The following is a 115,387-nucleotide window of genomic DNA, read 5'->3' as shown; positions in this document are numbered from 1 at the left end:
ATGCGATTAGTTTAAGGAGTTCATATCATGCTGGATGTTATGAGCTCCAATGTACGATACCAAATACAAGTATATCGGTGCAAGATACACAGAAGTCAGATAAGGACCTCGCAGACATTTTCTAATACTGCAGCTGAACAAATGAGCGGGTAGTACCCTATACAATTGACAACTGTATATTTGTCAATTTATGGTCTAAAATGCTTCATATTGAAATGTCTAACATTTGCTTCAAAACAAAATCCCGAAAACCTATTTAGAAAATCATTACTTTACCGAAAATACTACCTCAAGATGTCAGATCGCCCTGTTTTACTTATCAATTCAGCAAACAGTATTCACATATTCTTTTCCATTCCCGAGTGTTGAAATCGTTTAAAATTATATGAAATACTAAACTTTGCGACTGAACTCACGTTGTCATAGGAAAATATTTAAATAATTGACATAGAATAGAAATATTGAAGTCAGCTTCTGACTCAGCTCTTAGCTCTTGGCTCTTTATTCGTACTTACTCTCAGTTCTCCGAAATTTTTTAAATTACCACAGATGTATCAGTAATGAACAATCATAAACTATCATTTGTCAAATTTTGGGGGGATTTTAACAATCAAGAGAGGAGAAATTTAAAATACAGTTTACTAGATCAGCAAAACAAGGTCGGACATCTGTAAAAAAATAGAGTAGCCCAATCTAACCATTGCATAAGACAATTATTGACATAGGGAATATCACTTTGCATAACAGATGTTGACAACTGAATCCACTATATCCATCAGACCTAGATTTAAAATTGTTTAAGTAACCTCTACTTGGCCTCAACTTCTGACAAGCGGTACAAAAATTGTTATAACATTGTTAAAAAATCTTTCACATCATTGTCGATAGTATATAATATGTGTTAACATGCTTTTACACATATGGATATTCTGTGATACGTTTGAAATTAGAAATTCCAACGAGACACAGTGTTTACACTTCGGAATAGATATACAATTGGCATTGGTAGATTAGTATCAAAACATCTGGGAAATATGGAGAAAGCAATATTTGAATTTTTAGATGTGTACACAATTGTAGTAAAGTCGTCAACATGACATACAAGCAGAAATAAAATGAGTGTCATACAAATGAATATAGATTATGATTTCTATGGGTTCATTTACAGAAAAATTGAATATTCAGTAATTTTACATTATATTAAGCAAAATTAAATATAAATAGATTAAAACAATCATAGACACAATAAAGATAAAGAATATTAATGGAGGAAAACAAAACAAGTTTTGGAACATTCTGGAACTTTACAGTCGTAAATTCAAAAGTTTAAATCATCTCATATTAACAACTGACGAGACTTTGAGCCAGTAACAATTACGGGATTAATACATAGAATATTAAGCAGGTGAAAAACTGTTCATCGCGCATACAAATTATCATTATCTCATGAGATGATAATTATGAATGTGAAGAACACAGAAAAAAAGAAACCAATGGCAGACATCGAAATCGAGATAATTTTTGTCATACTGAGGAACTTGGCCTTTAAACGAAGAAACAAAAATATAACTTGACTTAATAATTGTGAATAGATACAAATTTGTAGTCGATATAATCGAAAGAGGTCAGGGGGTTGGTAGAAACAAATTATATTGGCAACGGAACGGTATAACAAAGTATGCAAGATGGCGTTTAACGTTAAATAAAAATGGCGCATAGGTGAACTCACCAATTACTGGAAATTAAACTTGGCATGATGTCTTCGTTTTTACTACGTTCAAAATTACTCAACGCCTGACTGGCTCTAATACTCATACTTCTTCTTTCGTAAAATCTTGGCGGATTTAGTTTAACTGCGTCGAGCAGAATTTTGTTTTCTTCTGGAGACACTGAGCTAATACTTTTCTTGCTTGCTGCGCTGTTGAGCGTACGTGCGATTTGGAGCAATGTGGAAAATCTCCCCGAACATTCTATCCTTGTACGTGTACTCTGACGTCACCGTCCGATTACGAGACTGAGACTGCGCGTCGCGCATGCGCATAAAACGAGTTGTTTGCCAACTACGACGGAGACTACGAATACAGACTGTCGACACGACAGTGCCGTAATCACTTGTAAAGTTACGAATGATAAGTAGCGGAAGTATTTCGAAAAACTTTCTGAAATTTCGACGAATTTATCTTCTACGGTTGCATCTCGATATTGCATTCGACATAGACAATACAGATTTCGACGTGCATTATTGAAGTGTTTCGTGAGAAACTAGGTAGAACCTAAGACTTCTGATAGTAACAGTCTTTGAATATCTTCACGAAACAAATAGAAACTAATGCAGATGCACGGCATAAACTAACTGTTGTCAAGCTTATATATGTGAAACACAGAAGTTTAATAATCTAATATACGATAAGCGTAATGTTCTATATTTATCTCACATCAGATAAATTTTCTCTGTCCTCGCACATTTACGATATGAATTGGTAAAAATGAGAATTTGCAAATGCGTACTATTCGTTTATTATAAATAATGTAACAGCTAGATATTTGAATGCAGAAACAAGATGTTTTACAATCATCTTGAGTTACGTTTTTATTCCATCCAGATAGATTTAAATATTACGATTATACATCGCAAATGAGGAGCATCGCTGTACCTCAGAAATATTCTTATTGATGGCTATTTCTCAGCCACTAAGAATGTGTACGATTCAGATTTAATCAATTGAATTATAGCACGGAAGATTGGTTCGACATAAAAGATATTCGGTCAAGGCACCACACTTTATTAGCTAGATTTCTATTCAAATAATTGAGTTGATTATCTCTCTTATTCGTTTTTTTTTCTTTTTTGTTTTGTTTTTTGTATAATATAAAAAAGTTTATTTTACTTGTGATACAATAGCAACCGATGAATGGTATCCATAAATCGTTGTTGCAACATTTGCATCTGCTTCGAATGTGACATATAAATAAAAATCAAAGATATTTATTTCTTTTTAAATACTTTTGAAAACAATACGAAACTAATAAAAAATGAGTAAGCAATTACTGCATAAGAATATAGTGCATTCAGCCGCACATGATTTGACGAACGAAGTCTTCATAATTAATATTCCCTTGTGAATCCTCATGGCCAGCTAACAGGGTCTCAACTTCTTCATCACTGAGTTTCTCTCCTAAATAATTATGAACCATTAGTAATTATCATGCTCCTCAAATATACGAATAGACAAAAAATGAGTACGGAGATATAACACACTTTTTAGTAAAAATATTGTTTGAACAATTTTGTTGACGTTGAAAATAATGAAACGATCTAATAAATCATATTTTATTTTTGGTACGAACAATCACTGCTGTCCAAAATTATTTTCAGAATCTGTCAGAAATATCTATGAATTAACATAGTTCAGAGAAATTTATAAAAAATATTTAAGAGGAATTTGTGAAAAAAAAAGAATTTTGCCATGTAGGTCTCAACATACATCAGTTGGGCAATAGTTTACATACCAAGTGTGGTTAACAGATGCCTGAGTTCGGCGGATGAAATGTAACCATTTCCATCTTTGTCGAAGTGTCTCAATCCCTCAATGAAGTCATCAGCAGTATCGGAGGTGCGAGACTTACTAATGGCTTGATAAATGGGCAAGAATACCTCGAAGCTAATTCTCTCATCAGGCTTGTGCTGGTGAGTGAACTTTTTGACGTCTGATTCCGTTGGATTTTGCCCCAAGGCTCTCAGGGCGTCGCCAATTTGAGCAATGTGGATTTTTCCATCTCCGCGGCTATCAAAAAGCTGGAACGCCTCTTGGAATTCTAAAATATTATTAATAAATGACAATAAACAAACCAGATGAGATGAAAAAAAAACAATGTTGCGAATTTTTTCCTGCAAATCCGATAATTCTATCTTATAATTGCAAAAATAAATACTTTTACATCTAGAGCAAAGAAATTTGTGATTAGATTTTACAAAATCAACAAAAATTGAACCTAAATCTAATAAGTGCGTCATTATGTCCATCCTCAGGAGACAAGTAAAGATTGGAATTTTATCAATACTAATGACGTCACTGAGCTTTACAAGTAAGGTAAAATTATTAAGTTATATGATTTACCCTCAACAGATGACATCATCCTGTTGGAAAGTTCTTGATAACTGTATCCATACATCTTTGTATGTTTATGTATATTGTGAAAGATTAAGAGAACAAAAAGAAATCAATAAAAACAAAAAACAGCAAAATTGATGAATTTTCCAGATATTTTTCGTAAATTTAAATCACTCTTTGAGAAAATAGTAGGTCATGGACGTTAAAATTTAAAATCTGCGTTCAAATTCGCGCAAACACAACGATTATTAAAAATTGAATAGAAACATGAAATTAGGGAATAATACAAGGCGAAGAATTTAGGCGCGGCTGTTTACGTTGTCAGCTTCATGAGATAATCGCGAAAACTGAACTCTCGAACCAGGAATGAGAATAAATTGTCGATGTAAGGAAGAATATGGGAGAAGCGTCAGTATAACAGAGGAACGTTCACTTTCAAAAGTCGAGCCATAAAAGGTAATCCTCGATAAATAGAAGCGGGGCGTGTCTAAAAAGGCGAAGGTATTCTTGACCTGAATTAACGTAAAGAAAAAAGAGAAAAAAATATCTGCCCTCCTTAGTATGATACAGAGAGCTTCAGTCACTCACCGGCCAACTGATCCTCTGAATACGAAGCCTGGAACAAGGGCACAATTTATATACATATTTCTTGTCTATTTCAAACGAGTTGGTCAATTATTTTTTTTACGTCAATATGTCAAAGCGTTCCTTACCATTGTGCAAAGTACAAGTTCCTGACGCGGAATACACGCTTACTACCAGATGCGTGTCGTCGTGCTGACTAACCGCCAACCGCTCGCTTCTTGCAGTCACAACGAAACGTTCGTGACGTAGGCAGAATGCCACACGATATTCTTTATCACCGGAAGTGACTAATCCAAAGTTCAAATTTCTCTAAATATTGTACAATTTTTGTATCAAATTGCTACAAATACTCGATGAAAATATCGGCGTAACTGTTTTTATCGTTCAGAATGCTTCAAGCCGCTACAAGTAACGCTAAGCATTCCTTGGCAAAAGGCATTCGTTTCCACCGCACGGTTGAATTTTGATTTGCAGAGCATTTAACCAATCGAAACATCGTAGGCTAAGGCACCAATGCGAATTTCACTCCTTGGGTTAACAGTTCTTGATTCCATTTTTTTCATTACCTCGCTCTCAGCAGCCTTAAACTATGTTAAAATAGTTTTTGACCGACCGCATTCGTAATTCAAGGTAGCACCCTGATAATTTCTGTTATATTCAAAAGCTAAAATAATCGCACGGGCCCATCGTATATATTTCATCATATACCGAGAGGTTCTCTTGAAAGGACCCTCATCAATTGCAACCTTAGAGCATATAAAGGGTGCGTTCCGATATTAGCTCCCAGTGCTGTCAACAATATTTTATCTCTTGCGCTCCCGAGTTCGTGAATAGGGTCTGCTTCTGTCCTAAGGAGATTTTAGCGCTGCTAGCTAATTTCGGAACGCATTCAAAGATATAAACATGGAGCATACGGAGGAAGCATCGATGCCGAAAAAGTGAAGATTGCAATTCGTCTAGTTGATACGCGTAGCCAACTTCCTAAAAATGTTACTGGCATGATAGGTAGATCATATAGGTATCTTCAGTCAAAGCTGACTGAAACGCTCACTGTGATAGTGGGGGTATTGGAAAGACAGATAGCTCGGAGGTGAAGTGCTGTCTCCTTCTACTAGCTACTGCGCATGTGTGAGACTTTCTAAGCAATGACGTAGTGTCACCAGAGATGATTTGAAAGGGGCACTGATCTCCGGTATACACACTTTTTGGAAGATTGTACCAGTGCACGAGAAACAGCACTTCAACTCCAAACTATCTCTCTCTCCGGAAAGCCAGCCAAATACCAAGCTATGCAGTGTGCGTTCCAGTATTATTATATTTCAGTGGTCACTTGTCAACCAACCCATTCTACGGAATTTGTTCTTATCCGCCATATCAAGGAAGGTTTGCTTCAGGATGCGAGCACGGGTTGTAGCCAATCAGAATTAAGCAAGATGTATCACGCGCGTTACGAGGAGGTCCATTCCAGAGAACCTCTGGTATATTATAATTATAAGAGTAGTGACATTTCAAATTATAAGACGTCACAGTGCATTTGACTTCTCTTGTCTATTTAATATGGGAGATGAATAGTCGCAACAAATTTCTCATGAATATACCTAGAAGAAACTGTCTTTAAATTCTTATATCAATGGCTCAGAACAAAACGCGAACAGGACTGGCGGATCGTAATTTGACCGTCATGGCGCCATGCGCTCAGCAGCTGTCCTGAGCTATCAGATGCTACCGGATTGGCTAATGTTGAAATTTTCAAGAGGAGCGCATTGATAACTTATGGAGCAATAGTTCTGGCCGTTCTGGCTCACCATATGTATGTTATCTCTAGCATAAAACTCAACGTCTCCGTTGTCTGCCTATATGTTCACTTATAACTCCAGAACTATCGAACCGATTTCGATTCTTTTTTTTTCTGGATAGCTACAACATTTGGCCAGGGTTTAGGCTATATTTTCTTAGAACTAGATCAATAGTTTTATAGATGTAACAATACTTCTAATCCAAGTGGGAACGGAAGATCACACACTTATGCGAACTCTGACTATAGATACAGTTTAAAGACCTCGATCAGCTCTACAAAAAAGTCCGCGAGAGCATATATGTATATGGCTCTGTTTAATAGTTTTGCCACAAGAAGAGACGGACTGCTAGTTATACATATAGCTGTTATCTATATATAAGCTGAGTTCGGTATTTACATCTGATTCCTTTATTAAGTCGAAACGCACCGCGAGAAGAGAAGAACGCCTGAAAACGCACCCCGCAGAGAGAGAAAAAGCGTCGTGTTTCGAAGTAATCAAGGAATCATATGTAAATACCGAACGCACTAAAATAGAATTATAAATTTCAGTATGCAGTCTTGTATATGAGGAATTTGGGGAATCCATTGTAGAACCAGTTCGAAGGAAAGTTTCTAGAATTGAAGATTTCACTAACAATCGGTGTAGAATTGTCCAGGCAGACGTAGAAAAATAAGAATATCTTCGTCACGAGAAAAACTTACACTTGTCGCGCCAACTCAAAAAATGCTTTGGTGTGGTCTAGTCCGTTCTGCTATATTATGAGTAATGAAATGCTACGCTAGAACATGGGGAACAGATTGATTAAACATCGCTAGGAACACATTTCTGCAATTTTATTTTTATTAACAATATAATTGATTGACTAAACGTATAAATACCGTCTATAATTTTATTGAAAAATTCTTTAGGTCAATACAACTGCAGTTAACATATAAAGAACATCTCGATTTAATCGATGTTTTATCACAGAGATACAGACTTTAATATTTCGTGGTTTGAAAACACACGTTGAAAAAACGATCACTCGGTGTAAGTGAATATAGTGCAAAACAAGATCGAAATGTGTATACAGATATAGAGGTATAGTAATTATTTTACATTACCATACTAAACTCGTACGAAATATATTCTGCACTAGAATAGGATTAAATTATCCTCATTTCTCTACAATCTCAACAACAGTGTAGAATTATCCAAATGCGGATGATATCGGGCATGGTATGTTTTTCCAGTTTTCGTATAGATTCGTGAGGCAAGTAATATAGTGAAATGTGATCATCGAAATAAAGGTGGTAGATTATAAACGTTTTCTTGTTTACCTGTTTATCAATCCCCACTTGTAAGAGAATTGGGAAAAAATCGAGGAAATTGAGATTTTTTCTCGCCTCATTTATTCGTTCAATCTAACAGGCTGATTATGGTCGTCTTTACGGAGCCAATTATACAAAGCGCCTTTAATCTAATGGGTCCACTCTCAGCACATCTTTACTGTTTCCATCTGTTCATAAAATTGCGTGCACAGTGCTTCTTATATCATAAGTTGACAGTATACGGTAGACCACTCTATCCGTGATTTCTCAAGCAATTCTCGCATGTATCAAGTTGCATAACCGGAGAGCTAAATTATCGAACACAAACAATTATAAATGATCACTCTCCTGCTTCAAGCTCTATGTCACTCTTCTTTGTGGTCACCGAACAAAACAGAGCATATTTTATTCCTCAAGAAAACATTTGTAACAAACTTTGTATCGCGTAGCGGCGCATTTGTCATGGGGCTTGAATATTTCCCACTTAACAACCACTCGTTGATTGCAGCTCGCTCGTAAGTGAAACCATCTGAAAATTATGCAAATGAAAAATTATACGTCACACTGTCACACGTACTTCAGAACTGAAGCTGTGCTGTAATATGGACAATAGCAGACCTGAACATTGTACCGGTTCTCGCATAACTTCGTGTGTAATTGGGCATAAGAACTCGTGCGGTATCTCAATTTCCTCGGGAATGTTCCACGTATAGCTGTCCTCCCGTCTCAACCAGTATAATTGTTTGCCAAAGATTTCCATAGTCTGAAAAAATGTCAAACATAAGTCATACGAACGTTTAAAATTTATAATTAGAGGAGGTTGGGGGGGGGGGGGGGGGGGGCAGAATAAAAGTCATAACTTATTAAAATGAGCAAACAATGAGGGATGGAATGAATACCTCATCATCCTGAATTTGTAAGCCATCAACCAAAGTCTGTTCAGGCATCGTTAATAGGTGACGTCCACTCAGAGACGTGCCTTGAATTTTTTCGGCCAACTGGGGCAATTCGATTTCCCTGAACCATCTTGCTACTTCTTCGAATTTCCAGTCAGCCACCTAAAATTACCACCACTACATTTTACTATCTTTTCGGAATGAAAATGCACGAATGTATTTACAATTCATAAAACACTCACGAAATGAAATACTTACTCTTTTCTTCGCTTGCCTAAGTCTATCTGCGAGAATACTTTGCGACACCAATTGTTGAGGCAATTTCCATACTAGTACAGTCTTATCTAAGGCTCCTGCAAACATAACATCAAAATTTTTTGCGGATACCATAATCCAAAATATCGGAAAATGCCTTTTGACGAAGAAAAATAGAATACGATGACCGCCATCCGAGAATTAAATCGTATAAGCAATTTTTCAATGTATATTTCACTATAGGAACTTAACGTAATAGAAGAAAAGTGTAACCACTTCCACAAAATTTTCTACTTTAGCTGTGTTCCATATTTCAAATGTGCGATATGAATAGTCCTGACGGTGTCAAAATTTGCAGTAACGCTCTTTTGCCTGCTACTTATGGATCATGCGATACCCCATTTTGGATGCTGATATTTGGATGCTCCACAAACAAGCCCGATTTTTGTACACGCTACACAACATTGCATTGTTTTAGAACGTACCTGTAACAAACAGCGACGAATCTTGAGCAAAGGCACATGTGGTCACAAGGCTGTCGTGATTTTCTAGTACGTGCAGACAGACTCCTGAATACTAAAGAAACGCGACAATTATTCATAGTATCGTCTAGTCCTTTTTAAACTTACCGCTCTTCCAAGAGCGTAAGTTATTACAATCATTCCGAAATTAACATTTGAGTTCTCACTAGATCTCGATCACGTAGTTTACTTGAAATCATTCTACGGTGTGGCTCAAAAATCACTCACCACACTCCACAATCGGGCGGTTCGGTCGGTAGCAACGCTGCCTAGAATTTCCCCATTGATAGGTGAAAATCTCACGCTCATAACGTTACCACCATGTCCCGCCATCGACTTCCACAGCTTGTATGTTTGTCCCGTAGCGTTGCTTGTACTTATGGAAGTATATAACTCTTCTTCGCGGGATACAGGTACAGCATCGAGGTATATCGTGATATGCCATAACTTAACCAAAGAATCATTACCACAAGTTGCCAACAAGTAGGAATGACGATTGACGCCGCTTGGATCCGTCAGCGGCACTTTGTGAAAAGTTGTCAATCAATTAGCGTCTCAATCTGACAAACTTGATCACTCACTATAAACAGCTGCATTTAGGGTCAATCTTTTCTAGTGTCGAATTCAAGAGTTGCTTATTTAATACCAATTAATCTACCGAATCCTAATTGGCTAACGCGGTATGCCTAATTTGCATATACTACATTCGCTCTTGATTTCGACACTGATTCAAGAACGAAGAGACTATCTCAGTATGTACGCGATCTCTTTCCAATTAATTTTCAAAATACCCTTATAATTGCATGATAATAATAAATTATGCAACAAGTAGGTAAAATACGATTTTCTGTGGTAGTGTGCGTAAAATAATCCGATGTTAAGCACTGTTAATATTGCATGAAATGGCACCTTTCGATGCAGTGCGTAGAGTTGAATTATTTTACGCATACTGTGTCGAAAAAGCACTTATGAAAGTGAATATAACATTTTCATGCAGTCATCTATTCCGAATCCTCAAATCCGAAAAGGCGTTATCTGGTATCGAAAAAAATATTCCTCGAACTAATTCGTCTTTAATTATAAAGGCGGGTTTTTTCACATATTTTACTCTACGTTGACTTAATGTCTCAAAATAATAATGTAAAGGCTTGCACGATCTATTCTGTGCCTTGGAACAAGTAAAATTCCTCTGAAATGATCAGCTGATTGTCCATCGTGGCGCCTTATCTCCGAATAACGCTCGCATTAGGGATTCCAATTCTTTTATCATGCGCAGAAACGAATGAGAATTTACCTGCAGATGCTACAGGTTCTAAAACAGGACTAAAGTCAGAATCTTGTACCCCTAGATCATGTCCCTGTTCGCAAAAAATTAACGGACATTTCGTGTGCGTATTTATATCGTCAAATAGCCTCCATGTTCCTTCACTACATGCAGTCACCAAGTAGTTTGAGTCTGGGGTAAAGGCAATGGCGGTGATCGCGTCTGAGTGCCCTTCAAAAATCCTGAGGACATCAGGATTGTTATATATAAATGTTGGTTACGTACGGTCAACAGAATTTACTATTCAGTACGTTGAATAGCGGTTAGAAACATAAAATCAATTCAGATGTGATAATTACTGCATTTCTTCCATGGTATCCACATTCCATAATGTCGTTTTTTCGTCATCTCCTGCTGTAGCAATCATTTTCCCATTTGGAGACCATCGGCAAACGCGAATCCCCGGTCCAGAATTTATAAAATTCGCCTTTGCTCTACCCCCCGTCTGTACAAAATCAACATGATTTCTTACTTTAGTATATTAAAATCCTTAAACTGAGAGGCCGCCATCTAGCGGCAGTAAATATACGGCATCAACTGTCATGGCAGTCATATTTTAAAATAAAACTTGTTTTTAACCGCATATTTTATTTTAAATGGACTCAATTTCACGAAATGAAAGTCTAACAGCTTGCACGATATTTTCCATACTTTGATATTCGTAGAATTCGACTAAAACGGTCAGCTGATTACCATACCACTAACCATAGACGTAGAGCATAGACTAGGCACTCCCTGTACTTCTTAAGGTAACGCTAACAGTGAGAGAGAAGGAAACACTCGTAGGCAATGCCTGTCTCTTGCTAAACATTTGATTGGTCGTTTGTCAATGGCTCAGTAATGTATCACCGTTGAGTGAACCCCCGACTGTCCGTATAATGTAGATTGTAGTCGTATACGACCACTGATTGAAGTGAATACGAAGACAATTATTTAGAAACCAATGCAATACATGTTGCCAGAGTTTATAACTGCGAGGAGACGAAAAATCTCGAAGATCGTTTCATAAGCAAATGGAATGTCACAACGTGAGGTTTAATTATTGTATTCAAACACATTAACAATAACAATTAATTGATGTAACGAACAGAAGAAAGGAACTGGTGTTCGATAAGATAAATATAATAAGAAAAATTCTCTTCAACACTCAATGTCTTTTTTCTATCCACTTTCGAGAAGAAAATTTCAAATGGTCGCTTAATATAACAGTTACGTTTCTGGTTAAAAAGAAAACGATATCGACCATGTGCGTTTCTATCTTATTTTACGGACCGAGCGATTTTCGGCCCGCATGCGCAGTTCATACTCTATTTATATGCCATTAACGTCCCCGTATCGCTGTAGACAGGGCTCGCTACTAATGTGCGGAGAGCGTGGAGAACAACACACCAGAAAGTTTTGGTGACAGAAGAACACTTTCGAAAATTGATACCATACGTACGTTTGCGACCTAATTACGAATAATATGCGTTATACAATATTATACCTCGTTATATCAGCCTCGCTTTCCCTGTGTAGCTTTGCTACTTAACGCCGACACTCGAAATTCATAGATGTTGCCGACTCTATCCCTAGCTACATCCAAATTATAGATCCCCACAATCTAGCTATCATTTGAAAAGAGAACTGTATATCTCCATGTTTGTTCTCCAAAAGAAACTGCAGCGTAAGGGATACACAGCCGTTTATCTAATACTAATAAAAAATTAACGTTGGTACCTCTGCATCCCACACGATTGTTGTACCGTCCAAGGAGCAGGAAGCGAGCATAGTGCCACATGGGCTAAACTCCACGTGATTTACGCTGTACTTGTGACCTTCTAACGGGCCGAAGCTTTTCTCCTCAAACTTCACCTCGCCGCTGTAAGTTTCGTCATCAATTTCGACAGCTTCCCAGATACGAACAGATTTGTCCCTGAACATGGATACCAATTATTAGGAGCGAAGACTACACTATCATGAATGGTCCATAACACATTAGCACTTCTTTTTTACTTCCGTAATACAAACTTGCGACACTGAAGAATTATGTTGTAAAATGTATGTGCAGTACATATTTTCCTCAGTTATCTGTTTCACTTACCCTGACCCAGACGCCATCAGGGTGTTTCCATGAAAGGCAACGGTATTAACTGCCCCGCCATGATCATCGATTTTTTGTATCAGGCTAACTTTGTTGTCAGTGCACTCGGCTTGTTTTACGACTTCGTGCTCTCCCAAAACGATCTGTAATTGCACTTTCATTTACAATTATACTAATTTAGTAATTAGCTTAGTCCTGTATTCAAATTGTCGAACTTAGAAGACGCCCTCTGATGGCAGTAAATATACTGCACTAATTGGCGTGACATTCGACCGTATTTAATTATTAAAGTGATTTTTACCGCATATTTTACTTTTAATTAATTTGTAACAAAATTGCAGTCCAACAGATTGCACACTGTTCTCCGTGCCTTAATATTTGCTAAATTAGCACAAAACAATCAACCGATAATACACAATGCGATTGAATATTAAATTCCAAACACAACAGTTAGTTTGGTTGTCTATTATTCTTTTTTGAAAATATGAGGAGAAAAAAATCGCTAATTTTCCTGCTTGCACACATTCAGCACTGCAAGAATGGGTTCATTGTACAGCAAATGGACGCTTGTATTAAGAAATATTTACATATCAATTCATCGCGCTATTATTAGCTTATTCCACTTTCTATCACAAATTGTTATCAATCTTCTACCGAGGGAAAACAAATGAGCGTTGGTGCAATTACATTGTCATTGAAATTCATGATGAAAGTGTGTCTGATGATTCGATGAGTTTCAAGATTTGATTACGTACCTCACCGGCATAAGTATAATGCTTTTTGGGGCTACAACGTCTCACAAGATCAGAGTCAAGGCTCAAATTCCCATTTAAATGCCAAACGATAACGGACTTGTCGTTGGATCCTGCGATATAAGAAAGAAATTTTTCAGGATTACTTCTAGTCAGCTCAATAGAAAATCCAATATTTCTGATGGGTGCTGATTTATTCGTGTTTATACATAAATAAAATAAGTGCACTAACAAAATGAACCAGGCTTACCCGTAGCGAGCAAATTACCATCCCTGGAAAAGGCACAGCAAGCAACGTATCTTTTGTGGCCTTCAAGAACCGCGAGTATTTTTCCAGTCCTCTGAAACAGTGTGTACATAACAGAGTTTGCGTTTCTGGCACTGATAATTAGCGGGTTGTACAGGATATTAAAAAAACTTACTGTTTCCCAAATAACCGACGTCTTATCCAACCCACTGCTGACTATATAAGAACCATTCGAATTGAACCGAACGCACATTAAAGCACTGCTATGCTTTTCCATAGTTCTACACAAATTTATCGACGCGATCGACGGATGCATCTCGCATTTATTTTGCACCACAACCACCTCCCATAACTTAACCGTATGATCATTTCCACATGTTACCAAATGATACAACTTTTTGAACGGTTCGTTATCTGCAAAATCGAAAGTTGATGTGCAAATGGTTGAACAATGTTGGTAGAAACACATAATGAAAATTATTAAGCGTTCCGATAAGAACATTTTAAAAACACCGAGAATTGGCATCATCTTGGAACTTGCAAAGATATTTTACAAACGTATATGGATTACGATTAACTTACCCCTCACCTCTTGATAAGCTGAGAAATCGCAAGAAACGACACCTAAATCATGCGCATCGTCTACGGAACTAAGGGCGGATATAACTTGATTGTCCGAGGTACAAGTATCGCTCAATTCGGCCGAAGAAAATAACTTCAGAACACCAAATGTGCAGGACGTCACGAGCCAACAGGAATCAGGCGAGAAACACACGCTTTGAACAGCTCCTTCATGTTGCTGGAACGAGCTACAAAGACGAGACCAAATTTTTGTGAAGCCTTTTTTACAATCTTTACCGAATTGTTCTTAGGCTCGACTCTTGAGCTCTCACATATTATACTCATCGTCAGCACGTTTCAATAAATCCCTAACAATAATGTATAATTTACAAATTTGTAATTAATTATTGATTATAAGTTCACCACATTGTAGAGTAGTATAATTGGCGATCGAATATGTTTCATTAATAAGAATAATCCACGGGCATCATATCAGACTTATATATTACTTGGTTAGCATCAGGTATGTGGATCAATAGTTGAGTCCTCAGAATGAATACACCACTTGACTTAGTGTTTTTAACGCATGATTGGCTGCAATCACAACCGTATCGTACGTGTTTGATTCTTCAATATTTTTCCACAACAAGATGTTATATTTAGAATACATCATTTGCCAGAGTGCCATTTTGCCATTTGCTTCAACACTGTGTACGCGAGTGTATGGTGGGTATATAACATATGCACGCACGACTAGGAATTGTTTCGGCGATCAGTGTTGGCCGTAACAACGACAAGGGGTCATCCGTAAATTACGTCACACAAATTTCATAGTTACTGCCCCTCCCCCTATTGTGGCATCACTAAAATGGTACTTCCTTCTAATATTATCTTTATACTTTTTAAAATTTTCAAAAATAGTAACAATGTGTACGTCCTCAGACAATAGATAGCTACTCAAAATAAATAGAAAACAAAAAACACATATACTTATATCGCTGTTGGTTAAAAAAAAAAAATCATCCTATGTCCTTGGATTTTCAAACCATTCCTTTACATCATTCATTACCGGTATAGCACTCACTTCGTTACCTTCTTGGATGGCGATCAACATCTTCGTCCAACCACAGAGCATCCTCGACATTATTTATCAGAGTTTTATATAATTTGTTTATTTTGAATGACAAAAAAATAACAGAACTAAAAAAAATATCATAAAGAAGCGACAGTAAACGTCGAATGTAGTCGTTATCGGTCTTTTGGTGCATGAATATAAAGACGGCCGACAAGTCGGTGCGCAAATATTTTGAATAAATTATATGTAAATACAAAAAGTAACATTCTCATATAACAACGGTCATTTCACCCGTGGTGATATTCGGTTGTATTAATATTTTAGATGAAATGTGACGTCCTGCAGCTTTTGACCCCCCCCCTGGCGCGTCGAGTCACCATTTGTGGACCCCTCCCTCGCCCTTTGCGTGTGACGTAATTAATGGATGACCTCCAAGCGCGAAAGTACACCTATATATATACATAATCCATAACGTGGGTACGTCAATTAAGGACACCAGCAGTATTTACCTGCTATTGGAATGTTAAATATCAATACTATCTGCTGGTAGCCCTGTCGTAAATTGTTGTGGAAAACTTCAAAAAATTTCTATAAATTTACTTGGAACACAAATTTCCGATAATTTTTTACTATAACATAAGAATCTCTGACAAATTCTACGAATATTGACAAATTTGGTAGAAATATTTAGTGATTCCTAATATATTTCATTTAATTATAATAAAAATGTACTGTATTTCACTCTCTGCCAATTCAATAGCACACAAGAACAGTGTAACCGATCGCACAAAGTTTTCCTGTCCCTTCATATTCGTATAATTTAGTTAAAATCGAGTCCGAAAAGTTCTGCTGATAACCCGATCTGACGCCATATTTTTTTATAGTCACGGCCACATTCTTAATGAACACACAGTTAAAAGACTATTTTGAGCGTTAGCGTACGGATTTTTTTAAAGTCATTTTTCATGAGAATAAGGGGCTTATGATCGAAAAAAACTTGCAAATTACCGAATCAAATTTCGATGCACCAAATCCCAAACACAGACTTGGCCACTGTCGCCAGCGGTAACGAGCAGAGTTGAGTCAGGTGAGAATCTGCAGGCTCTAACAGCTTCGCCGCCAGCTTGAACCATCGTGTGTATCCTGGCCCCCGACTGTTGTTGTGCACCGGTATAATTATTAGTAATATTACTACAGATCATCGCCATGGAACCTTAGACGGCTTCTATCAACTCTCTTTATTTCGTAACGCACTGAGAATAGTGAAGGTAGAGAAAAAAACATACCCTCAAATTCCAGAGGTGCGTCGTTCCATCTATGCTGGCCGAAGCCAGCATTGTAGACTGAGGACTGACTTTAACGGAAGTTACTCCGTATTTATGACCCATCAAAGGCGAATAGGAGGCCTCCACATACCCTAAACCCTTTTGCCATTCCCATACTCGAACTCGTTTGTCTCTATTAGGTACAGGGGTAGAAAATAGATAAAATAGTTAATAATCGTTGATGCCTTGAATCTTATTGCAAGCGTACGAGACTCCTACACAACTATTGCAGTAACACACAGGGTGTGCCATTTTAACTTGCACAGTTGAATAACTCAAAAGATTACAAACGAATCAAGAAATGTTTCAAATAAAAGTTGTTGGGTATTGAAGGCCTGACTCAACTATGACCTTCGCTTTAGCATTGACCTTCATTTTTAAGGTTATTTGAAGGTCAAATTGTTAGTTTTAAAAATGAAAACCTCTATTTTTGACCTGAGATACCGAAAGAGTATGAAACTCTACGTCCAGATAGGTATCCATGTTAGGGGTGAAAATGACCTCTAGGGGTCATTTAACGGTTAAATTTCCGCTTGGTGCAGGAAAGCTGGTAAATCGTAATATTGCTGTTTGGGTCAAGGAATGCCATACATCGGTGACCTTGACCAACGATATGTATTTTTTCTATAGGTCGAAATGGCCCTAAAGGTCAAATTAATGCATTAAATGAAGCATTGCATGACTCGGCCACTTAAAACACAAGTCTGTACAGAGTCAAAGATTTATTAATCAGGAGATCCCTTCACCGCGATGCTTACTCGCGTATATTTTCATGCTACGTGTAATCACCCCCGGAGCCGACGGGAGAACGTAGCTAGGAGCTTTTCCAGCTCCATTTGTCAAAATTTGACCTTTAAATGACCCGTAGAGTTCACATTGACGCATAACATGTACCTATCTGAACGTAGAATTTTCTCTCCCTTTCCGCTCTTTCGGAACCCGAAGTCTAAAATAGAGGTTTTCACTTGAAAAACACACGTTGACTTTCAAATAACCTTAAAAATCGAGGTCAATGCCAAAGGAAAGGTCATAGTTGTTACCTAACAACTTTTTTTTGAAACATTTTTTTATTAGCATGTAATTTTTTGGGTTATTCAGTTGTGTAAGTTAAAATGGGACACCCTGTATGTTAAATATTTGCAATATAGTAAGATACTTGCAAATTGTTTCGGTCAAAAATTATAACTACACTATGGAAGTATGAGATTAGAGGAGTTCATCTCCAAGAATATAATTTCACTGTTAATTGGTATGCCAAATATGGAAAAATCACATTTAGTGGTAGAAAATGCACAATGCCTAAACACCCGGTATTTAATTCTAAAAGTCACTTCAGTATATTCCATACCACTTGGAGAGTAGTAGTAATTTTTTATAAGGATCATCAACTGCATGCGCCACATTATAAAGCACAGCAAATTATACTTCTGAAAGTTTGGTTATGACGAAAAAAATCACATTTTATCCTAAATGCCGGTCGTAGTCGATTCGTTAACTTTTTTTACATAACGGTAGAAAGAAGTGCATCTTAATCTGTTGAATTCTTTAGTATACTTTTGACTACGAACCGCAGTAGCTGTTCATAGGAAATTAGAACAGGTCAAATGGTAACTGGCTGAAGGAAAACGCGTTCGTTCAATTTAGATGGCTTGGAAAATGTATTCAAAAGATTTACTTCGAGTAGAAATAAAATTTGAATGAATTATTTACCCAGAAGCTGTGACTAGTATGCAATCGCCTGCAAAGTCAACACTGTTTACATCACTTGTATGAACTTTGAGAGTTTGTAGGACTTGGACATCTGTTGCGAAAGCTGTCATATCTTTCGCCCTTTAGTCTGTTCACAAGAGAAAAACATATATATGTCACCACCAATCATGAAAACCAATATGCCCTATTAAATTTCCATTGTGCCACTGTAGGCACTTGATGTGATATGAGTGAATAATACTTGTGAGTATTCATTTATAATTCGATATCGGAATATATTCATCGCGGTAGGAAATCATAACAACCTTGCGTTCTAGATATAATCAGTATAACGATAGTAAAATTGTTTTCTCGCAGACTCTTTAACAACAGATAAAGCACACATATAATATAAAAAAATATCATACAGTAAACATGGGCACAAAATTTATGAAAAATATTGCAAGACCTGTTCAAGGGTTTCGATTAGATGTATGATAATCATTTCTTGTTATACTTTTTACCTAGTTCCACCTTGCAAACTGCTTTATTCATGTACCAATTCATCATTTATTCAAAGCTATCACAGTTGTATGCTCTGGATTTGAATAGTAATGGGAAAGGCGAAAGAAAAATCCGAATGACGTGTAGCTTACTATTGATTCTACGTGCATTAGCAAAGGTCGTAAGGAGCGAATACAATAGCGTCACACGTGCAAGTATATATTTACAATTCAATAATTATGAATTTTGTTCTCAAAAATTGAATGGCAAATTTTTTCGAATCTCTTGAATTTGGATGACTTTTCTATTACTTACAAATTCACGAACTTTTTCAAAGTGGATTCGGAAATGTTCGTTCGCTAACAAGGTGGGATTGAGAAAAAAACCAAGATCCATTCGATATTTATATTCGTCTGTCCGATAATATAATTCGATTCAAATATTTATCTACGGATAGAAATGAGTCAGTTGCAATTATTTGGATATTCGAGTGCTATTGGAATATAATGCTTCATATTTTTATTGAAAAGCACCCTAGATTTTTTTATATGAAATAGGGTCTCTATTTTATCAACTGTACTTAATACAATCAAAAAATAAATTATCGCCCTTAAAGTCATTTGGAAAATGTTCAAAATTCAAAATTACACAGGGTAAAGTTAATTAATAGATTGTACAATATCATGAAGATGCAAAGAATACTGTGATCACGAGGTGCAAAAGTAATTCGGGTTTTCGAAGAATATGTATACATTCAAAGTGTCGTTCGTACTGTACAGCTAATATAAATAAATAGAGAAACACGTGTCCAATTATGATATAATACTCACCTAATAAAGGCACATAATTTTTGAGAATATCTTTGAAATACTTTCGAACTAAAATGAGGTTCACCTTGAATTTCAAATTCTGCGCTTTAAGGCTGTATTCAAAGCGTGTAATTTTCAACATACATGACTATTCGACACATTCTACTTCACTTGTTTATCCGGTAAAAACTAACTTCATTGAAAGAATTTTCACTATGAATGATTATTAATAATTATGATTTAAGTAGTCAATTGTGGTCTGCTGTAAGGATTTTTATAAACATTTGGACGGAAAGGTACAGCGAAAGCTTGAGAAACAACATTCCCCAAAGAGTACACTTATCGTTCTGAACGTGGAACGCATGTCTGGCGATGAATCGATATTTTGATATAGTCCGGCGGTTTATAAGAACGCGTAAATATATATATTTACAAACTACGTTTCAGTCGCCTTTACATTACGTGTCGCCAATATGTGAATAATCATTTAAATAATCCCTAACGCCCAATTATAATTGTAATATCAGACAGAATATTAATAATAATAACTTTTGGTTATCACGTTTCTAACTGTTTAATGTTATTTCCTAATCACTCACACATGTCTATGAAAACCTGCCATGAAGTAAATGATTATAAATTAATTTTTTGTACAATACGTGGCAAATGATTGCCATCTTATATTTTTCTATTTTCCTTCATTACTTTTGATTAATCCATGTCATAGTGGAATCGTGGAAACGGAAAGACCTGTGAATTAATTAAAGTAGAATAATACTCATTTTGAATATTTCCTTTTTTTTATATTCACCTACTTCTCATACTGTCATGAAAAATTACAAATCCTTACTTGCGTAAACAATTCACCAATGTAATATTTTTATTCTATTATCTAACGGTAAAACTAGCGTTACAAAAATTATTTTTCGAAATCTGTAATCAATTATGCCCAATATTAGTATCATAAACCAAAAATTCACACTTAATATTGTTTATGCGTATCATATAGTTGCTAAAACGAATCTAAAATACACGAACTACTAGTTCCACGTGTTGAACATTTCGAAATGATTCATCTACAAAATTAGTCTTCCATTACTTCAGTAGCCCTTTTTGGAAACCGAGTCTCGTAAAGAATAAATTAAAAAATAAAGAAACTTTCCATAACTGGTTAAATATCCTATCAAAAGCGGCACGCGGCAATATTGGGGCAAATTTGAAACAATTGTAGTGTGTTGCCAATTCATCAGGCGCATTTTGCGGGACGCGCTGATGTTATTAACAAAGTCCCTAGAAGTTGATTGTACTAATTTTTCTCCTGAGTAGGTTCCGTTAGCAATGGAGGACTTCAGCCTGTAGCATGTCGCCTACAAACTTAAAAATAACACCTGCGTCGTTGAGTTATAATGTTAATTCGTCGGTACGATGTGAAATTTAGATACTGCAACTACCTGCCCCATCGCTCCTGTTATCGACGAACTTCAAAATGTCCCACTTAGCTGGCTATCTCTAGCAATCTTTAGTCAATGTCCAATGCAACTTCATAGACAAGGTCTTACATACAGGCCTGGAAACTCCTATATTGGGAGCACACGATTATGTGCGTCGTTTAGGAGGGCCAAGTTTCGGTTTTAGCGGGACCACTAGTTGTCGCTGTGGTTCTAATACTACGGCATACATAACCTCAATATTGATTTAAACCGCGTATGGCGACTAGTGCTGTTTTTTGTCTGAACCACTCAAATGTATGTATTTCGGTGCTGAACCACATACGTGGTCTTACATACGAACCCCCCGTCCGTGCCAGTGGCGCGACTATTGAACTACTAACGTGTTTTCCATAGGCGACCTACCCCTACCACTGAAGGTTCCAGAACTGTTTATAGCGTGTTCAATGGTTAGCGGACGAGCGGCGTTTTAAAAATGGCGACAGTTGCCAGAATTCAGTGTAACCTTAAAACAGTGATGTCACGTTAATATAATCCATGTATATACCAACGTAATAACAATTTTATGCATTCTGTTTCTATACAAACAAGTGGCTTCAAAATGATTAAGGCAATTTTAGTGTTCAACAATCATGGCAAACCCAGACTGTCAAAATTTTATCAGTACTTTGTGAGTATTTGGTAATAAACGTTTGCATCCTCCAAAATTTGACATCTGTCAGTATCAAGTATGATTCTTTCTAATAACTGAAATTCATGTATACGATTTCATATCGTGAAATGAAGTTATCGGAAAGTATGACAGACAGCGCGAGGGAGGAACGGAAAAATATTTCACCTTTAAATTGAAAACTTTACATTTCAATATCACTTTGTTCTCTTCAGAACGAGGACATGCAACAACAAATCATCAAAGAGACGTTCCAACTCGTGTCAAAACGAGACGATAACGTCTGTAATTTTTTGGAAGGAGGCAGCCTAATCGGGGGTTCGGATTACAAACTGATATACCGACACTACGCGACTTTGTACTTTGTTTTCTGCGTCGACAGTTCCGAATCTGAATTGGGAATCCTGGATCTGATACAAGTGTTTGTTGAAACACTGGACAAATGCTTTGAGAACGTCTGTGAATTGGACCTTATTTTTCATGTGGATAAAGTTCATTACATATTGAATGAACTAGTGATGGGTGGCATGGTACTCGAAACAAACATGACTGAAATCCTTAGTCGAATCGAAGACCAAAACAAGCTAGAAAAACAAGAGGTGAGGAGTTCTGTTATTTCATTATTGCATTTTTCTCTTTTCCATTTACTAAACGTTCCTCACAGTATACCAGTTTAGCAAACATCCTTCAATTTTTCTTACATTAGATTGTAACTGTTAAAATTTTTAAGTTTTGAACATGACTAATCATCTTAAAAATGCATGGGCTCTACCATCTCAATCAAAAATTAAGAAATGAGAAGGTACCATTTAAAAAATCTCTAGTAATTTTGTTTGTTCCAATGATAGTGAACTCGAATAAAATAACATCCCTATTATGTGATAGAAATGATTTTGCAAATTCGTATTACCCAAGTTAAGGAATCAGCAATTTGACAGGTTTTATCGTTAGTATGTTAGAAATTATAAAACTTGACTGTTTTTTTTATTCCATTCTAATGTTCGTCGACTTTTTTTTTTCACCTCAGAGATAGATCTCCAGAAATCACACAAAAAAACAAATTAAAAACGACTATCTCCAGAGTGAATTAAATAGATTAGTGTAAGCATGGAGCAACAGATGTCGGGCGATAATTGAATTTGTGCATTTTAATGGTACCATAATGTAAGATTTCTTGAATGTCTTCCAGACAAATTATTGTGGCCTGATCAGCTAGCAAAATGAGTCCAGAAATTACAATCTGGTATAAAATACCAGAGTTTAAGGGAGAACATTCTAAATACAAATCCTTCTCTCAAATTGTAGACATGCTCGCTGTTGTTATTCGAATTTGCTCAGATTTGTTTCTAATACACAGTAAGAATATTGTTTTTTCTGTTCACTAACATTGACACAAATAACATTACCAAAAATTTTTCACACAGTTTTTTTTTTCTTCCTCTCATTTTTGATTAAAACTGTACGGCCTAATTGTTCTTAACTTTAACATATCCAATCAAACCCACAGAGCTAGGGTAGTCAGCTGCTGACGGAAAATCCAGCAACACCTACGGGACTCACATTTTTATCTGTCAAAAATTGTCTCTATCAATTAAAGCAATTTCCATATTATCCATTAATAAAAAATATTTTAGACTTCAGACGATTAAAATGAAAAAAATGCAGTTTGATACTCGAGGACACCATCAAATATTGGAAAATTTTCTTATCACAAACTGAAACCTAAAGCTTGTTTTCATGTGTTCTTCATTGCATGGTTGACAAATCTAAATACATATTCTGGAATTCGATAAAGGTGTACCTTCTTTGGATGCATAAAATTTCTCAGTCCTGTGTAAACAATTTGAGCAAAACAGAAATAGTTCAATTATATTATTTTTTGTATTTATTTTGTTTTTAGTGTTCTTTTCTTTTCAACACTGCCTACACGCCAACAATTGCTCCTGAACATGTTCTTGTAGTTATGGCTTTTTACACGAGTGAACTGACTCAAACTCAATTTTAGGGGGCTTACAAATCAGTGCGATCTTACTCACCTCGTCCGATTGTCCTTCTGGGACCTCCTCCCTAAAAGTCAAATAGTAATAAGATTTGTTTGTTTTGATTTTAATATCATTCCGGCTAAATATGTGAGGTGAACATTCCTATTTCGTCTGTGATCTATTTTTTTTTTTCTTTCATACTTCAATGATACGCATCGGTTTTTTACATAATTATACATTTACATATAGTTGAATTTTCATGTAATATTGTGTATGATATTTTGCATGAATTTTGTAACGTATGATTTATTTCAAAAGAACTAGTGCCTTACAATTAGTAAAAATGTATCTAGCAATAACGTGAATAAAATGTAAACCATATATTTGCATCTATCTCCCTAATTAATCCTCTACTACTCTTTTTATGTACCTATCAAAATTTTCGATTGTCAATCACTTCTTTAGTCTTCTTCTTACACTATTATCAATATTATTAGTGAATTTGTATAATATGCATAATTAAAACAAATTACCTGAACAAAATATTTCATACATTACAAACTTGTCATTGCTGGTTGAACACTTCCATGTTAATGCAATGAGATCAATTCAGAACAATATTTTCCATGCTCAAATCAATCTAAATTGTAAGAGTTTGATATTCGATTATACAAAATATCATCGTTATACATTTGGACAAAAATATGAGCATATTCAAAGGTAAATGTCCCAGCGATTACGCTGATAAATCTACCTGATTAATTGATGAATTATTTTTCCTGGCAGGCGGGAATAACGGCAGCTCCAGCTCGGGCTGTATCAGCAGTGAAAAATATGAATATACCGCAGCAGTTAAAAGACATGAAACTACCCGACCTGCCACAGGCAATAAAGGACCTCAAGTTCTGACCGGCGGTTACATCGCTTTTGCCTAGTTGACTAGATAATCCTTCAGCTGAGGTTGTTTCCTCTGTCCAGTTAACGGCGTCTCTTTCCACTGGCCAAACAGATGAAAATGCCCGGATGCTCCCAGCGGTGTCAAACCAGGTTTCTTGCTCTGCGTTCCATCGTTATCAAGGATAAAAATGAGACGTTTCTTTCTTTCGGTTCTAACAAGGATACTAGGCCTCTGAATCACGGATTCTGCTCAAGCTTGTCAGTATGTTTCCTTGGCCTAAAATATAGAGCCTTGTAACATATAGTGTATTATAACAGGCCTTGCTTTAATCCGGTTACAATTGATTATATGAGCAATTTGCTCAGTGAAATGCTGTAATAAACGAAACCTGTTGATGAAGTTGTAATGATAGGATCTCATTGATTCAAGTGTCAACGAATATATGAACTCAGAGCAATATGAAGTGACTGCGAATTTTCTAATATCTGATATATTGTAAATTACGTGAAAGAAGGCCAAGTAGATGAAACTAAACCTTTGGAGTTCTATATTTTGGGTATAAGGAACACCCCTAGAAGTTTTAGTGGAATCCGTGATTCAAAGAGCTAATAATTTTCTTTAACATGTCAATATCCATCGCGTTTGCCAATGAGAGAATTATTCACCTAAATTTTCATTCCACGTCGGCAATATAATGTTCAGTGAATATTTTTCACTCACCATTATTAGTATTTTATAGTGCCTAGCTATCTGCTAGTATTAGGGGCAATATTGTACAGCAAATCAATGCATAAATAAATTATGTACGCATTATCGTAAACGATATTTGATATAAATAAGCGTCCTCGTTTATGAGTCACCGATAATTGATATCAACGGTTGAATGAAATATGAAAATCAGTTTTGGCCAATTTATCACTTTCGCTAGTAAAGTTATGAAATCTTTATATAATAATAAAATATAATATATCAAACAGATAAGTGTAAAGCTGTATAATTAATGATGACGATGATGACGATAAAAGTTATATCAAAGTTTCAAATAAATATTTTTTATTGAGCATTTATTAATGTGAAGGTTTATTTTTTACTATGAGCCAACTTTCTTCATTCGTTTGAAATCCGTCTCCCTTAATAGGAAAATTAAATAAATTTAATAAAAAATATACATGAAATATTACTTTTTACGGACACTGATTTCGTGTTTCAAAGATGTCCATACGAAACCAGCCCCGGTCTCCGTCAACGGTGGCGGATACGGAGAATTTTTCAATTTGTAGTAATCGGATGGTGCATGCATCACGAATTCCATGCACTCCAGTTTTCTTGGCAAGTCCTCCTCAGGTCCGATTAGGTACGTCTCGGGATAAAATCCATGTTCTGGCGGAGGGCTTTACCAGTTTTTGTACAAGAAAAATGTTCACTCTTTTACATCTCACTTGTTGACAACTTTGTAACATATACAATAAATTCGAATTCTTTCCTATCAACTGGTATTCTTGTTACATATAAAAATGTATTGTGGCATAAATACTTGAAGATAATATTTTACCTAGCAGTTGTTGGGATCAGCCAAGTCACTGCTGCGCTTTTCTCACAATATTGATCCGTCAGCAGCCCTCGTATTTGAGCGTAGTAAATACCGCCATCAATGTCTTGCATGGACACTATATCTCCAACTTGAATGTAAGAACCTTTATAAAAGACGTAGTCACTGGTGACTGGCGTCGCAACAGCTGCAGGAGCTTTGATTGGCTACAGTAAGCAGAAATCAGTCATTGTAACTATTGACCATTGTTAAAATTGATCTGCCGATTCATCTAAATATGACCGTCAACGGTTTTTATGTGTCAAGGTGTTTAAAGTAGCACCGATTGAATTTTTTTCGTGCCTCAAAAACCGCACTTGAGCGAAAATTTTTCTCAGAAATCTTTCAAAATTTATATAAATTTATTCAGAATATTAATTATTATGACAGGTCCTGAAAAATCTGTCGCAAATTTTAGTAGTGTTAAGAAATTTCGAAATAGAAAAACTTCAACTTGTATGCAGAATATTTGAGATTTATGGAAAAACCTGAGAGGGAGATAACAAGGCAGGTAATGGGAGATATTACGGGAACATTTTGGTGAATTTTTAGACATTTTTGAGGATTTCTAGGTATATTTGCAAACAATGAAGGAATTTGGAAATTTTTGGGATCAGCTTGGAGATATTGCAAGGCAATGTTGCAAGGAAACGTATGGGGAGTTGTAGGAAATGGAGATGTGTTGTGCACAATTTCAACAGTGATTTAACCCCTCAGAAAAACCATATTTTTAGAAAATTTCTGTGAAGAATTATTATGATTCTAGTTTTATTGAAAATATTCTTTCGCATATATGTAGACTTTTTCGACTGTATTTCAAAAAATTTAACTTCAAAAGTTTCCAAGTTTCCTAAAGGTTCACAACTCCTTTAAGATACTCATACCAGTTTTCCAAAACCTGATTTTGTCAGGAACATATATAGAAACGCGAAAAATAAAATTTTTCAGATTTTTGATGCAAAATGGAGTTCTCGAAAAATGTGACTTTTCTGCTCACAAGCAATAGAAACTTTACGGGAAACGTTTATTTCGATTCCCTTTTCGAGTCATAATATTTAAAACTTACTGTCTTTTTAAAAATATGTCGGCGTCCTTTACCCTTAGGCAAAACTTTCAGCTGTGTAACGGGTTTGCTTTTGAGGTACCTTGTCACTCTCGTGCTCTTCCGAGGCTGCAGTTTAGTGTCATTCGACTCATTTTTCACAGTGGCATTGACATTGTTCGATGAATTATTGCTAGCTTTGTCATCATCGTCAATTGCATTTCCACAACGGTCAGATTCGGAACAATTATTACAGATATTACCGGCATCCGTGCTGTGCCATAAAATACTGTCTGTACTTTCGCATTTTGTGCACTTCGGCTTCACTCCTAGCGGCATTTTTTTCTTTATTTACATCTACGCTGGATAGATTTACACTTACATTTCTCGCCTTGCGGTGCTTTCCTTACAATTAGTGTTTTCGTAAACACAATAGCGGTACACGCACTGATCCTACACAGATTCACTACGCAGGCTGGGCTTCATCGCCACGCGATAGATTTGAGCGAAGTGCACTTTAAATATGATACAAAGTATATCATTGGATATGTTCCTTTTTTACTGCCAGTACGCAGCGCTGCAAACACGGTCCAATATACGGCCACAGCACACTGCCAAACTCTTATGACGTCACAGACCTGCCCGCTTGAGGACGTAATACGTGCTGTGCAGACTGGCTGCTGTGTTTTGTGGAATTGCTACAGTCACGATAAGGACCATAGACTTAAAGAGATAGACTGCGCGGTCTGTGCACCGAGCTGAAGCGGTATTTAGAAAGAGAGAGCAATACCTAAAGCTGGACCTCTCACTTTAATCGGTGACGAGAAAACAAGTGGATGTCGCGGTAGGATAATATTTCTACTTCGACGGTGCAGAGCATGCGCAGTAACTAATAAAAAGAGACTGGTGGTCTCATTGATTGTAATTTGAGCTATCTCTGTCTTCGGAACCCCCACGACTGCAGTGCGCGTTCCAGTAGTTCACCGATACTAACACCGGAATTATAGAACTGATCATCCTCCTATCCTCTAGTCTTTCTGACTTACGATTAGGTTTAGACATATATACAGAGAATTACGAAATTCTGGCCATCACGACATATTTTATGCATTGAAGATTGGAATTTTGGCTGTGTGCGCAGTTAAGGGGGTAATATAGTCTGGCTTTACCGACTGAGTAAAATGTTGGGCACTTTTACTATGTGCAATGCCGAACAAAACTATCTGGAAACTCATTCGTTTCATGCGAAAATTGAGTCCAGGAAATGTATTCCTGCAATAAGCGATAATTCAATTATAAGAATACATTTCGTAGCGTTATTGTTACGTGAAAGAAAACTTTTTTTGATATTTGTAATAGCCATTACATGTACAATTGCGCTGGCTATGGTATTTCTACATCAGTGTTGCAGAGGCTTTGATAATGGTCAAAATAAGTGACATTTATCGCGGTCAGTATGGACTGATTATAACATCCTCTTAAGACAATACGGCGACGTGAGCGGTAATCAGCTGATCGATTAGATTAATCACTTAAATCTTACAGCACAGAAAACTTCGTACAAGCTTTTCGGTTTTCATTTCATGACATTGAGTTAATATAGAATAAAATATTCGATAAAAAGCCAGTTTTGTAATTAAATTCGACTTAATAAGCGTAGTTTGTTCACTGCCATGACCCGAATGCTTCTTCTGAAATCAAGGATTCCAGTTCTGCCTGCTACCAGATTTCAGGCACCACCTCCCTCTCAATGACGCTCAATGTGTAGAAATCTCGAACAATCAATATTAGTTGGGATTCATTGTAGTTGTATGTGTATATGTTCGTTGTATAGAAACAAATTTCATAAATGATTAATTGACATATAATTATAATATATAAGTTTCTCTCCCATCCGCATCCTGATACTTCAACACAGTTTCAAAACTGAAATGAATATCATATAGTGATACATATCATAATAAATAAGTGCGTATGTACGCAAGCTCACAGCAATAAATGAATAAGTTATAATAACATAATTACTTTGATTTTTGTTTCTGTTAGTTTAATTGCGTTCTCTCGTGATTAACCGTCACGCAGCGTCATTCAATTACGCAACTTGCTCGTATTTGGCTTTGTTGATATTACTAGCCAGACAACAAGCAAGGAAGACTCCAATGAGAGGAAAGAATGCAACACCTACAGCACTACCAGCCACCAACCCAATGTTGCTGTTTATGAAGTCGACAACCCGGTTGTAGCAGCCCTGGAAACAACGTTAATCCAAAACTCTCGACGCCATAAACTAAAACTGTTCCTATGACTTCAATTCTGAGAATGAGAATATGTAATACAGATCGGAAACTTCGCAATGTTTATGCTATTTACCTGAGTATACACGTTATCCAGATTCGAAGAGTCACACGGGTTTTCAAGCTGCTTGCAGCAAGATTTAGGAATCTCTTCCGGTAAGTTTATGGAGTGCCAGTCAGTGTAGCCGCGGTTTCCACAGCAATGCAACTGTAAAAATGTGTACAATTGACTGATCGAAGAAGATAATGCTGCACGATAAAAGAGGAACTAGGATATCATACGGTAGACTGCATGGTATCGATATCATGGTGTTTGTTGGGGTCGTCTACATAGAGAACCAAGCTTTCATTGAGCCCTTGATCGAAGCCCTCGGTCAGAGCGTTGCGATATGCATAAACGGAGGCACCTGATCCCAGCTCTAGGAGTACCACAACCGCCAAGAATGCTCCGTACTGGGGATAAAAGGATAGAAAACCGATAAGTCCACCTTCTCATCCAAGAGATACTGATTATCATGTAATATGTTGATCTTAGTTGTATGCGTGTATTATATACTTACAAGGTATAAGAGTGCCGGATGTCCACGTGCCGTACAACAACATGCCAAGATAGAGGCTACGACTACGAGGATGCCGAGGCAGGCCAGAGCCAAAGGCGCTGCACCGCTACCTTCAATGCTCATATCTACGTACTCTCGGAGCTGAATACGCATCCAGATCCCAACACACAGCATCAGTACTCCGGTGCACTGCATTAGCATACCGTCTCAGATTAGAATTTTTCAACAGCAAATCATCACTACATCGTTCTCTCGCTAGCGTATGTATTAATGCACAATGTACATACATACATACTCATAAGTAGCAAAGCACCATCCTAATTCGAAATTCCTTCAGTGTAAGTAATGGTAACTTCAGAAGAGTGCATTACGTTTTGGTACCAGTCGTTTCTGCGCTGGACCAAAACTCATATCGAACGTTCTCGTTAAACGTTGTGATAATAAGGATAACCGATGTCTTCCCAACCGTTCCGGGGATAACCGAAATTATTTTGATAGCTCCGAGGGTATTTAAACTAACTGTCCTAGTAATATATGAACTTATTTTTACCACATACGAATTTTCGAAATCATTTTAACCGTAACAGGGATGTTTGAACTTTTCCTAACCGCCCTAATGAAGTTCAGTCTTGATCTAATCATTCCATGAAAGCTCGAACTTATCAGGATCCTTAATCTGGGTGTGGTTAGGACAATAGAGGCGTCATAAGAGATAATCAGCTGATTGTTTCAGGCAAATTATGCAAATATCGAGGCACAGAATACATTGGCCAAGCTTTTGAACTTTAATTTTGTGATGCCAGGTCAATGTAGAGTTTAACTTTCTCTAATCGTAACTCCTATTTCATTTTGTGTTATTTAAATCTACAATAATATAACAAACAAAATCTGAAAATATTGCAACATTGCCAATCCAAAACTTGTACGATATTAAGAAGCGTGAACTTTTCTGCTGAGTTCTCAAAAAGAATGCACAAACACATGTGAATCAATGCTATACATGGCGATCAGATTAAGCTAAACGCTGATTGTGTTGGAAATGCAACAGTTGGGCGGATTCCGTCAATATTTCTTCAATTTTGACGGCAGCATCGAGGCGTATGAATATGTGTATATTTAAGACAAGTTAAATATACCCACCCCAAATGCAAAATTGAAGAGTATCAACAGCGTCTTCATGCAGGCCATTGCCGCAACGGTTTGCAGATGTTTACCCATTTTCACTTATTCCAAATTTCCGCGCTGTTTCAACGGGACGATGGTAACAGGCTCGACGCACTGCTGGTCTTTCGGCCTCGATCGATCCCGGCAGCAGCTCTCGGTACCGTCAGCCATGTATGGGTGCGTTGGGGAAAAGTTTTTAGGGCGCATGCGTTCCCCGTCAATCAAATGCGAAACGTACTGCGCTCTACCTTAAAGGGTCAGCTGCTAATTTTGAGTTGCAAAAAAATTCTTTATGTCGTCAAAGTTACAAAAAATCTATGAAGAAGGAAAGTATCTGGCCTTCGGATCATGGATTTTACTAAAATTTATGTAGAGGTACTACGTTATCCCAAAGTATAATGTAGGCAAATTTTTCATCTGTTGACATTACGCCGGTTTTAATTTGTCAATCCATAGTCGATATTTCGACAAATATACTACCTGGGTTATTAAAGTTGAGTATAATCTACAAAGTTTACTGAAATTCAATCTTGCGCCAAATACAGTATGGTGGTAATCACTTTGAACATAGGTTTTTTAATCTGAAAAATCATTGGCCACAGAAATTTTCCCTTATTTCATGAAATATTATGAGAAAAACACCAATTCTTGAGGCACGGAAGATATTCATATTAACTGCCTTTTACAGCCAAATATGCACATCATTCAAATTACATTTCATATACAAACTGAAGTATGCATGGAAATACAAATCATGAATGAATGGTGACGAAAAGATAAATTTTTAGTTCTATTGAAGAAAATAACGAATACTTCATTGTTTACAGATATTATGACCATATGATCGAACAGGTATGGGTTATGCATTTATTATACGAACTGATCACATCTACATATAAGACAAGATATTAATAATCTACAATATGACTATTTTTTGATCGAATGACGATGCGGCGAACAGACGGCCTCACCTTTTTTTTTATAATTAAGCAGAACTCCAGGCCAAACAACATTGTTGTCTCCAACGATCGTCGGCTGAGATACTTTTCGGGGAGATTGTCTGGTTCTCCGAATACTGACCAACCGCTGCTTAAGTGACAACGGTTGATCCGTTTTCCGCGTTATTGAATTACCGGTAAATTGTACGCTATTATTTGCCTGATTATTATTATTAAGATTATCCTCACTGCTACAGTAATTATCATTCTGCAGATTTCCCTCTAACTCATCGTCCAAATACCGTCGACTTTCGTCGGCTTCCAAGTTCATCTGCGTCAAATCAGTGATAGGCCAAACTTGGGTACCCGCAGCTTTCGACGGCTGATCTTCATCATGAAGTGGACTTTTCCCGCTAAGTTCGTCGTCGCATCGGTGACATTCGATTTCCCCCGCGATTTTCGGACTCTCGGCCCGTTTAAGACTGGAATTCCGGTTTCGATTTCTGCCACGAATGTCGCCGATCGTTTTAAAGTAAATGCTGTGGTCGTATCTATACGCCTCCAGGCACTGGCTGTCCACGCGATTGTTCGACTGGTAATTCAGGCTGCCACAACAGTTTATACGCACTTCTTCCGGCCGGGATTTTCGTCTCCATGAACGTTCCAGTCTGTAAAAACGAGGATTCCAAGATTCGCAGTCTCCCACCACGAGCTTATTCGCCGAAATGCTCCAGTTGGTGTCGCCTGGCTCTTCTTTCATGGTCAGATGCCCTCGAGAATACCTCTGCGATTTGAGGCGGTTGTAGCCTCGCGCTAAAGCGGCCCATTCCTCAATCCTTTGGAACACATACTCAGTCTCCTCGTTCCACCAATCCGATAACCCTCGATGTGTCGTCGGCGTCGTAGCCTCTTCACGAACAATTGCAGACATTTTTGTGAACCCCCGGGACCGATGCGACGTTATTTATTTCCTCACTTGAAGCACTTCAACTACCGAAGCCCTGCAAAATTGCTAAGGTCGACTCTAGTTGTAATCCGCAATAGCTAACCTTGAACTTTTTTACTTCGCTATAAGTTGCCGCTGTTCGTTTACTGCAGGTTATTGGAATCTGTACAAATATGCATGTGTGAGAGCTGTGTGCTGCTGCTTAATCGGAATTGATCTGCCCCCGTGAACATATAGGGTATCTTTCCCCTCGAATTATCGATTCGAACATGGCAAAATCTTATTTGAATCTCGTGAGATCTAAGCAGGTAAATTAATATCTGCGTAAACAATTTTCATGAAAAAAAAACACCCGTATCGTTAGTAATGAGTGAATCAAGCGTGGGATAGGATGTTTTGAAATAGCACATGGAACGAAAATGAATACCAATTCATTCGCTCCATTCGCGTGCTTCCATTTCAATGCGGCCATTTATTCACCAATAATCACACCAATTCGATGCACAGTAGTAAATCAATTCATAAAATGTGTTATTTTAGTTTACTTCTTCCTCAAAACCGTTTGTCTATCGACATGATTCTCAATTATAATACAATTAAAACATGAAAAACATCATCAGCGGGCCGACAACCTCCGATGGGTATATTTTGTTCTTTGCACTGTACGAACCACTTGCAATCGAGTCTTCTAATTCTGGAAACTCAGACGGTTTCTCTCGTTTCGATTTCTTAGATAGCTTACAAGCTAATAACTTCAATTTATTTTTCATTATTGTTGAGAGAGTACTTTGAGAAATTCTGAATTTGGCTGTGATGTTTCTCTTCTTATCATTGTTGTTATCTTGTACAGCTTTCAAAATGTCTAGTTTTCCTTTAGTAATCAGAGTTCGTCTTGTTTTCTTACCCATGGCTCTTAGCTATAGAAGCCAAATAACGACTGTTTATTCACAATGTTGATGTACGATCCCGAGCTTAGGACCTCAAGAAAAGAGCAAATTTCGTTATGGAAGTGCGTACAGTTATAATATTCGCTATCTTGATGTTCATAGAATTTTATTTCGTTTCATAAAGGCCAGTACACGGAAAATCTATTTCGTTTCATAGAGACCAGAACGCAGAAAATTAATTTCGTTATACCGAAGATTTTTTTCGATATGTAGAGTTTTTCTCGAGGGATAATATTCTCTACGTTATACGGAGTTTTTCATTATATGGGAATTCGTTATATAGAGGTTCTACTGTATTTGAACAATCAGTCAGATTCAAGAAACTCCAGTTTTGTGCTGGTCTAATTTTGGAAAATTTATCTGGAAACACTTTAAAACGCCACAGCCTTAAATCCAGATACTTCCGATGAGATCATTAGTATTCAATTGAACGTCGTTACAATAAAATGAAAGTGAGAAAAACGCAATACTTTAAAAACGTTCTCTTGACCTTTCTCCTCCAAGTTATTCGCAGACTTCTTTATTTCTAGACTTGCAGTTTTAATTGTGCCATCTTCTCTCTTTCTGTAAATTGTCCGATACTCGCGGTTTACTTTCGATCCGAATAAAATTTTGACCTGAGTAAGAGCACGAAATTTTTTCATAATTATGTGGCTCAACCTACGTTATCTACAAGCATCGAAGATGGAAAAAGCCTCGATTATCTTATGGAATGATAAGTAAGCCTCGAAAATGAAAAAGACGGAGGAACAGAGGGAGGCTTACATCTGTCGTTAATTCGTTTACCCTACCTGCCAATCACGCAGCATGTTGAAATATTATTGAATCGGGGTGGCGGGTGCAGGAGTAGCATAGAGAAAATTGTTTATCAGTCACGAATTGAAATTCATAACACGCTTTGCTGTCGAAAGGGAGCGAGTATATATAGGAGGTTTAAAATATGGTCGGTAGCACTCATCCGCCGACTTTCAACCGGTCACAACACCCAGCACAAAAATCAAGTTGTAGTTGTTTGTAATTCTTTCGAACAGTATAATTGCTTTACGGAAATTACCAAGCAGAAGTTATTTCTTGGCACTGAGCTGTCTACTGCTCAATGAATACCAGCAGCACTGCAATGTCGATGAAGTTCTCGTTGATTTTGATCACCGTCATCTTTGCCTGGCTACTGAATGGCCACCAGTCCCACGCTGTGAGAGAATCCGCTTCCAACGTTAACCGAAGATTTTATGGTCGTCCTTTATTTCCTGGGTAACATCCATTTATATACATATGATTTTTTATTTTTACCATTTCAGTTCCGTTAAAATCATATGAAATTGTCATGCTGCTGGTATCAGCAATTTTTAATTGTTTTCAAAGTGTATCCTCGAATATTTTTATTTTTGAACGCTGCACATACATTATTTCCTTCATGCGGTCGTACTTGAATGTATTATGCCAATCTTGTACCGTTCAAAAATGTATGAATTGATGTTTTTCAGGCGGTATCCAACCGTCGACATTCTTGGAGATGATGAAGATATTACAGAGCTTAATAAAAGGCAATTATCAGACGACTATGGTCACATGAGGTTTGGAAAACGAGAGCAGTTTGATGACTACGGGCACATGCGATTCGGTAGAAATCACGACTGAATGTTACAAGTTCAGCATCAAGTCGTTATAATTAACGTCTTCGTTCAATGTATCTTTTCCTTATTTAAGATCGTTTACTGTCAGTTAGACGTATAGTTCAAATAATTATAATATAATTCCTGGTCGTAAATATATTACCAATTGAATATACATGTTATCACAATGCCTCATGTACCGCAGTGAAATAAATAATTGTGATTGAACAAGCTACATGAAGAAATTGTTTAAAGATTAATTATTTCAAACCGAACGTGTCCGCTACTCAGTAAACGAAAAAAAGGTTAAAACATATTAAATAGATTCAGCTTGATGAAGGTCAATCAAAATTTTACAAGAACTAGAATCAGCATGTGCACTTTGCGCGCGGCTGGCATTAAATTTTCAGAATGATAAAGGCAGTAGAACGGTATAATCACAGAGTACTGTACCATGATTGGCACAAATGATTTTAATAGAATTACGTTAATATGCCTATGGTAAAATTCAGCTCATAAACTTATAAAGATCTTATTCCTGAATAATTCAGCTTGTTTTATTGTAATAATCAGAATATGTTTCCAACTTTTCTGCGTGAGTCAAAATTTATAAGTAAAGATTTAGTGTAAAATGTCAAGTGTCAAAGAGGAACTGGCATTGCGAGCGTTCAACTCACAATGGGTGTTCACAATAATTAAATAAACTAAAACATTTATGCTGTAGCACATTGATTAACGAATATTTTTCCTATCGATTAACTATTAATCACGACCCATCGGAAAAATACGTTCATAATGAGCTAACTCAAACAAACTGCTCGTCCTGTTGTATCGGGATACTTGCAGAATAATTAGGGACGACCGTGGTATTATCAATCTCTAAATTAATAAGCGTTCTCACAAAGTAGAATCGGCGGCAACTACGGCTATCAGCAGGGTCGTCTTAAGACATGGGCTACCAGGGCTTTAGCCCAGATCACCGAAGCGCCGGACCTCACAACGTATAAGTGCTATATATTATGAGTTTGACATAAAATTCTGAAAATTATTCGTAGTAAGGGGCTCGTTGCAAGTTATCTAAACGTAGAAAAACTCTTCCGAATATATGTGGACATTCTGGCAACAAATGCTAGTGGGGAACACTCCTTTTCAATATTAAGGAGAGTAAACAATTATTTGACAAACTCGATTGGTGAAGAAAGACTCTCTCACCTAAGTTTCTCTGCAGCTAATTCAGACCTGCTAGAGAAAATCTCATTTGAGAAGCTTATTAAGAACTTTGCTGATATAAAGGCCAGAACAGTCAGCTGTTAGCTGTTTTTGATGATCCATTGATTCCACAATGAGCTTGTTCAGTTATAGGTATAGTGAAAATGACTCCTTATATCATCGGTTTTTAAACCGATGCATCCTCTGAGCTGAAAACTGGGCACTCAGCTAATCGGAACACGAATACACGACAATGCGCGTGAGATTCCGCTGATAATGCTGGTGAGATTTTAGAAACACATGCAAAATACCATTTTAAACTTTCGCGAGACATGTGAGATTTTTGAAACACGTATAACATTTTCAAGACGCATAAGCAAGATTTTCGAAATTTGACTGACCATGAATTTTATGAGCTTGGAAATTGATTACATGATACGAAAATCAATCCGAATTGATCATTTTAGTATTTTGTATATACAGCTACGAATTTGGTTTCTTTCCATTTTTTTATATTCGAATCCTAACAATTAAATTCACCTGGAATAATTTGAATTACTGAATTTAAATTTCTTGAAAAGAATCGATAAATGGATAGAGACGGAATTTTGTGTCACAGATTGGATTGAATTGAAATAGCGTTACAATTCAAACATTCAATAATTAAAATAAATTCACACTAAAAATTGGATTTTTTCGTAGGCTAGCACTCAGTTCGAAATACGTCCAAGGTTATGAACGTTTATTTCCAAAACACCCCTACCTATCAGCGCTTTCTGCGGCCAGAGGATGAACGACGAAACCAACTTTAATATGAGGGCTTCTCCCACCACCTACCGTTTTGATGACAGCTGTGTAAAGACAGTGTCACAAAAAGGAATTAAGGAAAAGAAGAAGAGCTCGGAGTGTCTAACAGCTAGCTACAGCCGGCGAAGTTACTTACAAAATTCGTTGATAAGATAACTTTCGTGAAACTTAACAACAGTGGCACTTGGCAGCAATGAAAGTTTTAAATTCGCACACTGATTAGCGACGAATCAACAGATGGAGTACAAACTGGCTGGAATAAATCGAGAGCTGGTCATATTGAATGCAACTTGTTACACTTCACTTCAATATTTCTGTTGAAGTTTCTGTACCACTGATCTGTTGTTGTAGGCTAATGGACTTATATTGTGATTTCCAAAGATATTTGTTTTAAAAGATGACTCGTAAATGCGTTCTTTGCAAGAGAACTAACTACATACGAACCTTCAGCTTTTTTTCTGCCCCAAAAGATCTAGAGACACGCAAAAAATGGCAGGAAGTTATTCCCATCGCCAATTACACAGTCACTGATGACACTTACATCTGCAGTAAACACTTCAAATCATCTGATGTAATCACACATTGGGTCAGCGGTGTGCCGCCTCACGTTATCAGAGTAAGTAACGATTCCTTATTGCTTCGCTCAAGTTACGTTGTATCAAAATCGCCACAGCCTTTCAAAATTTTGGGTCTTAACCTAGTAAATTCAAATCAATTCACTTCGTTTGCTTACACTTATTAACTCAATATCCAAAGTTTCATGCAGAAAAATTGATTTCAGTACAGGTAGATAACACGTTGATATTTCATAAAAATTTGTAAAAACTAATCATTATTTAATGTCATTGAATATATCCTTTCGCAGTTTGTTATAGCTTGGTATTTTTAGAAAATAGAAACATAAAAAATCAATTTTTTTTTTATACGTCTGAAACAACATAAAATTTTGAAAAATAAAAGTTTCCTCTAGAAATCGGTCGAATAAATTGGTCAGAAAGTCAGCAAACAACATCTGAAATTATTGTATTTTCAATAGAAAATGAATATTTGAAAAAAGGTGAGTTCTTGCAGAAACCCAGTCGAATTTCTTAAGATTGTTCAGACCGTATTAGAATAATTGAAACATTTCCAGCAGAAATAACATAAAACTTGTCACAAAAGTTTAGAAAAACATGTTAAATTTCTGGAAAATTTCTTTCACTATTTCTCACCAAAGATGTAACCGTATTAAATTTCAGATCAAGTATAAAAAGTTTAGATTGCGAGCTGGAGCAGTTCCGTGTTTAGATATCAAAGAAGATAATAATTCAGCAAATATGATTATACCTGATCAATCTGGGTTCCGTGATTATCTACTTCGAAGAAAAAATTACAAAGAGTCTATATCAATTAATTCTCATGTCAATGAATCTAGTTTTAACTATTCCAATGAGGCGAACTTTGAGAAAACCAGTATTGCTGATAAGAGACATGTGCTCTTCAGTCAGTTGGAGCGAACAGATGATTACATCAATGAAAACAGAATGCACAATTCAGATGATGGTCGGATACAGAAATCTGCGGACTCTATAGAAGTCACGGAATTTGGTCAAGCTGATAATTATTTCATCTTTGACTATAAACAGATGTACAACGACAAAAGCGAGACATCGATTATTGTCGATAAGTTACAAGAGAGAAATGAAAATTCTGAAAGAAATCTTCTGGCTCATTGTGTTCAGATGGAACAGAATAATGAAATTTTGAAAGAGGAATTAATAATAGAAGATCCCCTAAAGTTGTACAAAGATCACAAAAATGACGAGTGTATGAAAGATGACAGCGAGATGGAAAAAAGACAAGAGATTGAAGCTTGTCTCGTCACAGAAACATTGACATTCCCTGTCGATAAAGAGTGTGGCGAAAAAATGTCAAACTCTGTACTAAATGACACAATGCTGTTTGAAGATTTGCTTGAAATTTACACAGAAGTTACACTACCGCGAGGCTGGTCATTTCTTGTAACATCGAAAGGACATGCAACGACTGTTGTTTACCTTTGCATGAATTTTTCAACAAATCACATACCCATTGTGAACAAAGCAGTGTACATAAGAAGTGATATGATAATGCACTGCAGTGTCAGTAGCAGAAAAATAAACCCGTTCCTTCATAATCTTGTGAGAAATGGTAGAACCAATAAAGTCTATACTTTATCTGATATTGAGGAACTCGTTGATGAATTGGACCAGCGGCATATCTGTGAAGGTATTGATTGTAAGCAATATTGTTTCTGATCACTCTGGCCTGTAAAACTTGCTTTACATATCAAAAAATATAAATAAAATCCTTGGAGAAGGATATCTCTTAAATCCAGTTTTAAATTATCAATCCCAGAATTCAGAGTTTGCCCACTTAAATGACATTGGTAAGATCGCGTTTTTTTGTTCAATTGTTACTTCTCAGCTACACTTGATGATATAGACTTGATCTTACGAAAGAGTTATTCACATTTTTATTGTAAAGTCAATTGATTAGCGGAACCATTTTTAGAGAGAGTGAATTGCCTACAAAACTTATGATTTGAATAATTGTCGTGAAGTTATAGAAATATGAAATAATATGAATTAAAGAAATAGCTGAGCCACTAAAAACGTTTGTAAATGAATCTTTACATAAAATTGACTATCGATGCTTATTGAACTGTTTGAGTTAGAGATTTTGTGTACAAGACATTTTTGTACAAAATTAAATTTTCTATAAAATACTTCCAAGATTAAATCCATATCATTGAATATGGCTGAGTGATAAGAATTTTAAAAAATGACAATATCTTTCCTATGTTATTTAAATGGGATAACTTTTAATTTCTTCAAAAAGCAATATTCTAAAATTGAATGTGGGAGATGTCCTTTGGCAAAAAATTTTTGGCTGTGTACAAATTCTTCAAATAGAAGTGAAACAAATGCTGTTTCTGGTTGAAATACTGGATTGATAGATAAAATTATTTGAGTATTCCTAACAAATGTCTTCCAGGGAAAAGTAAACAGTTTTTAGAACTTTAGTAATTGGTTAACATACCCTTGTTCACTTGAATCTACCTATTAAATTTTCATGGTAGGGGGTCCAAACGTTCAAGACTTCGAAGCTGTTAGAATGGGAATTGCGTATGTGGATACAGTGAAATGGAGACACATGGAATGTCCCCTCGTCATGAACAACAAGTCTTCAAAATGCTCAAAATGTGCAAGTCTGAACGTCGCCTTGGCTCAAAGAAGAAATAGGGAGCCTATCTACAATATGCTTCTGGAAAAACAAAAGGAAATTGAAAGGTTGAGGAGATCATTGAAGAAAATAAACAGGCACAATCGACGTCTGAACGAAATTCGGTTCAATTTCAAAAACAGACTCAAATCACTCCTAGCGGGTTCAAAATGAAATGTTGCCAATAGGATTATACCAGAAATTCAAGAATTGATGACATGATTCAGGAATACCTCAGAACGAATTTGGTTAGGAGTTGAAAAAAACAGTATATTATGTAACAAGCGAATAACCCATTATATTCCCGTGTTGCATGTGGGATATTATTCCTGACTCAACTGTGACCACTTTATTGATTTGAAAAAGTGGTTACCCCATTAGTGGGAGAATCTTGCTACTTTCATCCCTCTTTTCAGGTGAATAAAGTGGCCATTACAGTTGAGTCGGGAATAAACACACAAAATTCTGGATTGTTTCTTTGCCTCCAGTTTTATATTTACTCACTTCCAATGTATATATGTACATATATGTGATTGTTACAATAAAATGACTCGACCCTTGTTTTTTTGCACAAAATTGCTCCTACCTATTTGAAGAAAAATTCCAAAACTTTGCAACAGACGAATCATGAGCTTTTTGCATCAAAATTAATAGTTACTTTAATGCCAAAAGAGACATTTATTTTCGTTTAATCTTCTGCAAATTTCAATTAAACCGTTTTATAACATATCTATTTCGAAACGAATTATTCTTGTAATGGTATTATAACGGATACTTAAAACATTTTGACAAAGTAAACTTTTTCTATTTTTCATACAAATTAAATTATACATCTATACAGCATATCACATTTTATGCTGTGATACATTTCATATCATATGTGAACTACACATAAAAGGATTAATATAACAGTTTCAAAGAATGGAGTATAAATTTGATGTCGCATAAAATTATAAATTCTTAATCAATTTTAATTCTTTCATTAAAATCACTGAAAAGAAAATGTTCTTTGTGAATTAATGATTACTTTAATTTACACATACGTAGTAGTTTACTGCCATACATTGTACAAAAATGAAACAGAAATCTTTCGTACCATCATTTACACTACAAATTCTTATTCATTGTACTTACGATTGGCTCTTGAATTGTGGAGAAATTTCGGCAATGAACAGGAACACTTCATTTCAGTTTACGTTTCCGTCCGGTTTTTTTTGGACGACTTGATTCATTGTCATCGGTAAACTATACAAAAAATAAAACTAAGGAATGACAAAAATGTTGGTTAAATTAAAAAAAAAAAAGAAATTTGAATTTTAACAACTGCAAATACTGATTTGACTAACTTTTTTTGGACAAATGTTACTAAAAAGTATTTGGCTGAAATTATTTGGACGGAACAGATATCTTTAGGAACTGATAAATACAATTTGTTAGGTCTAAGTTCTTGCGAGATCATTTCAAAACTATAACTGAATTTGACATTGTTAGCATCAAGTTTTTCTATTGGCGAGCTTCAATGAACACTGTTCATACCTGATTCCATTCTCTCCGCAATTCGTTCAACATGCTTGGAGTAAGAAGTCCTTGTGCCAGTAATCTTTCCGTTAATTTACCTTGTCCCAAAGTCTTGGCTGTGACACTTCTAGAATCTATAGGTTGAAAATAATGGAAGCAAGGTTATCAACAGGCCAGTTAACAAAAAATAATGTACATTGTAACAAATAAAATAACCTCTGAAGTATTTGTTCTTCTGGGTGTTCAGTGCAAAGTGATCTTCGTCAGGAGCTAACACAGCACCATTGTTTGAACCTGAAAATGATTTGATAATGTTGGAACATGGCATGGCACAATTTACCAGAAATTTTAATATGTAATGTCTTCAACAAACCTGACTCTGAGGTCTTTAAAAGCTGTGTTAGTTGAACTATGCCTTCTTGTATAACTGCATCCAACTCCTTCTGAGTATCTCGCACAATATCTCCATCAGGCAAGAGGTCCATGAATCGATAACTAGCAGCAAATAAGAAAACAAATACCGTGAATCTGATGCTTAGGCATTTTTGAATTCAACTGAATTTGTAATACCTATCTAATTCTAATGGCTGAACTCAAAATAATTTCTCACCTGAACCAAAGGTAGAGATCTAAGACATCAAATACTGCTTCTAAATGAACCAAATCTATGATTGTTCTTGGTGCGGCGACTGGCCAACCGATGTTTTGACAAAGCCAGTCAAACGTCAACGTTTCATTTTTACTGTATTGTCGAGCGAACTATACAAAATCAAATATCAAAATTATGTTCAAATACGTATTTTTTTAGGCAAACAATATTTATTGGGATCCAAAATATTTAGACGCTATCCAGTAGCAGAAAAATTGCGCAATGTTAACCGTGTCGTATTTGATATTATTGTTCTTTTTTTACGTATATTTTATTATTTGACGACTTCGTATAAAGAAAAAAACTCATTTGGACAAAGTTTACTGCCCATTGATATTTGCATAATTTTTTTCTTTTTTAACTAAGACCGAGGCAAAATTTTGGATCCCAATTGAATTAAAGAATGAATGAACCATATCGTCTAAATTAAAGGTTCGGAAAGAAAAAAAAATCGCTCCAACAATCTTCAACGGTGTTTTTCTTTGTGCCAATGATAGCGAACACGATCACAACAATATCCCTAATATGAGATAAAAATGATTTTCAGTAAATTCGTATCACTAAGATAAAGTATTAACAATTTGAGAAAAGGTTTTATAATCAGAACATTGGAAATTCCTAAACTGTTGTGTTTTTTAGCCGATTTTAATATTTTTGGGCTCATTTTGCTCGCTGACTAGACCTCCACAAATTGTTAAAAACATTCACTGAATCTTATATTATAGTATAATTACAACGTGCAAATATAATTGTTGAGAAACATCTATTGTGCTGTGCTGCACAAACATTATCCACTATAAGCACAACTGTTTATGAATTTTTTTTTTCAATGTACCCTCAAAGCTCTATGGCAAACACAGTAAGCTCAAAGAATAAGAATCAATTCGAAAATACCAAAGTTTGAACATCTTGAGCGTTCTGATTATAAATCTTTTTGTCTGATGGTTGATATCTTAGCTTTTCTTATTCGAACATGGTCATATTCATTTATAGTACACAGTAGAGATGTTATTTCATTCGTATTCACCGTCATTGCCGCACATAAAGCTGCTGGAGATTTTCTAAATGATTTTTGTTGACTTGTCCTAGCATTCAATTTAGACAGTACAGCACGTTTGTACTTGATCAGAAATTACAGATACACAATTTGGAATCTTTCTGACTTAAATGTTGTTAATCAGTTTCAATTGAACTTTTTGAGCGTGACTAATGTAGTAGAATATGTGATATTATTAGAATAGATTGGTTGAGCATGATCAGCTTACTTTCAAGAACATTGTGCACACAAATGGTATTTTCCTATTTATCGGCGCACAACAAAATACGTATCGTGCGCGCAATGGTAGCGGGATGTGCTGAATTATATCAGCAAGAAATTTGAAATCGTCTAGATTGCACATGAAGTATAAAGAGTTGTCCACTATAGATAGCGATACGAAAATATCCTGCAATAGGAAAGAACGATTAATAATTAATTGTAAGTCTGAAAAAAGAGTACAATTTACGGACTCGATGCAAATCTGCTGATTCCTAAATATATTATGATGTATTGAAACAATCACCATTAGATTAGACAGAGTAGAATCAGGCAGGTAGTAAGCATATAGTTCTATTTGATCAGCGGTTGGATGTAAACCAGCTTGAGTAAGGACTTCTGGTTCTTGTGAAAGCAAGTGTTGCAGCTTGGATAGATCATCTGGTCTAAAAGTTGTTACATATCCCTGAAACAACAAAGCAACTACAACTCCGGGAAGTCGAATAAGCGTGATAGAATTGAACACCGAATTTTTAAAAATGATTTACTTTCTCCCATTGTGTACCATAACGCCCGGCTCGTCCAGCTATTTGCAGAGCAGAGGACACAGGTATCGTGTCAATTTCTTTTTCGCCCTTTTCATTGATAGTCGGCTTCATCAAAGAGTAGAATATTATCCTTCGTATACTCCTGCCAAATGAAATATGTGTAAAAAAACGCGAATGATTAAACATCGAAAATTTTTTTCCACACATGCTATTTGAGTTCGCCTTTATCATTGGAAAAATTACGATTTAAAAAAAAAGAACGATACTAACAAATTCAAACCCATCCCGATAGCATCAGTAGCAATTAAAACTTTACATGGGTTATTGATGTCATTGAATTTTGCTGCTTGAGCTAGTTTTGTTCCTGGTGGAAGGCTTCCATATATAACTGCCACTTCAATACCACGAGATTCGATGCTACGAGACACAGAATATATTTCATTTTTACTAAAGCAAACTATACAGTCTCCTGCAACTACATTGTCCAGTGATTTCAGTGCAGACTCTTCGACTTCCAACGGAGTCAGACGTTTATATCTCCGTACCTCAACATCCTCTCCAGTTGTGATACATATGGAGCGGACCTAACATATAGCAATCATTAGTGATTCGGACAGCATATCTCACCCATGTAAATTTATGAATCGTTGGCCATCAAATTCATTGATTTTTCAACGAATTTTGAAATATATACTGACTAAGTCTATCGCAGCAGCTTCTCCGCAAAGGTGAATTTCATCGGCTGGCAGTCCTAGCAAAGCTCTAGTCCATGCCCAGCCTCTACCTGGATCTTTCATCAATTGGATTTCATCTATGACGGCAACCTCACCTAAAATAAATTAATTTTATTCCATTCGTTTCCTTTTTTTTTTTATACTTAAACATAATATGTAATGAATAATTGAATCAAAGGATATAACCTTACATGCAGCGTTTGTGTTGGCCATTTCGACTGTGCAAGATATGTGATTTGAAGGGTTGTCTGCACCTTTCGCAAAATTTTTCTCTTCTCCGGTAATTAAGTCGCATGGGGTACCCTGGAAAAAGATGCAGTATAAACAGAGTATTGCGATAACGTTCAAAACAATGAAGAACATTTGCAAGATTTTCAAAAACAGTTCTAATGAATTACTGAATCCTCACGTTAGTGTTGCTTTTATTGAACACTTCTGCAGCCAACAACTTCAGCGGCCCACAATATAATCCACTTTTTGCAGTCATGAACCTCTGTAGCGCGTGGTAAGTTTTACCACTATTCGTTGGTCCAGCATGAAATATAATTTTTCTTGTCTTAGCTCTCGCTAACGGGTACCTGCAAAATGATAGTTATTTAATTTGCGCATATTTCTGGTTATAAATATGAAGCTCTATTCAAAATACAGAAGCAAATATTTCCACTGTTTTATTCATACCAGTTAGCAGGTGTGCGTAGATCGCTTATTTTCTTGAGATCATCCATACATTCAATATGGGGAAAAGTCTGTTTCGCATGACGCATAAAGTACGGAAATATGTCATCGACATGCCCGGCTCCTTGCATTATGTCGCTTATTACAACATGCAAGTCTGCCGGCAAGGTTTCAGCATCTAAGCAGTAGCGTCGAAAACTGATGAAGGTTTGATGTTGTAAGTAACCTGCAAGACGTTCATATTTGTGTGTGCAGTCTCCAAAATAATGCAGAAAAACTAAGAGCAATGAACCAAAAGTAGGGAGGAAACAAACAACAGAAGCATTTACATTGGCTTTTGTAGGACAATGTTTATTGAATGTAATTTACAGCGATAAAATGGGTGGAAACAAGCAGGGAAATCTACTCAACTTGAGAGGATCAATCTCAGAACTTCCAGCTACTCCCACTATCGATGAAGATAAAAATTTCAGACTACATGGTTTATAATTTTGAAAATAACTTTAAAGGCTTAACTGATTTTAGTAAAAATCTAATCAGCTTTACATTAATAAAGCTAAACCCATGAAGCAAGTTTCATCTGCATCTAGACGTTTTTGAGATACCACAAGAATTAAGTTCAAATTCTAGTCAGTTCTGAGTCAAGCAAAACTGAATCAATTAAGGCCAAAATAATAAAATCTAATCTTTCAGTAATTGCCACCAAAAAACGATCATACACTCAAATCGAGATGTCCACCTGAAAGTGATCAGAGAAGATTCTCCAGGCCTTAAATAGTAGAAATATAGTGAAAACACAACTTTTCATTTTCAGGGTAATTATAAAAACTTTCCTTTTTCTATAAAAATACCAAAGCGGGAAGTTGAGAAAACTGAAATAACGAGTTGAAGCACCTTAAGTACTTACTGTCCAATCCGTGTTCCATGGCGAGCACCTTGATCTCTTTTCTTTGATAGAATTGATTGAGCACTTTCAGGAGGTCAGCTTTGTTGAGAGCCCCACTAAGTTCAACTCCCACGTTAATATCATCTGGGTTCGACTTGACGGGAACTGGTTTGAACAAAGATGTGATTGTAGTCGAGTCATCTTTTTTTCCCCGCAAAGGTTGTGCTAAATAAGCTCCAATTCTAAGATATCTGAAAAATAAAAAATAACGCGTAATGTATTAGAAATCAATTCATAAAATTATTACATTCAATAATTTTTATAAAACTTTACCTGTTGTTGATTAAACTCACCTCACACTTACACCTGTTACAATAAAATATTTGTAGGATATATAGGAATACAAAATTGACCATAGGTTATAATAAGTGAATAAATATGAATAATGTGTGTCGATTACCTTATTACAATATAAAAGTATATAATAGAGATATTATACTCTACCTGTCTTGTAAAGTGGTGCACAGGATCCCACTTCTTCGAAGTAGGGATTCCGATATGCGTCGGGTTGTCGGTATCATTTTTATATATTTATTAATTTCTATACCATGAAAACAACATCCAAACCAGAGTGAACTCAGATTATCTTTAAATATCAAATAACGTTCATCGTGCAATAGGTTATGTTTCGGAAAGACCTGCGGATCAAAAAATTACAATCGAGCGTGCCGACTGCCGGTGCGCGCACTGAGTGAGATTCCACTGTTTTCAACCAATAGTTGAAACGAGATACTAGAAGAACCGTAATCAGTGCGCATCCGCAAGTGTAGCCAATGAAAAGCGCCATTACTTCGTGGCGCAACAGTAAGCATTTACAAAAGTTGAGAGTGCCGTACAATTAGTTAATTTATTCTTAAATTATGACTCTTCCCTGGTTTATCTGAAACAAGTGATTGAATGAATTGTCCAATGCATTTCAATGCTTAATCGGTATTTGGTAACTCAATCTACTAACTGTGCGTCTAGCAACATTTTCGCGATAGTCTCGAGCCTAATTTTGGATTTATCCAAAGGTGTGCGTTGGGACTTTAGACAGTTTGAAATGAGTTGTGCGTTCCAAAGCTTTCTAAAACCCTTCTCAATGCGAGTTGCAAAACCTGCTGCCAACCAATGCTTGTCAACACTGAAAATTCCCAAGAACATCTTCCACCTTTTTTATTCATTGGGTTCATTGCGTTGCCCAATTTTCCGCTATTCACGAGAGTCCGATTTTGTATTCTTTCGTGTCAATTAAAATTTTTGCATTACTGATACACGTATAATTTCAATGGCAAAATTTATGCAAATCAGTTGGTTGCAAAAAGAGCAATTTATTACTAGTTATGTTATGATTGGAAAAGTTTAGTTTTCAGAAAACCAAATCTATGCAACATCTTTACCAACTTTTCAGTCAACGCCATTGGATCAAAGAACCATTCATTTACAGATAATTCACTCTATGTAAATGACAAGAAAACCAATCGTCATACTTACGAACAGCATAGATAAAATATACAGTAGCTTCAGGTTTATTGTTACATAGTTCATATAAGTATAGTTACTATAAATATTAAATACATTTTTACCACATATAATCTCCAGTCTCTATTTCGTTCATTTTTCTAGTCGCTGTCAGAATCTGCATTTCCCTTAGTAGAAACAATTGATGGAATACAGTTTCTGTCACTTATCATTCCATGCTCGATTAAAAAATGTTCAACATCAGAGGAATAAAAGTCAACTCCAAGGTGATCTGTGACACGAACAAAATTACCTATGACCTGTTTGTTTTTATAAACAAGCAGTGCTGGAACTCCCTCCTTTTTGAAGTGCCTACTTAAGCCTGCGGCGGAGCCTAAAAATAATTCAGCATTAGCAACTGCAATGTTTTTTTATAGAAGTTTGGAATTCTTTCACCATCTCACCTTGAATTTTGCAAAATTTAACGCTGGGATATTCGACGGCCAGTGAAAGTAAACAGCCATTCATAGTCTCACATCCTTCTATGTCAGGTTCATAAATATGAATAACGATGGTAACAGATTCATGTTCGTTGTCGATGGCCTCCAGAAATTGATCAGCAGTTACCAAGTTGAATAGCCGGCCAAATCTTAATTTTTCAGCCCGAGTGAGCATTTCCATCATTTTTTGCTTCTGATAATTGAGTAAAAATTCGTCGTTCATCAAATCTGCCAACTCTGGATCGGTTTCCTCAAGATTATCTTTTTCCTCGTCAAGAGCACTCCTGCAAGTCAAACTCAACTTCTTCAGCAGCTCGATCCTCTCCTTCTCCTGTTCGACTTTCTTCTCTGCCTCTATTTGTTTAAACCGCTGCCAGTCGCCTAAGACCCCTTTCGGCCCTGTGTTGCTTGAAGTTCCGTCCCACTTTGCACACTCAGGCAGTTGCTCAGACCTTGACGCTGTCGCGTCGCACGGTTTCTGCGACTTTTGTTCATCTTCAGAATCCGCTGAGTCTTGCCCCTCGTCTTCACTTGAACTACTGCAGTAATATTGTAATTTTTCACCCAAAATTTTATCCTCAAGTGTTGCCATTCCGTTCTCTTTTGGGCTAGAGCTTTCTGTTGTACCTCTATTTAATACACGAAGAGCGGAATTATTAATATTATATTCAACGGAATAATAATTTTATCACCCAATCTCAGTCCATGAACATCAATGCTCTGCTCTTCATTCTCGCTGTTTTATCGAAAACCAATTATTTATTATAATTGTTGACTGCGTGAACGACGCTTTACACCAAGTTGACGCCATAGAGTAATTCTCTGAGGTTGATACGCCACACACTTTAGCTTACTGCGGGTGCGTATCAAAATCAGCTCCCGGCCCCGGTAGCAATCTTTTTATCTCTTTTGCACTTCTTGAGTATGACTGGCTCTGTCTCTGTTTTAGGCATGTTGAGCAATGCGCGCGCTTACAGTTCGCTTGTATAAGTTTGGTAACAAGGAGTGAATAACATGTCATATCACTTATAATACAGTATTTTTACGTACACCAAAGATAATTCTCTTTGACGTACACTACCTTTTAAATTCACAGCTAAATGCGGGTAGGACAAAAATAACTCGATCGGTAGGGTAGGATTGTAACCCTGTCAAACCATAAATAGAAATATATCGGCGCCCCGTGGCTGACGCGGCTGTGTGAAGTGTCAACTCTTAGTCACAGAACGGAGTATTCTTTGTTCAAATTCAATAAAAATTTGGAATGCAATAAAAATACTGAAAACTGAATACAGGTTCTGCATTCGAAAATGAACGTGGTGAGTTTGTTTTTTGAAGTTTATGCTGTAATCATATGTGACCGTTAGCTAGCGTTTCGAAGCCAAGTGAAAGTAACTATAATCGAGGTTATGTTTTTCAAAATAGAACTCACTCTTTATTGGAATTGCAATAGAAGTCAGCTCAAAAATTCGAAGCAATATAGACATGTATATTCGCGATCTGTATTTTTCTAGCATACACAAATCAATTTGTGATTCAGTTTCAGGAATTGAAGAAATTTTTATATCAGCTATTGAACAGCGTTGATGGCTTACACAGTATTTTGATCACGGATCGTGATGGTGTTCCTGTCATATCAGTGTCAGATGAAAAAGCCCCAGAATTAGCAATGCGGGCAAGCTTCCTTTCTACATTTGGAATGGCCACTGATCAAGGGAGCAAATTAGATCTAGGAAAGAATAAAACCATTATTAGCATATACAGCAGTTATCAAGTAAGTTATGAACCATTGATAATAAGAGCACCGTAATTCTGGAAGACTGTTTGGAGTTCAGTTATTCCACTTTTACATGCAACCTTTTCTGAAGAGTACATTGTTTAAACATATAATGATATGAAACTAATTCTATATGGCATATTATTTTTCAAATTTGATAAGATTTTAAGGTCGAATTCTTGGTACGCTTCATTTTTTGAAATCTCATATTACCTATTACAAGGCTTGTTGATGATTTAGTTTGATCTTTTCATCTCAATTTGTTCTTAAATTATTAATTTTTTTTAATGTAACGTCAAATTTTCCTAATTAAAATTCATTTTTTCATTTGGTGAGAAATTTATATTACGATGTTTTAGTCGTTTGAATGAAAGTTATAAAAACAATTTCTTCCACATTCATAAGAAAAAAATCTTTTCCGTATGAACAAGTATTCCTATAGTAGCGTCCGATTGATTACAAACTTGATGAAATCAATCTTTCTTTCACCTGACAAGAAATTGATTTTTAAAAAAATCTCTTCTGAATAGATAGTAGAAATATAACAATTCATCGACCCATAATCATAATTGGCTTTATGCGAAAAAGTAGAACGGAACTATAAGGAAAATGGTAAAACGAAATTATGAGATATAATTATGAAATATTTTATCAATGAATCCATCACTCAAGAGGAAAAAAGATATGTTTTACCTTTTTTAAACATCTCATTTAGTTTTTAAATTTCATTCATTTGCAAAATTTAGATGGAAAATGTTTCAAAAATTCTATATTAGAAAACAAATTGAGAATGCAGCTTCAAAAGAATCATCAGCACTTCTGTCAAGAGGTAAAACTGGATTTATAAAAAATTTTGAAACTAAAAAATTATCAAAACCTTATCAGATTTGAAAAATAATGCCCCATACACATTAAAGGGAACTAGCATTTATTGTATTTCAACTATATTATATAATTGTAAAATTAATTAATTATTGTGCAAATTTCTTGTAAATTTTTACCTCTAGTTACAATTATTTACCATGTTGTCAGAAACAGTTATAAGTGTGTAAATACATGGATTTATGTGTGATCAATGATATGTTCAACAGGTTGTTCAAATGAATAAGCTACCATTGGTCGTAAGCTTTATTGCAAACAACATTTGTGATACCGGGCACATCTTGTCACTAGAGAGTAAAATTGATCCAATTTTACAAAATCTTAAAAACGTTGTTGCCGAAGCCTGATGGACACCTGTGATGCACTAATAAACTAATTGAAGAAATCGTGGAATTAAAACGTCACGACGACTGTGTAATTGAATGTGTAAAACACATTGAACCAAATTTTAGCAAAACAAAGGCTAAATATTATGATTTAAATCGTTGTAAATTAATTCTATAAATCTTATATAATTATGTAATATACATACAAAACAAAAAATGATATATACTGTATATGTATTATTGGAGAATTGAATTGATTATTTCGTGAACACGTGTCATACGCACACTTTATATTTTCGTATTCCTAAATAACTTCGCATTCATAAAATAAAAATAGACACTGATCACGGAGTCACATCTGTATGAATTAACGTGAGATATAACACACCTACAAACAAGTTACTGGAATGTCAATGTGCTTATATCCTGGGTAAAAAAATTCCCAGACTTGACACCTTCATATGAAATATACTATAAAACATAATAATTGCTAGGTATATATTCTTGAATATGACGTAAAGTGGAAATACGAATCTTGAAGACATGTATAAAAAATTAAAGCCCCGTAAAATTTCAGTTGCTTTGAAAATATTTGATACATATATCAGGCAACAGGTTACACAGTTGGTGCAAACTTTATTGAAAGTCTGTTTGCCACTATAATTCATAGACGAGTGGTTTTCCTTCCAAGCCGTTGATCACGTTCTGCGCCGCTGTTGTAGCCATGTCTGAGCGGGTTTTCACCGTTGCACTGCCCAAATGCGGGATTATAACTAAAAAGTTCAATAAAACGTAAGTGGGCTTCGGGTGATTAATTTGTTTCTGCATTTGTTTTTCTTCATCTTGTATTCCCAAAGACATTGATAAAAAAATAACAGGCAAATCATAATTAGCAAAGGTTTGAATTGTCCTGATAATGTTTGAGGAAATTCAAGAAATTCTAGAGTTTTAAAAAAAAATTTCTAAATTCTTTACGCGGAATTTCATTTTCTACCAAAACTCAAATATAAAACTCCGATTTTTTTACTTTCTCGTTGTGCATGATCAACTCGACTGATTTTTAAGAGGTGAAAATCGGACCAATTTCTATGGATAACTCATGTTTTCTCAGAACTCCACTATGTGTCACAATCCTGAAAAAAATCGTATCTCTGGCGTATCGCGTTATGCAAAAAACAGACGAATTTTTGAGAGAAATTAAAAATGAAACAGTTGAAAAGGATTTTAAAATAGATTGAACTGTCTAAATTTTTCAAAAATATTAAATCATCAATGTTTTTCTATACGATATTTGCAAAAAATTATTTCTTTTCCTAGAAATTACTAGGTCCGGTTTAGGATTTTTAGAAACAAGTAAGGATCTGTTAGAAATTAACCATTCTGGGTAAATTCGTACAAATATGTGAAACCTTCTGGACATATTTTATTGCCAGGAGAGGTCCCGACGTAAAAAATCGCTCAAATACTGACCTGCGTTCGGCAGGCTTAAAAGTGGATGGTCACTGGGGAGTGGCTCTGGATTCATAACATCCAATCCAGCAGCAAAAATTGTATGATTTCGAAGTGCTTTGACGAGGGCATCTGTATTGACGACAGGTCCGCGTCCTACGTTCACCAGTATCGCCGTATTTTTCATCTGGGCAAAAGTGTTGTCATTGAACATATTCGTAGTTTCATTGTTCAACGGCGTGGCAACTATCACGAAATCACTTTCCTTGAGGAGATCAGCAAACGATACAAACGTAGCTCCAAGATCGTCACCTGCAATTATATGAAACGTTGCATGTGTATTTCGATCCGAACGTTTATTCATATCATAGGTAATATTCATTAATAATTTATTTACCGGCTTGTTTTCTCGAGTGGCCCGAATAAATGAATCGGCCCACTTCGAATGGCTTCAGTCGCTTCACAATTGCTTGTCCAATGTTACCCAAGCCTACTATACCTACAGTTGAACCGCGTAAATCACGGCCCAACATCCATTGCGGCCGTGACTCCCACTTGTTTCTGAAAAAATTAACCAATATTAAAATATTTCGTTCTAGTACCTTGAAAATGAAAGATAAACAATAGTAATAATATAATTATGATACACCCAATGAATTAGAATTTTCTTGCAGCTTATACTAACAATGCATCATCTGCAATTCCTACCACCCTTTCGCATTGAATTAGCATAATTATAAGAATCAGCCCCTCTTAAAGTTAAATTAACTTCACAAGATCTCAGATATTTTAGGGTGGTCTTAAGAAAAGTCATTTTTGAATTTCGATTGTTCGACTGTTCCATCCCCTAAATCGGATGCAAATAATTCAAAAATAATTCTCTCATTTTTTCAGCTTCTTATCTCAACTCCAACCCGTGCCGCCGGAAGGTTGATTTCTTCGATTAACCCTTTTCAAGGGAACAGTAAATCTGCCAAATGGATTTCGATGAAATTTGATGTAGGGGGGTTCCTCGGGTCGCTGATTACGAATTTTAACTCGAAATTTCAAATGTCGAAATAGGCAAATCAACATGGCGGACAAACATCCCAAAAGAAAAATGATATTGCCATATTGGATCCGCCATTTTAAATTTGGAAATTTCGAGTTTAGATTCGTAATCAACGACCCAAGAGGAACGTGTTATATCAAATTTTATCGAAATCTGTTTGGCAGATTTATTGTTCCCTTGAAAAGGATTAAATCGGAAAATCAACCGTTTTTGCGACACGGATTAGAGTTCAGATGAAAATCTGTAAATGTTAGGGAATTATTTGGTCCGATTTGGGGGACGAGGTATTACAAATTCAAAATGTCCTTTTTAAGGACCACCCTAAGGTGCATACCTATGTAAGTAATTGTATTTGCAGCTATGCATATTTTAAAAATTCTTTGTTATGAAATACATAAGCTAAAATTGTAATATAACAAAACGTTGAATTATTTACTCGATGATTTTGATACGGCCCTCGTAAGCTCGCCTGGCCGCGCTCAACGTCAACATTACAGCGACCTCAGCAACAGCAGCAGTTAGAACATGGGGAGTGTTACCTACTTTTAAACCCCGCCGTTTTATTTCAGGCACGTCCAAATGATCGTATCCAGCAGATGCTGTTGACACCACTTTCAACCTTGGTCCTGAAGAAAATCAAAACCTGAGTTTCAATATCAATCAATCAAAGAGGCAAGATAATTTCATGCCCGTGGAAGAAATCCATTTTGTTGATTGGTAAATATAGTCATGTCAGTTCGCATAATCTATAGTCGCTTTAATTAAGAAATTATGAAAAAGCATATTACAGACTGGTTGCATAATCCATATAATATCTAATCGGAGCAATAGATTTTTATTGCTTCAACGAAATTTGATTTCACGATAAGATCAGATAACGTATATAACGGAGGCCGAGTCGGCCGGAAAAGTTTGTATGAAGCCGAAAATACGTAATATATGTTACCTATAAGTCAAATTATATCGTTTTGAAGCAACATGTTTTTTCGCTTCCACCTGAATAACTTATTATATTTAGTAACAAACAAAAATCCTCAAGGAAGAATAACTCTTAAATCCAATTTTAAAATATGCTCTCGGAATCGATATTTAAAATTGTTACCAGTCAGCCGTATTTATTGATACGAAATTTTCGTTATAACGTCATTACTTTGGCCACTAAAGATCTTTAAAGATAAATGTTTTACATAAAATTCATTATCAAGAATTATAACTTGTGAACCACTGAAACACGAACTTTGCTCCAAGTATGTTTTTATAGAGAATTTAGTTCCCTATAAATATTCTAAATAAAATTGATTTTCGAGGCCTATAATTTGTAAACTGTTTGAGCTACGAATTTCGTTCAACGGACACGTCTGTAGTGAATTGAAGTCACTGCAAAATGCTTTCAGGATCAAGTCTGGGAAGAGTTCAAATACCGAGAGCGATATTTTATAACTGGATTCAAGACACATTGTCTCCTCCGAATTTTTCAATACGTAAAACTTTTTTAGGTGCAAGCGAAAAAAATTATTGCTCTCATTCAACATTTACCTGCAACATCCAGTAATTCTTTGTTCACGACATGATGGCTGGCGAGATAAATAGCGTCGTGGCCCGGAAGTGCTTGAAGTACTTGTTCGCGTGTACTAACTGGGCTTGGTAGAATTGTCAAATCAAATCTGAAAAAAATCGAACAGATTTGCAGATATTGCTATTTGAAGATATGTTTCAGCATTTAATCGATGTATTATTATAATTATTATTATTACTTTGATATATTTTTATAAAACGGATCGTATCATCGCAAGAACACAGCTGCTGTTTGTGTGGTTTTAACGAATAATGAAAAATATATTTGTGGTTAGGCATTCTTCCTGTTGTTTCTGTGGTTTCAACGCACGTAAATGGTAAAATCACGTTGTGTATGGGTTCTTAATTCCTGTTATTTGTGTGGTTTCGAAAAAGGCAAATACGATGAAGGAGCTAATGGTCGTCCACTTGTTTTACAATATTTTTTTTCACTGTTTTCTGTCAGAATTAGAGTATATACTTCTGTCACCGTGAAACTTGTAGATTAACCGGAAACTTTTCCATTTCATCCATACTTATCGCTATTGTTAAGCAGTTTTAGCAACCACATATTTTTGACGTAATAACACACGTGATTTCCTTAATTTATATCAATACGTTTATAAGGCAATTACTTTTTTAATAAGTTGACAGGTGATTAATTTTCGTGATAAAATAGCTGTGGGCAACAATTGGCTTAATAATGGCCAATCACTGGGTGGCGGACCACTCGTACCTTTTCCCTATATTAACAGTTCGTTTTCGTTCCGATTAAGACCCTAAGAAAAAAGAGGTAAGATTCATTGGAAAAAGAGGTCTGCTTTTTATATGTGCATAAAGTAGAGTAGTAGAGTATACAATAGAGTATTAAAAAGTAATTAGGTCACATTTTTTCATTTCCATTATCCTTATAACTCATGACTTTATTTTTCTACCTTCAAATGCATAACTGGGGTCCGAACGCACCCAGGCTTTTCTTGATCATAAAACCAATCAATTGCTAATAAACACACCTTCTCATACATGGTTTTCTTCTTCTTTTCGAAAGGAAGAAAATGGTGTACGATAAATCGGATTTTATTTACAATTAGTTAATGAAAAACACATTCGAAGATTAAAAACCGCGTAGCGATAGCGGTACTGAACGTAGTTCAAAGTTGCGTGGTGTACGTTCGGACTCCAGTCATGAGTTGAAATGAAAAAAGAACAAATATGCCCAAACTATTTTTTGTCCAGCCTGCACTGAAAATATACCCTTCCGTGCACGGAGAGTGGGCGCAAAGTGCCTTTTTCTCGCCCGAAAACGAATAGGCGGATGCATGCAGATTATCGCAAGCGGGCGCAAAGTACGTTTTTGCGCCCGCTTTACAGAATGATAGAGGGCGATCGTGCACTCAGGTAAACTTAAGCGATTAAGGCTGATCGTGCGATTTTCAGGTGAGGCTCGTCTACCCTCCGAGAACCTAAAAATCGTACTCGCGTCAACCGCTTGCTTGAAATTTTATTACAAATAAGTTATTGTAAAGACAATTATTCATTCTGTCTTAAATACGTATTTAAATTTTGATAAACATGTCAAGTTTTTTTTTAAAAAGTGAATATCTCAAGTGCTGGGCAATTTCTTTCGTTCGGTCTTTTATTTCTTCATTCAAACAGAAAAAATTAAATTTTTTGTTTATCAATATTTTCAATATTAACATTTTTACCAGAAAAAGCCAATGAGTAGGCCGGACCGGTAAAAATAAACAATTATTGTTATTGGCAACTTGCACTGTAAAGTTACCCTACACTGACGGCAGAGTCTATGAACCGGTACCACCGATATAATTTTTCCATGCAGTGATCGAATGCCTTTCATAAGAAGTTAACAACACAGCGCCATCAGTTTGCGTGTAATGAATAGCACATGGAATCACTCACTTGGTTTTTAGAAGGTCAATGCCCGCCTGCGGTACTTCGTTGCTCGTCACCAAAACTCGTTGTCTGCTCATCCTGTCACTGGGAAAATTAACTACGTTGATTCTCAACCAAATTAAGAAACTGTTGCTGTTATAAGCTCAATACAAGAACTTTTATACGCTTGGACTTGAGTTGTTTGCAGTTGCTATGATTCACTATTCGCTCACCGTGATGTTCCACACTTCGGAATTTACGAACAGAGTGATCTGCGATGCGGACCGATGTAGTCAGCGAAGCGTCTTCTCCACAATATATCGTTCCTTCGTCTGAATTACATATTATGCCGGAGTATAAATGTACATGATTACATAATACATGCTAATGGATGTATGTCATATGTGTAACAGTACAGATACGCTATCACGACAAACATAGTACTAACGACAACAGCGTTTGTGGTTCAAGATTTCCGATGTTATCAGTGCGAAATTATCTAACAAGTTAGAATCGGATTTCGCAAACACTTGACGCTCGCCAATACGTAAACTCCTTTTGGTAAGGCTGACACGCTGCTCCTCGAAATTTCGACAATCTTTCATGAGATTATGCGAATATTTGAAATTTCAGAAATCACTGTTGTGCGTTTCTATTCAATGAGTATTTTGTTCGATGAAACCAATACAAAAAGAGGGCGTCCCTAGGGAGGACTATGGGGCTGGTTACAGATGCTTATCGTCAGGCCATCCTATTCACGACTTTTTGGTTCATACAGATTTACACCATTACACCGTAGGTCATGCACCCAGATGATCGTGAAAGCATCTTTTATTTACGAAATTATCGTAGCGAACTCAATATTGCATGAAAAAATTCTCCCTCACTTTCTGTTCGTGTGTTTATTTAATATAGGAAGAAAAAGGGTGAGTTTGCTCAGTCGGTAAAGATAGGAGAGCTAAATGCTCTCAGGCTAGCTGGATGCTCCACGACAATTCACCATGCTTTCGTGGACACCGGTGTTTCTACCAATATTTTTGTTTATCGTCATGATTAACATACAACGTAATTGATATATCGTCAGCATAGAATTAACTAATTGTAAATTTTTTAGAAAAAAAATGGTACTCACAAAACAAGAGTCTAACAATATGAAGTAAATCGTAGTAGTATATAGTTCATTTAAGCAGCCGGCTGGAGGCACGCAGCTGTTGATTAGTTGTTTTCGATTAACCTCACAATACATTTGGGTCCAGGAGGTCCAGGAGCAGGCACCGCGTCGGCTACTGATCGTGAGTAAACGAATTTACTAATACAGTGTAATAGGTTACATGTAAAGTCGTTAGCCTGGTGGTGATACATTTCAGGAATATTTCGATAACAGTGGCCAGTGTCAACCTCTTTGTCCGAATAGCAAACAGTATTTTTATTCTAACCTTTACAAGTTGCACAAAAAACTTGAAGCTCTTCGTACGAACAGTAAATAGTTTCATTATTTAACTATAAAATTTTCTCTACTTGTTTCAGTCCATTGGTTTTTAGTGAGATGTTACGTCCGTTTAGTTTAAAACTCACTTCCATTAGTCCCGCTAAGAACTTCAAGATCTCCGTAGAAATAGTGAACAGGCTTTATATTCAACCCTTATATGACCATAACATTTTCCTGATTTGTTTCACTCCTTTTGTTTTCAGTTTGTCAGGCGAGGTGCTAAAATTGTGCACAACGATGTTGACACCCTCAAATAAACCCTGAGAATGTTGAGTTACACAAGATAATTTTGTTCCGAACACAAGAAAAATGCTTGATCAAAACATGGAAAAAAACAAACAGGTAAAGCTATATAATTTATTTCTGTATTTATCAAGAAAATATCAACACGTGTGCTATAATCATATAGCATTTTGTATTGCATTTAAAACTTTATTATTAGCAATTATTATTCTCATTCTCATCCACTCTGACTACAAAGTTACAAACAATTGTATTAATAAAATACCCTATTTTATGTTTCTCATTTCAGATGTCACGAATCCACGTATCACATAGCAGAAGGACTGGAGTTAACTTCAAAGAATTTAATCTTGATAATGCATAGCAAATTTTGCAAATTTGTCAAAGAAATAAGGAAGAAACGTTTTTGAAGAAGAGATAAAGCATCCGAGAGGATATTGGTATTTAAAAAATAATACTGTTAGAGGAGGTGTCTGAGCCAAAAATCAATACTTTTCATTAATTATATTCTGATATTGTGACACATTGAGATATTTTCAATTTAATATATTTATAAGTTACAATTTTCGATCTCAAAAGTAAAGAAAGTGGTTTATACTGGAATTATAAACCGTAGCGTATAGCAATATCACCTTTTATTTATCACACTGGCTTCCATAAATATTTAATTTTACAACCTTGCATGATTGATTATGATCAAAAATAATACAATTGAATTGGCTAATTGGGTAACATAAAATCTGCTTTAGTAAACTGATAAATTGTTTAGATTCCTTAAGCTTTTGTATATAATTTCAGAAGTTGCAGATTTTGTCGCAAGAGGCAGAGTTTGAGACAGTGTGTATTCGTGGCTTGTTTAAGAGTGTAATTCATTACACTCCTGTATTAAGTCATTTAGACCAGACCTAGTCGACCATTAGAATGATATGCAGAAGTCATATATATTTTTATACGAGAAAAATTGTTAGAGAATACAAATTCGAAAATTTCAGGTGACTTGAAAAATTAACAACGGAGCTAGGAATGGAACCTGGTGTCTAGAGATGCTTTGCCGGAGCCTTACTCCACTAGATCACCTAGCCGCCTGACTACAATGAAATTTGTTTTGGTTCGTGTGCTGTGTATTTGTAGCGCTACAATAGCGCGGCAAAGCATCTCCAGACACCAAGTTCCATTCCTGGCTCAGTCGTTAATTTTTCAAGTCACCTGAAATTTTCGAATTTGTATTCTCTATATAATTTCAGTGTCATCTATTCATGCATTGTATTGTGATAAAATATGATCGCAATATGAGATTTGTCACTGAAGATATTGTACCTTAATTTATGAATTCTAATATTGAAACTCTGTAGAGTAAGAAGTGATACATTGCATTAGAATATTTGACCCCGTCCTTTCATAACTTATGCAATATTTCGTGTCATCATTTTCGCCGAGTTTAGTGAAGAAGTGGAACGTGATTCATCGCGTGGTAAATGCAAGTAATACAAAGTCTTCATTTGATACAGACTGTTTAAATACAACCATTATAGAAATATAAGCTTATAATAAACTTATCTGTATAACATACAAAAAATCGGTGTTGATCAGAAAATGAAAAATAAAAACACGTCGTTTCACGTATTTAGTGCATTTAGTTGTAATTTTAGCAACCTGAGTTTTATCTTTTACTTGGAGCTTCATTATCATCTTTCTTTAAATTACCTGCCTAATAAATAACGATTTTTTGCAACATATAGACAATATGCTATCAAATTCAAAGATGGATAAAAAAACACTAAAAAACTTCTACAATACTTCAATATATTCTGGACAATTGAATAAATATAAATAAAGAGTTTGATCAAAATATTCTTTCAATATGATGAGACATGTTATTCGGCAAGATTTTTGATGAAATTTCCAAACTTGAAGATTCTGGTTTTTCTGTAATTTTTCGTTGTTCTATGTAGTGTAATAAATATTATTAAAAGAATCCTCATTTTACTGAAGTTGCAGTAGGTGTGATTTCAAGTATGAAAAGCAATTGTGCCAGATGAATCGATGAGTCTAACTCGGGGTGTAACGCGATTTTCATGAGATCCGGGTATGCGTTGGTATTCCATCGAAATATTTCATGATACTTTTCAAAATATGAAATCATTTCATATTATTGAATCTAACTTACCGTTAGAACACAGTGTGAGATTGCGTTGTAACAGGTGACAATGAGCTGGGCTCCAAGAGGGGGGGGGGGGGGGGTGACCGCCCGGTCGGTACCGATTTCCACCGCTGAAGAGCGCATCGCTCTCGCAACAAAAGTATCGTTTCTAGAGAGTTAAATAATGCTTTGAAACACGTGTAACACATCGCTTCTCGGCCTTTTGGCTAAGATCAAAGTGTAGTATCTGTTCTTATCAGCTTAATATCTGATACGCTCCCCATTGGGGGGCCAGTATATTAATCTGATTTTTGGAAGGTGGTGGAGTGTCAGGGGCTTGCTCCGGCTCCGCCGCGGGTCAACCCTGCATTGCAGTACCGTAGGGAGCAGGCCCACTAGGACTATTAATATCAGAGCACTCCGCCAACTTCCAAGAATCAGTGGATAGGTTAGCTGATCATTATTTATTATAATTTTTTAGATTATTATTTATAATTTTTTATTATTTGTCGACTTTTATATACATTTTATTTATACACCTGTATATTTAAGTTTTATTTATATGCACTTTAGATTTTAACTATTCATTAATTTATTTATTTATTTTTAGCTAATTTATTAGTTTTAAAATTTGCCGGGAAGCGATCGGGACGTAGCTTAAGTGCGCGAGTGTAGTGCCGCGAGTGTGTGCGTCTCCCCCGCTTCGTCCCCCCGTAGAGTACGCAGCGGAACTCCCCGGGACATCGCGCCGGTGGGTGGACCCGTCAGAGGTAAGTGGTGCCTTTCTGTTTCTCTTCTGTCTCTTTCCCCCGGCCATACGGTGCCGATTGCGAGGCGACCTTACTTAGCCGTTCTCGCGCGGCACTAGGCCGGTTAATCCTTTACCCCACCCCTAGTTTCCGTCACTGTAGCGAGCCGTCGCACCAACACTTGTTGGTGCCCTTGTGACGGTGAGTTGCAGTGTTCGGTTGCGCTCCCATCCTAAACGCGTTAAAACTCAACGGGTTGTAGTTGCTGGAAGACCGACTGCAAGTGCGTCGGCACGAGGGTTGGTCTCTCCGGCTTCAACAGCCCAGAGTTAACGTAAGTCTCGAAGTTTCTCTGAGGAAATAGCGCGAGTTATTCCCTCGGCGACAGCTTCGAGATCCTTCTACCACCACGTCTGTCGTTGCCCGAGGTCGGGAACGACTGAAACACGTCTGACCTGCCAAAGGTGCGACAGGCTGGTGCTGCCCCCCCGGCGGTCAGTAGCCGAACCGATTGGCGCGAGTCATAGGTCGGTACTGCGGGCCGTCGGTAACTTATCCTCCCCCTCTGTTACCGACTCTCTCTTTAGGTAACAGAGGCAATACCGACTATCGCTTTTTCTTTTCATCTCCTTTGATAACCCGTCTTTTACCCCAATCCTTTTCTATCTCCCCTTTCTTTCTTCTTTTCATAAGGCACCGCTGAATCGGCGGCTTCGCTTAGCGGCGTGATGGAAGTCTTTGTGGACTTCCCGTTCCCGGATGAGTTCCGCTGCCCTGATTGTTTTGTGGGTAGCAGGGGAAGGGGGACATGGGCGGTGGGGGCGTTTAGGGCGCACGCCGACTACAAAAAACATTTGAGAAAATACCACCCGGAGCGCGGGATGAAGTTCCGCTGCGGTGAGTGTGGCTTCATCGGCGAGGGGGGGTATCCCCTCAAGGCGGTGAAGCTGCACCACGAGCGGGCCCATCCCGCGCCATCAACGAGTAGTCGGGGTGCGTCCGAAGCACCCGCGGCGCAGCAGCCGCGTACTGCAGACGAGGGCCGTGAGCGGCCTATTTTGAACTTTTTCAGCGCTGCGGCGCCTGTGGGTCGGACACGGGCGACGAGGACAGCGACGACGACGACGGCGACGGCGGGCTCGAGCAGGGCATCCACCATCACACGCCCTGCCACCACCAGTGGGACGTCGAGGACGACGCGGCAGTCCATCAGCCACCCACGGAGGAGCGACGAGACCGCCCGTACAACATCTGTGGCGTCCGCCACGACGACCGGGTCTGGAGTGCGGTGCAGTACCAGTCGGCTGCCGGCAATCAGGAGGACCCCAGAGGCACCCCGTCTCTCCAATGACGGGGTGCGGAGGACCAGCGGGGGTCAACGTGGCTCTCCGGGGGCCCGACCTCCCACCTACGAGGGCCCCCTGACGAGGAGGAGGAGAGCCGCCAGCGTGCCGGTCGAGCCGACTCCACCACCAACGTCCACCACCACCAGGAGAGGCACCGCACCCAGGCCACTGCAGACATCCCCGGGACTGAGGGGGGCAAATCATCTGCGCCCCGCCGCAACACCATCTCCAAATGCGGCGGGGCCCACCATCATCGGAAGAGGCCCCCCACGACCATCCACGCTCCCGGGGAGGATGAGGACGGCGGCTACCACATACGCCGCCGTCACCGCGGGCGCCACCACCGCATCGACGCAGCCATCGTCCGGCGTGCCGGCTGCACGCAGAGGGCTGCGATCGGCCGCCAGGGCCACATCACTTCCCCCTGGCGGCCCCACTGGAAGCAGCCCTCCACCGTGGGAGATGCCGGCCCCGCCGGCCCACAACACCCGGAGCCGGAGAGCGGGGTCGGTAAGCGGACAGCCGATCACGTCGGCGGTGGCTGCCACACTGACGACGGCGACGACGACGACGACGATGTGCGGGGGGCCGATCACCACCTCAAGGCCCCTCGCAGGGGGGAGGGTCACCACGACCACCTTGAGACCACCTGCCGCACTGCCACGTGCGGCAAGGACCCTCCCCTCCATCGCGGAAGCAGAGTCGAGGGCGGTCTCACCAGCGAAGGAACCGTGGAGCGTCGTCCCCCAGCGGACCCGCCGACGACATCCCCGCGGGTCCGCCCCGGCGTCCACCGAGAGAAGCCCGCCGTCTTCACCAGCCCCGTCCACGACATCATCATCGGGGTCGTCGTCCGTGTTCGAGCCCCCAGGCGACGCAGCGAGTACTAGTAGCTCAAACAAGAGCAATAATAACAATAATAATAATAATAATATCACGCGACCGCCAGCCAGAACAAGGCGAGGCTCCCGTGTTTGCGCCCCGAGGGTTAATGCGAGGCCGGGCACGCATGCACGTGGAAACGAAAATAACAACAATAGTAACAATAACAACAATAATACAAATTTTTCCATTTCTAGGCAAAGGACGCCGGACACGTGCTCCGCGGATATGGAGCCCCGGAGCCAAGGAAGAATTAGAGGAGGTGCTATCCGGAGGACCGGAGCACAACGGGCAGGAGGAGCCACAGGTGACGGGAGGCCCGCGACCTCTGGGCGCGGGTGTCCGCCTGCGAGGAGCCAGCGACGGTCCAACCAACCCCGTCAGCCACCGGCTCCGGTGGGGCAGCCGCTGAGGCCGGCCGATCGGTCCGCAATGATCCACCACGCTGGTAATCGTGTCGACGAGGAAGGCGTGGTGCGTGAGCGGGAACAACTGATCGGTTTGGCGGAAGCGGCTGCCAGTTGGGAAGATCTGGAGGAGCTGGCGACGCGAGTCGCCACGTTCCTCCAAATCACCGGAGCGAGAACGGGGGCTGCGGGGGAGGAGAGGGCGGCCGGTCGTGCGGGGGGCCGGCGCGGAGGGAGGGCTGGGGAAGCCACGCGCGGGGGGTCCGGGCGGGCGGGGAATCGCGGGAGCCCCGGTGGGGAGCGCCGTGGGGCACTTCCAGCGGGGGGGGATCGAGTGAGAGAGGCTACGAGGATCCAGCGGCTCTTTCGGGCGAACCGTCGGCGCGCTGTCCAAGAGGTGTTGACGGGCCCGCTCCAGCACTGTGAAGTGTCAAGGGAGCGGATCCGTCAACACTTCGAGGACATGTACGCTCCGGCGGAGAGCCTGGGGGGCCGCCCTCTGGCCGAACCTCTCACACCTCCGGACGAAAACAGCAGCGACGATCTGGTTAGGCCTTTCACGGAGCGAGAGGTGGACCGTCGGCTCCGGCGTATGAATAATTCTGCGCCGGGTCCCGACGGGCTCACCTACCGTGACCTCCGAAGGGCCGACCCCGACTGTCGTCTGCTGGCGGCGACGTTCAACGCCTGCCGTCGTCTGGAGGCGGTCCCCCCCAGCTGGAAGTCGTCGAACACGGTGCTCATCCACAAAAAGGGTGACCGCGACGACCTGTCCAACTGGAGGCCGCTCGCGCTGGGTGACACCACGCCCGAACTCTTCGCCGCGCTGCTGGCTGACCGGCTTACTGCCTGGGCCGTCTATAACAACCGGCTCAGTCCGGAACAGAAGGGCTTCCTGCCGTGCGAGGGGTGCTACGAGCACAACTTCGTGCTGCAGGAGGTCCTTTCCGACGCTCGCAGGTCGGGGCGCCAAGTGATCGTCTCGTGGCTGGACTTGTCGAACGCGTTCGGCTCGGTCCCCCACGAGGCGATCTGGCGCGCCTTTGAGGAAGCGGGAGTCCCGTCGCCGTTGAGGAATATTGTCGAAGAAATGTACAACGGCTGCTCCACCCGTGTGCGAACGTCCGAAGGGTACACGGACCCCGTCACCATCCGCTCCGGAGTGCGTCAAGGGTGCCCGATGAGCCCTGTGGCGTTTAACCTGGCGCTGGAGCCGGTGCTGCGTGCAGCATCGATCCACCCGGCGGGTTACACGCTACACGGCCATCGGCACAATTTGCTAGCTTACGCCGACGACTTGGCTTTAATATCTGACACTCCAGAGGGGATGGAGGCGCTATTAGGGGCAGTGGAGGCTGCGGCGGGTGGGATTGGACTTCGGTTCAAGCCCGCGAAGTGCGCCACGCTCCACATGGGGCGTGGGCGCGGTGGCCGGGTACTTCCCACCCGCTTCACCCTCCAGGGTCAAGAAATGACGGCTCTGGCAGAGGGGGAGCCTTACTTGCACCTGGGGATCCCGACTGGCTGCCAGGTGAAGCAGACCCCGCTGGTGACGGTCCAGGAGTTGGAACGCGACCTCCGAGCCGTTGACGAGTCCCTCCTCACCCCGTGGCAGAAGGTTGAGACGGTGGCAACTTTCATATTGCCCCGTCTTGACTTCTCGTTGCGGGGAGCACACGTGGAGAAGGGTCCTCTGACGGCAGCCGATAGGCTAGCTAAGCGCCTGGCCAAGTCCTGGCTGAACCTTCCCCAGAGAGCTAGCGCGGAAGTGGTCTTCCTCCCTCCCAGTAGGGGGGGATGCGGACTGCTTCCTCTGGCTGACCTTGCCGACGCCCTGACCATCGCTCACGCCTTCCGGATGTTATCCGCGGCCGATGCGGTGGTCAGGGAGTTGGCATGGAGCTCACTGGGACGGGCGGTGTCCAGGAAACTTGGACGGGACCCGTCGCGCTACGACCTGGCGGCCTATCTCTCCGGTTCGCTGGAAGATGGGCTTGCCAGAGACGGGGGGGACACTTCCTCACTGTGGTCGAGGGCTCGGAATGCGGCGAGGAGGAGCGCGAAGGCCCTGGGCCTGAAGTGGCGATGGTCTGCGGAACTTGGGGAGCTGGCCGTGGAGATCCGGGGCTCGGCTGGACGGACGACGGTGGTGCCACCGCGAGCACGAGGCCAAATTGTACGCCGACTGCGGGCGGCATGGGCGGAGCACTACAGTCTGCGATTGCTCGGGAAGCCAGACCAGGGGAAGGTGTTCGAGGTGTCGTCGTGGTCGAGGTATTCCAACCACTTCCTCCGCGGCGGCAGCTTCACCCGCTTCGCTGATTGGCGCTTTGTTCACCGCGCGCGCCTGGACGTCCTGCCCCTTAACGGGGCACGACGCTGGGGCGACGGTGACAAGCGTTGCCGGCGTTGCGGGGGAGCACTCGAATCCCTTCCCCATGTGATCTGCCACTGCCGCTCGCACTCGGCCGCGTGGCAGCTGCGGCATGATGCCATCGTCGCCCGCCTAGCGAAGGCAAACCGCCTGCCAGGGCAGCTCCGGGTTAATAGGCGGGTCGAGGGGGTGGACGGCGAGCTGGGGGCTCTCAGACCTGACATCGTGGTCAGGCACGAGCCCTCAAAGAGTATCGTCATCGTCGATGTGACCGTGCCTTTCGAGAACCGTAGAGTAGCGTTCGATGAGGCCAGGGGCCGGAAGATCTTGAAATATAAGCCCCTGGCCGATGAGCTCGGAAGGCGCGGTTACCGGGTGACGGTCTCTGCGTTCGTCGTCGGCGCCCTCGGCTCATGGGACCCGAGGAATGAGTAGGTGCTGAAGCAGCTGCATATCGGTAATCGGTATGCAGCTCTGATGCGCCGGCTCATTGTCTCGGAGACCATCCGATGGTCACGAGACATATACGTAGAGCACGTCTCGGGCGTCAGGCAATATCGCGTGCCTGAGATTAGCGGACCCTTAGGGAGTGATGCGGGAGCAAATCCAATAGAAAATTCAAACGGCGAGAGGCCGCCGCTCACGGGCCAAATCTAGGCTGCGTCCCAATACATTTTAACATTTTAATCTTCTAACTCTCTTCTTTTTTTTTTTTAATCTTAAACTATACACTGTTTTCTTTTTTTTTTTTATTCTTTTCACTGGAATCTAAGGGCGGTGGCCGGTAGGGGTCATGCCTTATATTTTAAACTTTTATACATATCTAAGCCACATATTTTAATGCATGCTATTTTACTTACCTACTTATTCTTTTATCTCTACTCTTTTATATTTATTTTCCTTCTTTCCTTTATTTATTTTTCATATTTCTTTTATTTATTTTTAACTAGTTGCATGCACTCCAGGATTAGTCCCTGGAGCGCATGTAACTCGATTTTATAGTTGAAACCAAAGATGTCCGTTCCTTTTATTTTATTACCTTTTTATTGTTTATTTTCTGTTGTATTACAACTTTATATTTATTTTTTTTAAGCCACCGCCAGGGGCGAGATCTGTATTTATATCACCCCCGGGCAAACATTTGTAAGCCCGGGGGAACATTGTTTGTTTTAATAAACGCCCTTTTATCTGTTCTTATCAGCTTAATATCTGATACGCTCCCCATTGGGGGGCCAGTATATTAATCTGATTTTTGGAAGGTGGTGGAGTGTCAGGGGCTTGCTCCGGCTCCGCCGCGGGTCAACCCTGCATTGCAGTACCGTAGGGAGCAGGCCCACTAGGACATTTAATATCAGAGCACTCCGCCACCTTCCAAAAGTCAGTAGGATAGGATAGGCTGATTTTTAATTTTTTGACGTTTAGACTGTTATTATGTGTTTTTTTTTCAATTTTTGACTTTTATATACATTTTATTTATACACCGGTATATTTAAGTTTCATTTATACACTTTTAGATTTTAGCTAGTTATTTATTGTATTTATTTATTTATTATCTAATTTATTAGTTTTAAAATTTAGCCGAGGAGCGATCGGGACGCAGTTTAAGTGCGCGAGTGTAGTGCCGCGAGTGTGTGCGTCTCCCCCGCTTCGTCCCCCTGTAGTGTACGCGGCGGAACTCCCCGGGACATCGCGCCGGTGGGTGGACCCGTCTGAGGTAAGTGGTGCCTTTCTTTTTCTCTTCCGTCTCTTTCCCCCGGCCATACGGTGCCGATTGCGAGGCGACCTTACTTAGCCGTTCTCGCGCGGCACTAGGCCGGTTGATCCTTTACCCCACCCCTAGTTTCCGTCACTGTAGCGAGCCGTCGCACCAACACTTGTTGGTGCCCTCGTGACGGTGAGTTGCAGTGTCTGGTTGCGCTCCCATCCCAAACGCGTTAAAACTCAACGGGTTGTAGTTGCTGGAAGACCGACTGCAAGTGCATCGGCACGAGGGTTGGTCTCTCCGGCTCCAACAGCCCAGAGTTAACGTAAGTCTCGAAGTTTCTCTGAGGAAATAGCGCGAGTTATTCCCTCGGCGACAGCTTCGAGATCCTTCTACCACCACGTCTGTCGTTGCCCGAGGTCGGGAACGACTGAAACACGTCTGACCTGCCAAAGGTGCGACAGGCTGGTGCTGCCCCCCCGGCGGTCAGTAGCCGAACCGATTGGCGCGAGTCATAGGTCGGTACTGCGGGCCGTCGGTGATTTATCCTCCCCCTCTGTTACCGACTCTCTCTTAAGGTAACAGAGGTAATACCGACTGTCGCTTTCTCTTTTCAACTCCTTGGATAACCCCTCTTTCATTCCCATCCTTTTCTATCTCCCCTTTTCTTTCTTCTCTTCTGAAGGCACCACTGAATCGGCGGCTTCGCTTAGCGGCGTGATGGAAGTCTTCGTGGACTTCCCGTTCCCGGACGAGTTCCGCTGCCAAGATTGTTTTCGAGGTGGCAGGGGTAGGGGGACATGGGCGGTGGGGGCGTTTAGGGCGCACGCCGACTATAAGAAACATTTAAGAAAATATCATCCGGAGCGCGGGATGAAGTTCCGCTGCGGTGTGTGTGGCTTCATCGGCGAGGGGGGGTATCCCCTCAAGGCGGTGAAGCTGCACCACGAGCGGGCCCATCCCGCGCCATTAACGAGTAGTCGGGGTGCGTCTGAAGCACCCGCGGGGCAGCAGCCGCGTACTGTAGATGAGGGCCGTGAGCGGCCGATTATGAGTTTTTTCAGCGCTGCGGCGCCTGTGGGTCGGACACGGGCGACGAGGACATCAACGACGACGACGGCGACGGCGGGCTCCAGCAGGGCAATTACCACCACGTGCCCTGCCACCACCAGCGGGACGTCGAGGACGACGCGGCAGACCAGCAGCCACCCACGGAGGAGCAACGAGACCGCCCACACAACACCTGTGGCGCCCGCCACTACGATCGGGTCTGGAGCGCGGTGCAGTACTAGTCGGCTGCCGGCAATGAGGAGGACCCCAGAGGCACCCCGTCTCTCCAACGACGGGGTGCGGAGGACCAGCGGGGGTCAACGCGGCTCTCCGGGGGCCCGACCTTCCACCTACGAGGGCCCCCTGACGAGGAGGAGGAGAGCCGCCAGCGTGCCGGTCGAGCCGACTCCACCACCAACGTCCACCACCACCAGGAGAGGCACCGCGACCAGACCACTGCGGACATCCCCGGGAATAAGGGGGGCACAACATCTCCGCCCCGCCGCAACTCCATCCCCAAACGCGGCGGGGCCCACCACCACCAGAGGAGGCCCCCCACGACCATCCACACTCCCGGGGAGGATGAGGACGGCGGCTACCACATACGCCGCCGTCACCGCGGGCGCCACCACCGCATCGACGCAGCCATCGTCCGGCGTGCCGGCTGCACGCAGAGGGCTGCGATCGGCCGCCAGGGCCACATCACTTCCCCCTGGACGCCCCACCGGAAGCAGCCCTCCACCGTGGGAGATGCCGGCCCCGCCGGCCCACAACACCCGGAGCCGGAGAGCGGGGTCGGTGAGCGGACAGCCGATCACGTCGGCGGTGGCTGCCACACTGACGACGGCGACGACGACGACGACGATGTGCGGGGGGCCGATCACCACCTCAAGGCCCCTCGCAGGGGGGAGGGTCACCACGACCATCTCTGGACCACCTGCCGCACTGCCACGTGCGGCAAGGACCCTCCCCTCCATCGCGGAGGCGGAAACGAGGGCGGTCTCACCGGCGAGGGAACCGTGGAGCGTCGTCCCCCAGCGGACCCGCCGACGACATCCCCGCGGGTCCGCCCTGGCGTCCAACGAGGAGAGCCCGCCGTCTTCACCAGCCCCGTCCACGGCATCATCATCGGGGTCGTCGTCCGTGTTCGAGCCCCCAGGCGACGCAGCGAGTAGTAGCTCTAGTAGTAATAATTACAATAACAACAATAATATTAATACGCGACCGCCAGCGACTTTAAGGCGAGGCTCCCGCGTTTGCGCCCCGAGGGTCAATGCGAGGCCAGGCACGCATGCACGCGGAAACGAAAATAACAGTAATAACAATAGTAACAATAACAACATTAATATAAATTTTCCCATTTCTAGGCAAAGGACGCCGGACACGTGCTCCACGGATATGGAGCCCCGGAGCCAAACTAGAAGTAGAGGGGGTGCTATCCGGAGGACCGGAGCACAACGGGCAGGAGGAGCCACAGGTGACGGGAGGCCCGCGACCTCTGGGCGCGGGTGCCCGCCTGCGGGGAGCCAACGACGGCCCAACCTACCCCGTCAGCCACCGGCTCCGGTGGGGCAGCCGCCGAGGCCGGCCGATCGGTCTGCAATGATCCACCACGCTGGTAATCGTGTCGACGAGGAAGGCGTGGTGCGTGAGCGGGAACAGCTGATCGGTTTGGCGGAGGCGGCTGCCAGTTGGGAAGATCTGGAGGAGCTGGCGACGCGAGTCGCCACGTTCCTCCAAACCACCGGAGCGAGAACGGGGGCTGCGGGGGAGGAGAGGGCGGCCGGTCGTGCTGGGGGCCGGCGCGGGGGGAGGGCTGGGGAAGCCATGCGCGGGGGGTCCGGGCGGGCGGGGAATCGCGGGAGCCCCGGTGGGGAGCGCCGTGGGGCACTTCCAGCTGGGGGGGACCGAGTGAGAGAGGCCACGAGGATCCAGCGGCTCTTTCGGGCGAACCGTCGGCGCGCTGTCCAAGAAGTGTTGACGGGCCCGCTCCAGCACTGTGAAGTGTCAAAGGAGCGGATCCGTCAACACTTTGAGGACATGTACGCTCCGGCGGAGAGCCTGGGGGGCCGCCCTCTGGCTGAACCTCTCACACCTCCAGACGAAAACAGCAACGACGGTCTGGTTAGGCCTTTCACGGAGCGAGAGGTGGACCGTCGGCTCCGGCGTATGAATAATTCTGCGCCGGGTCCCGACGGGCTCACCTACCGTGACCTCCGGAAGGCCGACCCCGACTGTCGTCTGCTGGCGGCGACGTTTAACGCCTGCCGTCGTCTGGAGGCGGTCCCCCCCAGCTGGAAGGCGTCGAACACGGTTCTCATCCACAAAAAGGGTGACCGCGACGACCTGTCCAACTGGAGGCCGCTCGCGCTGGGTGACACCACGCCCAAACTCTTCGCCGCGCTGCTGGCTGACCGGCTTACTGCCTGGGCCGTCTATAACAACCGGCTCAGTCCGGAGCAGAAGGGCTTCCTGCCGTGCGAGGGGTGCTATGAGCACAACTTCGTGCTGCAGGAGGTCCTTTCCGACGCTCGCAGGTCGGGGCGCCAAGTGATCGTCTCGTGGCTGGACTTGTCGAACGCGTTTGGCTCAGTCCCCCACGAGGCGATCTGGCGCGCTTTTGAGGAAGCGGGAGTCCCGTCGCCGCTAAGAAATATTGTCGAGGAAATGTATAACGGCTGCTCCACCCGTGTGCGAACGTCCAAAGGATACACAGACCCCGTCACCATCCGCTCCGGAGTGCGTCAAGGGTGCCCGATGAGCCCTGTGGCGTTTAACCTGGCGCTGGAGCCGGTGCTGCGTGCAGCATCGGCCCACCCGGCGGGTTACACGCTACACGGCCATCGGCACAATTTACTAGCATATGCCGACGATCTGGCTTTAATTTCAGACACTCCGGAGGGGATGGAGGCGCTATTAGGGGCAGTGGAGGCTGCGGCGGGTGGGATTGGACTTCGGTTCAAGCCCGCGAAGTGCGCCACGCTCCACATGGGGCGTGGGCGCGGTGGCCGGGTACTTCCCACCCGCTTCACCCTCCAGGGTCAAGAAATGACGGCTCTGGCGGAGGGGGAGCCTTACCTGCACCTGGGGATCCCGACTGGCTACCAGGTGAAGCAGACCCCGCTGGTGACGGTCCAGGAGCTGGAACGTGACCTCCGAGCCGTTGACGAGTCCCTCCTCACCCCGTGGCAGAAGGTTGAGACGGTGGCAACTTTCATATTGCCCCGTCTTGACTTCTCGTTGCGGGGAGCACACGTGGAGAAGGGTCCTCTGACGGCAGCCGACAGGCTAGCTAAGCGCCTGGCCAAGTCCTGGCTAAACCTTCCCCAGAGGGCTAGCGCGGAAGTGGTCTTCCTCCCTCCCAGTAGGGGGGGATGCGGACTGCTTCCTCTGGCTGACCTTGCCGACGCCCTGACCATCGCACACGCCTTCCGGATGTTATCCGCGGCCGATGCGGTGGTCAGGGGGTTGGCATGGAGCTCACTGGGGCGGGCGGTGTCCAGGAAACTTGGACGGGACCCGTCGTGCTACGACCTGGCGGCCTATCTTTCCGGTTCGCTGGAGGATGGGCTTGCCAGAGACGGGGGGGACACTTCCTCGCTGTGGTCGAGGGCTCGGAATGCGGCGAGGAGGAGCGCGAAGGCCCTGGGCCTGAAGTGGCGATGGTCTGCCGAGCTTGGGGAGCTGGCCGTGGAGATCCGGGGCTCGGCTGGACGGACGACGGTGGTGCCACCGCGAGCACGAGGCCAAATTGTACGCCGATTGCGGGCGGCACGGGCGGAGCACTACGGTCAAAGACTTCTACGGAAACCAGACCAGGGGAAGGTGTTCGAGGTGTCGTCGTGGTCGAGGTATTCCAACCACTTCCTCCGCGGCGGCAGCTTCACCCGCTTCGCTGATTGGCGCTTTGTCCACCGCGCGCGCCTAGACGTCTTGCCCCTTAACGGGGCACGACGCTGGGGCGACGGGGACAGGCGTTGCCGGCGTTGCGGGGGAGCACTCGAATCCCTTCCCCACGTGATCTGCCACTGCCGCCCGCACACGGCCGCGTGGCAGCTGCGGCATGATGCCATCGTCGCCCGCCTAGCGAAGGCGAACCGCCTGCCAGGGCAGCTCCGGGTGAACCAGCGCGTCGAGGGGGTCGACGGGGAACTGGGGGCTCTCAGACCTGACATTGTGGTCAGGCATGAGCCCTCAAAGAGCATCGTCATCGTCGATGTGACCGTGCCTTTCGAGAATCGCAAGATAGCTTTTGATGAGGCCAGGGGACGTAAGATCTTGAAATATAAGCCCCTGGCCGATGAGCTCGGAAGGCGCGGTTACCGGGTGACGGTCTCTGCGTTCGTCGTCGGCGCCCTCGGCTCATGGGACCCGAGAAATGAGTCGGTGCTGAAGCAGCTGCATATCGGTAACAGGTATGCAGCTCTGATGCGCCGGCTCATTGTCTCCGAGACCATACGCTGGTCCCGCGATATATACGTGGAGCACGTCTCGGGCGTCAGGCAATACCGCGTGCCTGAGATTAGCGGACCCTTGGGGGGTGGCGCGGGAGCAAATGATAGCAATATTTTAAACGGCGAAAGGCCGCCGCTCACGAGCCGGGCCTAGGCTGCGTCCCAAACACCATTTCTATCTCCTTTCTATTTTTTTTTTAACTTAGCTGTACGCTCTACTAGCGACTATCTATTTAAACAATCCCTTTTCTTTATATTCCTTTTGTTTTATTCTATTTATGTGTAAGGGCGGTGGCCGGCAGGGGCTGGGCCCCGCATTTTAACTTTTTATACCTCTAAGCCACATATTTTAATGTTCTCTAGTTTATTTTATACATTTTAACTCTATTTTGTTTTATACATTTTAACTACTCTTCTATTCTAGTCCCTCTTAACTGTTTTTATCTTTTTTTTTTAATTTTAACATGGTGCATGTACTCCGGGATCGAGCCTATTTTACCTAGTCAAAGTCCTGTTTCTATTCTTTCTCCCCGAGTCCCTGGAGTACATGCATCCTAGTACTTATTTTTAACCAATGTGGTATAGCCAAAGATGTTTTTCCCTAGTACCTTATATATTTATAGACATATTTTATCTATCTATGCTTTAGCCACCGCCAGGGGCGGAAGATGTATTTATAGCACCCCCGGGCAAACAATTGTAAGCCCGGGGGAACATTGTCTGTTTTAATAAACGCCCTTTTATCTGTTCTTATCAGCTTAATATCTGATACGCTCCCCATTGGGGGGCCAGTATATTAATCTGATTTTTGGAAGGTGGTGGAGTGTCAGGGGCTTGCTCCGGCTCCGCCGCGGGTCAACCCTGCATTGCAGTACCGTAGGGAGCAGGCCCACTAGGACTATTAATATCAGAGCACTCCGCCACCTTCCAAAAGTCAGTGGATAGGTTAGCTGATTTTTATTCATTTTAATTTTTTAGATTTTTTTAGAATAGAACACCTAGGCATTCCCACTGGCTACCAGGTCCGCCAAACTCCCACCAACACGCTCGCCGAAATGGTGTCTGACCTGAGGAAGGTCGACACCGCAGCCACCTTCATCCTCCCCCGTCTCGACTTTCTCATGCAAGGGGCCGACCTCGAGAAAGAATACCTGAAGGAGACGGACAAGGTCGTCAAGAGGTTGGCCAAGAGGTGGTTGTGTGTTCCAGGCAGAGCAAGCGCGGAGCTTGTACACATCCCAGCGTCGCAGGGCGGCGGAGGTCCTCCTACCAACCACGGACCTCTACGACGTGTACACGCTCTCACACGCCTACCGCATGCTCTACTGCAGGGACCCGGCAGTTCGAACAATCGCCCGTGACGCGCTGCAGACCACGGTGGACCAACGGCTCAGGAGGAGACCCACTGAGGAGGAGATCGCGCGCTACCTGTCAGGCGCAATGGACATCATCCAGGTGCCGGGCAAGGACTCCTTCTTGGCCAAAGTGCGCACGGCCACCCGGAGACTGGAACCCAAACTGCGCGTCTCCTGGGCCTGGTCGCCTGAGGAGCAGGTGTTCGTGTTGAAGTTCGCCAACAACACCGGGATGACCAGCATAGCACCGAGCGGGAGAGACCGGATTACCTCGGTTCTTCGACGAAGACTCTCCACCTTCTTCGTCCGCTCCCTCACGGCAAAACCAGACCAGGGGAAAGTTTTCCAGGTGACCACCAGCAGCAACTTCCCCAACCACTTTCTGCGCACCGGTCGGAGCACCAGGTTCTGCGACTGGCGTTTCGTCCACCGGGCACGACTGGGCGTGCTCCCGCTGAACGCTTGCAGGAGGTGGGAGACCAACGGGGACAAGAGGTGCCAGAAGTGCGGCTACCAGCAGGAGACCATCCCTCACGTCCTGGCGCATTGTGGCGTCCATTCAGCAGCGCGACAGCGCCGCCACAACAACGTCCAGGACCGGCTGGTGAAGGCCGCCTCTCGGTGCCCAGGAGTCATCCGCGTCAACCAGACAATGGAGGGCGTAGCCGGCGAAGCGGGCACGCTGCGCCCCGACATTGTGGTGCGGGACGAGGTCAACCGCACCATCACCATCGTCGACGTCGCTGTGCCGTTCGAGAACGGCAAGATCGAGTTCGCCGCCGCCCGTGCACGTAAGTTTGAGAAGTACGGACCGCTGGCGACTCAGCTCGCGGCCAGCGGCTACACTGTCAGACTGGACGCCTTCATCGTCGGCTCACTCGGAGGCTGGGACCACCACAACGACAGCCTGCAGCAGCACCTCCGAGTGGGACGATACTATGCCGGGATGATGAGAAAATTCCTGGTCAGCGACACCGTTCGTTGGTCCAGGGATATCTATGTGGAACATGTCAGCGGGAGGAGGCAGTACCAATAACATCGTGTATTGTGACTTTTATCATTCTTAGACCCTTTTCTTTTTTCTGTAAAAATAAGAAAAATATTGATCCTGCCTCCTCCCTCCCCACCATCATCCCGCATAGTTGAATTAATCATTTTTATTTTTTTATAGTCAAATTAATTTTTTTACCGTCTTTTTACCTATTTTTTTTTACACTTTTACACTCTTTTAAGTTTTCGCAAGTTGCAAGTACTCTAGTTTTTATTATATTTTTAGCCATGGACTGTTATAATCTACCTTTTACTTCTTGCCCTCTACATTTTAGCCTATAGAATACATGCAACTTAGTAACCATTTTAGCACAGCTGAATGTGCCTTTACTTATTCATTAAATCTATTTTATTATTTCGTTTATACAATATACAATTTTTGATATATTTGTTTTCATTATATATATTTTAAGCCACCGCCTGGGGCGGATACTGCATATATAGCACCCCCGGGCAAACAATGTAAGCCCGGGGGAACATTGTTTGCTTTAATAAACGTTCTTTAATCTGTTCTTATCAGCTTAATATCTGATACGCTCCCCATTGGGGGGCCAGTATATTAATCTGATTTTTCGAAGGTGGTGGACTGTCAGGGGCTTGCTCCGGCTCCGCCGCGGGTCAACCCTGCATTGCAGTACCGTAGGGAGCAGGCCCACTAGGACTATTAATATCAGAGCACTCCGCCACCTTCCAAGAGTCAGTGGATAGGTTAGCTGATTTTTATTTATTTTAATTTTTTAGATTTTTTTTTTTTATTTTTTGACTTTTATATACATTTTATTTATACACTCGTATATTTAAGTTTTATTTATACATTTTAGATTTTAGCTATTTATTTATTTATTTAATTTTAGCTAATTTATTAGTTTTAAAATTTAGCCGAGGAGCGATCGGGACGCAGTTTAAGTGCGCGAGTGTAGTGCCGCGAGTGTGTGCGTCTCCCCCGCTTCGTCCCCCTGTAGTGTACGCGGCGGAACTCCCCGGGACATCGCGCCGTTGGGTGGACCCGTCTGAGGTAAGTGGTGCCTTTCTTTTTCTCTTCCGTCTCTTTCCCCCGGCCATACGGTGCCGATTGCGAGGCGACCTCGCTTAGCCGTCCTCGCGCGGCACTAGGCCGGTTAATCCCTTACCCCACCCCTAGTTTCCGTCACTGTAGCGAGCCGTCGCACCAACACTTGTTGGTGCCCTTGTGACGGTGAGTTGCAGTGTCGGTTGCGCTCCCATCCTAAACGCGTTAAAACTCAACGGGTTGTAGTTGCTGGAAGACCGACTGCAAGTGCATCGGCACGAGGGTTGGTCTCTCCGGCTTCAACAGCCCAGAGTTAACGTAAGTCTCGAAGTTTCTCTGAGGAAATAGCGCGAGTTATTCCCTCGGCGACAGCTTCGAGATCCTTCTACCACCACGTCTGTCGTTGCCCGAGGTCGGGAACGACTGAAACACGTCTGACCTGCCAAAGGTGCGACAGGCTGGTGCTGCCCCCCCGGCGGTCAGTAGCCGAACCGATTGGCGCGAGTCAAAGGTCGGTACTGCGGGCCGTCGGTAATTTATCCTCCCCCTCTGTTACCGACTCTCTCTCTCAAGGTAACAGAGGTAATACCGACTGTCGCTATCTCTTTTCAACTCCTTTAATAACCTGTCTTTTACCCCAATCCTTTTCTATCTCCCCTTTTCTTTCTTCTCTTCTGAAGGCACCGCTGAATCGGCGGCTTCACTTAGCGGCGTGATGGAAGTTTTTGTGGACTTCCCGTTCCCGGATGAGTTCCGCTGCCAAGATTGTTTTCGAGGTGGCAGGGGTAGGGGGACATGGGCGGTGGGGGCGTTTAGGGCGCACGCTGACCTTAAAAAACACCTAAGAAAATACCACCCAGAGCGCGGGATGAAGTTCCGCTGCGGTGTGTGTGGCTTCATCGGCGAGGGGGGGTATCCCCTCAAGGCGGTGAAGCTGCACCACGAGCGGGCCCATCCCGCGCCAGCTACAGATAGTCGGGGTGCGCCTGAAGCACCCGCGGCGCAGCAGCCGCGTACTGCAGACGAGGGCCGTGAGCGGCCGATTATGAGCTTTTTCAGCGCTGCGGCGCCTGTGGGTCGGACACGGGCGACGAGGACAGCGACGACGACGACGGCGACGGCGGGCTCGAGCAGGGCAACCACCACCATGCGCCCTGCCACCACCAGCGGGACGTCGAGGACGACGAGGCAGACCACCAGCCAACCACGGAGGAGTAACGAGACCGCCCACACAACACCTGTGGCGCACGCTACGACGACCGGGTCTGGAGCGCGGTGCAGCACCAGTCGGCTGCCGGCAATGAGGAGGACCCCAGAGGCACCCCGTCTCTCCAACGACGGGGTGCGGAGGACCAGCGGGGGTCAACGCGGCTCTCCGGGGGCCCGACCTTCCATCTACGAGGGCCCCCTGACGAGGAGGAGGAGAGCCGCCAGCGTGCCAGTCGAGCCGACCCCACCTTCCACCACCATCAGGAGAGGCACCGCGTCCAGACCACTGCGGACATCCCCGGGACTGAGGGGGGCACTACATCTACGCCCCGCCGCAACTCCATCACCAAATGCGGCGGGGCCCACCACCATCGGAGGAGGCCCCCCACGACCATCTACGCTCCCGGGGAGGATGAGGACGGCGGCCACAACATACGCCGCCGTCACCGCGGGCGCCACCACCGAGACGACGCAGCCATCGTCCGGCGTGCCGGCTGCACGCAGAGGGCTGCGATCGACCGCCAGGGCCACATCGCTTCCCCCTGGCGGTCCCACCGGAGGCAGCCCTCCACCGTGGGAGATACCGGCCCCGCCGGCCCACAACACCCGGAGCCGGAGAGCGGGGTCGGTAAGCGGACAGCCGATCACGTCGGCGGTGGCTGCCACACTGACGACGGCGACGACGACGGCGACGACGACGACGACGATGTGCGGGGGGCCGATCACCACCCTAAGGCCCCTCGCAGGGGGGAGGGTCACCACGACCATCTCGAGACCACCTGCCGCACTGCCACGTGCGGCAATGACCCTCCCCTCCATCGCGGAAGCGGAGTCGAGGGCGGTCTCACCGGCGAGGGAACCGTGGAGCGTCGTCCCCCAGCGGACCCGCCGACGACATCCCCGCGGGTCCGCCCCGGCGTCCACCGAGGAAAGCCCGCCATCCTCACCAGCCCCGTCCACAACATTATCATCGGGGTCGTCGTCCGTGTTCGAGCCCCCAGGCGACGCAGCGAGTAGTATCAGTTCAAATAACAGCAATAATAATTATAACAACAACACGCGACCGCCAGCCAGAACAAGGCGAGGCTCCCGTGTTTGCGCCCCGAGGGTTAATGCAAGGCCAGGCACGCATGCACGCGGAAATGAAAATAATAACAATAGTAATAATAACAATAATAATAACAACAACATCAACAACAACTATAATGATTCCGTTTTCAGATCGAGGACGCCGGACACGTGCTCCACGGATATGGAGCCCCGGAGCCAAACTAGAAGTAGAGGAGGTGCTATCCGGAGGACCGGAGCACAACGGGCAGGAGGAGCCACAGGTGACGGGAGGCCCGCGACCTCTGGGCGCGGGTGTCCGCCTGCGAGGAGCCAACGACGGCCCAACCAACCCCGTCAGCCACCGGCTCCGGTGGGGCAGCCGCTGAGGCCGGCCGATCGGTCCGCAATGATCCACCACGCTGGTAACCGTGTCGACGAGGAAAGCGTGGTGCGTGAGCGGGAACAACTGATCGGCTTGGCGGAGGCGGCTGTCAGTTGGGACGATCTGAAGGAGCTGGCGACGCGAGTCGTCACGTTCCTCCAAATCACCGCAGCGAGAACGGGGGCTGCGGGGGAGGAGAGGGCGGCCGGTCGTGCTGGGGGCCGCCGCGGGGGGAGGGCTGGGGAAGCCACGCGCGGGGGGTCCGAACGGGCGGGGAATCGCGGGAGCCCCGGTGGGGAACGCCGTGGGGCACTTTCAGCGGGGGGGGACCGAGTGAGAGAGGCCACGAGGATCCAGCGGCTCTTTCGGGCGAACCGTCGGCGCGCTGTCCAAGAAGTGTTGACGGGCCCGCTCCAGCACTGTGAAGTGTCAAAGGAGCGGATCCGTCAACACTTTGAGGACATGTACGCTCCGGCGGAGAGCCTGGGGGGCCGCCCTCTGGCCGAACCTCTCACACCTCCGGACGAAAACAGCAACGACGGTCTGGTTAGGCCTTTCACGGAGCGAGAGGTGGACCGTCGGCTCCGGCGTATGAACAACTCTGCGCCGGGTCCCGACGGGCTCACCTACCGTGACCTCCGGAAGGCCGACCCCGACTGTCGTCTGCTGGCGGCGTCCGTGTTCGAGCCCGCAGGCGACGCAGCAAGTAGCTATAATGAGACAGGAAAACATCGTCCTCGACTCGTTCGCTCAAGTAAAACCATCAACGATATTCATGTGTCGCGCGTTACGATAGTTGAAATAAGTACGTCACATTTTGGCAAAAGTCCTTCGTCTAATATGGCGTTAGAAATCGCCCCACTCGAGTCCCTGCCCCACTCTCGTAATTTCGAGGTGGTAAGTTTGACGAAGGGTCCGAGAGCGAGTCTACGCCTGACACTTGACGTGTGTAGAATGATCTCGATCTGTAAAACTCGATTCGTTGTAATCCGTGAATTAATCACGTGAAATTATAGTTGGTCATATCTAGCGTGTGTGTGGGAGCATATCGAACGAGAGTATTTGTCAGAGCTGATCCAGCTACCCTAAGGCCTGCATTTTGTAAAATTATCAAACGAGAAGGAAAGACGCCTGCAACAATATCATTTGAAGGACGAAATAAAAGGAATTATTCGTTAATTGTCCGCACAAACGTAAGTCGTTTGTTACTCTTTTATTATGCAAAATGTGATCCTTGGTTTTTATTTGAATCTGCTAAAGTTTGGTCCCACCAACTGGACTCACTTCTCTTGCTCTCGCTAGCCGACAAGTTCTGTTAGTAGTTACACTAGCTGGCACCGAATAAATTAGCAAACTTTTTGTGGATTGTTTAAAAGATCCCTGCCAACCGATGGACCACGGTCGCGGCAGGTGTGGTGTTATGAAGTTAAAAATTACACTGGTCTCATTTGGCGCCTAACATAGGGCAAAGTTGGTTAAATTGTAAAGGAGAATTTTTTGTGATAAATTCGTACGAAACTTTCGCCAAAATTACCCTCAAAATTGTGTCATGTTAATATGTAAAATCGCACAAGGTTCGCGTAAAGAGTACTGTAATTGTATTATAAATTGTGGAAATTTATAATACCGCCGATCATGGATTTTGTGCGAAATTGTTTATTTTGATGTAGTTGGTTATTGTATAACAGATCGAGAAATGAATAGTTCAAACGTATCTGTCTGTGAACGGTGGAAATATTTTGTCAAGTTCTGGAAAGTCGAGTGTAGATTCTTTCAGAATTTTCGAATAAATAACGTTGTAAGTTTAGTTCTCTGTCACGAAGAGAAAAAAAAAAAAGTTTTTGTATTGTACCTGAACGGGCCGAGTAGATAGCCGCTTGAGCCCCAGACGTAAACATTAGCTGCGTGGACAGCCAAGGCTACAATATATGACTAGTATAAATAAAATTGTCCTTTTCGATGCCGTATATTGAAATATTCATTCTCATCAAATATTCTATTCTACGAATTTCTGCTCAATAACTCTGTCGCAATAATATTCGGAATATCATCGAAATCTTAAATAATTACCGATACTTATTTTCTTTCTGTAATTCTTGTCTGAGTATATAATAATGATAATTCTGTTTGCGAGCTTTAAAATAATCTCTTCGTCTTTGAAGAATATTTTGATTGCGAACATCTAATATTTATTATTTCTTCCGTGACAACTACGGGCCCATAGTAAAAGTACGAAAGAGAATTGTAAGAAAAAAAAAGAGTTTTTGAATTGTACATGAGCGGGCCGAGTATATAGCCGCTTGAGCCCCAGATGTAAACATTAGCTGCGTGAACAGCCAAGGCAACAGTATATTACAACGGATATAAAATATCAAATTGAATTAAATTTTTAGTATTGTGACGGGACGCCTGGCTGGCGTACCGACACCTGGGGTTCGGCACGTGCCCCCTAATATTATGCTTGGTAAACCCAAGCCCAAATCTCACTGTCCACTCGATAACCCCGCCACATACCGGGAACCCAATCAAATCGCACGATTTACCGTACCCCTTCTTTAGGGGACGCGACCAATCTCTATCCCCGAAAACGGCGTAACTAGACAATAAGCGTATATAAGACGAGCGCAAATGCGGATCTAGCTATCTATCACCTATTGAGCAACCGCCTGGATAGATCTTCGAAGACTTCTACGAGAAGACCCATACTTCCCACATCCACGAGGAGCCGGACACCAAGGACCCACGATCAAGAGACGTGGAGTACCCGTCCAAGGGATCCTCAACGCCACTTCCCATCAAAGGAGGGCATTCAGCGTACTAATAATTTTTATTTGTTTTGAATAAAAAAACTCCTTAGGTACTAGGGAGCCGTGTCTGAGTGAAGAACAGCATTGCGTCTGACCTCATAGCTCAGATGCGGTGATCGTCTCACAATCCCCTGACCCATAGGTAGGACACCTGAACCCGTAGAGAGTCACGGTCATTGCGACTGAATGTCTTAATACAGGTGAAGGTACGTTTGCGTAGAATCCCCTTGCCTTTAACTAGCACGCTAGTAATATTCAGTCTTGCCATAAGCAAACTGAATTACTATCAAAGTCCTTCTGACGACCAGGCTATCACATAAATAATATCGAGTCTACCCATACGTACGTATGTACTTGGGCCTTTGTTATTTGCGATCTTTATCAACGATCTTCCACAAGTTCTGAATTATTCCAGACATGGAATATACGCAGATGATACTCGTATCTATCTACACTGCCCGCCCAGTAAATTACATGAACATATACTCAGGCTTTCTGAGGATGCGTTTCGTGTTTTTGAGTGGGCACAACGGAACTTGATTAGACTGAATCCTGATAAAACTAAGCTAATTATTTTAGGTAGTCAAGCTTACATCTCCGGTATTGATTTTTCCGCACTTCCAAGAGTTGTAATTAATGGTGTCGCTTTAGACTACTCCAGTCATGTAACTGATCTCGGAGTTCAACTCTCCTCAACCTTAAACTGGGACAAGCATATTAGTCAGATTTCTAGTCGTGTTCATGGGGCGCTTTATTCCCTGCGATTTCATAGGCATGCACTTACACGATCTCTTAGAAAACGCCTTGTAGAATCTCTTATTTTTCCTCACTTTGACTATGCAGCAGCGGTATACAATGATTTAACACAAGCACAAAACTTAAAGCTTCATCGTCTTATGAATACCTGTATTCGATTTGTTCAAGGTTATATCCCTTGGCAAACTCCAATAACGCCATATCGTTTGTCCCTTGGTTGGCTTACTGTTGAGAATAGACGATTATGCATTATTACTACTCTAGCCTACACTGTGATTTCTTCAAGAAAACCTACGTATCTATTTGATCTTTTCAAACTAAGGGCTGACGCTGAGCAGAGACGTGTTACACCACGTTATCCTCCCGCGCCATTATTGATAAGTGTGGCACGATCTAAGAAGCTTGATAACTCGTTTCACTATGTTGCATCGCGTTTTATAAACTCCTTGGTAGATCGCAACATCATGTTTGACCTTCAACGTCTTAGTGGCTTTAAATCAGAAGTGCTTACAAAACTCGTTAAGACTGAAGTTGATCGGTGGCGTTTTAGGGTGGAGCAAGACCCAAACTTGATACTGAACCCGCTACCACACGACAGTGTCTTAACTCATCTTTTAGATATGTAACAGTACCTTTTTGGCATAAGTTGTGTCACTTAGTTTTAGTTATTAAATGAAATTGTAACCAAATATAAAATACTTTGTGATATGTATACTCTAGAGACTGTTTCTATTACTATGTTACTATGCTTACCGAAATTAAGAAATCTGCTGATATCTAAAAATAAACAAAGATGTTATAGTTAGGATTATACTTAAAATTATAAAATTATAAAATTGTTAAACTTAGCATGTAAGATCTCTTGTTAAATTTGAAAATATTTTTTTTCACTACATGTATAAATCTTATATTATGTAAATTACAAATAATATTGCTAATGTACTATCTTACTGGGCTGTATGGGGTTGTACCCCATAGCCTTAATAAATTTATTCAATCAATCAATCAATACGTAAACCGAACTATCATTTAAGTCCTTCCGATTACTATGCTAGCACACAAATAATATTCTGTCTTAGTTCCCACTAAACGAATCATTATCAATCACAAAACCGACTAGTCAATGATCCAGAATAATCAAATACCGTCCCTCTGACCAACATGCTATCACGCAATTAATAGTCAGTCTTGCCGCAGGCAAACTTCGTTATTATCAGAGTAAATAAGGAAGAACTATCCCTTCCTAAATTATCAAAAATCTCTTAGAGATTACCAGAAGAGTAAGTTCAAGACCTTTCATCCTGTCTCTTATCCCGCCTCACGGGAACAAAACATTGACGTATCATTGCAATATTTCCTTTCCGGAAATAAATATTTCGCATCACGAGTCAACCTCTCAGAGCGATCTATCTGTGCGTGCTTCACACTCACGGATCAAGTTTGACCCTCAACCGTTTACACGGCCTATGATGATGGGTTTATTCCACTCGTGCCTTTGCACATGAGGGTGAGGAAACAGATTCTGAGGCCATCTCGAAAAACCAAGTTGAAGTGGTCAAACTATTCAGGCTTTTCCAGGAGTTAATGACACAATCAACAAGTTATCATTCTCCACCTTCCTTGCGAGTCCAGAGACCGAATCCTGCAGCTCTATCCAAGAGACAGGAAATTCTCAAAATAAATATATCATTCGAGTATGCGCTAAATATCACACATCGCGTGTGAAGTTTTGGCGAAACAAAGCCCGCGAATAAACTGAACGTTTCATTGGCGACAGCGTGCAAGGACAATAGTATTTCAACAGGCAAAAGTCCGCCGCTCGCGAGCCTAGTTGAAGTCGCGTCCCTTTAGGTTAAGCGTATGCAATATCTATATTTATATCTGTTTATTTTATTTTACCTAAATTGGAGGTCGGTGGCCGGGAGGGGCCAGTCCCTAAACGTTTAGTTCTTTTTATTGTATTTCAGCTGAAGACTTGATCTTTTATTTATTTTACTCTATTTCTTGTTGGAATGTATGATAGACAGACAGATCTACATTCATTATATAATCAAAGGCTAGTCGAACTACATAATCTAAGACTGTATAGTTCATGTTCTTCCACTTCCGTTCTCTGTATCTGATATATATATATACATATATATATACATATATATATATATACATATATATATATATATATATATATATATATATGTCGGAGTATCACAAATCTCGTTAAATAATTCCATTTTATAATGTATGAAGTGAATAAAAGGATATTTCTTTTGAATATGAAACTAAACTAAATGAGCGTCAAGCGTAATTAGCAAGCTAAGAGTATAGCTGAATGACGGAATCTTAGCAACAGACAAATGGTTTGTTTATAACAACGCTTGGACGAAATCGACAGTTGCGGGTTAGCTAGAGAGCATACCAGACGTGTCGGGATCGTCACGCTAAATATGAATAGTCAACGCCCAAATGCACGTTCTACATCCTCTCCGCCTTTCCGAGGCTTTACGCCGACATCAGAAGTGGGATCTGGATCTGTTAACCCACAAGAAGCAAGTGAGGATAACGAAGAAAAGTGGCGATTACTTCTTGAACAACAGAATCGTAATTTTCTCGCGTTATTACAAGCGATGAAAACTCCTTCAGTGAACAATAATAATAATGTGTGTCTACCGGAGTTTGATCCTGATAAACTGGAAGTGAACGCGAGATCATGGATTACAACCGCGGATATTTGTATGGCTGATCAACCATTGCAAGGTGCATCCTTAATGATTGTGCTAAGTCGTGCCATGAGGGGACAGGCTTCGGCATGGCTGTCGCAAGTATCATATGCCGGGATAACGTGGAATGAATTTAAAGATTTGTTCGTATCAAGGTATGATTGTCCGGAAACTTCTGCTGCATTCTTGATAAATTTATTCAGCAGTAAACCTAAAGAAGGTGAGTGTATAGCGTCATATGCTGCATCGTTGATGAATACATTGATGAATCAGTGGAAAAACTTGACCACTGAAGAGATAGCATTATCAACAACAATGGCGCATATTGCACGTTTTGAATCACGTGTTCAACGTCTTGCTTTTACTACTGAAATTGTCACAAGAAATCAACTCCATAACGAGTTGAAAGCTATGTCATTCTTGAAACGAAGATCTTCAGATAGTCTGAATGAACGAAATGAGGGAACCGAGTTCAAACGATACAAGTTTACGCCTTCATCTCCTGCAATCAAATGTTTTCTATGCGGAAAAATGGGCCACAGAGCATCAACGTGTCGGACAAGGAAGGAAAATCATGAAAAGGAGAGACAAATTGGTATTCAAAAGGAATTGTGGAAGAAAAATTCTCCAGTTCGATCTTCAGATTCCATAAAGTGTTTCAAATGTCAGAAGATGGGTCATTATGCTTCGCGCTGTCACGAGAAAGCTGTGAAGGAAGAACTGAAAAACGGTAATAGCAAAAATTATAGAGCGTCGTGTGGACATGTGTGAAATTAACACACCTGCTGGAGTTTTACAACAAGCCGGTGAGCGATTTTCATTTTACTATGATTCAGGATCTCAATGTTCTCTTATCAAGGAGTCAATTTCTTGCAAAATTCGTGGAAAGAGATTTAATAATGTCGTTACTATGACTGGTATTGGGCAATCAAGCGTTAATAGCACTTTGCAAATCTTGTCGACTGTAAACATTGACGATATTACTATTGAAATACTTTTTCATGTTCTGCTTGATCGATATTTACGTCACGACGTTATGATAGGAGCGGAAATTTTAAGTCAGGGTTTGTCTGTACAAATGACAGTTGACATATTGAAGTTAACCAAAACTCGTGTTGTTAATATGTGTAATGTAACGGTTCATGAGTTCGACCTTGACAGTGTGGACACCGATATTCCTTTGGAATTTAAATCAAAATTAGTATCCATTTTGAACAAATTCAAAAATCAATTTGTGAATGGTACTCCAAAAGGTCGTGCGGATGTTGAACCCGTAAAAATCCGCCTCAAAGATCCAAATAAAAGAGTTTATCGTCGCCCGTACCGGTTGAGTGAAGTAGAACGAAAAATTGTTCGTGACAAAATAAACGAACTTTTAAATGCTAAAGTGATTCGTCCCAGCTCTTCTCCTTTCGCAAGTCCTATTCTTCTTGTCAAGAAAAAGGATGGTTCAGACAGAATGTGCATCGATTACAGGGAGTTGAATGACAACACCGTTCCCGAAAGATTTCCGTTGCCCTTAATTTCTGATCAAATTAACAGACTCCAAAGATGTTATTATTTTACGGTCCTGGACATGGCCAGTGGATATCATCAGCTGCCGATACATCCTGATTCTATAGAAAAGACAGCATTTATAACCACAGTAGGACATTTTGAGTATCTCGCTTTACCTTTCGGTCTTCGTAACGCTCCTGCGGCTTTCCAACGTGCAGTGATAACAGCTCTGGGTGAACTTGCTAATACGTATGTGGTAGTCTACATGGATGATATTCTTGTTGTTGGAACACAAGATGTAGAAGAATCTTTAAACCGAGTGGAGAACGTTTTAAACACACTCACAAAGGCAGGTTTCTCTTTGAACATCAAAAAGTGTTCTTTCATGAAACAGAAGGTGGAATATCTTGGCTATGAAGTAAGTCGAGGTGAAGTTAGGCCAAATCCTCGGAAGATCGAGGCACTGGTAGCTCTACCTCCTCCACAAACCGTATCCCAGTTACGTCAATTCATAGGATTGGCGTCTTATTTTCGTCAATTTCTGCCTAAGTTCTCCCAAATTTTGGCGCCACTTTTTGCTCTAACAAGTTCTACAAAGAAAAATCTCAATTGGAAACCTGAGCACGAGGCTATACGACAGAAAATCATTACCTTTTTGACAAACGAACCAGTACTAACAATATACAACCCTGAGAATCCAACTGAGTTACACACGGACGCAAGTTCGATAGGGTATGGGGCAATCCTTATGCAGAAGAAGGAAGGCAAGCTACGAGCGGTGGCTTATTTTAGCAAACGCACCACGACTGCAGAATCAAAATATCACTCTTATGAGTTGGAGACGCTCGCAGTTGTTAATTCGGTGAAACATTTCAGACATTACCTACATGGCTGTAAATTTACCGTGATAACAGACTGCAGTTCGTTACAAGCATCACGAAAGAAATTGGATCTCACACCACGAGTTCATAGGTGGTGGGCCTTTTTGCAGGCGTTCGATTTTGACATTGTTCATAGAGATGGAAAGCGCATGAGTCATGCTGATTTCTTCTCTAGAAATCCTTTGCCTGAAGCTCATCCAAAGACCTTCAATAAAGTCGAGCAAAAGGAAGTTTATACCATAGATCTTTCTGGAAATTGGTTGTCTGCTGAGCAGCAGCGGGACTCTGAAATTTCTAAGCTAATAACTGATTTAAATGAGAACCGACTGGACGAGGAAATGTGTAAAACCTTGGAGATCCGATCGGGCATTTTGTATAGAAGGATTCAACGTAATGGAAGATCACGGTGGTTGCCCATTTTACCTCGAGCTCTTAGATGGTCAGTCATCAATACCGCACACGAATCCTTGATGCATCTTGGATGGGAGAAAACATTGGAAAAGTTGTATGATCTCTATTGGTTTGAAAAAATGTCCAAATTTACCAGAAAATTTGTGGATAATTGTGTTACTTTCAAGTCACTAAATCTCATTCAGGAAAAATTCAAGCAGAATTACACCCGATACCAAAGATTGCCATACCATGGCATACAATACATATCGACGCAACTGGCAAGCTCAGTGGTAAAAACGACAAGAAAGAGTATGTTTTTGTAATGATTGATGCATTCACAAAATTTGTAATTTTACGTCACGCACTTCGCATTGACACAGTAAGCAGTATCAAAGCCTTGTCATATTGTGTATCTTTGTTTGGAGCTCCAGTTAGGGTGATTGCCGATCAAGGACGTTGTTTTGCGAGTACAGATTTTCGGGAATTTTGTGAATCTCACAAAATTAACCTTCATCTGATAGCAACTGGGAGTTCTCGTGCAAATGGACAAGTTGAACGGGTAATGAGTACACTCAAGAATATGCTGACAGCTGCGGAAACTAGTAAGGAACGATCTTGGCAGGATGCTTTATCTGATGTTCAATTAGCTCTGAACTGTACTGTCAATCGAGTAACTAAATCCAGTCCACTTGAACTTTTAATGGGAAAGGTAGCTAGGCCATTAAAATTGATGCTTGCGGATGATATTGAACCGCGAGTTGACTTAGACGAGGTCCGAAGTTTGGCTGTAGCAAATATGGACAAAAACGCTGAGTATGATAAAACTAGATTCGATCGGACAAAAGCAAAGGTTGACAAATCCGTGATTGGAGATTTTGTATTGCTTCAAAATGAAGAACGCAATCAAACGAAGCTAGACCCTAAGTTTAAAGGACCGTTCAAAGTAGTCGACGTGCTTGACGGAGACAGATACGTTCTCACAGCCCTTGATTCGAATAGAAGATACAAATACTCTCATGACCGATTAAGAAAGATGCCCGATACCAGCATTCAAGTTGACATTCAAGATTAACACTACCTGCTAGGCGAATTTGGTGAAATTTCAAGTGTGTATACAGTCTTAGAATCTTGCAAATGAAGGTATATAGTTCAGGCCTTTCTGATTTGAAGCATGAACAAGGGGTTGAATCTGTAATATTTATGCAACTCTAGAGTACGCGGTATGAATCTGATTTTGTAAGAGTGCGCCGTGGTTAAGGCATAATGTATGAGTATCTGTCACTGGAAGGAAGTGACAGAGGTATTGTGTACCCTGTTTCTGGTTAAGAGCAGGAGGTCTCATCACTGGATTTAAGTGATTTGAGATATTGTGTACCCTGCTACTGGTTAAGTGCGGGAGGTCTCATCAATGGATTAAAGTGATCTGAGTTTTTCATGAGAAATTGAGTGTAGAAATGTTTCTCACTTGAATGGCCTGAACTATGTTATTAACTTCAGAATACACAGTTTTCCTGTTTGAATTTGAATCGAAGGCCAGGGTGGCCGAGGCGAATAATTATTGATATTTTGTTTTTGTTTTTCTTTTGTAGATGAATCACACGAGGACGTGTGATAGGTCAGAATGGCCGTGTCGGAGTATCACAAATCTCGTTAAATAATTCTATTTTATAATGTATGAAGTGAATAAAAGGATATTTCTTTTGAATATGAAACTAAACTAAATGAGCGTCAAGCGTAATTAGCAAGCTAAGAGTATAGCTGAATGACGGAATCTTAGCAACAGACAAATGGTTTGTTTATAACAACGCTTGGACGAAATCGACAGTTGCGGGTTAGCTAGAGAGCATACCAGACGTGTCGGGATCGTCACGCTAAATATGAATAGTCAACGCCCAAATGCACGTTCTACATCCTCTCCGCCTTTCCGAGGCTTTACGCCGACATATATATATATATATATATATATATATATATCCTCCCTTTACTTGTTGTGCACCTCACACGCAATGTAGTGTTGAATAAAGATTAGACACAAATATCTACCGACATCCAACCGTTTATTATTCCGCCCGATCTCAAAACCAACATTTCTACCTTTTTACATTTACCGTTATTGTTTACGAGCTACATGTACTTTAGTAAGTTTGTATTTTATTTTAGCCAAAGACTCTATCTTTTTATCTTTTTACTTTCTGTCTTCTTTTCATTCTAGTCTCTAGAGTACATGCATCTCAATATTTATTTTAGTCGACTTTTAGCCAAAGATGCGAAATTTTTATTTATACATATGTTATGTATTTTATTTATTCAAGCCACCACCAGGGGCGAATCATGTATATCTACCACCCCCGGGAGAGCAACTGTAAGCCCGGGGGAACATTGTTTGCTTAATAAACGACCTTTCATCTGTTCTCGTCAGCTTAAAATCAGATACGCTCCCCATCAGGGACCCAGAATATTAAACTGATTTTTTGAAGTCGGCGGAGTGTCTGGGGCTTGCTCCGGCTCTACCGCGGGTCGGCCCGGCATTGCAGTACCGCAGGCAACACTTATAAACAGAAGATTCCGTCACCTACCAAAAATCAGTAGCTCTTTATCTCTTTAGCTGATTTTTAAATTTTTATTTTTTGTTTTGTCTCCACGTTCGAATTTTTATTTTTCTCTGTTATTTATTTTCTTATTTATTTTACTTCCTTTGACTTAGATTTTATCCTATTTATTCGCTAATTCAAGTTTTAAAATTTTCACCCACCGGAAAGTGATTAGGATTCATAAGTAGGCGCGTAAATTCAATCGTATTTGAATACGATTGAGTTTACTTTTCAAACGCGGTTGTGCTCGTCGAGTTCGACCACCGTATGTCGATTGTCGCTCGTCTAATAGCCCGATTGAGGATCAGGATGTGAGAAACTTCTGCGTAAGAGTCACCGTACAGTTATGCGGTGATTGTCCGAGTGAATGCGAATAACGACACAGCTTATAGGAACTCGTAGGCGATTTATTTACAAGAGTATGTACAGAAATTTGAGAGCTAATAGGTGAGAGGTCGAATACTCAGGTCGCGTGGACTGATCGACCTCTCCGCACGAAAGTTCGTTAGATACTGTGGCATCGTACGTAAATAGGTAGTTAGGTACATACGTGCCGGAAAGCAATATTAGAAAAGGATAGAAAAGGTTTTTGAAAAGAATGATGAAGAAGTCGAGAAAACGGAACCTGGAAAAACCTGGCTCGCTATATAGCTGGTCGCCACATTTGACATGGCCCTGTGATGCTGGGCGAAGGCTAACCTTCCAGGTACCGCAGGATAGGGAAAAACCCAAAAAAGGTTCGCGGATAGAAAACTCGAAAAATACGGAAAATAGCTACAACAATAGAAAGAACAGAAATATATTTACAACCCGAGTGTATGGCATAGGCCTATGTGGAGACATAGTCGCCGCAGTTATCTTGTTGACTATGTCTCTTCGCAGCTTAAACATCGTGCAAGGTGTTACAGAGCGGTGCGAATTATTCGTTCATTAATAAATACAAGTTGTCACTTTTTATTCATCTAAAAATTTACCCAATCCTGGTTCGTTTACATGATTTAATTCCCTTCCGTCCCTAAGAATTCAATCCATGAACTAGTCCTCAGTTAATTAAGGTGATCAGAAAAATGTCGTCAACACAAAATGGTCATTCGAACCGGATCGAATCTAAAGTCGAAGGTGTGGATAAATGAATTTTAAAACGGTGTAATTTGTGGGGCAAACGATGTAAAATTCTCGATAAATTGAGAGAAATGTCAATAGAGTGACACGTCCCCCAATTCTTTTTCTATCTGCTCTTTCGCGTACAATCCCGACGGACAGCAACGCGATGTAGAAGAATTGGTGTTGCTAAGCGAAATCTGTAATTCGTATTGTTAAACTTTGAACTATCTGGGGTCTTGCTCGCACTTGTAGCGAAGTTCCATTATCGGATTGGTGTCCTCGCTCTAAACAATTCCAACAAGTAGCCTTTCTTAAGGGAAGGGTCACCCATCAATTTATGTATGTGATGGAATAATCCGATCGGGACAGTGATCTTTTTTCAATTACTTCTTTCCATGCCGAATGCAACGCAGAAGCCTGCTAAAAAATAACTCGAATATTTAAACTATGTCTCGAAGGAATCGACCCACTTCAAATTCGATGCTCGTATTTGTGAGAAATGTTACACAAAAGCTCACCAAAAAAAAAAAAAAAATTTTTAAATCTGTCGTTATGACCTCTGAAGCATTTTTTCAGAACAAAAAAGTTCTTTTCGCTGAATATCTCGGTAAATATGAGTTTTCTGACGAAACATGTACCTCGACATGTATCCACCAAAGATGTAGGCCTTGTTGAGAGGTGTATTTTCAGTCCTATGCATTTCTTCGCTTACTCGCACATTTTTTTTTCGAATGGTCAAGCAATTGGAATACAAGTTTTGCTCGACAGAAAAATAACTTTTACGGTAAGGTTCGTAACGTAGATAGAGTATTATTCATTTAGAAACGTTTTAGTACCTTTAGTACCATACAGTAAAGCTAGAATCGCTTATAAAAGCTCTTCTGTGAGATTTTCGGCGATCGCTCTACGCTCGAGGTCGCGTAGAAAATCTTCCGGCGCGAGGTCTTCGGATGGAAACGTTAGATTTCAGTCGCGCGAGAGTTTTGCGAAGTTACGAATCGGGCGATACGCCGAGTTTTGACTGTTCGGGGTCGGTTGTGGCGGCGCGGACGCACGTGCGTTGAATGACGGCCTTGGTTGTTGACGCGGTGGTTCGTCGTTTCGCGCAGCGCGAGGAAAACGATACAAATCTCGACGCTGTGTCGTTTGAGATGCAGCGCGGTTCTCGGCAGCGCGTTCTTGTATCAGGCTGACCGCCTGCCGACGTTCGACTTCTCGTATTTCGCGGTCGCGGTTCTCTCCCCGCTGGCGTGAGCCGCGGCTAGTATTTCCGTCAAATGCCGAATTTTCACTCGATAGTGAATCACTGGTATTATTCGTCGGTCTGCGTTACTGCGTGTTCTAACGCGCTTACTTGTTGAGTCAACACAGAAGATTCTGAATCTTTCCTTGCACGAGACCGTGTTCGAATCGTTCGTGTCTTCCTCACAGCGCCTACTGACCTGGTCAGCTGCCTTGGAAGAACTAAGTCACGCTTTTGTTGTGAGGCGGAGCCTGCTCGTTTGAGCGAGCGTCGTAGTCGGTCGGCTGGATGAAAGCGGCGGCCGCGGGGTGTTGGGCGGGCTCGAGCAAGACGCGTGTATACGTTATACCGTGTTTACGGCCTCGACTCTGTGGCGTTACCTCCCCTTGCCCCTTCCTCTACCTTCTGGGTTCGCCGTTCGGCATGGTAACAGCGATACCCTTCTTTTGTCGAGTCCGGTGAAAATATAAACAACGCGGCTATGCCGCGGATCGTTCGGCGTCTATTACACTGGTCTGCAAAAACAAAAACTTTTGATTCTCCTTATTATATTGTATACATATAATTATAATAAGTTTGATGCTCTTGTATCGAAATACAGTAATAAAAAATGTGTACGACGTATACTTTTTACGTAATGTTTCTTGCAAGAAAATGCCATATTTGCTCACAATTTATAATAATACACTAATGATAGCATCGATATTTATGAAAAAAAAGTTGTGAAGTTAAAAAATTTTAAAATTAAAATCGTCAGAAAATATATCTACTAGTATAATTCTAGTTATTACGTAGTTATCTTTCTTTTCACGAATTTACAACAAGAACTGCGCAGTCGCATACATTGGCTCTACATACTTTTCAGAGGTGTGAAAACACCGGTTAAGACGATATCTTTCTTTCTATTTCTATCAGTTCGAACTAGTTTTGTATGCACTTACATACAGACATTATTTAAATAGGTGAAAGCAGTGTAAATGCAAAAACAAAACAAAACGAATTTTGCATTTTGTACAATAAAAAATAATTTATACGTCACAGCAACAAATGGAAAACATGTACCTATAGATTCGGCAAATTAAAACCTTTATATCTGTGATATTTCATTTGAAGGAGGATTTTGTTGCAGACCGGTGTTATGTTTCTACGCGCACTCACACAAAATGATTCGCTCATACGCGCGGGTTTTTCTTTGTCAGCGTTTTCTTGAGTCAAAACTGCGATGTAGCAGTGCAATATATGAGCATGCAGAGGACTGTAAGATCCATTGCACGCTTACACACCAAACAATTGGTTGAAAGGATTTTTTTTTTTATAGATGGGTGTCGGATGGGAAATTTGCTCTTCGATTCAGCTGCGCCGGCTCATTGTCAGATGTTATTCGCAGGGTTGTATGTGTGACGCTTTGTCCAGGCAACGTTGACGCGCGTATCTCTTCTCACGCACACATGCGACGTTGACTTTACACCTACTAACTCCCGGGAGAAGTATATCGGTGTGTCTGTTACGTGGGTTAATCTCACCGGTAAACACGAGATTCGACGGTGTGAGTCTGATCTATAGGTACACCATGCGTATGCGCACTATAGTTTAAAATTAATTCGCGTGGCTTCGGGTTATCGGATCTTATTTAAACTGCAGCTTGCTTGATAATCCACGTTTTTCCGGTATTTGGCTGATCACAGAAAGAACGGAGTTCGTTAACCCTTCAGTACCCGCGCTATGAGATTTTTACTCATGCTCGGTTTCAATCTCAATTATTTATCTAAATTCAAATATAGAGGCCACTTTAATTTTTGTTTACCTTCAGCAAATTTTATATTCTTTTCAACTGCACAATAAAAACTGACTTACTTTGATTATGAAGAAAAAAATATAATTTTTTTGTGGAGGACATGAGATTTTTTGTTCATGGCGAGAGTTTTAATGGATGAAAAATTTTCCTGTTTATCTTATCTCGGCGTCGTTCGGATGATTCCGCTGCATCGTAGCGGCCATGTTTGTTTACATATTCAAACAAATCTACTTATCAGTGTAAAGGAATGTGATCAGTTGTGTTATTTATTTAAAAACACTATTTATTCGAAATAAATGAAATATATTATTTGAAAATAAATAAATTTTTTAGTTTTTTAAAACTTATCTTATTGTTACAAATAATTGAAATGCATTACGATTTGCATGAAAAAAATTTTTGGAAGGTGGCGGAGTGTCTGGGGCTTGCTCCGGCTCTGCCGCGGGTCGGCCTTGTACAGCAGTACCGCAGGGAGCGGCCTACTTAAATACCTATAAACAGAAAACTCTGTCACCTTCCAAAGATCCGTAGCTCGATCGCTGATTTTAGAGTTTTAGAATTTTGATTTTTGAAATTTTTGAAATTTTTAATTTTTTCATCATTTAATTAATTTCATCTATACAATTTATCTTTACACCCTTTATTTATTTATTTTTGCTACCTCTGACTTTTGTCTTATATTATTTATTTATAGCTATTTCTTAGTTTCAAATTTTACCCCGCCGGGAAGCGATCGGGACGTGACTGAAGTGGTGTGTGTGTGTTTGTGCCGCGGGTGTAATCGTCTCCCCCTTTACGTTCTCCTTTAGTGCCAGCATCGGAACTCTCCGGGACCTTTGCGCCGCTGCGTCGACCCATCCGAGGTAAGTTTTTTCTCTCTTGAATCCCTACCCCACGTGATCTGCCACTCCCGCCACCGTCGCCCACCCAGCAAAGACGAGCCGAGCCGCCTGCCGGGGTAGCTCCTGGTCGACTGGCGCGACGGGGGGGTCGACGGGGAACTGGGGGTTCTCAGACCTGAAATCGTGGTCCGGTAGGAGCCCGCAAAGAATATCGTCATTGTTGACGTAACCGTGCCTTTCGAGAACAGGAAAATAGCTTCTGACGAGGCCAGGGCGCAAGCTCCTCAGGTATAAGCCCCTGGCTGACGAACTCGGAAGGCGCGGTTACGGGGTCGACGGTCTCCGCGTTCGTCGTCGGCGCCCTCGGCTCATGGGACCCGAAGAATGAGTTGGTGCTGAGGCAACTGCACATCGGCAACCGGTTTGCAGCTCTGATGCGCCGGCTCATTGTCTCGGAGACCATACGCTGGTTACGCGACATATACGTGGAACATGCATTGGGCGTACGTCAATAACTTGTGCCTAAGTTGAGCGGGCCCTTGGGGGGTGGCACGGGAGCTCAGGACAATAGTATTTTAACAGGCAAAAGTCCGCCGCTCGCGAGCCTAATTTAAGTCGCGTCCCTTCAGGTTAAGCGTATGCAATATCTATATTTATATCTATTTATTTTATTTTATTTAAATTGGAGGTCGGTGGCCGGGAGGGGCCAGTCCCTAAACGTTTAGTTCTTTCTATTGTATTTCAGCTGAAGACTTGATCTTTTATTTATTTTACTCTATTTCTTGTTGGAATGTATGATAGACAGACAGATCTACATTCATTATATAATCAAAGGCTAGTCGAACTACATAATCTAAGACTGTTTAGTTCATATTCTTCCACTTTCGTTCTCTGTATCTGATATATATATATATATATATTTTACTGTCTTGACTGTAAATGAAACAAACACCTATCAGACTGCCGGAGTACAGCTTGAAGGTCGAATTCCATATTGAGTTCTGCTTTTTTCATTTTCTTTTTTTTTATATATATATACATACATATATATATATATATATCCTCCCTTTACTTGTTGTGCACCTCACACGCAATGTAGTGTTGAATAAAGATTAGACACAAATATCTACCGACATCCAACCTTTTATTATTCCGCCCGATCTCAAAACCAACATTTCTACCTTTTTACATTTACCGTTATTGTTTACGAGCTACATGTACTTTAGTAAGTTTGTATTTTATTGTAGCCAAAGACTCTATCTTTTTATCTTTTTACTTTCTGTCTTCTTTCCATTCTAGTCTCTAGAGTACATGCATCTCAATATTTATTTGAGTCGACTTTTAGCCAAAGATGCAAAATTTTTATTTATACATATGTTATGTATTTTATTTATTCAAGCCACCACCAGGGGCGAATCATGTATATCTACCACCCCCGGGAGAGCAACTGTAAGCCCGGGGGAACATTGTTTGCTTAATAAACGCCCTTTCATCTGTTCTCGTCAGCTTAAAATCAGATACGCTCCCCATTAGGGACCCAGAATATTAAACTGATTTTTTGAAGTCGGCGGAGTGTCTGGGGCTTGCTCCGGCTCTACCGCGGGTCGGCCCGGCATTGCAGTACCGCAGGGAGCGGCCCACTTAAACACTTATAAACAGAAGATTCCGTCACTTACCAAAAATCAGTAGCTCTTTATCTCTGTTGCGTATCAAGCATCATCTAGACTAACAAGCTATAGTTATCGTAATATCGTTTGTAATGTCTTTCGATGATTTTTTTCTTATATTTAAATTTTCACCCGATGGACGGTCAGATGCGAAAAATGCTTTCGTACCTGACCGCCATAAACGAAGGCCATAAACGAAGGCCATAAACGAAGGCTATAAGCCCTTCATCTGACAAGCTGGCAAACTCTATCTCTCAACTTTTGCTTTTTTATTCTGCGTCCATACGGCAATCTTATGTTTTGATTCTCTAATGCGAGACACTGCCAAATGGACAATTTTTGAATATTTTTAATCTTTGTGTCCACGCTAACCGTCACGTTCGGATTTTATTCCTTAAACTCGGGAAGTTTCTAAGTCAAGAAATTTGTCGAGTCTGCGTGCCAGCTGTCAGTAATATAATTTTATTATAGAGTGCATCCTTGTTTTAAGCCTACGCAAATTTTTTATTTTCTCAGTATTTTCGCCAGATTTTCCATCTGGCAATTTAAACTACAACTCTTCCGTGATTGGCGACCTCTGGACCTCCTTCTTGGGTTTTCCGATCTGCTTGACCAATCATCTGTTTCTTAATATTCGAATAACGAAGTAAACGTCAACGCCTTCTTTTCTAAGGAACTCGAAATTGTCAATCACGGAAGTCAGTCTAGCGACAACCATCGAACTATTAACGTCACATCCACTGTTTGACTGTTAGCTTCACGTCCACTTACTAACTTCTTAATTCCATACCTATAACTTGAAATCTTCGTTGTAACAAACGTATACTTGACTAAAGTGTTAAGTTTTCTTAAAATAAAAGCACCGCGCAAGATTAAGTTGGCGCGCGGGTTCCCGTATTTGCGTGACGTCCTTTTTACTTTACCAAAAGGGTGGTGAGATTTACAACCCCATCAGGTATCGTACCATCGACGCGAGGAAACTGGACATTTTTTGGTCCTTCGAGCCGGATATTATATCTGGTACATTCCACAGTTCAGTGTGAATCGTTCGTGACGTTATAATCCTCTCATCAAGTATCGAATTCATAGTTCGGGAAAAATTCGTTTAAGAAGAGCTAGATTCCGGTATTGCACCGTCATTTTACAGAAAGAACATTCACCACTTCACAGTGCGGTCCATAGTGCGCGTGTCAGTGAACAAGCAGACGCAGTCGTATTTATTCCTGCAGACTTTACATACTGCAGAAACAATCATTGTCAACGGGGCATCCGACATCATTCAGTGAAAACAACACCCGGATCTCTGATCATCAACGGTAAGCTTGTACTTGGTTAGCCAATTCCACACATCCCTTAATAGTTTTATCGGTCGTTTTCCTATTTTCCTACGTCCATAAAATATTCGCGATGCCGGGAAATAATGAACTGGTTTCCGCAATGACACCGACGTCTCCACTACTCACCATCGAGGCGTGTAAGGTACGAAGAAAAACGATTAAGGCCCAAATTACCATATTCAAGAATTTTGTGGAATCGGCGGAAAATTCGCAGTCCTTTGACCGCTTAGAAATCCGCATGGAGGGGATGGAGAAATATTTTAACGAATTCCACGAAGTACAAACCATGTTAGAATTGCAACAACCGGAAGAAGATCACGAATCGGTCCGAATGGAAATCGAAAACAATTATTATGACGCGACGGCTCGCGCGAGAGCACTCATACGTGCATGCAACCCGCCAACTACACAGCGGTCTACAGAAATTCGCGAGAGTCCAAACCCTTTTAATTTTCGGGGTCAGGAGCATAGACATAAAAGGCTTCTTCAACTCAACCCACCGACATTTGACGATCAGTTGGAATCGTGGGCGACTTTCAAAACGCGATTCATGTCCATGATTAATCGAAACGACGATTTATCAGACTCGGAAAAGTTAGAGTACTTACAGTCGGCTTTAACGGGCAAGGCAGCCAAGGTAATAAACTCCTTAGAGGCTACTGAAGCCAACTACCGTGATGCATGGGGTTTATTAATTTCAAAATATGACAATACTCGGAAAACAATTTTGCGACATTGGAACATATTAGAAAATCTCGAGCCTGTGAAAAATGAAAATGCGGATGCAATAGAAGACCTCGTAGACACCATTCAACAGCATCTTCGATCCCTCAAGGGACTCAAACAAGAAGTCGACAAATGGGATTGTGTGATACTCTCTCTCATCATGAGAAAAATTAGTAAACCCTTAACGCGGCAATGGGAGTTAATGTTGGAGGACAATAAACTTCCGTCGTATCAATCATTGATACAATTTCTAATTAAGTACGCGAATTGTTCCGAACCAAAACCAACCCAAACAACGCAGGGCAGGCAAAGGGCAAAAAACATTACTCGCGGGTGGCAAGTTGTTAAACGCAGGTAGCAAGAGTACTCATCAGACCTTTTCCACCACCACCAACGAGGCATGGAAATGTTCGATGTGTCAAGAGAAGCATGCAATTTATCAGTGCAAGAAATTCATCGATCTTTCGATTGAAGATCGCATCAAGGCAGCGTCGCGCGAATTATTATGCCTCAATTGTTTGCGAGGAAAACATAAAACTAGGTCATGTACCTCCAAGGGACGGTGTCGTGAATGCCATAAGCAACATCATACGACGGTTCGTCGCGTAATCGCCGACACAACGACCACGGAAGAAGCATGACTACCTGAGGCTCCGACAAGGGAGACCGAAGCAGGTATGAGTTTCATCGTCGATACCTCGGTCAGTAAACTTATGGTGACTGCAATGGGCAACGCGACCGATCGTCATAAAACACACATACCTTGCCGAGCTCTCATCGACACATGCTCTACCGCTAATTTCGTCACCGAAGACTTCGCTGCTACATTACGATTACCACGAAAACGATGCAACCTATCGGTCAGGACCCTTAACGGCCTTGCCACACAGAGCCAAGGACGTGTCACGGTCATGATAAGTTCACGTGACAACAATTACAGCAGGACATTGGATTTCGTTACTGTATCCCGCATTGCGTCACTCGTACCTGATACGCAAATTGATCGGGAATTAATACCAATCTCTCCAAATATTAATCTGGCCAATCCCGGCTTTCATAAACCGGCACCCGTTCAAATGCTCATTAGCGCAGGACCGGCATTATCTCTCCTGTCAATCGGGCAGATCAATTTATCCTCACCTGGCGGGCCAGATCTTTACTTACAAAAAACACAACTTGGATGGGTCATTGGAGGTAATGTGGCTCCTGCCATTAAACCACAACCGGATTTTAGATGTTATCTATCCGAAATTCCACCAGACATCTCTGCATTCTGGGAAATCGACGAAGGTCCTTCCAACAAACATTTATCTAAGGAGGAACAAGCCTGCGAGGATCATTTCTCGGCCACTGTGAGCCGAATCGAGGAAGGCCGATACATCGTCCATTACCGTTTAAGGCCAATAACAAGCTTCTCGGGAAGTCACGCGAAATCACTCTAAAACGTTTCTATAGTTTAGAACGAACATTCAAGAACAACCCAGAATTGCGCAAAAATTACGCCGCGATCATTTGCGAATATTTAAACTTGGGGTTCCTGTCAAGGGTTTATGATGCCCGGGAAGAAGGGTTTTACCTGCCCCACCACGCAGTCGTCAAGGCAACAAGCCTTACGACAAAAACTCGAATCGTCTTCGATGGATCAGCTGCGTCCACTACGGGTGTCTCTCTTAACCAGACATTAATGGTTGGCCCGACAATACAAGCTGATCTTTTTACAATTTTATTGCGCTTTCGGACCCACAACTATGTATTGACAGGTGATATTGAAAAAATGTACCTTCAAGTACAAGTGCGGCCCGAAGATCGTAAATATCAAAGAATTCTGTGGCGTGACGAGCAAGGTCAAATAAACAATGAGCTGAACACAGTTACCTTTGGCCTATCAGCCTCTCCGTTTCTGGCCATACGAAGCTTGCATCAACTCGCAATGGACGAAGCGGAACAATTTCCCTTGGCAGCAGATATCCTCCGACGGGACTTATACGTCGACGACCTGCTCACGGGAGCTCTGACCCTCGAAGAAGCCACCAGACTTAGAGACGAAAGTATTGCTTTATTGCATCGAGGCAAATTCAACTTGCGACAGTGCGCGTCAAATTCGATTGACCTCCTGTGCGGCCTGACGGATCAATCGATCAATTTACAACTACAATCCGGCGATGACAAAACATTGAAGACTTTAGGTATTTATTGGAACTCACAGCAAGACGCCATCATTATTACTGTGAAGAAAATTGCGATTCCCAATAAAATTACAAAAAGAATTATTCTTTCCGAAGTCGCGAAAATCTTCGATCCTCTGGGACTGCTCCAACCTGTCATTGTTACGGCTAAACTTATCATGCAGCAATTATGGAAACTGGAGCTGGCTTGGGATGAAACGCTACCCGCCAATATTCATACTGAATGGGTCGATTTTTCGTCACATCTTTCCGAATTACACAACCTGACATTCAGGCGGAAAATAGTATCCAGCAATTCCGAAAAAATACAACTCCATGGCTTTTGCGATGCTAGCGAAAAGGCATATGGAGCTTGTAGATATTTGCGATCAACAAACTCTTCAGGAGAAGTGTATTCTCAACTTGTCTGCACAAAATCAAGAGTCGCTCCAATGAAAAGGGTACAGACGATACCCCGTCTCGAACTTTGCGCGGCTAAGCTGCTAACAACCCTCCATAAAACCGTTATGGAGGCGCTCAATGTACAAATAGATCGTTCGATATTCTGGACTGATTCTACGATTGTACAACACTGGATCAATACATCCCCCCATAAATTGAAAACATTTGTCGCGAATCGAATTGTCGAAATACGACAAGCTACAAATCCGGACGATTGGAGACACGTACGATCGCACGAGAACCCTGCCGATCAATTATCTAGGGGTCAATCGCCGGAAGAATTTTTACGAAACGATCTCTGGAGAACGGGTCCATCCTGGTTAAAGGAAGAAGAAAGCACATGGCCGAACTTCAAGATTCAAATTCCAACACTGGACGAGAAAATGAGAAAGGACTTGTGCTTCACCGTTGCCGTCAACAACCACGAAATTCTCGAGCGATATTCTTCGATTGGCAAATTACGACGGATACTATCGTATTGTTTACGAATGAAAAAGGATAATCAATTTAAGGGCATTCCTACCGTTCAAGAGATCCGACAAACTAATCAACGGATAATCAAATTGGTTCAATCTAGCAGCTTCATGCAAGAAATCCACGATCTACAGAACGGAAAACCCCTCAACTCGAAAAGTCGGTTGTTATCACTCAGTCCATTCCTCGACGAAGCCGGAATTTTACGTGTCGGAGGAAGACTGCGACACGCAGACATATCACACAATCAACGTCATCCTATTTTACTTCCAAAGTCGAATCATATAACCAACCTCATTATTGAAAACGACCATCAATCTCATGGCCATGCAGGCGTCTAGTCTACTTTGTACAGCCTGAGACAACGTTACTGGATAATTGACGGACGAAATCAGGTTCGCAAAATTATACTTCGATGTGTAAAATGTATGCGAGCAAAGCCACCAACCATAAACTATATTATGGGGCAACTATCTAAAGACCGGGTTACAGAAGCACGACCATTCTGCAACGTTGGGGTGGATTATTGCGGTCCATTCTACACGAAGGAAAAACGATTCCGAAATCGAGCCCGAGTCAAAATATACGTCGCGGTTTTCGTGTGTCTCGTAGTCAAGGCTGTTCATCTCGAAGTTGTTAGCGACATGACTTCTGAAGGCTTCATCGCTGCTCTCCGCCGTTTTGTAGCTCGACGTGGAAAACCTTCGATCATCAGCTCGGACAACGGATCGAACTTTGTGGGAGCAAAAACCGAAATCGAAGACATTCAGAGGTTACTTGGTTCAAACGAACATAACATCAAGGTGCATAACTTCTTATTGACAAAGGAGATCAAATGGAAATTTATCCCTCCGTCATCACCACACTTCGGTGGCATCTGGGAAGCAGCGGTCAAATCTTTTAAGCACCATCTGAGACGGATCCTCGGAAATATTCTTCTCTGCTTTGAAGATTTCAACACTCTCGTAATTGAGATCGAGAGTATTTTGAATTCGAGACCGTTATACCCTTTATCCTCGGATCCTAACGACCCTTTAGCTCTTACTCCTGGTCACTTTCTTATTGGCGAACCCATAACTAGCTTGCCTGAGATTGATTTCAGCACAACACCATCCAACCGTCTATCCACCTGGAAACACGTACAGAAACTCAAACGAGATTTCTGGTCAAGATGGCACAAGGAATATGTCAATGAGCTCAATGTTCGACATAAATGGAACAGGGGAGACCACACCGTCGACGTTGGATCTATTGTCGTCATTAAAAACGATAATCTTCTACCATTACAATGGCACTTGGGTCGCGTCATTGCAGCACATCCGGGAGCAGACGGCATCATCCGGACCGTCCAGGTTAAAACGGCGACTGGGACCTTTTATCAAAGCATTAAAAAATCTGCACCACTGCCCATTGAAAATATTGAAAGGACAATCGCATCTACGAGCGGTGAAGAACTCTAAACCGATTATGTAACCTAACTGCTAACAATGTTGATTTTTTGTTTGATCGGTAACCCTCTCAACGGGGGGAGTATGTTGCGTATCAAGCAGCATCTAGACTAACAAACTATAGTTACCGTAATATCGTTTGTAATGTCTTTCGATGATTTTTTCTTATATTTAAATTTTCACTTGATGGGCTGTCAGATGCGAAAAATGCTTTCTTACCTGACCGCCATAAACGAAGGCCATAAACGAAGGCTATAAGCCCTTCATCTGACAAGCTGGCAAACTCTATCTCTCAACTTTTGCTTTTTTATTCTACGTCCATACGGCAACCTTATGTTTTGCGTCTCTAATGCGAGACACTGCCAAATGGACAATTTTTGAATATTTTTAATTTTTGTGTCCACGCTAACCGTCACGTTCGGATTTTATTCCTTAAACTCGGGAAGTTTCTAAGTCAAGAAATTTGTCGAGTCTGCGTGCCAGCTGTCAGTAATATAATTTTATTATAGAGTGCATCCTTGTTTTAAGCCTACGCAAATTTTTTATTTTCTCAATATTTTCGCCAGATTTTCCATCTGGCAATTTAAACTACAACTCTTCCGTGATTGGCGACCTCTGGACCTCCTTCTTGGGTTTTCCGATCTGCTTGACCAATCATCTGTTTCTTAATATTCGAATAACGAAGTAAACGTCAACGCCTTCTTTTCTAAGGAACTCGAAATTGTCAATCACGGAAGTCAGTCTAGCGACAACCATCGAACTATTAACGTCACATCCACTGTTTGACTGTTAGCTTCACGTCCACTTACTAACTTCTTCAATTCCATACCTTTAACTTAAAATCTTCGTTGTAACAAACGTATACTTGAATAAAGTGTTGAGTTTTCTTAAAATAAAAGCACCGCGCAAGATTAAGTTGGCACGCAGGTTCCCGTATTTGCGTGACGTCCTTTTCACTCCATCAAAAGGGTGGTGAGATCAACAACCTCATCAGGTATCGTACCATCGACGCGAGGAGACGGGACAATCTCTTTGGCTGATTTTTAAATTTTTATTTTTTTTTTGTCTCCACGTTCGAATTTTTATTTTTCTCTGTTATTTATTTACTTATTTATTTTACTTCCTTTGACTTAAATTTTATCCTATTTATTCGCTAATTCAAGTTTTAAAATTTTCACCCACCGGGAAGTGATTAGGATTCATAAGTAGGCGCGTAAATTCAATCGTATTTGAATACGATTGAGTTTACTTTTCAAACGCGGTTGTGCTCGTCGAGTTCGACCACCGTAAGTCGATTGTCGCTCGTCTAATAGCCCGATTGAGGATCAGGATGTGAGAAACTTCTGCGTAAGAGTCACCGTACAGTTATGCGGTGATTGTCCGAGTGAATGCGAATAACGACACAGCTTATAGGAACTCGTAGGCGATTTATTTACAAGAGTATGTACAGAAATTTGAGAGCTAATAGGTGAGAGGTCGAATACTCAGGTCGCGTGGACTGATCGACCTCTCCGCACGAAAGTTCGTTAGATACAGTGGCATCGTACGTAAATAGGTAGTTAGGTACATACGTGCCGGAAAGCAATATTAGAAAAGGATAGAAAAGGTTTTTGAAAAGAATGATGAAGTCGAGAAAACGGAACCTGGAAAAACCTGGCTCGCTATATAGCTGGTCGCCACATTTGACATGGCCCTGTGACGCTGGGCGAAGGCTAACCTTCCAGGTACCGCAGGATAGGGAAAAACCCAAAAAAGGTTCGCGGATAGAAAACTCGAAAAATACGGAAAATAGCTACAACAATAGAAAGAACAAAAATATATTTACAACCCGAGTGTATGGCATAGGCCTATGTGGAGACATAGTCGCCGCAGTTATCTTGTTGACTATGTCTCTTCGCAGCTTAAACATCGTGCAAGGTGTTACAGAGCGGTGCGAATTATTCGTTCATTAATAAATACAAGTTGTCACTTTTTATTCATCTAAAAATTTACCCAATCCTGGTTCGTTTACATGATTTAATTCCCTTCCGTCCCTAAGAATTTAATCCATGAACTAGTCCTCAGTTAATTAAGGTGATCAGAAAGGGTCACCCATCAATTTATGTATGTGGTGGAATAATCCGATCGGGACAGTGATCTTTTTTCAATTACTTCTTTCCATGCCGAATGCAACGCAGAAGCCTGCTAAAAAATAACTCCAATATTTAAACTATGTCTCGAAGGAATCGACCCACTTCAAATTCGATGCTCGTATTTGTGAGAAATGTTACACAAAAGCTCACCAAAAAAAAAAAAAAAATTTTTAAATCTATCGCTATGACCTCTGAAGCATTTTTTCAGAACAAAAAAGTTCTTTTCGCTGAATATCTCGGTAAATATGAGTTTTCTGACGAAACATGTATCTCGACATGTATCCACCAAAGATGTAGGCCTTGTTGCGAGGTGTATTTTCAGTCCTATGCATTTCTTCGCTTACTCGCACATTTTTTTTCGAATGGTCAAGCAATTGGAATACAAGTTTTGCTCGACAGAAAAATAACTTTTACGGTAAGGTTCGTAACGTAGATAGAGTATTATTCATTTAGAAACGTTTTAGTACCTTTAGTACCATACAGTAAAGCTAGAATCGCTTATAAAAGCTCTTCTGTGAGATTTTCGGCGATCGCTCTACGCTCGAGGTCGCGTAGAAAATCTTCCGGCGCGAGGTCTTCGGATGGAAACGTTAGATTTCAGTCGCGCGAGAGTTTTGCGAAGTTACGAATCGGGCGATACGCCGAGTTTTGACTGTTCGGGGTCGGTTGTGGCGGCGCGGACGCACGTGCGTTGAATGACGGCCTTGGTTGTTGACGCGGTCGTTCGTCGTTTCGCGCAGCGCGTGGAAAACGATACAAATCTCGACGCTGTGTCGTTTGAGATGCAGCGCGGTTCTCGGCAGCGCGTTCTTGTATCAGGCTGACCGCCTGCCGACGTTCGACTTCTCGTATTTCGCGGTCGCGGTTCTCTCCCCGCTGGCGTGAGCCGCGGCTAGTATTTCCGTCAAATGCCGAATTTTCACTCGATAGTGAATCACTGGTATTATTCGTCGGTCTGCGTTACTGCGTGTTCTAACGCGCTTACTTGTTGAGTCAACACAGAAGATTCTGAATCTTTCCTTGCACGAGATCGTGTTCGAATCGTTCGTGTCTTCCTCACAGCGCCTACTGACCTGGTCAGCTGCCTTGGAAGAACTAAGTCACGCTTTTGTTGTGAGGCGGAGCCTGCTCGTTTGAGCGAGCGTCGTAGTCGGTCAGCTGGATGAAAGCGGCGGCCGCGGGGTGTTGGGCGGGCTCGAGCAAGACGCGTGTATACGTTATACCGTGTTTACGGCCTCGACTCTGTGGCGTTACCTCCCCTTGCCCCTTCCTCTACCTTCTGGGTTCGCCGTTCGGCATGGTAACAGCGATACCCTTCTTATGTCGAGTCCGGTGAAAATATAAACAACGCGGCTATGCCGCGGATCGTTCGGCGTCTATTACAATGGTCTGCAAAAACAAAAACTTTTGATTCTCCTTATTATATTGTATATAATTATAATAAGTTTGATGCTCTTGTATCGAAATACAGTAATAAAAAATGTGTACGACGTATACTTTTTACGTAATGTTTTTTGCAAGAAAATGCCATATTTGCTCACAATTTATAATAATACACTAATGATAGCATCGATATTTATGAAAAAAAAGTTGTGAAGTTGAAAAATTTTAAAATTAAAATCGTCAGAAAATATATCTACTAGTATAATTCTAGTTATTACGTATTTATCTTTCTTTTCACGAATTTACAACAAGAACTGCGCAGTCGCATACATTGGCTCTACATACATTTCAGAGGTGTGAAAACACCGGTTAAGACGATATCTTTCTTTCTATTTCTATCAGTTCGAACTAGTTTTGTATGCACTTACATACAGACATTATTTAAATAGGTAAAAGCAGTGTAAATGCAAAAACAAAACAAAACGAATTTTGCATTTTGTACAATAAAAAAAATCATATAACGTAATTTATACGTCACAGCAACAAATGGAAAACATGTACCTATAGATTCGGCAAATTAAAACCTTTATATCTGTAATATTTCATTTGAAGGAGGATTTTGTTGCAGACCGGTGTTATGTTTCTACGCGCACTCACACAAAATGATTCGCTCATACGCGCGGGTTTTTCTTTGTCAGCGTTTTCTTGAGTCAAAACTGCGATGTAGCAGTGCAATATATGAGAATGCAGAGGACTGTAAGATCCATTGCACGCTTACACACCAAACAATTGGTTGAAAGGATTTTTTTTTTATAGATGGGTGTGGGATGGGAAATTTGCTCTTCGATTCAGCTGCGCCGGCTCATTGTCAGATGTTATTCGCGGGGTTGTATGTGTGACGCTTTGTCCAGGCAACGTTGACGCGCGGATCTCTTCTCACGCACACATGCGACGTTGACTTTACACCTACTAACTCCCGGGAGAAGTATATCGGTGTGTCTGTTACGTGGGTTAATCTCACCGGTAAACACGAGATTCGACGGTGTGAGTCTGATCTATAGGTACACCATGCGTATGCGCACTATAGTTTAAAATTAATTCGCGTGGCTTCGGGTTATCGGATCTTATTTAAACTGCAGCTTGCTTGATAATCCACGTTTTTCCGGTATTTGGCTGATCACAGAAAGAACGGAGTTCGTTAACCCTTCAGTACCCGCGCTGTGAGATTTTTACTCATGCTCGGTTTCAATCTCAATTATTTATCTAAATTCAAATATAGAGGCCACTTTAATTTTTGTTTACCTTCAGCAAATTTTATATTCTTTTCAACTGCACAATAAAAACTGACTTACTTTGATTATGAAGAAAAAAATATAATTTTTTTGTGGAGGACATGAGATTTTTTGTTCATGGCGAGAGTTTTAATGGATGAAAAATTTTCCTGTTTATCTTATCTCGGCGTCGTTCGGATGATTCCGCTGCATCGTAGCGGCCATGTTTGTTTACATATTCAAACAAATCTACTTATTAGTGTAAAGGAATGTGATCAGTTGTGTTATTTATTTTAAAACACTATTTATTCGAAATAAATGAAATATATTATTTGAGAATAATTAAATTTTTTAGTTTTTTAAAACTTATCTTATTGTTACAAATAATTGAAATGCATTACGATTTGTATGAGAAAAATACTTCAGAATCTGTGATGCGCATGCGCAGAAGCCGTGAGATTTTCTCTCAAGGCGAGAGTAAAGAAGGTAAGCCGATTAATGTGGGTACTGAAGGGTTAAAGAACTCTTCTCTGTCACGAAGAAATCTTCTGCGAGATTTATTGTACGCCTCGAGTGGCCCCGCCTTGTGCGTCATTTTGTAACACGAATTAGCGAAAACGTGAAAGCTAAACACGAGATTGTAATCCGGACAAATGGGTGCCCGTCTCCCTCACTGATTTTTACGAAATATCTCTACGTATGATCGTAGTATTGGGCACCAGGAAGATTATTTTTTATTTTGCCACCTTGCCTTGGCCACGTGACCCGTTAGCCTGCGGTATATATTAGTACAGTCGGAATGTACCTAGAGAAATTTCAACCAGTTCTATTCTGAAATGTGTGATTGCTGTAAATTTTTTGACACTCAGTTGGATGCCGAGAAACGTATCCTGAAAAATGTGACGAATTTCGTTAACGGCTTTGCGAGAAAAAAATTAACAAAAATTGAAAACGCTCTACTTCGACTGTATCTTTTCATTTATCGAGTTTAGAGGAAAAATTTTCAGCGAGGAGTTGTAGATCTTGTCGTTTTTTACAAAATTAGTCCTATGTAAAAATCACGGACCGTTGTTGGTTTGGCCGTAAAAAGCAACGAATGAAAAACTCGATTGTTTTGTTTTATTGCATACAGGTCGGCGAATTATCAACCCACACTATTCAAATCCATCATAAAATGTAGAACCATCTTTCCTCAAGAGAAGCGCTCAAAGTTTGCCCGGCTATGTCATATAGTACGGCAACAATGATTTTTCTCACGAAATCCGCCCTTCCTCCATAGTTTACTCCCAGATGACCTGATAGAGCGCAAATAAATCATGGTGGTAGTTTTTACTACCCTCTTTCTGGATTTGATAAGATAAATCCAATTTTGTTTCAATAAAGCACGTTTTTCGCGGAAATAAAATTTTTGCTTAGAAACAAATGGTAATAACTTTGTCATTTTTCGAGTTATCGAAATTTTCTCGGGAGATCTGATAAGTCTTTTTGAGACGCTAATTATGGAAAAAAAATCATCCCTTAATTTCCATTATAACTGGAGATACAGACATGTTTACCTATTAATTCATTGTTGTTGCTGTATGCAATATTTTCAGATGAATCAAAATTGTACGTGTTCCTGAGACATTCGGGTATGATGTATAATTTATCTCATATCCCTTCTGTGAATTAATTACATTTCAACGACGAAATTGCCGCGCTCTCCGTGTCCGTCGCACCTGGTCGCGTAATCAAGAGACTCCGGCCAATTGCGCTCGACTCGGTGCGGCCAAGTTAACAATTCGAATATCTCTATTAATTATGGTCCTACGAACCTTTTTTTTCAATTCAGGCTAGTTTTTTCTCACCAATCCGATCATACTATCCAAAATGACCGGTCGTCATTACTTGTCGAACTAATTATCGTTTTTCTACACATTTCACCTGAAAGTTGCTGTATATAACCAAAACTTTTGTTATATGATTGCTTACTAATATTATTGTTACACAGGGTGAAATCACCCGTCTCACCCCCTTTTTAATGATCTAGTAGTCATCATAGATAAAAGAAGTTTATAAACGTCTTATGTCTTAAAATGAATAAGGTTGCTGCGTTAACCAGCATTATTGTAAAAACAGTCTTGTTTCAGACTTTAAGGGGTTAGGTGGGTTTCAAAATTTCAAAAAATGGAATTTTTTTTTTTTTGCTCATCTTATAATTGAATATGTTGAGAATATTCCTTTAAAATTTTAAAACGATCCGAGTCATATTCTAAGAGATATAGCCTTTGGATGTTTCACCCATCAGGCTATAACCGAGCGTGACGCAGGTATATGGAGGCAGGTATATCGAGGCAGCTGCTTAGCTATTGTTCGTTTATTTTTGTGATGCGAATACTAGGCTTAGGACTTGCCGGATGTAAAAAATTCTGTGGTTTGATGGATATAAGTTCCTCATTCTTGAATGCGTCAACGTACAATTTTTATGTTGATAAAATACATGAGTGCGTCATAACTGTTGCCGAAACAATTTTGTTGTCTGCTGCAAATCAAGAAAAAAAATTAACGTGTGATGAAAATAATGTTGAAGATACGACAGATGTTACTGTGTCAGGTGATGGCACGTGGAAAAAACGTGGGTTTGCATCATTATACGGTGTAAGTACGATTATTTACATGTTATTTGAATGTAAATCTTCAATCGCGTTTTTCTCGAAACTACATTTTTGAAATCGGTAGTCACGATTCCTCGAAAACTTATGAACCGATCTCTTTCAAATTTTGCACACTTCTTCAAAATAACATTATCTCGTACTTGAACGAAGGAATTTTTTTTTTTTCTATTCCAAGTAATTTTTAAAGGCCATGAAGGGTGCAAATTTTACTCAAAATAAGGGTTTTTTGTTTTCAACGCCGCCAAAAATGTAATTTTTGTTTTTTTTTTTTTTTCCTTCGTCCAAGTACGAGTGTTGAACATCTACTAACAGAAAATTTTTGGTTTTTGCATTTCAGATAAATCTGTCATGAGTTATCCTGACTACGCCGAGAGAACTTTTTTTTGAGGGGTCATAGCAGACGACGTGTCCACGCCTTAATTTTCAATATTTTTCGATGAAAATTTCACAAACTACTTATAAAATATGTATCTTTTATGTGTTAAATTGATGGAATGAAATATTCTGTTGATTAAGTAAAAAAAAATTCATAAAAATGTAGCTATTTTGAGCTTTTGAAACCCACCTAACCCCTTAAACCGAAAACACGTACTCTGCCATTGAAAACTTTCCTCAACATTTTATTTTCGCCTTTATTGATTCTTGTTGAGAAATGTGTTAGTGTGCATGGACGGCTATTTGTATTTTGAGTGTTTGCACTAGTAAAAATCCCATGCCCTCTGACCGCTCGGAGCGTGCTGCCGACCGATGTCGCCAGATCGCAACAAACCTTTTTCCGGTATACTACTGTCGAAGCATGCGATGAGCTGCAGACATCTGCAAGTGCAGTTCCTAGTTCAGTCAGTTCAGTTTCAGCACTCAGCAGAGTAACAGCTCACCCCTGAGTAGCTCCGCGTTTCTATTTTCATACTCTGTACTCAAACTATTACTTTGTACCACTTTTTGTATATCAATAAATACTTTTCTGCTAAAGGATTGAGTTCATTTCTTATGCTAAGAGATTAAACTCAATAATTCTTTAAATAAGCTCACGTACGCATATTTATTTCGTAACCCCCTGAAACGTTACAATATATTACCATGAGGAGGGCCCACAGTAAGGGCAGAAACGTTGGAAAAAATCTACATTCTACGTTTTTCACCGACTTACATATCCAAGAATTTCAACCAACTATAATACTGAGGTCAAGGTTATTCAGGTAAGTATCTAACGGAGTTTTATTACTGCTGAAGCCACATGACCGATTTGGTCGCTAGCTCTCCGTCTATAAATGTTGCCACCGTCTCAACCATCTGCCGAGGGATGAGGAGGGACTCGTCCACGGCTCGGAGGTCGCGCTCCAACTCTTGGATCGTCGTCAGCGGAGCGTGCTTCACCTAGTTGGCAGTCGGGATCCCCAGGCGCTAGTAAGACTCCACCTCTGCCAAGGCCGTCATCTCCTGACCCTGAAGAGTGAAGCGGGTGGGAAGTACCCGGCCACCGCGCCCACGCCCCATGTGGAGCGTGGCGCACTTCGCGGGCTTGAACCGAAGCCCAATTCCACCCGCCGCAGCCTCCACTGCCTTCAACAGCGCCTCCATCTCCTCCGGAGTGTCCGATATTAAGGCCAAATCGTCGGCATAGGCAAGCAGATTGTGCCGATGGCCGTGTAGCGCGTAACCCGCCGGGTGGGCCGATGCCGCACGCAGCACCGGCTCCAGCGCCAGGTTAAACGCCACAGGGCTCATCGGGCACCCTTGACGCAGTCCGGAGCGGAT

The 115,387-nt window shown here is 41.3% G+C and overlaps 18 protein-coding genes, 1 long non-coding RNA gene, 3 other non-coding genes and 4 pseudogenes across 38 annotated transcripts; 18 read left to right on the top strand and 8 right to left on the bottom strand.

The window, feature by feature from the left end:
• Positions 1–2,543: 2,543 nt before the first annotated feature.
• Positions 2,544–5,082, bottom strand: Mlc-c (Myosin light chain cytoplasmic). Of its 2 annotated transcripts, XM_046614778.2 has the most exons (4): positions 4,826–5,082; positions 4,701–4,728; positions 3,511–3,816; positions 2,763–3,176 (listed from the first exon to the last, which is right to left on the bottom strand). In XM_046614778.2, the coding sequence occupies exons 1-4, from the start codon at positions 4,826–4,828 to the stop codon at positions 3,070–3,072; spliced, it is 444 nt and encodes a 147-aa protein (XP_046470734.1). In that variant the 5' UTR covers positions 4,829–5,082; the 3' UTR covers positions 2,763–3,069. The 2 variants fall into 2 exon arrangements, with proteins under 2 accessions (XP_046470733.1, XP_046470734.1); XM_046614777.2 differs by lacking the exons at positions 4,701–4,728; positions 4,826–5,082 and adding an exon at positions 4,119–4,668 and having other exon boundaries at positions 2,544–3,176.
• Positions 5,083–7,367: 2,285 nt separating this feature from the next.
• On the bottom strand, positions 7,368–20,202 carry LOC124212632 (WD repeat, SAM and U-box domain-containing protein 1). 3 transcript variants are annotated; one of them, XM_046612892.1, is made up of 19 exons: positions 19,869–20,202; positions 18,556–18,682; positions 16,807–16,978; positions 16,529–16,674; positions 14,467–14,693; positions 14,060–14,298; positions 13,888–13,978; positions 13,641–13,750; positions 12,886–13,028; positions 12,522–12,717; positions 11,102–11,247; positions 10,773–10,984; positions 9,707–10,002; positions 9,443–9,533; positions 8,961–9,055; positions 8,706–8,864; positions 8,425–8,569; positions 8,242–8,335; positions 7,368–8,114 (listed from the first exon to the last, which is right to left on the bottom strand). In XM_046612892.1, the coding sequence occupies exons 2-19, from the start codon at positions 18,663–18,665 to the stop codon at positions 8,060–8,062; spliced, it is 2,727 nt and encodes a 908-aa protein (XP_046468848.1). In that variant the 5' UTR covers positions 18,666–18,682; positions 19,869–20,202; the 3' UTR covers positions 7,368–8,059. The 3 variants fall into 3 exon arrangements, with proteins under 3 accessions (XP_046468848.1, XP_046468846.1, XP_046468847.1); XM_046612890.1 differs by having other exon boundaries at positions 7,368–8,335; XM_046612891.1 differs by having other exon boundaries at positions 7,368–8,335; positions 19,933–20,202.
• Positions 20,203–21,415: 1,213 nt separating this feature from the next.
• Positions 21,416–26,597, top strand: or (AP-3 complex subunit sigma-2 or). 4 transcript variants are annotated; one of them, XM_046612908.2, is made up of 4 exons: positions 21,426–21,592; positions 21,692–21,965; positions 22,181–22,564; positions 24,734–26,597. In XM_046612908.2, exons 2-4 carry the CDS (start codon positions 21,861–21,863, stop codon positions 24,854–24,856), a joined length of 612 nt encoding a protein of 203 aa, XP_046468864.1. In that variant the 5' UTR covers positions 21,426–21,592; positions 21,692–21,860; the 3' UTR covers positions 24,857–26,597. The 4 variants fall into 4 exon arrangements, with proteins under 4 accessions (XP_046468869.1, XP_046468865.1, XP_046468864.1 ...); XM_046612913.2 differs by lacking the exon at positions 24,734–26,597 and adding an exon at positions 23,971–24,516 and having other exon boundaries at positions 21,416–21,965; XM_046612909.2 differs by lacking the exon at positions 24,734–26,597 and adding an exon at positions 23,866–24,516 and having other exon boundaries at positions 21,417–21,965.
• LOC124212639 (GATA zinc finger domain-containing protein 1) lies at positions 22,269–28,326 on the bottom strand. 3 transcript variants are annotated; one of them, XM_046612904.2, is made up of 4 exons: positions 27,500–28,326; positions 26,398–26,600; positions 26,027–26,236; positions 22,269–25,121 (listed from the first exon to the last, which is right to left on the bottom strand). In XM_046612904.2, the coding sequence occupies exons 1-4, from the start codon at positions 27,812–27,814 to the stop codon at positions 25,082–25,084; spliced, it is 768 nt and encodes a 255-aa protein (XP_046468860.1). In that variant the 5' UTR covers positions 27,815–28,326; the 3' UTR covers positions 22,269–25,081. The 3 variants fall into 3 exon arrangements, with proteins under 3 accessions (XP_046468860.1, XP_046468861.1, XP_068989360.1); XM_046612905.2 differs by having other exon boundaries at positions 22,269–25,004; positions 27,500–28,325; XM_069133259.1 differs by having other exon boundaries at positions 22,269–26,236; positions 27,500–28,322.
• A 467-nt stretch (positions 28,327–28,793) lies between these two features.
• LOC124212641 (tetraspanin-7) lies at positions 28,794–31,727 on the bottom strand. 3 transcript variants are annotated; one of them, XR_006881707.2, is made up of 6 exons: positions 31,470–31,727; positions 30,330–30,518; positions 30,052–30,222; positions 29,846–29,977; positions 29,501–29,723; positions 28,794–29,247 (listed from the first exon to the last, which is right to left on the bottom strand). XR_006881707.2 is itself a non-coding variant. In XM_046612907.2 (5 exons), exons 1-5 carry the CDS (start codon positions 31,545–31,547, stop codon positions 29,568–29,570), a joined length of 726 nt encoding a protein of 241 aa, XP_046468863.1. In that variant the 5' UTR covers positions 31,548–31,725; the 3' UTR covers positions 29,257–29,567. The 3 variants fall into 3 exon arrangements, 1 of the variants encoding a protein (XP_046468863.1); XR_006881706.2 differs by lacking the exon at positions 28,794–29,247 and adding an exon at positions 29,257–29,401; XM_046612907.2 differs by lacking the exon at positions 28,794–29,247 and having other exon boundaries at positions 29,257–29,723; positions 31,470–31,725.
• A 322-nt stretch (positions 31,728–32,049) lies between these two features.
• LOC124212637 (uncharacterized) lies at positions 32,050–33,382 on the bottom strand. The gene has a single exon (XM_046612902.2). The coding sequence runs from the start codon at positions 33,360–33,362 to the stop codon at positions 32,421–32,423; it is 942 nt and encodes a 313-aa protein (XP_046468858.1). The 5' UTR covers positions 33,363–33,382; the 3' UTR covers positions 32,050–32,420.
• A 4,597-nt stretch (positions 33,383–37,979) lies between these two features.
• LOC124212634 (uncharacterized) lies at positions 37,980–41,756 on the top strand. 2 transcript variants are annotated; one of them, XM_046612896.2, is made up of 3 exons: positions 37,980–38,569; positions 39,192–40,209; positions 41,054–41,756. In XM_046612896.2, the coding sequence occupies exons 1-3, from the start codon at positions 38,351–38,353 to the stop codon at positions 41,368–41,370; spliced, it is 1,554 nt and encodes a 517-aa protein (XP_046468852.1). In that variant the 5' UTR covers positions 37,980–38,350; the 3' UTR covers positions 41,371–41,756. The 2 variants fall into 2 exon arrangements, with proteins under 2 accessions (XP_046468852.1, XP_046468853.1); XM_046612897.2 differs by having other exon boundaries at positions 37,981–38,569; positions 39,192–40,200.
• A 112-nt stretch (positions 41,757–41,868) lies between these two features.
• Positions 41,869–48,907, bottom strand: Suv3 (Suv3 helicase). 4 transcript variants are annotated; one of them, XM_046612893.2, is made up of 17 exons: positions 47,966–48,907; positions 47,795–47,827; positions 47,483–47,712; positions 46,579–46,801; positions 46,310–46,478; positions 46,092–46,203; positions 45,865–45,995; positions 45,437–45,750; positions 45,167–45,308; positions 44,926–45,084; positions 44,629–44,808; positions 43,325–43,473; positions 43,088–43,209; positions 42,931–43,008; positions 42,733–42,848; positions 42,331–42,441; positions 41,869–42,187 (listed from the first exon to the last, which is right to left on the bottom strand). In XM_046612893.2, exons 1-16 carry the CDS (start codon positions 48,040–48,042, stop codon positions 42,379–42,381), a joined length of 2,298 nt encoding a protein of 765 aa, XP_046468849.1. In that variant the 5' UTR covers positions 48,043–48,907; the 3' UTR covers positions 41,869–42,187; positions 42,331–42,378. The 4 variants fall into 4 exon arrangements, with proteins under 4 accessions (XP_046468849.1, XP_068990079.1, XP_046468851.1 ...); XM_069133978.1 differs by lacking the exon at positions 41,869–42,187 and having other exon boundaries at positions 42,194–42,441; XM_046612895.2 differs by lacking the exon at positions 41,869–42,187 and having other exon boundaries at positions 42,194–42,441; positions 47,815–47,827; positions 47,966–48,251.
• A 99-nt stretch (positions 48,908–49,006) lies between these two features.
• On the bottom strand, positions 49,007–50,304 carry LOC124212638 (phosducin-like protein). The gene is made up of 2 exons (XM_046612903.2): positions 49,426–50,304; positions 49,007–49,355 (listed from the first exon to the last, which is right to left on the bottom strand). The coding sequence occupies exons 1-2, from the start codon at positions 50,051–50,053 to the stop codon at positions 49,123–49,125; spliced, it is 861 nt and encodes a 286-aa protein (XP_046468859.1). The 5' UTR covers positions 50,054–50,304; the 3' UTR covers positions 49,007–49,122.
• A 172-nt stretch (positions 50,305–50,476) lies between these two features.
• On the top strand, positions 50,477–52,715 carry Lamtor3 (Late endosomal/lysosomal adaptor, MAPK and MTOR activator 3). The gene is made up of 3 exons (XM_046612915.2): positions 50,477–50,780; positions 51,002–51,235; positions 52,330–52,715. Exons 1-3 carry the CDS (start codon positions 50,772–50,774, stop codon positions 52,465–52,467), a joined length of 381 nt encoding a protein of 126 aa, XP_046468871.1. The 5' UTR covers positions 50,477–50,771; the 3' UTR covers positions 52,468–52,715.
• On the bottom strand, positions 52,349–62,488 carry LOC124212636 (glyoxylate reductase/hydroxypyruvate reductase). 3 transcript variants are annotated; one of them, XM_046612899.2, is made up of 9 exons: positions 62,293–62,488; positions 59,526–59,679; positions 58,627–58,725; positions 58,421–58,498; positions 56,483–56,610; positions 55,383–55,572; positions 54,293–54,456; positions 53,917–54,207; positions 52,349–53,219 (listed from the first exon to the last, which is right to left on the bottom strand). In XM_046612899.2, the coding sequence occupies exons 4-9, from the start codon at positions 58,489–58,491 to the stop codon at positions 53,104–53,106; spliced, it is 960 nt and encodes a 319-aa protein (XP_046468855.1). In that variant the 5' UTR covers positions 58,492–58,498; positions 58,627–58,725; positions 59,526–59,679; positions 62,293–62,488; the 3' UTR covers positions 52,349–53,103. The 3 variants fall into 3 exon arrangements, with proteins under 3 accessions (XP_046468855.1, XP_046468856.1, XP_046468857.1); XM_046612900.2 differs by lacking the exon at positions 59,526–59,679; XM_046612901.2 differs by lacking the exons at positions 59,526–59,679; positions 62,293–62,488 and having other exon boundaries at positions 58,421–58,492; positions 58,627–59,134.
• On the top strand, positions 58,389–61,918 carry LOC138190512 (uncharacterized). The gene is made up of 4 exons (XR_011176524.1): positions 58,389–58,954; positions 59,027–59,685; positions 60,086–60,224; positions 60,415–61,918. It is a non-coding gene; the product is annotated as an uncharacterized lncRNA (long non-coding RNA).
• On the top strand, positions 62,473–62,666 carry LOC124213471 (U2 spliceosomal RNA). The gene has a single exon (XR_006881883.1). It is a non-coding gene; the product is annotated as a U2 spliceosomal RNA (small nuclear RNA).
• LOC138190511 (mucin-5AC-like) lies at positions 62,656–65,849 on the top strand. The gene is made up of 2 exons (XM_069133981.1): positions 62,656–65,249; positions 65,440–65,849. Exons 1-2 carry the CDS (start codon positions 63,743–63,745, stop codon positions 65,652–65,654), a joined length of 1,722 nt encoding a protein of 573 aa, XP_068990082.1. The 5' UTR covers positions 62,656–63,742; the 3' UTR covers positions 65,655–65,849.
• A 3,333-nt stretch (positions 65,850–69,182) lies between these two features.
• On the top strand, positions 69,183–69,365 carry LOC124213472 (U2 spliceosomal RNA). The gene has a single exon (XR_006881884.1). It is a non-coding gene; the product is annotated as a U2 spliceosomal RNA (small nuclear RNA).
• Positions 69,366–69,606: 241 nt separating this feature from the next.
• LOC124211315 (nascent polypeptide-associated complex subunit alpha, muscle-specific form-like) lies at positions 69,607–72,537 on the top strand. Its single transcript, XM_069133979.1, has 2 exons — positions 69,607–71,958; positions 72,143–72,537. Exons 1-2 carry the CDS (start codon positions 70,446–70,448, stop codon positions 72,379–72,381), a joined length of 1,752 nt encoding a protein of 583 aa, XP_068990080.1. The 5' UTR covers positions 69,607–70,445; the 3' UTR covers positions 72,382–72,537.
• Positions 72,538–75,944: 3,407 nt separating this feature from the next.
• LOC124213474 (U2 spliceosomal RNA) lies at positions 75,945–76,127 on the top strand. The gene has a single exon (XR_006881886.1). It is a non-coding gene; the product is annotated as a U2 spliceosomal RNA (small nuclear RNA).
• Positions 76,128–76,669: 542 nt separating this feature from the next.
• On the top strand, positions 76,670–77,620 carry LOC138190498 (uncharacterized). The gene has a single exon (XM_069133866.1). The coding sequence runs from the start codon at positions 76,670–76,672 to the stop codon at positions 77,618–77,620; it is 951 nt and encodes a 316-aa protein (XP_068989967.1).
• A 496-nt stretch (positions 77,621–78,116) lies between these two features.
• LOC124213476 (U2 spliceosomal RNA) lies at positions 78,117–78,295 on the top strand (annotated as a pseudogene).
• Positions 78,296–92,713: 14,418 nt separating this feature from the next.
• Positions 92,714–92,893, top strand: LOC124213481 (U2 spliceosomal RNA; annotated as a pseudogene).
• A 4,495-nt stretch (positions 92,894–97,388) lies between these two features.
• On the top strand, positions 97,389–97,556 carry LOC124213479 (U2 spliceosomal RNA; annotated as a pseudogene).
• Positions 97,557–99,375: 1,819 nt separating this feature from the next.
• On the top strand, positions 99,376–99,556 carry LOC124213478 (U2 spliceosomal RNA; annotated as a pseudogene).
• Positions 99,557–101,014: 1,458 nt separating this feature from the next.
• LOC124211303 (uncharacterized) lies at positions 101,015–101,998 on the top strand. The gene has a single exon (XM_046610227.1). The coding sequence runs from the start codon at positions 101,015–101,017 to the stop codon at positions 101,996–101,998; it is 984 nt and encodes a 327-aa protein (XP_046466183.1).
• Positions 101,999–102,317: 319 nt separating this feature from the next.
• Positions 102,318–103,082, top strand: LOC124211296 (uncharacterized). The gene has a single exon (XM_046610204.1). The coding sequence runs from the start codon at positions 102,318–102,320 to the stop codon at positions 103,080–103,082; it is 765 nt and encodes a 254-aa protein (XP_046466160.1).
• A 332-nt stretch (positions 103,083–103,414) lies between these two features.
• On the top strand, positions 103,415–105,082 carry LOC124211294 (uncharacterized). The gene has a single exon (XM_069133865.1). The coding sequence runs from the start codon at positions 103,415–103,417 to the stop codon at positions 105,080–105,082; it is 1,668 nt and encodes a 555-aa protein (XP_068989966.1).
• Positions 105,083–105,202: 120 nt separating this feature from the next.
• Positions 105,203–106,201, top strand: LOC124211293 (uncharacterized). Its single transcript, XM_046610201.1, has one exon. It carries the CDS (start codon positions 105,203–105,205, stop codon positions 106,199–106,201), a length of 999 nt encoding a protein of 332 aa, XP_046466157.1.
• The last annotated feature ends 9,186 nt before the right edge of the window (positions 106,202–115,387 follow it).

Source organism: Neodiprion pinetum, chromosome 2, assembly GCF_021155775.2.
Source record: "Neodiprion pinetum isolate iyNeoPine1 chromosome 2, iyNeoPine1.2, whole genome shotgun sequence".
Lineage (NCBI taxonomy): Eukaryota > Metazoa > Arthropoda > Insecta > Hymenoptera > Diprionidae > Neodiprion > Neodiprion pinetum.
This window is presented reverse-complemented; position numbering and strand designations above follow the sequence as displayed.

What these genes read in the sequence shown, in the direction of transcription:
- Mlc-c (XM_046614777.2), bottom strand. Translation starts at nt 4,173, where the DNA reads ATGTATGGATACAGTTATCAAGAACTTTCCAACAGGATGATGTCATCT. An exon ending in GATGATGTCATCTGTTGAGG is followed by an intron (nt 3,817 to 4,118) that starts GTAAATCATATA and finishes ATAATATTTTAG; the next exon opens with AATTCCAAGAGGCGTTCCAG. An exon ending in GCATCTGTTAACCACACTTG is followed by an intron (nt 3,177 to 3,510) that starts GTATGTAAACTA and finishes ATAATTATTTAG; the next exon opens with GAGAGAAACTCAGTGATGAA.
- LOC124212632 (XM_046612890.1), bottom strand. Translation starts at nt 18,665, where the DNA reads ATGACAGCTTTCGCAACAGATGTCCAAGTCCTACAAACTCTCAAAGTT. An exon ending in CCGCCCGATTGTGGAGTGTG is followed by an intron (nt 9,534 to 9,706) that starts GTGAGTGATTTT and finishes GCGTTTCTTTAG; the next exon opens with TATTCAGGAGTCTGTCTGCA. An exon ending in TTCGTCGCTGTTTGTTACAG is followed by an intron (nt 9,056 to 9,442) that starts GTACGTTCTAAA and finishes TTATGTTTGCAG; the next exon opens with GAGCCTTAGATAAGACTGTA.
- or (XM_046612908.2), top strand. Translation starts at nt 21,861, where the DNA reads ATGCATTCTGTTTCTATACAAACAAGTGGCTTCAAAATGATTAAGGCA. An exon ending in CAAAATTTTATCAGTACTTT is followed by an intron (nt 21,966 to 22,180) that starts GTGAGTATTTGG and finishes TGTTCTCTTCAG; the next exon opens with AACGAGGACATGCAACAACA. An exon ending in ACAAGCTAGAAAAACAAGAG is followed by an intron (nt 22,565 to 24,733) that starts GTGAGGAGTTCT and finishes TTTTCCTGGCAG; the next exon opens with GCGGGAATAACGGCAGCTCC.
- LOC124212639 (XM_046612904.2), bottom strand. Translation starts at nt 27,814, where the DNA reads ATGCCGCTAGGAGTGAAGCCGAAGTGCACAAAATGCGAAAGTACAGAC. An exon ending in GACATATTTTTAAAAAGACA is followed by an intron (nt 26,601 to 27,499) that starts GTAAGTTTTAAA and finishes TGCTTACTGTAG; the next exon opens with CCAATCAAAGCTCCTGCAGC. An exon ending in CTGATCCCAACAACTGCTAG is followed by an intron (nt 26,237 to 26,397) that starts GTAAAATATTAT and finishes AAACTGGTAAAG; the next exon opens with CCCTCCGCCAGAACATGGAT.
- LOC124212641 (XM_046612907.2), bottom strand. Translation starts at nt 31,547, where the DNA reads ATGGGTAAACATCTGCAAACCGTTGCGGCAATGGCCTGCATGAAGACG. An exon ending in ATCCGGCACTCTTATACCTT is followed by an intron (nt 30,223 to 30,329) that starts GTAAGTATATAA and finishes TTTTATCCCCAG; the next exon opens with TACGGAGCATTCTTGGCGGT. An exon ending in TGGATAACGTGTATACTCAG is followed by an intron (nt 29,724 to 29,845) that starts GTAAATAGCATA and finishes CGTTGTTTCCAG; the next exon opens with GGCTGCTACAACCGGGTTGT.
- LOC124212637 (XM_046612902.2), bottom strand. Translation starts at nt 33,362, where the DNA reads ATGTCTGCAATTGTTCGTGAAGAGGCTACGACGCCGACGACACATCGA.
- LOC124212634 (XM_046612896.2), top strand. Translation starts at nt 38,351, where the DNA reads ATGACTCGTAAATGCGTTCTTTGCAAGAGAACTAACTACATACGAACC. An exon ending in TGCCGCCTCACGTTATCAGA is followed by an intron (nt 38,570 to 39,191) that starts GTAAGTAACGAT and finishes ATTAAATTTCAG; the next exon opens with ATCAAGTATAAAAAGTTTAG. An exon ending in TATCTGTGAAGGTATTGATT is followed by an intron (nt 40,210 to 41,053) that starts GTAAGCAATATT and finishes TTTTCATGGTAG; the next exon opens with GGGGTCCAAACGTTCAAGAC.
- Suv3 (XM_046612893.2), bottom strand. Translation starts at nt 48,042, where the DNA reads ATGATACCGACAACCCGACGCATATCGGAATCCCTACTTCGAAGAAGT. An exon ending in GGCCAACACAAACGCTGCAT is followed by an intron (nt 45,996 to 46,091) that starts GTAAGGTTATAT and finishes AATTTATTTTAG; the next exon opens with GTGAGGTTGCCGTCATAGAT. An exon ending in TGTGCACAATGTTCTTGAAA is followed by an intron (nt 43,474 to 44,628) that starts GTAAGCTGATCA and finishes GATTTTGTATAG; the next exon opens with TTCGCTCGACAATACAGTAA.
- LOC124212638 (XM_046612903.2), bottom strand. Translation starts at nt 50,053, where the DNA reads ATGGCAACACTTGAGGATAAAATTTTGGGTGAAAAATTACAATATTAC. An exon ending in TAAATTTTGCAAAATTCAAG is followed by an intron (nt 49,356 to 49,425) that starts GTGAGATGGTGA and finishes AATTATTTTTAG; the next exon opens with GCTCCGCCGCAGGCTTAAGT.
- Lamtor3 (XM_046612915.2), top strand. An exon ending in GCATATACAGCAGTTATCAA is followed by an intron (nt 51,236 to 52,329) that starts GTAAGTTATGAA and finishes TATGTTCAACAG; the next exon opens with GTTGTTCAAATGAATAAGCT.
- LOC124212636 (XM_046612899.2), bottom strand. Translation starts at nt 58,491, where the DNA reads ATGAGCAGACAACGAGTTTTGGTGACGAGCAACGAAGTACCGCAGGCG. An exon ending in GGCCGTATCAAAATCATCGA is followed by an intron (nt 54,457 to 55,382) that starts GTAAATAATTCA and finishes TAATTTTTTCAG; the next exon opens with AAACAAGTGGGAGTCACGGC. An exon ending in CCACTCGAGAAAACAAGCCG is followed by an intron (nt 54,208 to 54,292) that starts GTAAATAAATTA and finishes ATATAATTGCAG; the next exon opens with GTGACGATCTTGGAGCTACG.
- LOC138190511 (XM_069133981.1), top strand. Translation starts at nt 63,743, where the DNA reads ATGGAAGTCTTTGTGGACTTCCCGTTCCCGGATGAGTTCCGCTGCCCT. An exon ending in AGGCGACGCAGCGAGTACTA is followed by an intron (nt 65,250 to 65,439) that starts GTAGCTCAAACA and finishes TTCCATTTCTAG; the next exon opens with GCAAAGGACGCCGGACACGT.
- LOC124211315 (XM_069133979.1), top strand. Translation starts at nt 70,446, where the DNA reads ATGGAAGTCTTCGTGGACTTCCCGTTCCCGGACGAGTTCCGCTGCCAA. An exon ending in CGCAGCGAGTAGTAGCTCTA is followed by an intron (nt 71,959 to 72,142) that starts GTAGTAATAATT and finishes TCCCATTTCTAG; the next exon opens with GCAAAGGACGCCGGACACGT.
- LOC138190498 (XM_069133866.1), top strand. Translation starts at nt 76,670, where the DNA reads ATGGACATCATCCAGGTGCCGGGCAAGGACTCCTTCTTGGCCAAAGTG.
- LOC124211303 (XM_046610227.1), top strand. Translation starts at nt 101,015, where the DNA reads ATGACACCGACGTCTCCACTACTCACCATCGAGGCGTGTAAGGTACGA.
- LOC124211296 (XM_046610204.1), top strand. Translation starts at nt 102,318, where the DNA reads ATGAGTTTCATCGTCGATACCTCGGTCAGTAAACTTATGGTGACTGCA.
- LOC124211294 (XM_069133865.1), top strand. Translation starts at nt 103,415, where the DNA reads ATGTACCTTCAAGTACAAGTGCGGCCCGAAGATCGTAAATATCAAAGA.
- LOC124211293 (XM_046610201.1), top strand. Translation starts at nt 105,203, where the DNA reads ATGGGGCAACTATCTAAAGACCGGGTTACAGAAGCACGACCATTCTGC.